Genomic DNA, 144,179 nt, shown 5'->3' with positions numbered 1-144,179 from the left:
AGAATCATAGAGTGGTTTGAGTTAGAAGGAACCTTTAAAGGTCATCTAGTCAATCCTGTTGCAATAAGTAGGCACATCTTCACTAAATCATCAGAGGGCTGGAGCCCCTCTTCTATGGACACAGACTGAGAGAGTTGGGGCTGTTCAGTCTGCAGGGGAGAAGGTTTTGAGGAGACCTTACTGTGGCCCTCCAGTATCTGAAGTGGGGTACAAAAAGCTGGTAAAGAACTTTTTAGGGTGTTGGGTAGTGATAGGACTGGAGAGAATCTACCTACTAGAAGAGGATAGATTCAGATTGGATGTTAGAAAGAAGTTCTTCCCCATAAAGGGTGGTGAGGCACTGGAACAGGTTGCTCAGGGAGGTTCTGGAAGCCTCATCCCTGGCAGTTTTTAAGGCCAGACTGGATGTGGCTCTGAGCAACCTGATGTAGAGTGAAGTGTCACTGGTAATGGCAGGGGTGTTGGAGCTAGATGATCCTTGAGGTGTCTTCCAGCCCTGACAATTCAATGATTCTAGATAGCAGAGATTTGAATACATTCTACAGAACTTTACTTTGAGACTGCTGAAGTACTCATAAAAGAGAGTTGCTGTGATTCCAAAATATCTCTAATAATTCAGATTTTCTTTAGAAACTGAATCAATCTACTAAATCAAAGAGCCATAGAAAACACAAACACAGGGAAGGGAAGGGAAGGGAAGGGAAGGGAAGGGAAGGGAAGGGAAGGGAAGGGAAGGGAAGGGAAGGGAAGGGAAGGGAAGGGAAGGGAAGGGAAGGGAAGGGAAGGGAAGGGAAGGGAAAAGAGAGGAGAAGAGAAGAGAAGAGAAGAGAAGAGAAGAGAAGAGAAGAGAAGAGAAGAGAAGAGAAGAGAAGAGAAGAGAAGAGAAGAGAAGAGAAGAGAAGAGAAGAGAAGAGAAGAGAAGAGAAGAGAAGAGAAGAGAAGAGAAGAGAGAAGAGAAGGGAAGAAGCCTTTGCAACTCATGTATGTAAAATGAAGAATTGGAGAATTCCATTACTGCATCAGCTGTCATGTTACTTTGGAATTTTAATGTTTGGAATTCATTCATTACTATCCATGAATGACTTATAAAAGCATCATTGAAATAGCTATGTTCTAAATTAATTTTGTTTACCCTTACATCACAGTACCACACATTAGTCTTTTCAATAGCCATATGTACTTCTGGCTGAATAGTGCAGAAATAGAAGAGAATTTTGTTTTCAAATGAAGGAAAAATTATAGGACAAGCAGATATTGATCTAACAAATGAAATAGTTGCTACACAAAGACAAAAGATTTTATAGACATCGAGATCAGCTGAGAGCATGATGAAAAATCAGCAGCAAGAATGCTACTTTAGAAATGTTAAATTAGAACTATTTCTACCCACTCAATGCTGTGCATGTATAAATCACATCTAGAAAAGGATACAGCAGTAACCTAGACATTCTTAACTACGTCAGAAAATCAAGAAGATCTAATTTTGTATCCATTACCTACAGCATAGCCAGATTCATTTAATTTCAAAGGTATTTTCTCACCTTGGGGTATTAAGTCAAGAAGACCAACAGCGTCCTGCCTTGTATCAGAAGCAGCAAGTCTAGGACTAGGATTCTACCTCTGTAGTCAACAATTGAATGCTGTGTTCAGTTTTAGGCCTCTCACTACAAGAAGGACATTGAGGTGCTGGAGCACATTCAAAGAAGGGTGAATTGGAAAGCTGAAATATCTTTAAAGAAAATAACAGTAATAAAATTAAATGTATACAAACCCAATGTTGAACCCAACACCAGTGATGTCATCACTGTCACCATTGATGCTGTGGTTGGAAGTTCCAGACTGGAATCAGCAGCAGATAGGAACTGAATTCAGGAGCTGGATTCTGGAATTACATTAAGGAGTTCATTAGCTGGGATCAAAGGCAGAATGAACAGAGTCCTTCTCACATGCTGAAGAAGAGGTTTCATTCTTGTGATCCCTCAGCTTTTCATTGACTATGACCTCTCTGAAAAGAAATACCTAGATGGTCAATTTAGAACTCACTTTTTCTGTCTAGTTCTCCGTGCAAGTGTGGCCTTTTGCATCCTGTAGTCCCCAGTGTGGTACACCAGACTGTGGTACACCAGACTTAACAGTGATCTTGGCGTGCATGACAATTCTTGTTACTGACTATAGTCATTGAGTGTTATCACTACTAGAAGAAGACACAGTGAAAACATGCTATTAATTTCAGAAAGTTCAGTTACTTAGAAGAAAGATTTCTCTTCTAGATCAAACCAGGATAAAGCTGGTTAAGTCTTATGAGGAGTGTCTGAGGGAACTGGGATGGTTCAGCATGGAGAAGAGGAGGCTCAGAGGAAACTTTAGCACTCTCTACAGCTGCCTGAAAGAAGGTCTTGTCTCCCAAGTAACAAACAATAGGATAAGAGGAAATGAGCTTGAGTTGCACCAGGGAACGTTCAGATTGGATGTCAGGAAACATTTCTTCATTGAAAGGGTTGTAAAGCATCAGAACAGGTTGGGCAGGGAAGTGGCTGAGTAAAAGACATATAGACATAGTGGCAAGGAGCATGGTTTAGTGGCAACTTGGAAGTGTTAGGTTAATGTCTGAATTTGATCTTAAAGGTTTCTTCCAACCAAAAATAATTCTATGAATCTAAACTTTGGGACAGATTTTTTTTCTCCCTTAAACTCAGAGCTCCAGTATGCTCCCACTACCTGTTCAGGTGCACTATCAAGTATCAGCAATAAAGTGATAGAATAGAAACCTGTTGTTTAATATTTAGGTGATACTGGTAGATTCAGCAGTGTTAGGTTAATAGCTAGGCTTGATCTGAAAGATTTTTTCCTGTTTAAATTATTCAATGATAAGTTTTATGCTGTTTGTGTCTTTGTGTCTGAAAATTCCGATACTAACTGAGTCCTTTCAGGACCCTATATTGCTCTTAGTAATCCCTTTTTTCTCCTTCACCACCAAAACACATAAAATTGAGTAGGCTGTTTTATCTCACCGCGTTCTGTTTCATTTTTCCCATGCTCAGTGTTTTCATTACCCATTCAAAAATTCCATCTGCTCTCCAAAATCCTCGGCACATCTCTGTTATGGCAAAACAATTCAAATTCTTCTACCCATCTGCTGTTTGTAGATCTTATAATTGCCACTTAGTCCTAAAGACCAAATACAGTCAATGTGCAATCTGATTTGAATTCACTGACTAAGAAAGTAACTCCACGTCACAGTAAGCTGCATTCTGGTAGGAAATGAGTGAGATATGTGACTTCTCTGCAAAGGAAAGTCAAAGCACTTCAAGGGCTTCAATGTTTTGCCATTATTGTTTCATGATGCATAAAATTCTCTGTAACTAAACTAATCTATCCACAGTGCTGTGGTTAGCAGGTCAAGAGAGGTGTGCTAGTTTGAAGCTAGCTAGAATGTTTTGGTGAGAAGAATTAGATTACAAGCTGTGAGAAGAAAACAATGGCGATGTCTGCTTCACTCATGGGCTTGATGAGATGTATAAGAACTGGAGTGTAAATATAGATAAGGAAGACACTCTCTGTCTGGACTTTGGGCTGCATCTCTCTCTAGCCTAGCCTGCCGTCTCTGTGATTAATCCGCCTGCTTCCTAACCCCCTGGCCAACCCTCCAGTCTTCCTTGGGCTTAAGGCAACATCTGGGGTAAGGTAGAGAGTGGTGGGAGAAGGTGGAAGGGCAGTTGAGAGCCCCTCCTGGGGACTCAGGTTTCTGAGAGGGGAGTTGTGTTTCTGTATTACCTTTTACCTTGTGTATTTCTGTCTATAGCTGTATATACTGTAAATATCTGCTTGTATATTGTGCTAGCTGTAAATATAAGCTTCATTCAATTTCCAGAGTCTAGTCTGGATAGTTTTTACAAAGTGTGTGGGGGTAGGTAACACCCAAACCATCACATCATTTATTTTGGCACTCCAACATAGGGCAAACTCCATTTGATTGATTGTTAATTAACTCTGGGAATCAGAATGAGGCTAATGAAGCTACTTTACTTAGTGGGGGCTGTTGTGTGGCCAGTTTTTTGCTTTTTCTTTTACCATTGGCTGACAGCCCAAAATGGTTACCTTTTGTTTAATTTAATTTGGAAAAAAATTAAATCAATGTTTTTTGATTTTGGGGGTTACATTCCTGGATATATCAGATTTAATTTAATTCACCACCACTCTCTGGAGGGCCGGACCCAGTGGTGGTGAATGGTGCCACATCCAGCTGGCGGCCAGTCACTAGTGGTGTCCCTCAGGGATCAGTGCTGGGCCCCATCCTCTTTAACATCTTCATAGATGATCTGGATGAGGGCATCGAGTCAGTCATCAGCAAGTTTGCAGATGACACTAAGCTGGGGGCAGATGTGACTGAGCTGGAGGGCAGAAGGGCTCTGCAGCGGGACCTTGACCGCCTGTACAGATGGGCAGAGGCCAATGGGATGGGGTTCAATAGCTCAAAGTGCAGGGTGCTGCACTTTGGCCACAACAACCCCATGCAGAGATACAGGCTGGGGTCGGAGTGGCTGGAGAGCAGCCAGACAGAGAGGGATCTGGGGGTACTGATTGATACCCGCCTGAACATGAGCCAGCAGTGTGCCCAGGTGGCCAAGAGAGCCAGTGGCATCCTGGCCTGCATCAGGAGTGGTGTGGTCAGCAGGAGCAGGGAGGTCATTCTGCCCCTGTACTCTGCACTGGTCAGACCACACCTCGAGTACTGCGTTCAGTTCTGGGCCCCCCAGTTTAGGAGGGACATTGAGATGCTTGAGCGTGTCCAGAGAAGGGCGACGAGGCTGGTGAGAGGCCTCGAGCACAAGCCCTACAAGGAGAGGCTTAGGGAGCTGGGGTTGTTTAGCCTGGAGAAGAGGAGGCTCAGGGGTGACCTTATTGCTGTCTACAACTACCTGAAGGGTGGTTGTGGCCAGGAGGAGGTTGCTCTCTTCTCTCAGGTGGCCAGCTCCAGAACAAGAGGATACAGCCTCAGGCTGCGCCAGGGGAAATTTCGGCTCGAGGTGAGGAGAAAGTTCTTCACTGAGAGAGTCATTGGGCACTGGAATGGGCTGCCTGGGGAGGTGGTGGAGTCGTCGTCCCTGGGGCAGTTCAAGGCAAGGTTGGATGTGGCACTTGGTGCCATGGTCTAGCCTTGGGCACTGTGGTAAAGGGTTGGACTTGATGATCTGTGAGGTCTCTTCCAACCTTGGTGATACTGTGATACTGTGATACTGTAATATTACATTTTTTTTACCAGCAATAATTCAGGAAAAAATACATCTACTGCTTTATCAATAGCTTTAATGAGAGCAATTTTGCCTAAGACCCAGTTACCTAACCCTTGTTCTGATTTTTATTCACGTGACACAGTGGCAATTTGTTGTGTGTAATATTAGGTCTTATAATTTTGATTTTCATATTAATTTTGTTTGCATTATGTATGAGAAATTTGGATGTAGTGCCTTTAAGAAGTCAAAAGAAGAGCCAAGTGTCCCAGATAAGAAGCTCAAACAATGTAAACAATTCTAACTCAGAGGGAGATCAAGGGGGGGCCACCACTGCACCTCCTCTCATAGATTCTGGGCATACTGCCAAAGTCTCAGTCACTGACAAAAACATCAATAACATGGCAGGCAGCCAAGGAACAGAGATAACTGTTCAGACCCAAGATGTTCCTTCAGCTAATTTGACTCCTCAGGCAGCAGAAACTCTTAACCCTAAGCCAGATTCAAACTCAGGCCTCAGGTCAGACCCCCAATGATACAGACCTGCTAGAGGAGTCATCAAAGTCCATTTCAGCTCAAATTATTCTGGCTCCAGGCAAAGCCTAGGATAAAACGAAACATTTGACAAAGAGTGATTCAAATGAGGACTTAGGGGAGGGGACCTCTGGTGCACAAGAGGAGGAAGAGGAGAAGTGTAGTCTTTGAGATTTGGCCAACATACTTAGATCTCAGTACTCTGACGAGAGGAGAATTGTGAGATTGGCTGCCAAGAAAGAGGATGATTCTGAGGAGTTTAAGAGTGCTCTTACAAAAGTTCTGTTTCTAGGCCATGAACAACCAGAACAAAAGGAAGAAGAGAAGGATGACATCCAGGATTCCAATGATCCCCTCAGAGAAGTCAGGGAAGTTAGAAAGGAATACTCAAGAGAATCAGGAGAGCAAATCCTAAGCTGGCTGGTGAGATGCCGTACTATTGGTGCAAATGCCTCGCAGGCGTTTGTGAGCTAGGGCTACTCACAAAGGAGAGTGGAATGGACAACTACCTAGCCAGTCTTCTTGGTAAGCTTAGCTTGTGGACACACCTCCTGTTGGCTGTGGCTATGAGATATCCTTCCCAGCCAAGAAGTAGAACAGAATTGAGCAGGGAATGAAGCTTCTGAAGGAGTTTGCTGTGGAGGAAGTGCTTCATGGAGATCATGGCACACATGAGCCTGATGACATTCCTCTTGGAACAGGTCTCATGAAGAAGCTTATTAAGCTTGCTCCTTCATCCTGTGCTAACATCTTGGCTAGCAGGTTTCTATCAAGGAGTGACAATGAAAGGTCTTTCACTGTTGGTGAATTCCCTGACTGGAGGTGTTCAAGAAAAGACTGGATGAGGCATTTAGTGCCATGGTCTAGTTGACTGGATAGGGCTGGGGGATAGGTTGGACTGGATGATGTTGTAGGTCTCTTCCAACATGGTTGATTCTATGATTCTATGACCTGCCAGAGAAATTCAGTTTCTGGGACTGCAGTGGCAGGATGGTCGCCGTCACATTCCACAGGATGTGATCAACAAAGTCTCCACCATGGCAGTTCCCACCAATAGGAAGGGCACTCTATCTTTCTTGGGTGCAGTGGGATTTTGGAGACTACACATTCCTGGATTCAGTCAAATTGTCAAACCTCTGCATGATGTGACTCGTAAGAGAAACAATTTTGAGTGGGGACCTGAACAGCAAGCAGCCGTTGATCAGGACAAGTGAGAAGTAGTCCATGCAGCGGGCTTGGGACCTGTGTGATCTGGTCTGGACACTAAGAACATTCTGTACACGTCTGCCAGTGACAATGGTCCAACTTGGAGCCTTTGGCAGAGAGCTCCAAATGAGACACGTTGTCATCCACTTGGTTTCTGGGGTCGTAGAGGTTCAGAGGCAAATTACACCCCAACAGAGAAAGAGATACTAACAGCCTATGAAGGAGTGAAAGCAGCTTCTGAAGTGATTGGAACTGAGTCACAATTGCTTCCTTCTATGTATTTTTAAAGGCTGCTGAAGGAGAGATCCAACCCTCCCCTTTTATTTTGGAGAACTGCTGTCAATGGGATTTTATGCCCTTCTATGATTCTAATTTAAACTGACAATGCCTTTGAAAACAACAACAAACTTATAGAGGAATTTTATTAAAAAGATACATACTAATTGCAGTTTGTCACAGGAGAGCTGCCTGCATCAATAAGAAGCCATACCCCCTCCCTAGCAATCACCATTTCACTATCAAAGCCTAACAATGCCTGCAAGATGCAAACAGAACATTCTTTCCATTTTTCAACTCTGTCACACCAGTTTATGCTTTGTTCACAATGGCAACTGCCTTGCTTGATGCATTGTGCTTATGTTCTCACCTGCTTGTTGTCATTCAGGTGCTAAATGAGGAGAATGAATATGTATAACTCTTTCAAAAGTGCATTATAATGACACAGTCTGGCATATTTTATGATCCATCCCAGCAGATCCTGATTATTTTGTGCAGTTTGGATGCAGGTTGCACCGCTTGGGTTTTGATGGCTCTTGCCAACTTCCTCAATGCAAATGATTAACAGCAATAGTAAAGGGGAAAACTTGCTAAGCAAAGACTTGTTAGAGGGGTAAGGAATGATAGCATTTCATTCCTCATGACTCATTAAGTCACAATATTAGTTTGCTTTACCATAAGAAGGGTTTTCTAAACTTTTTTGTTTCAGTGTCTGAGTACACAACAAATTACTCATATATGTGGGAAATCAAACATTTCAGCTTTTATTTCTTCACAGTGATTTCTTGTGTTTGTCAGTAATTAACAGTCTCCTTCAGCATCGAGATACATTATATTAGAAACTTGGTTTGTGTTGTTTATCTGTTTAATGGTCCCTGATGAAGCCATTATTTTTTTCATCCTTTTTTTTTTTTTTAACCTCAATTACAGTCATTAAAGCAGGAGTGGTGGAATACTTCCTGAGATGTTTAGAGCAGCAATTAAAAAACAGCCCTTGTGAAAAACAATCATTAGGATTCTCAGTATGTTGACACAGTGGTGTTTGGCTGGAATGCAATTGGTTTGCTTCGTAGTGGCTCATAAGATGCTGTGGGTTTAATTTCTGATTTTAAAATGGTGTTGATAATGCAGCAATGTTTTATCCATTGCCAAGCAGTACTTGCAGAATGTTGAGGTCTTTTCTGTTTCACATATCACCTCACCCGTGAGTGAGTTGAGGATGCAAAAAGAGTTGGGAGGGGACACAGTTGGGACAGATAACCCCAAGTGACCAAAGGGAAATACACAGAATCACAGAAACATTCTGGTTGGAAAAGACCCTCAGGTTCATCAAGTCCAACTGTTATCTCTACTCTACAAAGTTCACCCTTAAACCATATCCTCAAGCACCACATCCAAACAACTTTTAAACACATTTAGAACCGGGAACTCAACCACCTCCCTGGGCAGCCCACTCCAATGCCTGACCACTCTTGCTCAGTAAAAATGTTTTCCATCATTCAGCCTAAACCTACCCAGTGGCAGCTTGAGGCCATTCCCTCTTGGTTTATCACTATTTACCTGTGAAAAGAGACCAGCAGCAGCCTCTCCACAATGTCCTTTCAGGTCTTTCACACTTCATGAATTCATCCTTAACAATAAAACCCGCAGGGAAGCAGAAGGAAAAAAAGATGTGTTTGGAGTTATGGTATTTATCATCCCAAATAACCATTATGCACAATGGAGCCTGAAGTAGTGAATTAAGTCCTTGATTTGTTTTGCTTGCATTCATGGCCTTTGCTTTACCTACCCAACCCATGAATTCTCTCACATGAACCATTCTGTCTTCTCCATTCCTCTGTACCAGAGTGAGCAGGAGGCTGCATATTTTAGCTGCTGGCTGGATTCAAACAACACCACCAAAGCATCCATATAGCAAATACCATTCTCTCTGACAGATGCACTGATGCAGAATTTTGGCTCAAAACTTTATAATGAGGGTTTTCCTTAAATGCTGTCTAATCACTAAAAAAAGAGCTTAGTGGGCTAGACATCTAGGAGACTAGTTTGAAAAAAAAAAGAAGCATCTAACTTATAATGGTTTATTCTGATATACATAAAGGCATTGAGACAGGCTAATTGTGGGCAAAGGGAGTGGCACATTGTTTATATATTCAGCCTATGTTCTCTCTTATGTATTCTACTGCCTAAACAAATGCATTCAGGTCTCCAGAGTCTATGTTCTGTCTCTGTCAGTAACTGCTGTTTGGCTTCTGGTTAAAGACAGCAGGGGTTTTTTTTTTGCCTTGAGGACAGTCTAACACGTTTTCATCTCGGAGTTTTAATTTCCACACCGCATTACACCTTAAGAGAACAAAGCATGTTGAATGCCAGCTTTATAGCCACCTCCCAGTTCGTCTCATTCGGCAGGAAAAATGATATTCCACAAACAATGGGAGTAGTAAAATGATTTCTACAGTTTGAGGGAAAAAAGCAAATACAATAAAAGTTATTGCATAATAGTTAAAATATTACTTCTGTCAGAACTTGATCCTGGTATCAGGTGTCACTGAATGGTCTGCCCCGGGCAGTGGTGGAGTTGCCATCCCTGGAAGTGTTTAAACAGCCTGTGGACCTGACACCTGTGGACATGGTGAGGTGGAGGTGCTGGAGTGGGTCCAGAGGATGGCAATGAAGCTGGTGAAGGGCCTAGACAATAAATCTTATGAGGAGCAATGGAGGGAGCTGGGGATGGTTAGTTTGAGGAAGAGGAGGCTGAGATGAGACCTCATTTTTGTCTACAAGTACCTGAAGGGACATTGTAGAGAGGCTGGTGCTGGGCTCTTCTCACAGGAACTTGAAGACAGAACAAGGGGAAATGGCCTCAAGCTGAGACTGGATAGCTTTAGATTGGACATTAGGAAACAAGTTTTTCACAGAGAGAGTGGTCAGGGAGTGGAATGAGCTGCCCAGGCAGGTGGTTGAGTCACCAACTCTGGATGTGTTTAAGGGTCGTTTGGATGTGGTGCTTAGGGGTATGGTTTAAGGTGAATCTTGTAGAGTAAGGTTACAGGTTGGACTTGGTGATCCTGAGGGCCTTTTCCAGCCTGGATATTTCTGTGATTCTGTGATGGTTTAGTGTTGACCTTTCAGTGTTGGGTTGGAGGTTAGAGTGAATGATCTCTGAGGTCATTTCCAGCCAGATAAATTCTGTGATTCTGTGCGATCACATGAAAATTCCAGAGAAAATAGACATCTGAGACCCAAATGAGTGCATACATCTTTATTTAAGTATCTGGAAATCATTTCATTCACTTTATTATCTGAAACTGCAGATAACAATTTCACATAGTATCTCTTCTACTCAATTTCAAACGCTGAATGACTGCAAAGATATTTCCATGGAACCATTTTGATTGGTTGGTTTTCAGTTTATTTTTCTGCTTCTCCTTTCCAGGAGATGTATTAGTGTTGGGAGGCTACCTGCAAGCTCCAAAAGTCCACGAGGAAAAGAGGAAATGTCCACAGTTTTGGGATTAGCTCTTTATAGTTTAGTATTTTTTTCCATTAGTTTAAGAGTGAAAGAAGGACATACACATGCAATATTTCTTGTCAAAATAATGGTGTGCTTACTCCCCCCCAAATCCCTCCCTCCCACCTTTTACCAACTTCTCAGTAATTCTCAAGTCTTCAGGAATAAGTATTGGTGATAGAGTTCAGCAAATCCATCAACTAATAGGTATAATTCTCTGAAGCTTAATCTCATGTTTAAATAGAAACTGGAAAATGAATTAAACTCTGCTGGTTAAGAAAATATTGTAGGGGAAAAGAAAAAAAGCTTAAATTTTAAACCTAAGAGATCAGCCTTAGAGAAATTTAAATAGCATGCAATAAACCAAATTCAAGCAGGTCATTAATCTTCTGTAGAAAAATTTAAAATAAAATAAAAGCATATTAAAGCTTGAATATAAAATATGAATGTGCTTAACATACACAAAATTTAATTTCTGCCCTGGGGTGATATCACTCATTGTTAAGGGTGATAAAAACTTAATTTGTAAATGACTGAAAGGCTGAAAAAATTAATCTTTCCACTCAAAAGAAGCTCAAGTAAACCTATGCCATAGGTAGGTTGCTAAAATTCAGATTATAATGAGAATACAAGATACCTTTTTGTATTTATCAAGTATATATATGTGAAAAAAACCCTTGTTTCAGTTCATCCCCACTATTCTTTTAAACCTGGCTGACATAATCACCTACAAATGCAGGTGTAGCCACCCTTTTTCAGTGTGCTGAGAACACAGTACATTGTGCACTACCCTAAGTACCACAGGGGTGGGCAGACCTAGAATATTTTGCTCCTTTATTCCAAGGCAGATCTGTCACATCATATCACATTAGATCACATCACAGCCTATGTCATCCAAGAGAAGTGTGGCCAGCAGATCAAGGGAGGGGATTCTGCCCCTTTGCTCTCCTCAGAGCCCAGCTGGAGTACTGTGTGCAGTTCTGGAGCCCCCAGCACAAGAAGGACATTGAACTGTTGGAGAGAGTCCAGAGGAGGGTCACAAAGATGGTCAGAGGGCTGCAGCACCTTGGCTATGAGGACAGGCTATGAGAGTCAGGGCTCTTCAGCCTGGAGAAGAGAAGGCTTCAAAGAGGTCTTGCAGTGGTCTTCCAGCATCTGAAGGAGGCCTACAGGAAGGCTGGGGAGGGACTATTTACAAGGTCTTGTAATGACATGACAAAGAGTAATGGGTTTAAACTGGCAGAGGGGAGATATAGACTAGATGTTAGAAAGAAGTTATTTGCAGTGAGGATGGTGAGACACTGGCACAGGTTGCCCAGGGAGACTGTGGATGCTCTCTCCCTGGAGGTGTTCAAGGCCAGGTTGTATGAGGCTTTGAGCAACCTGTTCTAGTGGGATGTGTCTCTGCCTATGGTGGGGGATTTGAACTAGCTGATCCTTGAGATCCCTTTCAAACTAAACCATTCTATGATTCTATGACCCATTCTCTGACAAGAGTGCTACCCATTAGGTAGTCTACTGGTGATCAACAAATTAATATTTCAACTATTAAACATGAATGGAGCAATGCAGCAACTGTGTTTATCATTTACAACCTGATAGAAGTAACCATGTAACGGTGCCCAAAAAGGTCATAGAGTCCTCATCTCTGGATACATTGAAGGTTGGAGTGGGGCTTTGAGCAGCCTTATCTTGTTGAAGATGTCCCTGCTCACTGCAGGGGGTTGGACTAGATGACCATTAATGGTCACTGCCATCCTAAAGCATTCTATGCACTCTAGGCTCTGTCAAAGCAACTCTAATTATTTAAAAAGCTTTGAGATGCAACAGTCTGAACTTCCTAAATTCATATCATATGTTTTATGCAATTTCAGGAAAATGCTTTTGTTTTCCTTTATTGTCAGGGAATCAGATAGTTTCTGGTAAATTTAGGTTCAGACCATATCCTCACCTGAAATTTAACTGCTCTAAATGAGCCACAAAACCACATCTCTTCTAAGTGACATGATATTACACATGCCTCCTCTCAAAAAGATGTGGGTTGTTTTGAATAAGCAGGGAATTGTTCTAGTTTTGAAACAATACATTTATTTTCCAACCTCACGACTGTCTGCAAGGTTACAGTGACATAATCATTGTGCTGATATTTGGTGAATTCCATTTCCACCAGAAATCCCACCAACCAAGCAGAAAATCAGAGCAAATGTGCTAATCCTGTTGAGTTTTCCAGGGCTGACATGAATATTTCAGTTTCTTTCACACCCAGAAGAGGCCATTGGCTCATCACTAATTTAAATACCAATGCTTCTTGTCCATTTGCCAGTCTGCAGATGGAACAGAAGCTTAACCTATTTGCTGCTAATGCCAGTCTGTTGACAGCCATGTAAACCATGAAAGAACCTGGCCATGATTCACCACTGGAAAGAGTTTGAGCCTGATGATACTTTCTTATTCTGGAGTCAAAGCAGACTTTTAGTACGTTTAGCTTCAGGATAGAGAAGAAAAAACAAACGAAACCAAACACTAACAAGTGTTACTTGTTAGTAACTTGCTAGTAGCTAACACCAAAAAACCCCCACCCCAAACCAAACCATAAAAGCACCACAAAACAAAACAAGGAAACCAAAACCAAATCAAACCCAACCAGATATACACAAAACTACTCCAAAACCCAAAGTAAAATGAAACACGAGAAAAACAACAAGATAAACCAAACCAAACTCAAGAAAAACATACACCCCCAAATCCACCCCAAAACCCAAACAAAACAAAACAAAAAAAGAGAAAAAAATCCCTCCAAGCCCACAACAAAAAGTCCTCACGAAACAGAAACAATAACACAAAATGAATCCAACCCACAAAAGGGGAAATTTTCATCTCCCTGCTTGCTGTTACCAAAATGAAGTGCACATGTAATAAAAATTAAAATGTATTTGGTCCTCAGTGCACAGGATTCAGCACATTTCTCTTCCAGGTGCGTGTGGACCAAACCTCCTGAGACTCTGAGGTGCATATGTCCACTCTTTTCTCCCTCCAGGATCTATTATCACCCTTTAGAGGGACAATTTTCCACTCCTAATGATGCCAGACCATTATTATTTTCAAAAAAAAGCAAAACCACAGAATCACAGAACCTTAGAGGTTGGAAGGGACCTCCAGAGATCACCACGTCCAAGGCCCTGCGAAGGATCCCCTAGGGTAGTTCACACAGGAACACATCCAGGCAGGTTTTGAAAGTTACCGGAGGAGGACACTCCACAACATCTCTTGGCAGCCTGTTCCAGTGCTCTGGCACCTTCACTGTGAAGAAGTTTATCCTCATGCTGAGGTGCTCAAGCTTGTAGCCCTTGCTCCTTGTCTTATTGCTGCTGACCACCAAAAAGAGATTGGCCCCAGCCACTTGACACCCACCCCTCAGACATTTGCACACTTTGATCATATCTCCTCTCAGTCTTCTCTCCAGACTAAACAGCTCCAGGGCTCTCAGTCTCTCTTCATAGGGAAGATGTTCAAGTCCCCCAGTCATCCTCGTGGCTCTCCGCTGGACTCTTTCCAGCAGATTCCTGTCTCTCTTATGCAGTTGTTTTGACAGCTGACGATATGCAAATGTTTCCTATTCCTACTTCTAATTAAGCACTGTGTCTGAATGGAGCTTTTCAAGTGTTTGACAAAGACAGTGATACTGTCTTGTCATCTCTGTGATCCTGCTGTCAATATGTTACACACATTGTGCATACCCTGATGTTTTCTTTTATCTGTGCTTATGACCAGCCTGCTTAACTTTTTAAGCTGTAAAGAATTAGAGCTTTAAAGATTGTTTGCTCTCATTATCTGTTATGTATGTTTAAAAAAGCGGGGGGGGGGGGGGGGGGGGGAAAGGAGAGTAAAGACTTCAAGTCCAAGCGTGAGGATACTTGCAAGTGTTACACTGTGTGCAAACCCTTTTCCTTCAGGCTTCCTCTGTGCAGTTTTAGGCAAAGCAGCAGCTATGTTTGTGCTTCAGATCTCTCTGTGGCACTTCAGCTGAACTACACAATTTGGGGACTAGTCTCTGTGAAAAAAAAATAGCAGTTCACAAGCATAAATTATAAAAGCAAGGTCAAAATACATCTTTATCAAGGCTTTCCTTTCAGGTACAGGTAGGTTTTAATGCTGGTGAATGCCACTATGAAACTGGTCCATCCACAACTACATTGGAACAGAAAAGGAGTTTTCTTCCACTCACTGACCACTATTCCTTGATCTGTTTTGAAGATCACCTCTCCACAGTTCAAACTTTGCTTAATCACTCCTACCACAATACATTTTGTTTCAGTTAGGTCGTTAGATTTTGTGTGTTATGGCACTGTTGATTGCATTTGAAACTCCAGCATGGACAGCTCCCTAGATCCTGTAGTTCATCATGCTGATCAGATGTTGACTGAAACTACTCAGAGCAGACTGAATGAAGCACAGTGCCGAATGATAACGATAAAATTAAAAAATGTGAGTGAAGTTTAGTATAAAATTATTCTAAAATTGATGCTTTACCTGGTCTTGATGGCAAATAAACATTTACTTGGATACTCAGCACCTAAAAAGTGGCATTTTCCACACCACTTTAGTCACTGCCCTTTCTGAAAATAGATTAGTGGATGGAGTTGATTCTTGAGCATAAGCATCCTATTTACATAGGAATAGAGTGAGGTGCTTGGATAAAGACACAGTGAGAGAGGTGTGGGAATAGATAATACACATAGTTCAAGAATACACTTCAGAGATCAGTTCTGTCATTTTCACATATAGAATTCTCAGAGCTGGAAGAGACTTCAAGGATCATCTACCTTCAAAAGCCCTGCCATGGGCAGGGACACCTCACACTAGATGAGGTTTCTAAGAGCCACATGCAGCCTGGTCTTAACAACTTCCAGGGATGAGGCTTCCACCACCTCCCTGGGCAACCTGTCCCACTGTCTCAGTACGCTCATAGAGAAGAAATTATTTCTAATATCCAATCTGAATCTACCCACTTCTAGTTTTGTATATTGCATGTACTGCAAGTAAGGCAAAGTCCTTTCCAAGAAAAAGAGAGAGAGAAATAAAAACAAAAATATACTGCAGACTACCAGACAGTTAAACCAACACTTCTAACACACTCTGGAACATAAAGATGCCACATTTTGAATTATTATTCTACATCTTCCAATATCTGCTACAGCCAAATAGTCAACCTTTTCATAAAGCAGGGATTATTATCTTATATTTTCGTAGTTGTAAGCATATCACCATAGAATTTATAAATAATAAGCATTGTAAGCTATATTTTATATTGTTATTTTATTATTATTTTATCCAAATTCAAACCAGTCTTAACTTTGGCTGCATCAAGAGAAGCATGGCCAGCAGGGCAAGAGAGAGGATTCTGCCCCTTTACTCTGCTCTCGTCAGACCCCACCTGGAGTACTGTGTGCAGTTCTGGAGCCTCCAGCACAAGAAGGACATCAAGCTGTTAGAGCGAGCCCAGAGGAGGGCCATGAAGATGCTCAGAGGGCTGCAGCAGCTCTGCTATGATGACAGGCTAAAAGAGTCAGGGCTCTTCAGCCTGGAGAAGTGAAGGCTTCGAGGAGACCTTATAGTGGCCTTCCAGTATCTAAAAGGGGCCTCCAGGAAGGCTGGGGAGAGACTATTTATGTTTAAACTGGAAGAGGGGAGATTCAGACTAGATGTTAGGAAAGGATTCTTTACAGTGAGGGTGGTGAGACACTGAAACAGGTTGCCCAGGGAAGTTGTGGCTGCTCCCTCCCTGGAAGTGTTCAAGGCCAGGTTGGATGAGCCCTTGAGTGACCTATTCTTGTTGGAGGTGTCCCTGCCTATGGCAGGGGGTTGGAACTGGATAATGTTTGAGGTACTTTCCAATCTAAACCATTATGACCCTATGCATATTGGGAAATACTTTAAGAGGTGTAGTGGATTTAGATCTATGGTTTATCTGATTCTGAAACTTTTTTTTTCCTAAACAGATCAGCTTTCCTAGAAGCCCAACTCACTGTTTAAATGATTTACCCATTACTGAAAAAGTGACTAGAGAAAGCATTAAAAAATATGTTGCTTATCTCAAGTCAAAGCCACTTTGGGTAAGAAAAAGAAAGAAAAAAAAAGAAAGAATAAAGTCCATTCCTTTTAGCAAAGATAATAATTTCTTGTCTTTTAAATAGAAAACAAAATCATTTTAATTTACTGTCTATAAATATTATTCAATCTGGAATTAAACTTTCTGAGCTATGCCTGTACTGGCACAAACTACATTTTCAAGCAGACCTAGTCAAAATTTCTTTTCCAGGGAAGCAAATTAAACAGGTACAGCACACCAAATGAGCTGAACTTTGTCCTCAAAGAAAATTGGTTTTTCCTTTTCAATTTCATTTCAAAGAGACCTGACAACTGTCGCTTTGAACAAACTTTAACAGCACAATATCCTTTGTGCAAGTTTCCCCCTGTCAGCTTTTCCATTCCAGCAGGAACTTAGAACAAAGTGTGCGCTGCCCTTTGAGCTGAGAACTTCATCAGTTGAATGAACACTACCATGGTGCAGTGAAATTGAGGGCATACTCCCTCTGTTAATCCGAACAGTGCACTCTCTCAACAAATACAACTTCTCTATCTTTCACAAGGATAAACTAGCCAGCCAACCCTCCTCACATTTTACCTGTTCTCCTATGTTTACTGCAAACCAAAAACCATTTGAAAATCCACCTGTTCAAACATAAGCAGGTGGCAAACCCCCTTGGTAACAAACACATCTCTTCCTTTTTCAGTTTTCATATATAGAGAATGCAAGGGTTAAATCTGCATTTATCTGTTGTCAGCCTATCTGAAATCTGCAGCTCAGAAAGTTCTTTTGCTTTAAATTGGATCAGTTTGGTTTGGTTTGATTTCATTTGGTTGTGTTTGGCTTTGTTCTGTTTCATTTAATTTAGTTTTGTTTCAGTTGTGGGTTTGGGGTTTTTGTTTGTTTTTTTTTTTTAACAAAGACCTTAAGGTCATTAAAAAAAAAATAAAAGGGAGGGAGGAAAAAAGAAGAAAAAAAGTAATTGAAAATCTAGAAATCTCTTCAGAGTGCTTAAAAATAGTTCAAGAGATTAATCACATTCTGGTGGTGAAATTGTGTGATTTGTACCCAGCTAAGACCAACGTTCTTGCACATTCTTCCCAGAGAGAGTGATTTGCCATTGGAATGGGCTGCCCAGGGAGGTGGTGGAGTCACTGTCCCTGGAGGTGTTCAAGAAAAGACTGAATGAGGCACTTATTGCCATGGTCTAGATGACTGCCTAGGGCTGGGTGATAGGTTGGACTGGATGATGTTGTAGGTCTCTTCCAACTTGGTTGATTCTATGATTCTTGGGCAGCAGCACTCTTTCAGGAATGCTTATTTAAGAGCAGGCTCAAAAAGGTATTGTATGTCTTAGTATTCGTGCACGGCTGACACATGGTGGCCTCTTGAAGTGAAACATTAGAAGCAATTCTACATTCTATATTTTCTGGCTTTACTTGAAGCTGTTACAAGAAGACCCTGAGGAAGCTGGGGATCGTTAGCTTGGAGAAAAAGAGACTGAGGGGTGCCCACATTCATGTTTATAGATGTAAAAGGTGAGTGCCTGGAGGATGGAGCCAGGCTCTGCTGGGTAATGCCCAATAACAGGACAAGGGGCAACAGGTGGAAGTTAAGGCATAGGAAGTTCCGTGGAAACACGAGGAGGAGTTTTTACCTGTGAGAGTGCCAGAACACTGGAACAGGCTGCCATGGGGGGGTTGTGGATCTCCCTCTTTGGAGATATTAAAAATCTGCCTGGATGTGTTCCTGTGTGATCTGATATAGGTGATCCTGCTGTGGTAGGTGGGTTGGAATGGATGATCTTTTGAGGTCTCTTCCAGCCCCCAACAGTCTGTGAGTCTGTGATCCATCCCAAACTCTTGCTGGGAGGAAGCGAACAATGGTCTTTTTTTCTAAGGATCCCATTTCAGTTTCAATTTGCTCTCTAAAGGTTCAGTGACATTTAGCTTTGGAATTTTATGCTCTGGTTTACTTATTGTTAAACTACTATTCTGCATCATTTAGTTTGCATGAGGTGATACAGCTTTCCATTCCAGCAGAAATTTTGGTGGGAGATAAGAAGTATTTTGATTATGCAATAGTGTTAGTCTCAAGGATTCCAGCAATATAAATGAAACCTGTTGAATCCTAGCACTTGAAATAACCCACCATTCTATACACTCTTTCCAGATCCCCTATCACTACTTGCATTTAGAGAGACACACTTGAATATCTCAAACTGAATGCCAACACAGAGACAAGAGTATAAAGAAGAGGGGGAAAATGTAAATTTGCCTAAGTATTTCTTCTGCTGTGGAGACTCTCACAGCCTTGGTGGCATGTATAATTTATATTTTTTTATATCACATGTAGCAACTCCTGCATTATATTCACTTTTCAGTGGTCCTCCTTGTACGCTCAGTTCTAGCACCTCTTTCACGCTCTTTGTCTGAAGCTGTTAAAGTCTGTTCTGTTCTCCCTAATCTTATGAACATCCACCCTGCAGCTGTTCCTTCACTTCTTGAAGCCACCTCATTACTCCTTTGATTCTTTTCAATGGGGCCAGGAGTCCAATGCTCCACAGGAATGTAGAAATGATGGTGGTACGCACAGTTATTTAACCTGTGTTAAATAGAGCAACGTGAACGATTTGGTGTTTGGTTTTGGTGTTTTGGGCTTTTTTTAATCCTAAACTTCTTATATGCACACAGGTCTTTAAAAATATCCCAGTACATTCTAACCATGCAAACACAGATGTGTCTGTGCCCTGTAATCTTTGCTTTAAATTCCTAGCATTTAATGAGGAGTGCAGAACAACTACTGGAGATTTGATAAATTGCACTGGGAAAAGGTCACCAAAAAGACTAAAGAAGAGAGGAAAATAAGAGTGTGTTGCCATTTCAAGCTGGTATGAAAGGCTAAAGATTGTTTCTGCTTTTTGTGTGCTTTATTGGTAGATTTTATGGAGGAAGGAAAGTTGTATTGAGAGAGGAATATGGTGGGGATGGGGTTAGTTTCCTTCCTCTTTTTCACTCTGTGTTCTGGTTTTGTACTGCATTTATGCAGTGGTCATTTATCAGCATTTATACAGCTTGCTGTTTCAAGACATCTTGTGGTCAGTCACTGAATTTAACAAGAATGTTCATTCTGTGTTTTGAGTTCTTCTAATCAAAAACCTAGAGTTTTCTTTGAATGTGAAGCACAGTAAAAAATACAGCCTGAAATGCCATCTTAAATTGACAAAAGCATTTGCTTTATGTTTGTGATGTGTTTAAAGAGTGTATTAGATGACAGTAAGAAAAGAGAAACAGCTGAGACACTTCCCTGAAATTGTGCCACTCAGAAGATACTAAAAAAGTGATATGATTTTAAAATATTATAAAGCTAACCAGTGTATTTAAATTCATTCTGAGCTTCAATTTAATGGGTGATTTCTGGAAGAGACAGGCAATAACAAAGTTTTGGAATCATTTACTTGTTTTGACAACCAAAGTAAAAGACTTTATTCATCATAGAGACTACTCAGGAGCTGATTCTTGTGGAAAAGAAAACTCAGAATTAGGATGACCAGCTTCTTTATACCACAGACCTTCTAGATCTACGAGAGTGAACAACCTGGCACTTCCTTGTTGGATTATGCTATTGATGTTACTACAATTCCACTTCAATTTAGATTGTTTGTGTATCCTAGCAGTGTTTACACTCCCTCATAATTTAATCCCATGCAATAGTAATTGCATCGTGGTCAGTGGTGCTCTGTTTCTTGTCTATTGGACATTGTAACTTCCTCCATAGGTCTTGAAAAGAAGTGGTAACATCTTAAAGATGTTAAAGTGCTCTGGTGAGACCTCACCCAGAGTAATGTGTCCATATCTGGAGACCTCAATATAGGAAGGACATGGACCTGATGGAGCAGGCCCAGAGCAAGGCCATGAAAATGATCAGGGGGTTGGAGCACCTCTGCTATGAGGATAGGCTGGGGAAGCTGGGGATGTTCAGCTTGGAGAAGAGAAGGCTCTGGGAAGACCTAAGAGCAGCCATCCAGAATCTGAAAGGAGCTACAAAAAGATGGAGAAAGACTGTTTGCAAAGACCTGTGGAGATAGGACAAGGGACAATGGCATCCAACTAGAGAAGGGCACATTTAGATGGGATGTTAGGAGACGATTTTTTACTATGAGGGTTGTAGAATACTGGAACAAGCTTCCCAGGGAAGTGATTGAAGGCCCATCCCTGGAGATGTTCAAGGTGAGGCTCAACAGGGTTTTGGGCAATCTGATCTGGTTGAGGATGTCCCTGCTGACTGTAAGAGGAACTGAACTAGGTGACCTTCTAAAGTCCCTTCCAACCCAGTGTATGGTTCTATGAAAGTGATTTCTTTTCTAATTGTAATTGTTTATGTTCTATCAACATAGCAGAGCTCTCCTACAAAGGGAGAAAACAGTAGTCATTCCTGTCGTTGAACCACGTTCAAACATCATCATATTTTAAGGCAGCACACAAACGTGGGAGCAAGAAGCGCTAGTAAGCATGGATTTCCCAGTGGATTTTGCTATGTTGACAGCTTTAAACAAAATGTTTAGAAAGCTCCCAAAATGTGAAACTCTTGCTGAATTTCAAGACAAGATAGTTTTCAAATGCAGCAACTTAGATTCAAGCCATTGCATTCTCAGATGCAAAAGTAGAGAAGTTAAAACTAAGACTTACAATGTTGCAACATTTGCAAAAACCTAAACCACAAATCATGGACGTTTAGGGGCTGGAAGAGACCTCAAAGGATCATCCAGCCCAACACCCTACCACAGCAGGATCACCTACACCAGATCACACAGGAACACATCCAGGAAGGGCTTAAGCATCTCCATGTGGAGAAGAGTCCACAACGCCCCTGGGCAGCTTGTTCCAGCACTCAGCCTGTTCCAGTGTTCTGTCACCTTCACAGGGAAAAAAATCCCTCCTCATGTTTACATGAAACTCAACTTCCACCCATTGGCCCTTGTCCTGTCATTGGCATACCGGCCAGAGCCTGGCTCCATCCTCCTGGAACTCACCATTTGCATCTTCATAAACATGAATGAAGTCACCTCCCAGGTTCCTCTTCTCCTAGCTAAAGAGCCCCAGCTCCCTCAGGCTCTCCTTGTAAGAAGGATGTTCCAAAGCCAGAATGAACTGAAGGATAAAATTTGACACAAAGACAGTGGCTACTATATACACTAAAAGCATGAGCAGTTTATTCAAAACCAGAGCAGTGAATACTCCTTTAAGTATACATGTCCTGTATCCTATAGGATGCCTTCATGGTCTACTGAACTGCTGCATGTTTCAGCTACTAAAAACATGTTTTAAGTATTCATTTACTGAAGTAAAAACAGACACCAAGAAGGCATCTCAGGCTGCATTCACTCCTGTGCTATTTTACATGGCCTATTGTTTATCCAGCGGACTGGAATGGCTTTTGAGAAGCTGGTTTGGTTAATCAGGTCATTATGCATTAAAGACACACTCCTCCTCAATAAAACTGTGTTAAAAGTCTAAGTGAAATGTATTGCAGCTGCAGCTTCCTTTAAATTGCTTTTTATGCATAAATACTATACACAAATGCTGTATGCAGAAAATCTAATTATTGTTCTAGAGGCTCTGAGGTTTTTTTGACAAGTGAAGCCTTCAGAACAACAAATCACATGTTGTATATATCTTTAATGCTTTCATTTTGCCTAATGTAATCAAGAACTGTTCAGTCAGAGATAAGCATAATGCCTGTTGACAATGGATCTATTCCAGTTGCCCCTCGTCAGAGATGGTAGAACGATCACTACATGCAAGTGATTTTCCTAAGAGAAATGGTACAGAGCAGGGTGCTCGTCCCAGTCACACTGAAGTCTGTACATTTTAAGTAGCAGTGATATCATCTCTCATATGTACTGTTATTATCTACCAGGTATGACCAAGATCAAATCTGCAAAGGAGTAAAGCTTTAAATCCATTTCCCTGAATACCTGAGATCTATCAGGTTTCTGCATTTGTTGACTGTGTATTGCTAGTTCTGATTGTTGGGGATGAATTGTCTGGGGGTGTCCTCTAATCTTTAACTTTCTTTTTATTTTTTTAGGAAATAAATAGCAAAATAGAGCGTGTCTGGAAACCTCAATTCTCTTTTGCAGTGGAGACTTTCAAGACGTGTCTGGATTCATTCCTGTGTGACCTTCAGTAGATTATGGTCCTGCTCTGACAGGGGTGTTGGACTCACAGAATCAATCACAGAATCACAGAAACATTTCAATTGGAAAAGACCCCCTGGATCATCAAGTCCAACCCATATCCCTGCTCTGCAAAATTCATCCTTAAACCATATCCTCAAGTAGCACATCCAAAAGACTTTTAACACATCCAGGGTTGAGGGCTCAACCACCTCCCTGGGCAGCCCATACCAATGCCTGACCGCTCTTGCTGGGAAAGAGATCTCTGGAGGTCCCTTCCAACCCCTAATACCTTGTGATCCTGTAACAACGATGTAATATAGCCCAACATCATACTACAACATAAACCAGTCATGGGATGCCTTCTGTAGCTCCCAGTACATAATTTCTCTCAATTTTGTTCTCACTGAATGTTTTGCAACATAAACAAATCTGCTTCTACATTTGCATGAATACCCCTTTCAATTTGGTAGAATATAATCCTGCATCTGGCAAACCCTTCCAAAATATTTTGAAACAGCATTGCTCTTTGAAAGGGGTTTTTAAGGAGGACAAAGCAGAACTGGAAATAGTGACAGACTCTTAATGGCACACTCGTGGGTAGAGATACTCTGTAAGGCAAGACACAGTATGCCTTAATACCCTTTCATTTATAATGAAGTGTTCTTGCAAGGTGAGCAGAGTGATAATCTGAATAAATGTCACTGTCAGGCTTTTTTACCTTACTGAAGGGACTACACAACGAAAGGGTCTAGCTTTTGATTGTGTAAACATCCAAGGCAACAAAAAAACCCCAACAATCTACAAGATCAAAACAAAGGAGAAAAGATTTTTGTTAGGCTTTTTTTGCTTATTTACTTTTGAGGGAGGGTGGTGATGTCAGGGTAATTGTTTCATTTTCCACTGCCTACATTCTTCTTTTGTTCCAGACATTTCCAGATCCTACCCTGAGAGGGTGCACTTTTTTTTGTTCCTCATGTGCAAAACTAAAGCTTCGAGCACTCAGTTGCTATGGAAACAAAAAGGCCAGAAACAGTTTATGTATTTCAAAAGCTGTCAGCCTATATGCTGTGGATTTTGATAACTAAACTTAAACAGGACCTATCCTTTCTTAAAACCATTCTGACATTTATTACCGCGTACGACCGTTGCTAGGGAAAATCAGGCATCTACTTTATTTAACTTATTTCCTATCAGTTTTATGAATAGTTGGGATTTCAGGACTAATTTTTGTTCTTAATTAGTGTTTAGCAAACAAAGAATGGAAATAAACGTAGAGTGAGCTGGCAAACATTGCGGCTTTCTCCACGGTTAAAGTAACACAAATTGCAGCACAGCCATTCAAAGACAGGCAGGCTGGTGAAAGACATCTTTTATATACTGTACTTAATACCTACAGATATGTGCTCAGCCATCTGAGAAAATTATCTGAAGAATGGGAAAATACAGGCTTTTCTGCAAAATACAGGAGAAAAAAAAGTGCTAAGCCTTTAAAGGTGGAGTGACTGCTATGCAAGAGCTGGATATTTTCTGCACCAAAAGAGTAATCAATTTTACTAGACACCAACACTGTCCATTCTACTGTTGTTCCTCAGGCACTCTGACAGTTGCAGAATTAAGGTTCCCATTACAAAGTCTTTTTTATCGGAATTTAACGATCCAGTCAAATGAACTAAGAATGTTACACAGCACCAACTGCATGTCTTAGTAGTGCACAGTGACGAAGGACTGTACTCAGTACAAAACTCCTCTTTCCCGGAAGGTAGCACAAATAAGATCAATTTGGAAAACAATGAAAAAAATCTCATCACTCAAACAGGATTATTTTTGTGTGGAAGGAAGAGGACAATAAGATAATTTATAGTCTTTTTAAAGTGCTTCTGCATGCAAGCAGGGATAGGAAAGTGATTGTCCCCTTGCGCTCTGCTCTGGTGAGGCCACACCTCCAGTATTGTGCTCAGTTTTGGGCACCTCATTACAAGAAGAATGTGGAGGTGCCGGAGTCAGTGCAGAGGAAGGCAACAAAGCTGGGGAAGAGCCTGGAGAATAGGTCTTATGAGGAGTGACTGAGAGAGCTGGGGATGGTTAGTTTGAAAAAGAGGAGGCTGAGGGGAGACCTCATGGCTGTCTACAGCTACCTGAAAGGACATCGTAGAGAGGTTGGTGCTGGTCTCTTCTCACAGGTAAATAGTGACAGAACAAGAGGGAATGGCCTCAAAATGCCACTGGGTAGGTTTAGGCTGGACATTAGGAAACATTTTTTTTCCCAGCAAGAGTGGTCTGGCATTGGAATGGTCTGCCAAGGAACATGGTTGAGTTCCCAACCCTGGATGTATTTAAAAGTCATTTGGATGTGGTACTTGAGGATATAGTTTAAGGATAAACTTTATAGAACAGGGATATGGGTTGGACTTGGTGATCTTGAGGGGCTTTTCCATGCGGAATGTTTCTTTGTGATTCTGTGAAATATTTGCTTTCTCTATTCTACCCATGGTTTCTGATACCACAAACAAGCATGCAATATTAAAGATAATAACAGAAGTGAGTGATAGCTGTTCTTCAAAGTCAAATCTTCTAGATGCACTGCTGGGATGCTGCCTGGCATTGCACTGGAACTACATGAAAATGAATGCTTTGCAATACAAGAGACGACAGAATAACCTGTATTCCAACCTGATGTGCTTTGTCATTCAGAAGGAAAATGGAGCCGCAGAGACAATTAGAACAGAACCAATTTTACTTTTCAGTTTTCCGAGTGGTGAGATTTATATAATGCCTATTTGTACAACTAGGTAACTTAATTCTCAATTTTAATTCTGTTGGGGCCTGAAAACTTGTTCTGAACATAAAAACATTTAGCGTGAACTATGCAGCATTTTAATTTATGTGCTACTGTAATGCAAAAGGCAGTGCTCTGTGATCATTTGATACTCTAAACCATCTAGACCAAATAACTTTCAAAGACAATTCTTTCTCAGTTAAACAGGACAAGTTTCAGAGGAAACTCAGTGCTGGCAAAAACTTTACCCTGAATATCTTTTGCAAGAACATCAACACTGCAGTCTTGTTTATTATAAATGATCATCATGACACTTGTTGTATTTTTTTCCCAAACATTATCAGCACCCAGTTGCAAAAGAAACCTGACTGAGGGAACTTATTGGGCTACCTTCACGTACTGGTTCACCTGGTTGCTTTAATCCACAATACTGTCAGCCAGGAGACTCGGTTTTAGGTTTTGGTTGTATTACAGTAGATTAATTGAATTCTGATTGGCTTATATGAGACCAGAATTAGATCTACAAATTTAGTCATTGGCTATATCACTTAGGAAAAAAATCAGTACCTGAAGGGACTCTACAAGAGGGATGGAGAGGGACTGTTTACAAAGGCCTGCAGTGATAGAATGAGGGGGCAATGGTTTCAAAGTAGAGAAGAGCAGATTTAGATTGGATGTTAGGAACAAGTTCTTTACCACAAGGGTGCTGGAACACTGTAATGGGTTGCCCAGGGAGGTAGTTGAGGCCCCATGCCTGGAGAACTTCAAGGTCAGGCTCAACAAGGCTCTGAGTAACCTGATCTAGTGGAGGATGTCCCTGCTTACTGCAGAGGGGTTTGGACTAGATGACCTTTGGAGGTCCCTGCCAAACAAAATTGTTCTATGACTCTGTGATCTGTTAAAGAGGAAGAGTTGTTACTCTTCCCCACTTCCTCACACCTGTGGCATTTACAGATAGCAAAAAACAGAGGCTAGTAACCATCATGAGGAAGGTGGATGGTTTACACGCAGTGTATTCTTATTGAAAATATCACAGTATCACAGTATCACAGTATTATCAGGGTTGGAAGAGACCTCACAGATCATCAAGTCCAACCCTTTACCACAGAGCTCAAGGCTAGACCATGGCACCAAGTGCCACGTCCAATCTTGCCCTGAACAGCTCCAGGGACGGCGACTCCACCACCTCCCCGGGCAGCCCATTCCAGTGTCCAATGACTCTCTCAGTGAAGAACTTTCTCCTCACCTCAAGCCTAAGTCTCCCCTGGCGCAGCCTGAGGCTGTGTCCTATCGTTCTGGCGCTGGCCACCTGAGAGAAGAGAGCAACCTCCTCCTGGCCACAACCACCCTTCAGGTAGTTGTAGTTCTACAAACTTCAGTGAAAGTAGGAGACAGACTTCAGTATTCTTGCTTAGACCTTGAGTTCCAAACTAAAACGAAGCAAACTTTATCAGAATAGAGTCCATATTCAGACAGAGGAGAGTACACTAGGTGCACAGAAAGGGAAGCAAGATCTAATTATACATGTTAATTACTCCCTCAGTAATCCTGAGTTTGTCCCATGTATTTCAGACCTCAGAAAAGACAATGTTACAAACACCTATGAGAAATAGGTTATGCTAAAGAGAACAAGGAGTAAGGCAGCTGAGCTCTTAAATTCTTTTAAAGGAGTAATAGACGTAATAGCGAGATTAATTTAACAAAACCAAAGGAACAAAGAAACAGAAAGTGAGCTGTCTCTCAAAATCAGATTTATCAGCAAGAATATCCTTATCATTCTGTTCCAGTCCTACCAATAATTGGGAGGGAGTGAAAACAAAAACTAATCAAGGTACTGTGGTATGTTGCTCATAGGCTCATAACTGGCAGTAAAATTGAGAGGCTTGTGTCTGCTGTGGTGAATAATTTCTACACTGAGGCCCAGAACAGACAAGTCTCATCATTTGTAACATCTGTCTGAAAAATCCCGAGCCAAAATAAGCTAGCTCAAAAGTTCCATGCCTGCCCTTTTGTTCAAAAACACTCAGCTTAAAAAAAAAATGCTTACAGGGTATTGTACATTTTGAGACAAATTTCTAGAACATGAACTATATGAAGCAGGCCAGAAAAAGAATTTTGTTCTCGCATTCTTACTTTAGAACAAGGTCACCATGAGACAGGATAGAACGGCAGTACATGGGCATGCATACATATGGACATATACAGTTACTGGTGCTTGTTCCAAACTATGCCTTGGAAAAGAGGAGGCTCAGGGGAGACCTTATTGCTTTCTACAACTACTTGAAGGGAGGTTGCAGACAGGTAGCAGTTGGTCTTTTCTCCCAGGCAACCAGTGACAGAACAAGAGGACACAGTCTCAAGCTGCACCAGGGCAGGTTTAGGCTGGATGTCAGGAAGAAGTTCTTCACAGAGAGAGTGATTGGCATTGGAATGGGCTGCCCAGGGAGGTGGTGGAGAAACCTTCCCTGGAGGTGTTTAAAAGGAGACTGGATGAGGTGCTTAGTGACGTGGCTTAATTAATTAGAAGGTGTTAAGTGATATGTTGGACTCGATGAACTCAAAGGTCTTTCCCAACCTGGTTAATTCCCTGATTCTCTGATTTAATGTCTGATGATTACTTTTATTAAGCACTGTAGAAATCTTTAAAATTTTACAATTCAAACAGTAATTCCAGTGCAGCCTAATGGAAAAGACACAGGGAGGCTCAAAAATTGAATAAAATCATATAAAACATACAGCTAGAGCTCCTTCCTCACCTCCCAGATAATGATAATACTGGTTTCACAAAACTAACCAAAAATGTCTTTCATTTCTCCCTCCATCCCTCCCTCCTGCCTGTTGAGTATCTTGGACACATATGCTGCACTGTCAGACAGTTTTGCTGTCTCTTCAACCCTTTTCCACTAATGCAGGTGAGTTTATAAAAGGAAAATATGATGAGCCACTGCCTCTCTGTGCAGGCAGCGTTGTCCCAGTGAGCTCTGTTGTTTGATCCAAGGTGTAAGAAAAAGCCAAACCGCTAACTCGCCTTTAAGAAGGAAGCTGCTTTATGTAAGTGGCACCAATTATATGTTCATCAGCACTGGTTGCTGCAGCTTTTATGTCACCTAGTATATTTTGCTTGTCACACCATAAATTAGACTACATAAATTTGCTGCTGAGTCGGTCCTACTGTAGTTTGATATGTTCATCGTGTAACTAAAACTGACAGGTTGAAAACATGGATTTGATTTCCTGGTCCTAAAGAATTAGGCTTGAATTTAGTAAGATGTAATTTTTGTCCAACAGCTCTACATAGTCAAATACCTGCAAAGAATTTGAAAAAATACCAAAAAAAAAAAAACCCAGTTGTCTCTAAAATAGTAAAGACACAACTGGTCTGGGCTGCAAGGTGAAGTTATTCTATGAACCTTTCCTCTTATTCTGCATACTTACTAGGAAGCCTCGAGCATATCACTGACACTGGCACATAGGGCTGGTTACTTTACTGATAACTTTAATATTTCAGGGGTTTAAACCTTTTTTTTTCTTCTCTGAAATTTTCACAGATAGAATGGTAGGTTGCAAGGGAACCCAAGGATCAGTCAGGGTTGGAATGGACCACCAGAATCATCTAGTTCCAACCCCCCTGCCATGGGCAGGGACACCCTACCCTAGATCAGGATCATCTAGTCCAACCTTTTTAGGTGATAGTGTAGTTTAAATGTGATAGCCCAGGATCCTCTCGAGCTGAATCTTAAAACTGACCAGAGCAGGAGAATCCACTATGATTTTTCACCACTAAATTTTCAATACATAGGGAGAAATTATCTGGCTTGACTTCTACAGTAATATCTCAGGAACTCTTTAGAAGGTAGGAAAATTGCTGCTTAGTCCCCATTATGGTCACATTATGAGAACAATGAGAGGTAACTGTCAGAGACATGATACAGGAATGATGTCACCCTTGGTCTAAAACCATTTTGACCTCTCTTACATTTTATGTAGTGTAGTTCACCAAACTATTTAAATTCTAAGCAGAGCAATAAACAAACTCCTGCAGAGCTTCAACTCCAGGCTTTATCTACTGTGCTCACTAAAACTCACCCCCACCGCCTGCTGTTTTGTACTGCTGTGCCAAGCAGCAGCTGAACAGTCTTCTGCAGGTAAACGAGTGCCTGCACTGTGAAAGGCCAGCAAACCTAGCTGGCAAAATCATAGAATCATAGAATGGTTTAGGTTGGAAGGGACCTCAAAGATCATCCAGTTTCAAACCCCACACCATAGGCAAGGACACCTCCCACTGGAACAGGTTGCTCAAGGCATCACCAACCTGACCCTGACCACCTCCAAGGAAGGAGCTTACACAACCTCCCTGTGCAACCTATTCCAGTGTCTTGTCACCCTCACTGTAAAGAACCCTTTCCTAACATCTAGTTTGAATTTCCCCTCTTCCAGTTTAAATAAGATGTGAGTTGATGACCTGAGCTGTGTGAGGCATCGAATGATACAACAGGTGTTTTGCTCCAACTTAGAGGTTTTGATAATAGTGAGTGATATAAAATCTCTCATCAGCCCTCAACCTGATCTTGACTATTCAGCTCTTATCTGATAGAACAGTGTAGCCTTACATATTAAGAACTAAGTAGCAAATAATAATAATGTGAAGAAGCTTCCTGATGTCTGTATCACTTCTGAGGTTTCACTGTGGTGATAGCACTGTAGGATCAAGTAATATCTGATACTGAAGTGGTGAATAAGTGAGTAACTTAGATTTGTGTTTCTGAAGGAAGATTCATTGATTTGTTACTCTCTGATAGCAGTACATCAAGTATCTTCCTTGTAAAGGTAGTGCTTCTGCATCTTTCTCTAGAGATGGAAATGCTGCCATTCCTAGGCTCCTATCTACCAAAAGCAGCAACTCTTATAAGCACCAGGGAAGACTCAAAGGAGAGAGCACAGATGTGTATCTACAAGCTCTATACAAACTGAGCATAGGAAGACTTTAGTTTAGCTAACCAACAACCAGTAATGTAAAGGGGAAACGTGTGAAATCTGAAGGAATTAATGGGTTTAAATCCCACTCTGCAGGGAGCATAGGGCATCTAGTGCAAATGTAGAGCAACACAATCAATTTCTTTCTTTATATAGAATTTATATACATTTGGTTTTGTTTCCATTAATTTAAGCATTTCTTCTCCCTCCATGGAGATAACAAAACCAACACCTATATAAATATGGTCTTAACTCCTGTGGGGAAATGAAACCAAATTATTTCAGTCTCCTTCAGTATTAAATGGCTGTAAGATAATTGCCTTGATCATTCTACTGTCATTTATCCCAAAGTCCCTTCTTAAATGTGAGGATCCACGTTCCTACAGAACATTCCAGATGAGGTTTTACTACCTTATCTATCTTAATCACATTTCTGGAATGTTGTTAGCTAACAAATAACCTCCACATCATTCAGAAGTCCGCTTTTCCTGCATTCACAATAAATCCATTTGATTTCACCCTACTGCCTCAAGGTCATGATTTATTAATGCTCTCCAAACAGGTATTTTTAGAGACAAATAAATATACGTTCCTTTGGTGCAGATTTGGTTCAAGTTCATTAGTTTACAAGAATAAGCATAAATACTCCTACTAAATATTTTCTGAAATTTAACTTATTTGTCCCAAATATAGCCTTTTCTTGGATTAGTAACTTCCCTAGCACCTTAATAAATGTGAACAAATATTTTCCTTTTAATCATCTCATTGCATGAAGGAAAATGCAAATATTATGCACTGTTAAGTGTCTGGAAAAGTTATTGTTTTGTAAATGTGTAATGCTTTCAGGCTGCTGTTGCAAGTCAGTAAGTCCTAAGCTAGAGACAGAATCTTGTCAGGGTGATGATGTCAACCAAACTCAAGGATCCTGCACCAGAAGTCAGTCTTGTCAAATAAGTTCAAAGAGACTATTCAGTAAAAAGAAAAGACATTTTGCACTATTTTCTCCTTCAATTTGCCAGTTGCCTGCAGTATTTTAAATACAATCCTGGTTGGTTTGTTTGTTTGTTTTTAGTGTGCAGGCTGCATGACAATTAAAAACAGTCGCTGCAGCAGTAGCTTTGAGATGACTGCATGAAAACTTGAACAATCGTGTAGAGCAAATGACTTTATAAAAGTCCAATCATCAGCCCAAGCTGTAGTGCCTCCAGGTGTAATTCACAGCTTCCCAGCACACAGTGCAAGACGTTTGACAGAATCAGGCTTTTAAGAGTGTGTAATTGCATGAGGTATTATGTGCCAAAGCAAAGGGGAACTTGCCTGAACTCAACCTGCAGGCACATATGCCTGAAACTGTTGTCAAGAATAACTTTGTTTAGAATCTTTACTTCTGAGTAACAGTAAGAATTTCCTGTCTAACCTGGAAATTTTCTCCATCAACCTAAAATTATCCCAAGGTGAGCAGTGGTCCATTGACAGCTAGACTCAGAAAGGATAGTGCAGACTGCATGGAAGAGCATCCAACTATCAGCAGCATCAACTGCTTGAAAGTGAATGAAGTTTTGAACCTTCCAACTAGAAAACGAATTTAGAAAGTTGTAATCCAGTTAACTGGGTGTGCCAAAAACCTCTGTGCTGAACCCTTCAGCAAGTGTCTCATATCCAAATGAGTTTTATTAAACACTCTCTGGGAACCTGTTGCCCAGAGAAGAGATAGATGCCTCATCCCTGAAAGTTTTTAAGGCCAAACTGGGTGTGGATCTGAGCAATCTGATGTAGTGTGAGGTGTCCCTGTCCATGGCAGGGGGGTTGGAGCTAGGTGATCCTTGAGGTCCCTCCCAGCCCTAACAATTCTGTGATTTTATGAAACACAGTGTGCACAGATCCATTTATATGCCCAGCACAAGTGATGGTCTCAGATCATGGTCAGCACTGAGCTCAGGAACTACAAAATTTGTAAACATGTTCTTTCTATTGCGGTAACTTTGTACCTCAATTCCTTTAACAGATTTTTATGAGCTTCTGCTTATTCTCTTAGTCTTTCTGAGCCTTCTATATTGTTGTACTGAGGGTATTCATAGAGTGACAGAACCACAGAATTAACCAGGGTGGAAAAGACCTTCAAGATCATCAAGACCAACCTATTACCCAACACCTTCTAATTTACTAAACCATGGCACTAAGTGCCTCATCCAATCTCCTTTTAAACAGCTCTAGGGACTTCAGACTCCAGACTCCACCACCTCCCAGGGCAGCCCATTCCAATGCCAATCACTCTTTTTGTGCAGAACTTCTTCCTAACATCCAGCCTAATCCTGCTCTGGGACAGCTTGAGACTGTGTCCTCTTGTTTGGTCACTGGTTGCCTGGGAAAAGAGACCAGCCCTCACCTGGCTACAATCTCCTTTCAGCTAGTTGTAGAGAGCAATAAGGTCTGCCCTGAGCCTCCTCTTCTCCAGGCTGAACACCCTCGGCTCCTTCAGCTGCTCCTCACAGGGCTACGCTCCAGCTCCCTCACCAGCCTTGGTGACCTTCTCTGGACATGTTCAAGCACCTCAACATCTTTCTCAAATTGAAGGGCCCAGAATTGGACACAGTAGTCAAGGTTCACTTACACTGCAATATATTTACTGTAAGAACCACATGAACAGTTTCTATCACAGCTGTTAATTCTGCATATTACTGTAACATGGATAGAAGGCCAGTGCCTGGTATCAGGTTTGGATATAAGGTCTTGGGCAAAAGACTTATTTTTCACACTTTCAGCAATGCTCTTTTGCATTCTTCATGAAAATGCATTTTGCATTTCCAAAAACTACTGGAAAGCGACAGAAATGCTTTTAAACCGCTGAGATTTAATCTCATTAGCTCACCTCTGAAGCTGTATGGAATCTGTCTTTAACATGCCAGAATGTGATTTGACCACTATTTTTGCTGAAAATGCCTAAACAGCTGCAAACTTCTGTGCCTCTGTTGTAGTTAATAAGCTTCTAATGCAACTAAACAAGATTAGGGGAGAGTATTTGAGACATAGTCATATTTGGGTTTTTTTTCCCCTTGTTTTTAGTTTCAAGCAGAATGAGGATTGTGGATATCCACTAAATTAATTCTCTCTATATTAGAATTTAATTAATCCAGAATGACAGTTGTACCCTCTTTCCTAATGTTCCATCGTAAATCATCTGTGAAGCTTCAGTTAGCTTGAATTTAGACACATTTATGGACTGTGAAAAATGGAAACATTAATCCAGAATTATCACTATGGAGTCAATATAATTCTGTGACATTTCACGCCAAAAGTCTGCATGCTCCAGCCTGTGAAAATGGAAGGGAGATATTAAAATCAATCCTTCTAAGCATGAACTAATTCCATATTTTACCTTCATAGGGAGGAAAAATTGCTATAATTTATGTGTAGAATTTTAATAGTCATGAATATCTTCATTTCAGTTTACTTCTGATCTATGAAGAGTTCTATTAATCTTGTAGGCTCTGTCCACTTTTTACATGCTTAATTAGCTAAAAGGACAGTAATAATCACAGCCAGGGTTGTGTTTTTGGTCAGTCAGTCAGCAGCGACTGGTCCTGATTTGTATTTAATTGAAATTCAACCTCTGAATTATTGAGAAGGAAAGTTTGCTGAGTATGGATTACAGATCGCTCAGAATGTGTTAACCACTCTGTGTAGTCCACAAACTGAGTTATAGTGTACTGTTTGTATACCTTGAGCATATCAACCATTTCAGAGTGACAAAAAAAAAAGAGCGGTAAAAAGGGATGCAATTTATCAGGAAAGATTCAGGCAAACATTTATACTAATTTTTCTGAAGTTTGTGAAGTTCTGGCCCTCTGTCAAGGGTTGGGGCTAGGCTGGCCACCAGACAAATGGCAGATAATCTCTATTGACCCCTCTCCTTCTAAAAGGCAGTAAGAGAGAGAAAGTTATGGATTGGAATAGAAAACTAAACCAGATTTACTAAGAGTAACACTAAAATATATACAAATCCAGTATCAAACCAAATCCTCCTGATGGCAATTACTTTGCTGTCACCACTGATGCTGTGGGCAGTCCTAGAATGGACTGAGAAGTTGGTGGGAACTGGATTCTGGACCTGAATCTTGGAAATGTGTTCAGGAGTGCATGGATTGGGATCAAAGGCAAAACGGACAGAGCTCTCCTCAGGTGGTGGCCATTGAAGAAGAGGGCTCAACTCTTGTGATCCCTCAGCTTTACACTGAATGAGACTTATGCAGAGTGGGATGCCTTGTTGGTCACTTGTCCACTCCTTCCCACAGGTGCAATCTCTTGCTGTATGGCACCTCAATGTGCTACATTGGTTTCTATAGGAGCAAGTGTATGAAAAAGCCTTCCTGCATGCCAATCCTCAGTAGTAACTACAGCAGTAACTACAGACACTAAGCATTATAATCTCTAGAGGTAAAAACTCTCTGGAAAGAAAAAATAAAAAGATGCTGTTAACTGCAGAAAGAAGTTAGAAGAGACTAAGCTGCAAAGTAAAATCACTGAATAGAATTAGTTGTGTGATAGCTCAAACTAGCATATTCTCGGCGTCACTTCTCCATACCATCAGTGCTACTTCAAACAACAAATACTGTCAATAAAGTAAACATAATCAAATCAAATTCTCCTTCATTTAAAAATTACTTCTATCACATACTGAGTTTTACTGCCCAGTAACAAAGGCCTCACCTTTAAACAGACCTTTTAAACACTTCCTACCCACCTTGAGCTTTCCTGCTACTCTTTGTGTTTCAACAGGAGCTGCACTGTGCTTTTTCTTTTTGTAAATAATATTTATTTCCAGCACAATACCGGCAAAAGCATGATACTAGCTGCAGTTTTCACCTCTTTCATAGAAACATAGAATCAACCAGGTTGGAAAGACCTCCAAGAATCATCCAGTCCAACCTATCACCCAGCCCTATCCAGTCATCTAGACCATGGCACTAAGTGCCTCATCCAGGCTTTTCTCCTTAACAGCTGTGGCCAGCCTAAGTTCTAAATGGGATTTTGCCTCTCTAATTTTTTTCCTACAAGACCTAGCAACATCCTTGAACCACCTTTGCCAGAAACTCCTCTTCTAATATGTGGGTGATTACACTTTTCAAGGTCAGCTCCTTCCAGAACAATAGCAGCTCCTTCAACAATTATTATACACTAATTTTTATGCAATTGTTAAATGTCAATGGACAATATTTGGCAGAAAGTTCTCTAAAAGCTCCAGTTGATAAAGGCCTCTAGATAGTCTTTTTTTGGGGAACATGACAATAAGCAAATAAATATTTAGAAATAGATGTTAAGTGTGTCTTCCCCCACAAAAAAATTCAATAAGCAGCTGATTCCCAGTGAGAGGCATGAGGTGCTGATTTAGCAAATCAATGAGTGTTTTGTTTATGTAACAGTACCTGAAGACTCAATTAGACAAAACATTGAATTCAGGCCACCACTCCAGTTTTTGTGTGAAGACTTTGATTTAGAGAATCACAGATCATTAGAGGTTGGAAGGTACCTCCAGAGATCACCCCCTGCCAAAGCATGATCCCCTAGGGCAGTCTGCATAGGAATGCATCCAGGCAGGTTTTCTCTCTCTCCAGAGAAGGAGACTCCACAACCTCTATGGGCAGCCTGTTCTAGGGCTCTGTCACCTCCTCACATTGAGGATTTACTGAGGGAAATTAAATCCTTAGCTGTGAGAAGAAGGAAAAAAACCCAACATGTGCCCTATAACACCCATTCTTCTGCTGAGAAATGCAACTAGCCAAAATATAGACAAGACACGCTGCTCAGCTCTCACTTCTGGCTGTGCCTTCTTTATGGTGGCCTGGTCTCTGTGGCTGTCTGCCTTAACTCTGTAATCCACCTAACCCTTTTTCCTCTAACCTCCTTGTCACCTTTTCGACATCTCACCTAAGATCTCCAGATTTATCATGTGAGATATACATGGGTTGATCTGGTTATTTCTGAAGGGAGGGAAAGAGGGAGGGGGAAGGGGGATTGGGTCAGGAGGCCTCCTGGGGACTCTGATATTTTCTGGGAGGGGTACTGTGTTTCTGTATTACTTTTAACTTGTATATAGCTATATATATTGTAAATATCTGCTTGTAAATTGTGCTAAGATATAAATGTAAAGCTTCATTTCTTAATTTCCAGCCAGCTGAGTCTAGTCTGGGTGATTTCATAAGAGTGGGGAGGTGGGTAACACCCAAACCATCACAGGGTTATTAAATTTCAATTACAATATTCTACCTTGAAAACTTTATATCACTTAATCATGATTTAATTCTATTTATGTTCTTACAGCTGATGACACTTACATACATTCATAGATGAAAGCATTGTGACAAGCATTCCATAACAGCAATTTTAATTTACTCTTCCTAAACATTGTGCATTGATCTATTAATGTTTTACAGGTAAAACCTCAAAGCACACATCAAGCATCAGCTGATTAAAAAAAAAAAATCATTTAAATGGGAAATAATAATTGCTGCAATCTCTTCTGAACAGCTATATCAAAGTGGAGAGAGAATAGGTGTCTGGAACAGTGTTATGAAGCACTGGAAGTATGGACAGGGGAGAATGTAGGACAGAACTCTGACCACACGACTTTGTACCCTTCCACGGAGAATGTGTGCTGCACGAGTATCCTCTACAGCTTCCAGAGATGCTTAGCAGAATTGATTACAATGAAGAGATTTCCTTGTTATCATCCCTGTTTGCAATAGTTCCCTGAAACAGAATGCCACAGATCAAATATTTATCACAGATGTTTGAAGATAACACAGAAGTCCTGCTCTTCTTGACAGAGCCAATCAGATTCACTATGTGATCCCTTGACTCCAAAGATAAAAAGGATTTGGGAGGAAAAAGTGGATTTTCTGCAGAACCTTCTGAACATTTGAAATAATCAGCTCGCTTTGCCTTTCTTGACCCTGTATGAATGTGACAATTTGGAAGCGCTGATGTCCTCAGTGGCCACTGAGATTTAAGCTGCATGAATGTGTATTTGTGCATAAATGCCTATCTGTGGTGAAAAGATACCATTCTACTTGGCCTGGTTTCCAAACATCTCCCAGAAGCTTCAGCTTTCAGCTGTGTTTAGTAAAGGACATTATCACAGAGGCAAGTAGAAGATAATGTCAGAATGCAGTGCTCCAGGAGTCAAGCCTTATGCATTCTCCCTTGCTGCAGCTCACATGCACCATGGAATTAAAAATCCCTAGTCAATGTTCTCCTTGCATAGGCTGGAACTTGTCTTTTAGACTTTTTTTTTTTCAGCAGGAATATCTCAAAGCTGAATTAGTAGAGCTCCATCAATTTTAAAGATGGGGTTGTAGCTTTAGGATTGACAGCTGTTTGAAAATTCCTCTCTGAGAAGCCTGTCATCAGCAAACACCCTAAATGCGCACAGAGTACCAGCTTTTGGCTACTTATGCTTCTGTCCATCTGTTAAGTACACACTGTGCCAAGTCATAAGTGAAGATGTCTCCCTTGGGCATAGGAGTTAGGCTTTGATTGAGATAGGCAAGCAATAAACATAGCACTGAAAACAGCACCTCTTGTGAAAGATTTTCCTTGGAGCCAGGGTTTAGCAAACACACGTTTATTACATTAAGTGTATAATGATTGCACCATGCCTATTGTAAAATGGACAGGTACTTCTCCAGTGAAAATACGAGGCTTGTGTTACTAAGGGTCCAGCTGACTGTGAGGGTTGAAACAGCAGCTGGCTACTTGTGAAACTCTTTATGAATCCCAAGCAAAATCTTCTGCTCAGCCAGGCAGCACAGCTTCAAGGAGAGGTTGAAAAATTGCAAGATAGAGTTGAAAGACTTAGGAACATCAGGGAAGCCAAAAATGAGATCAGTTGGTGGAGCCAGGCTCTGTCTGCTCTGATGAAGCCAGGAGCACCCTTCTCTGAGGAAGAGCAAGCAAGTGTGGGTGGTACATGAAACAGGGAATTTCCTGCTCTCTTGTCACCTGGAAAAAGAAAGGGACAGAAGAGGTGGGGAGAAATGGCAGCAGGGCCCTCTCTGGCAAGGCAGGAGGGACCAGTGAATCCCTTCCCAATCCTCCCAGGTGCCCAGTGTGGCAGTTTGGTCCATGTTCCCTTAAGAAAGCCATAAAGTTCTCCAGGAGGACCAGAGAGGTGGGCTCTGGAAATGGTTAATCTGTTATTCAATCTCTAATCCTGCTATCACTTTATAAGCGGGCAGCAAAGCCAAATCTTTCTCTTTTTGTCTCCCTTTCTTCATGTCATGGTTTGAGGGGTTCCAGGTTATCCCAGATTTCCCCAAAAAACCCTACAGAGACAAAGATCCATTCCAGGGGATGAAGTAGTCACCCCTGGGTATTGTAATTATGTTATTCAATCCCATCCATCCTGCAAGCACTTTAAAAGCAAGCAGCAAGGTCAATTCACTCTCTTTTCTCCCTGCCCCTCAAACTCTCCAGAGGGACCTTACCCGGTAACTGGGTAGTTATGTAGCAGAACCCTGGGGTAGGCTACAGCCTTCGAGGCTGCTGGCTGCCAGCGTGAATCTGGCCTGTTTGGGGCCAATGGGAGAAAATGAGCCCTGGGGTTTGGGGGCATTTGGTTTGCCTGGGGGAAATTCTCATGCATCCTGTGCCTGGGGGATTCTCTTAAGAGTAAGGGGCAGGTAACACCCAAACCATCACACTTCCTCTAGCAGGTAACAAGTAAGCTTGTTACCTGTCTGGGAAAGAGAGTGGGTAACTTTGAGTTCCTTCTGGGCAGTTTTTTCATCCCAGAAGGAATTTGGATTCCTGCATTATTTCTGCTTTGTGTATAACTGTAAATATCTTGTGTACATACGCTTGTAAATTTAGCTTTGCTGTAAACACAGCTTCATCTTCCTTCCAACTCTTTTGAGCTGGGCTGATAAATTGCAACAGTGAGGGAGGAATTCCTCAACCCACTCCAGCCACTCTGGCATAAGAGAGTGCCAATGACATTGGAGGCTTATTCCATTTTCCTTGCTAGCAATTCGCAGACATTTCCTCCATAGTAATCCAGGGCTTCTCAAAACGGTTCTTCCTGGCATTTTTACAGTGTTACAAGTCAGCAGAAAGAAGCAGCCAAACAGAGGAGCTCAGCCAGCACCCATAGGTGACATTAGAGCAATTGATCATGAAACCTAGTCCTACGGAACCGGGGGGCCACCAGAGGCCCCCCGGCCTTTTTGTCCCACTCCCATACACCCAGTGCACACCCCTGTGGGGACTCACCAGAGTGATGAGAGAAGGATCCCTCTGCCCAATTGGGCAAGCTTGAGGCTTCTGCTTTCCCTGGAGTGACTTAAATAGGGGAGTAGGCAGGGAGGGTAAAGTGGTCACACCTGGGGTGGGAGGAGACTCCAACAGGACTCAGGTGCTCTGAGTTTGGGGGAAAAGGGATAAATGCTGTGTGGGGTGGGAGAGGGGGCAGGTATGGTGGAAAATGGGAGGTGCTGCTGAGAGGAAGGAGATTGAGAGGAAAATGGTGGAGGTATTGATGAAAGAGGAAGATAGGGGAAAGGAAGGTGATGGAGGGGAAGGAAGGAAAATGGGGGGAAACAGAAGATGGAGAGGAAAGCAGAGAGATGGGGGAGAAGGGAGATAAAAAGAGAACAATAGAAATTAAAATTGATCTGTAGTGTTTGCTTTGAAACTAGCCTTTGCATGACCAACACTTTGTCATCTCTGCTTGGAGTAGTAACAGGACCTCTTCAGTAGCTCACTACATTGGCTGAAGAAAAGGAAGGCACATCTATCTAAGAGGTAAAAATGAGGAAATAAAGAGGAAAAATATGAAATAAAAAAGAAAAATAATAATACAATTTATAAATATATCTATACAAAGTGTGAGGTCTTTCAGCAAGTTCTCCATGGGACAGAAATGTGCCCTTGTGGCCAAGAGGGTCAATGGCATCCTAGGGTGTTCTAGAAGGAATAGGATTAGCAGGTGGAGAGAGGGTCTCCTTCTCCTCTACTCTGCCCTGGTGAGGCTGCATCTGGAATATTGTGTCCAGTTATGGGCCCACCAGTTTAAGAAGGGCCTCAGAACACTGCTTGAGAGAACCTAGTGCAGAGCCATGAAAATAATTAAGGGAGTGGAACATCTCTCTTACAAAGAGAGGCTGAGGCAGCTGGGGCTCTTGAGCTTGGAGGATCCTGAGAGGTGACCTCATTCATGTTTAGAAATACGTGAGAGTAATGCCCAATGATAAGGGGCAATGGGTGCAAGCTGGAGCAGAGGAGTTTCCATGTGAAGATAAGTGATTTTTTCCTGTAAGGATGACAGAGCCCTGGAGCAGGCTGTCCAGAGAGGATGTGGAGTCTCCTTCCCTGGAAATATTCAAAACCTGCCTAGATGCATTCCTATGTGATCTTCTCTAGGTGGTCCTGCTGTGGCAGGTAGGTTGGACTGGATGGTATTTTGAGGTCTCTCCCAATCCTCAACATTGTGATTCTCTAATTCTGTATCATGAGTTTATAAAAGAACCTGTGAATAGTGCCAAAGGTTTTGACTGGCACATCATAACTGCTCATGAAAGTCTACTCAGTAACTATGTAATAAAGAAGCAAACAACTCCAAATAGCAAAGCTAGAGGATAATTTTGCAGGGAGGAAAAAAAAAGAATAAATAATAAAAACACTGTCCTTAAACAATGAGCTGAAATTCCTAAAGCTAAATTTAACTGAAATGTTACAGACAAATGACACAAAATAATCCTCCAATACGTTGGTGATAGCTTCTTGATGCGAATGGTGGAGGAGACAAGTAGGAGATGAGCACTGCTGGATCTTATCCTAACCAACAAGAAGGGTCTGGTTGAAGCAGTGAAGGTTGAGGGCAGCCTTGGCCTTAGTGATCATGAGATGGTGATGTTCAAGATGTTGTCTGGTAGGAACAGGTATCAACCAGAATTACAACCCTGGATTTCAGGAGGGCAAACTTTGGCCTTTTCAAACAGTTGTTGGGTGAAATCTCATGGGACAGCATACTAGAAGGCAGAGGGACCCATCATATTTGGTTAATATATAAGGACCTCTTTTTCCAAGCACAAGATCAGCTCATCCCAGCAAGTAGGAAATCAAGAAAGGGAGCCAGAATACCTGCATAGTTAATTAAGGAACTCCTAAACAAACATAAATGGAAGAAGACTACAGATCGTGGAAGGAGGGGGTGGCCATCTGGGATAACAGTGTAGGACTGTTATCAGAGGATATAGGGAGGTAACTAAGAAGGCTAAGGCCTTGTTGGAACTCAACCTTTCAAGGAAGGCCAAGGATAACAAAAAGGGCTTCTTTGAATACCTTGCAGGAGACGCTAATGTTAGAGGCAAAGTAGGCCCTCTGCTGAATGAGGTGGGTGCCTTGGTGACAAAGTCTGGCACATGATTAAGGAAATGGAACATCTTTATTGAGAGAAGAGTCTGAGGGAACTGAGGTTCTTTAGCTTGGAGAGGAGAAGCCTGAGGGGAGACCTCATGAATGTTCATAAAGATGTAAAGGGTGAGCATCAGGAGGATGAAGCCAGGGTCTTCCTGGTGATGCCCCATGACAAGACAAGGGGCAATGGGTAGAAGCTGAAGGATAGGAGATTTCACTTAAACATGAGGAGTAGTTTTCTTCACTGTGAGGATGACAGAACACTGAAACAGGCTGCCCAGTGGGATTGTGGAGTCTCCCTCTCTGAAGATATTCAAAACCCACCTGGATGTGTTCCTATGTGATCTGATATAGAAGGTCCTGCTCTGGCAGGGGAGTTGGACTAGATGACCTTTAGAGGACATTTTGTGATAATCATGGGTGACTTTCTCAAAACTGCTTTAGAATCACTATGTAGAGAATTTTAAGTGGTCATCATAAGACATGACCACAAGGAGGGTGCTTTGCTCATCACCATCCTGGTGCTACATAGTCTTGCAGTCCAACTAAATGATTGCAATTTCCTATTTTTCATCATATTTTAGTTTGGTGGCAATGTTTTTGTAGTGAGAAGTGAAGCATTTAGGACCAAATGTCTTGATCCATATTCCAAATCAAATTAAACACATGTTTTAATGGAGCCTCTTCTCCTCAGGAATTTTCCTTTTTCTGCCTGTTGGATGGCAGTAGCTCTCAGGAATAGCAAAATCAAGTGAGAACAAGAAGATATGCTTTTATAGCTCATGCCTGAAACAGTGAAGTTATACCAAAGCCATGTTTATCCCAGGGATAAAGAACCAACATTCTGGAGATGCTTTTAAAAGCAGTTATTATCTCATCATGTGTCAGACAGTGTTAAATTTAAAACAGGTCTATCAGTAATTCAGAAAAAAATCTTTAAAATACTTTTTCTTTCAGAAGCAAGCAACAGTTTTGGGTTTGCCTTTTTTTTTTCCTCTAGGACTTAAAGGGGGTTCTGCCAAACCACTTCAACAAAGAAAGTGAAGGAAAGATTGCTGGGGTAGGGCTGAACTTGAAAATAATTCTTTGTGCAAGGAAAAAGCAGACAAACAAAGTGTTTGTGATGCTCTACAATGGAAGCCCCTTTGTGCTTATTTCTGGTGGATCTGCCTCAAGATCCTTTTCAATCCCAAAACTAAAAACCAATTGACACAGTGTGTTAATGCCTCCAAAAATCTTCTGCAGGAGAATGGACTTCAACTAGCTTTAGCTAGCTAAAAAGTAGCTATGCCTTGAAACTTTGCACTCTTTTCAGCGGCTGCTAGAAATGGCAGTCTATACAGGGCAATTAATCCCAAGATAAAAGGAGTGGCTAAGCCTTTCTGCGGAATCTTCTGTTTCCATAGAGTTCATAGAATACCAGATTGGACAGGACCCCAAGGATCATCCAGGACAACCTTTCAAGGTAAGAGAATGATTTAAATGAGATGGTCTAGCACGCTGTCAAGCTGTCTAAGGTAGGGGAATCCACCACATCCCTTAGGAGTTGTAAACAATTAATCCTCCTAGGGGTGGTCTGAGCCTGACCCCAGGTGTAGTGATTAGCCCACTCCCACTTCCTGTCTAGCCCTCTATAAAAACACAGAAACATCTTGTTTCTTGCCTTTTCCTTGCCCTCCATGCCTGTATGATAGCACTACCCTTGTTCCTGCTGCTCCTGCTTTGCCATGTGGCCATCCTACCACATGGTGGACAACCATTTCCTGAGTCTACCCTCATCCATTGGCATCAATCTGGTTATATATATATTTGTGTCTTCTTTCCCTTCTTTATGCCTCTTTGTAACTTCCCTACCTTAAATACCTTTTATTTATTGTTAAAGGTTTTTTTTTAACTTCCAAATCAAAGGCAGGCTATTTATTCAGGTGATTTAATCCCTTTTCCTATCTACATCTAATTCTTTTCTTTCCAGAGAGGGGAAGGCATCCTATTATTGTATTATTCTGTTAGCTATTTTGAGTCTCTGGGAAGTTTGAATCAAACCAGTAGAGGAGTTTATTCCAGTATTTATTAGTTTGAATGGTGAAAAAAAAAAACATTTTCTGGGGGTATTTGTCTCATTTGACTGTGAAAGAGACCTAGAGGGCTTTTTTTACACTAGGAGCTCACATTTCAAGTGCATGAACTCAGGGAAATGAATTCTGTTGTTAGTATTTGAGTAGTTAACTTCCCTTGCAAGCCAGTGGAATACTAGTGCCTAAGTCACCTGGGCCTCTGAGAATTGTTCTTTTCACCGTTGAGTTCTGATTAAATGCTTTCTATGTCTGAAAACAGCCTTCTGCCTGACCAAGGTATTTCAAACTCTCACATTGCTATCTTCTTTTCTTCTTATAAAAGCTATGATGCTCTCTAGATGATATCTTTACCCTTTCCTTTGCTAATGATTCTGACACAGCCTGCTATTCAGACCTGTCTTACATAATGTTGATCAATACACATCACTTCTGAGGTTAAAAAAATAAATAAAATTACATTTATCTCCTCAATGCTAGTCCTTACATGAGGAGGCAGTTTTCTTTCTGCACTAATCAAATCAGTTCTTCTTGGGCACCTCATGGGCACATTTAGTTTACAATGTAGAAGGAAAATAAAGATTTAATGGGTCTTTTTGCTCAATTCTCAGTCCTGGTGAACTCTGACACCTTAAATTTGAGAAAAATGCTTTGTTTTATCAGGATAGCAGTTGCACTAGGAATTAAAGTGTATTTCTTGGTTGTGTTTGTTGTTATTGTCTTAATAACAGAAACTGATAGTATATTGATTACTATTTGTTTATAAAAGAAAGTCTGAGATGCCTCAGACTCTCCCTTTGCAATCTGTTGTTGCATTTGAGTGCTGCCATTCTAAAGAACTGACTTCTGCTTCATGTAAGCTTTCTGATGCAGAATGAGGTGAAAGCAAGGTCACCAGCCCTGACATAACAACATAAATGGACCTTCAACCTCTTACAACTGGTGTTGATTTGTTTTTATCATTTCTGAGAAGATCTGCAACTGAACCATGCTGGAAAGGAAAAAAAAAAAAGTCATTGACTGGTGAACTACAGTACCTTGTCACCAGACATTTTCTCTCCAGAATAATAGAATGATAGAATCAGGCAGGGTTGGGAGCACAAGGATCGTCTAGTTCCAACCCCCTGCCATGGGCAGGGACACCCTGAACATGAGCCAGCAGTGTGCCCAGGTGGCCAAGAGAGCCAGTGGCATCCTGGCCTGCATCAGGAATGGTGTGGTCAGCAGGAGCAGGGAGGTCATTCTGCCCCTGTACTCTGCACTGGTTAGACCACGCCTTGAGTGCTGTGTTCAGTTCTGGGCCCTTCAGTTTAGGAGGGACATTGAGATGCTTGAGCATGTCCAGAGAAGGGCGACGAGGCTGGGGAGAGGCCTTGAGCACAGCCCTATCAGGAGAGGCTGAGGGAGCTGGGATTGGTTAGCCTGGAGAAGAGGAGGCTCAGAGGTGACCTTATTGCTGTCTACAACTACCTGAGGGGTGGTTGTGGCCAGGAGGAGGTTGCTCTCTTCTCTCAGGTGGCCAGCGCCAGAACGAGAGGACACAGCCTCAGGCTGTGCCAGGGGAGATTTAGGCTGGAGGTGAGGAGAAAGTTCTTCACTGAGAGAGTCATTGGACACTGGAATGGGCTGCCTGGGGAGGTGGTGGAGTCGTCGTCCCTGGGGCTGTTCAAGGCAAGGTTGGACGTGGCACTTGGTGCCATGGTCTAGCCTTGAGCTGTGTGGTAAAGGGTTGGACTTGATGATCTGTGAGGTCTCTTCCAACCTTGGTGATACTGTGATACTGTGTGATACCCTACCCTAGATCAGGCTGGCCAGAGCCTCATCCAGCCTGGCCTTAATCACCTCTAGGGATGTGGCTTCAAATAAGAAAATGAAAATAAATCTAAACTCCACTTAATTCCAGCCCATGCCAGCTTCCTACAGCCTTGTTAAAAAGATCTCCCACTTCTGCTATCTGTCTGTTTGTGGGTTTTTTGAAATGTCTCTCAGTGTAGTAAAGCTTCAATCATTTCAGCAGTTTACTTTATTCCTTCCCTCCTAGCTACCTACCCTAGCCAATGATGGGGTGAAGAACAGGCAACAGGACAAGTAATTGATTCCATGCTTCAGTTTGATAGTAAATGAATTTAGAAGAAAGGAGCCAAATTGTCTGTTTTAAAATTCATTGCCAATAAGTATAATTATTGCTAAACATTAGAATATGTTTTTTAATCCCTTCATAAAATAAATAGAAAATAAAACCAAATAGTTGAATAAAATATTACAAAATAAATAAAAATAGTGAATTTAATAGAAAATTGATGAAATTGATGAACTTCAGAAACTGGAATTAGCAGTTCATGTATTCCCAGAGGAAAAAAAAAAAAGTATTTAACAGTTTTGCTTTTCTTCTTGTCATATTTCTTCTTTGTCATAATAAATAAGTATGGCAAGGTCAATGTGAATGAAAAAAACAAGATAGCTATTTGGGTGCCCACTCTAAACCCAGTGATATTAATTAGTACATTTCTCAAGAAGGAGATTAAAAGGCATTTCTTTTAATTTAAAATTAATATATTGGAGTAAGACACTATAAGCTCCTGATAAGTTAAGATGACTCTTTCTTGCACTTCTTTTTTAAATATTTTTTATAAAACAGAACATTAAATGTTTCTGTTGTTTGTTTTAGTGTTAATCTTGTCAGCTCCAGTGAAATGCCCCTGATAACAGCCTTCTTTGCATTCCAAATCCTGTGTGCTCGTTAAAGTGCATATCAAGGGTCCAATCAGAATATGATGGCAATCAAACCACAGTATTCAATGAAGAGATTTCCAGGCTGAATTCATTAGTAAACATCATGAATTTCAGGTTCATACCAGTCTGCTGTTTGTTTGTACCACTGTACAAAGCTCAGTTATGAAGCCTTCAGACAGTCTAAAAATAGCATAAGACTAATTAAAAGTTTCAATTAGATTTGCGTAAGCCTTTTATTTTTCCTTTAAACCTTGCTTGTCTGTCTAACTGTTACACAGTGTCACAGTATCATCAGGGTTGGAAGAGACCTCATAGATCATCAAGTCCAACCCTTTACCACAGAGCTCAAGGCTAGACCATGGCACCAAGTGCCACGTCCAACCTTGCCTTGAACAGCTCCAGGGACAGCGACTCCACCACCTCCCTGGGCAGCCCATTCCAGTGTCCAATGACTCTCTCAGTGAAGAACTTTCTCCTCACCTCGAGCCTAAATCTCCCCTGGTGCAGCCTGAGGCTGTGTCCTCTTGTTCTGGTGCTGGCCACCTGAGAGAAGAGAGCAACCTCCTCCTGGCCACAACCACCCCTCCGGTAGTTGTAGACAGCAATAAGGTCACCCCTGAGCCTCCTCTTCTCTGTCTTTGCTTATGAAGAAAACAAAAGTATTTATCTAATATAGAAAAGAAATATCCTTTTTTCTTTTCTCTAGGCAGATACAAAACTATATTAATCCTTCACTCTTTTATATACTTAGATGAAAAAAAATTATCCCTGAGATGTCATCATCAAAATTTCACAAAATTACACATGCAATCAGAGATTCAAAAAAAAAAAAAAAAAAAAGGAAGAAACATTAACAAATACTAAAAGAGAGAAATGCTACAGAATCATAGAATCAACCAGGTTGGAAGAGACCTCCAAGATCATCCAGGACAACCTGGCACCCAGCCCTATCCAGTCAACTAGACCATGGCACTAAGTGCCTCATCCAGGCTTCTCTTGAACACCTCCAGGGATGGTGACTCCACCACCTCCCTGGGCAGCCCACATGAATGTCTGCATTACCATTTCATGTAATATCACTTCCATGAAATCATCAACAATAGGTTTAGGAGAAGCTTCACAAATTTGTGTGCTGCTACTTCTCTCTTAAATCTGTATTTAATCCCTAAAAGTATCTGTCAAAACTTTTCTCAAAAGCATTCAGGCAGAACTCTCTTGAAAAGAGCCTTCAGGACCTCTTCACAAAATGTTTTCCAATGTTTGACTGTGGTTATTTGTTTCCTTAGTCTTTGCTGCTGCTACTAAGCAAAACTTTACAAGAGATGCAGGAGTTCTGCTGATGACAAAACCAGGTAACACTCTAGACCGTTATTGTCCTAGAGCTCTTTATTACCTGAGATACATCCTTTCTCAGCAAAGCTGATCTTCAAGCAGTCTCTGGATTCTCCCCACTAATCCTCAAAGATTCATGGTATTTCCTCATTACACAGGCTACCACAGAGACAGAAGCTTTTGGGGCTGAGAATCTTGATATGAAGTTAAGGGATAATGCCAAGAGTGCTTGGGCACTATTCAGTCTGGAGAAGAGAGGGTTCCAAGGAGACTTTATTGTGGCCTTCCAATATCTGAAGGGGGCTACAAAGAAGTTGGTGAGGGAGTTTTGGGGACGTTTTGTAATGATAGGGCTAGAGAGATTGGAGCAAAACTAGAAGTGGATAGATTCAGATTGGATGTTAGGAAGAAGTTCTTCACCATGAGGGTGGTGAGACACTGGAACAGCTTGCTCAGGGAGGTGGTGGAAGCCTCATCCATGGAGGTTTATAAGGCTAGGCTGGCCAGCAACTTGATCTACTGTGAGGTGTCCCTGCCCACGGCAGGCGAGTTGGAACTGGATGATCCCTGGGGTCCCTTCCAGCCCTGACAATTCTATGATTCTGTGATTCTGTGATCCTGAGCATTTCCCATGTCCTTTTAAGAACTTCAGCATTTATACCAACTTCAGTGGCTGTTATCTATAAATGTATAGTTTAGAGGCTTAATTGGCATGACAGAAACCATCTTCAGAATTAAGCACTGTAGGCATGTAGCTGTTGTCCAGCTCATGGGACTAGAAGGCACACAAACTTGTTAAAGCAGCTTTCTTGAGTTAACAAAACCCAAGGAACAACTCATTCCTTCCTTTACTTCTAGGAATTTCCAAAATCCCAATCCCAGAGTAACTTCTTACTCTAGTTTTCTCAGGCAGTATGGATGAATAAAAATTCTGCACACAGTATGTGTTTTAATGAAAATAAATAATGTAGCAGCTCATTAATCTTAGGTTTGAAAGATAAAAGCCATCATCAAAAACAATCTAAAACCACCTCTGTCAGGAAAACTAGAACAATTCTCCAGGGGTCTGCAACTCATAGGAGCCTGTCTTACTTGAGACTATAACTTACACATCTAGACAATTTTTACATTTTCCAGTATTTCACATTTTTATAAAAATAAAACTTGATTTTTTTTCCCCCACAATGTAGCATTACATTGTTTTATGGATCCTGTCTCACTATAGCTCTGTTTTCTCCCAGGTGAAGCAGGTAAGCAAAAATTTTCATAGGTGTTACCTGTGACAGAAACCAGCATGCTGCAAGGGGTATGGTGTCTGGAGAGAAATCAGATTTCAAAGTGACAGGAACTACCATGACTTTTATCTTTTGGCTGCAAAGGGAGTCTGGGATCTCCACCTTAGACCTAGCAAACGTGGAAGTGCACAGGTCTGTTCTGCTGTACACCATCTCTACTGTTTGTGACTTCATTCTTCAGTTTCATAGGAATGTAACAGTCCTTTGTTTGTTGCCATGTTAATTTAGTCATGTTTTCTAGCAGAAAAAACAATACACAGTTTTACCCTTTTGCAGTTGGAAAAGGACCTCTTGTGATGCAATTAGCCCAATGATACTGCACTGGAAAGCATCAGGCCTGAGAGAAATCTCTGTTTCAGCAGGTGGTCTGCTGCAGGAGTACAGGCAAGAATGACATAATGCAGGGATGACTGAAAAGGTGAGTCTGCAGAGTGTGCATGTCTGTCACCCTCACTTTCTCCTGGCAGATTAAACAGACATTGTGTAAATTAGACCAGCTTCTCTAAATTACAGTGTTCATGCCTATTAATTTAACATTATTCCATGCTGTCACTCTATCATTTCCAGATTAGGAACAGATTTCAACTTTATCTCTTTAGCAGATCTGTCTATGTCTCCTTCCAACAAAGTAATGTTGAATACTTTGTCCTTTTGTTGAGTTGTTCAGACACAACACAGACTGCTCTCAGAGTACACACTGTCCCTTCTAAAATGATTTGCATGTTAATATTTGATTAAAAGGAATAGAAAAATATTGTGGAAAGAGACTTTTTAACAAATGTAAAGGTTTTGGTTGGTTGGTTGGTTTTGGTTTGGCTTTTTTTCGTGGTTGTCTGCAATACTTATTTATGTTGAAGTGTGTATTGGGGAGCAAAATGTCAGAGGAATCCCACCTTGAGTTGGCATGGAATAAATAACTGGAGGGATGGCTGACATTCTGTCTGGCTGTGCAGCCATCCAACGTGATCTGTACAGGCTGGAGTGCTGGACAAAGGCTAACCACATGAAGTTCAATATAGACAAGTGCAGGGTCCTGCATCTGAGAAGGAATAACAACAGGCACCAGTACAGGTTGGAGGTTGCCTTGCTGGATAGACATTCTGTGGAGAAAGACCTTGGAGTGTTGGTGAGCAGCAAGTTCTGCTTGGGACAGCAATTTGTTCTTGTGGCCAAGAGAGCCAATGGCATTTCGGGGGACATCAGGAAAAATGTGTCCAGCAGGTCTAGGAAAGTTCTTCTCCCTCTCTACTCTGCCCTAGTGAGACTGCCTGGAAAACTGTGTCCAGTTTTGGGCTCAGCAGATTGAGAGAGAAACAGGGGCCTGATGCAGACAGTCCAATGCTGAGTCTGATGTGATGGTTTGGGTGTTCCCTGCCCCCCCACACTTTAGAAATCACCCTGACTAGACTCAGCCAGCTCTGGAAATATGAATGAAGCTTCTATTTACAGCTAGCACAATATGCAAGCAGATATTTACAGTACATACAGCTATAGACAGAAATATACGAGGTAAAAGGTAATACAGAAACACAACTCCCCTCCCAGAAACCTGAGTCCCCAGGAGGGGCTCTCAACCACCCCTGCACCTTCCCCCTGCTCCTCTCAACCTTACCAGTCCCAAGGAAGAATGGAGGTTCGGCCAGAGGGTTAGGAAACAAAGTGGATTAGTCCAAAATGAAGGGTGAGGTTAGAGAGTAAGATGCAGCTCAGCCAGCAGCCCCAGGGAGAGTGGTGCTGAGTGTGTTATCTATGTTTTGACTTATGTTTTGATACATCTCAGCAAGCCTATGAGGGAAGTAGACATCACCACTGTTTTCCTTCCACAGCCTCTAATCTAGTTCTTCTCACCAAAACATTCTAGCCTGCTTCAAACTAGCAGAGTCTCTCTGGAGACTTCCATAACCTGCCTGGATGTGTTCCTGAGCGAGCTATTCTGGGTGATACTGCCTTGGCAGGGGAGTTGGACTTGATGATGTCTGGAGGTCTCTTTCCACCTCTAACATTCTGTGTTTCTGCTATTCTATGATTGTGTAATATACTATGTATACAGAAGTACACATATACTATCTCTAATATGTGACCCCATTCACGGCAATAATACATTATTCATGAAGTGTCGAAAAGTGCACTCCAAGAAAAATGAATGCTGAATTCCCTTTCACTCTGATTTGTTTTAATTAAGCCTGTAATCTACATGTTTCCCAGTTTTAAGTAGTTACACTCTTTAATTTAAAAATTATTACAGCCAGACGCTAAATTTTAATCACATAAAGGCTTTCTTCCTAGGATTTAAAATACAATTCTTTGTCTTTTGAATCCTACATATTTTATGCAGCATGGGGATGCCTCTGTAATGAACTTATCAAAGTTGTCATTGTTCTTCATATTGAGATTTGGGTTTTGTTCTTCTGTTGCTCATCATTCATTAATGATACAAACAGGCTTGTCTTTTGACTGTAGAATTCCTTTTTTTGTATCTTATAATTTATGATGAACGCAGCCTTGTGTTTAAAACTCATCAAAGCCATCATTATTTGTTCGTTGAAATGTTTCATCTGTTAAAATGTTTAAACTCTTTTCCCATCAATCCAGTTTCATTAAACATCATCTCTTTTCTGGCAGATTTAATCCCTACTTTAGTCTTTTTGGAACCTACCAACAAGAATAAAAACCAGCTGTTCAAACACCCTCAGATGTTGTAAATCAAAAGGCATACTCTCAGTTCTCTCTTTCTGCAAGAAGGTATAAATGAATGTTGTTTAGCACATAATACATTCATGTTTAAACTCCATGCTCCTTCTACGTTACTAACCTATGCCAGCTGTCTTCCCACAACTGCTGATACTACCTCATCATGAAGAATGTTCTGTGTTCTTCCTTTCATTTCTGCATTCATCATCCACATTGCAGCGTTTTCAGAATCATAGAATCACAGAATGTCAGGGCTAGAAGAGACCTCAAAAGCTCATCCATTTCAACTCCCCTGCCAGAGCAGGATCACTTAGAGCAGGTCACACAAGAATGCATCCAGGCAGATTTTGAATATCTTCAGAGAAGGAGACTCCACAACACCCCTGGGCAGCCTGTTCCAGTACTCTGTCACCCTCACAGGGAAAAAAAATATCTTCTCATGTTTACATGAAACCTCCTATGCCTCAGCTTCCACCCATTGCCCTCTGTCTTGTCATTGGGTGTCACCCAGTAGAGCCTGGCTCCATCCTCTTGTGTGTTCCACACACTTACCTTCTTTGTTCTCTCTCTGATGTGTCAAAAGACAAACAATTATTATTTTTATAAAGGTACATTATCATTCATTTGCCTTGCTTGAACTCTCTTCCTCGTCTACTTAGGATGTAGGGATAAGAGCATATTCTGTCAGGGGCAAAAAAGGACCAGCCAATCTGAAAAACAGATATAAGCATCTCATTAGGCTCATGAAGGTGAAGATAAGTAATGTTTCTGTTTTATCCATATCAGTCTATGCAAGCAACTTTCCTGGAATCTCCTATACAGCTACCTCCTAGGCAGCTATCTCTGCTGATTAATTACTTCAAAAAACCCAGATCATTCTTTAGGTAACAAACTTGCCAAAACAACAGATTATTTCTGCCAGGGCTGCCAGTGAGAGAAAATTTTAACTTTCATTCAGCAATCAAATATCTATTAATTGGTGCTGAAAATGCTGACACCTTGAAGACTGCAGGCATCTTGCTGAACAGCACTGCAATTTTTGTCCAATGGAAAATTTCAGAAGACAGTTTTGACAAAGTTCTGTAGAGCAAGTTAATTATGAAACCTAAGGTCCAGAAACTCAGATTAGGTAAAAATTTGCCTGTGAAATTTAAATGCAGTATGAGAATTTGAAATGGGTGGAATCATAGTGAGTGTGAGTAGGAGACACAAAGCACGGTGATGATGACATATGCACTGAGTTTGGAAAGGTGGAATCATAGAAACATAGAATCATTTCAGTTGTAGAAGGCCTTCAAGATCAAATCCAACCATTAATCCTACTCTAGCAAGTCCACCACTACATCATATCCTCAAGCGCCACATCCAGATGGCTTTTAAATACACCCAGGGATGGCAATTCAGCCGGCTCCCTGGAACGCCAGTTCCAATGCCTGACAAGCCTTTCAGTGAGGTTTTTGTTTGCTTGTTTGTTTGTTTTTCCTATGTCCAGGAAAAGCTTTCATGTATATCACTACTGAAATGTTCAAACATCAGCAGGTGCTTCACTCCTTTGACTGTCCACTACTGAAGCCTTCCTAAATAGTAGGAAAATCTGTGATAGTATGAAAGACATTTTTTTAACCTGATATCAAATGGTATTTTGGTGGCATTTCCGACTGGAGTGGTTGTGTGTAAGCATACTTGAGGTTTTTCTAACTAATTTATGTCTTCCAGCATTATCAGTTCTATGCTCTGGCTGGAAGATGTGCACAGGTTTCCTGATTCCCCAGACTGTGCTTAAGTCTTCTGGCAGCTTAGTTCTGGCAGAGCTCTGAGTGAACCTTAAAACTGTTCATGAAACTCACACTATTATTTTTTTTTTTTAATTCAATTCAGTTTACATAGTTATGTGCTCAGGCAGCTTTGCCCTTTGATAAATGATGAGTCTGAAGTTTATCAGTAACAAATTCTTCCATGAAAGTTGAGAGGAGGAATTAAATTTTTCAGCTTGATTTAACTTATATTAGTTGTGTGAAAATTAACTATTATACTGGAGGGAACACTGCATTAGATATGAATGGCAAAGAATACAAAGAGTCAGAATGCATTATTAAATAACAACAACAAACAAAAAAGCTTTGGCTACCCTTACTGGCTAGTTTAGCCTGGAGAAGAGGAGGCTCAGGGGTGACCTCATTGCTGTCTACAACTACCTGAAAGGACATTGTAGCCAGGTGGGGGTTGGTCTCTTCTCCCAGACAACCAGCAACAGAACAAGAGGACACAGTCTTAAGTTGTGCCAGGGAGGTATAGGCTGGATGTTTGGAGGAAGTTCTTCCCAGAGAGAGTGATTGCCATTGGAATGGGCTGCCCAGGGAGGTGGTGGAGTCACCATCCCTGGAGGTGTTTAAGAAAAGACTGGCTGAGGCACTTAGTGCCATGGTCTAGTTGATTGGCTAGGGCTGGGTGCTAGGTTGGCCTGGATGATCTTGGAGGTCTCTTCCAACCTGGTTGATTCTATGAGTCTATGATTCTATAACTGGAGATTTGAAAATCAAGAAATTCACAGAATGAGGTATTTTATATATTTTTTTTTTTATTTCTGCACTTTAGAAAACCAAAAATCATTAGGGAAATACCACTTTAATATATTTTCAAAAGTGGGTTTAGTGAATATACTTTAAAAAGTGGGTTTAGTGATCGTTCAGTTATGTATAAGGGAGTAGACAGGGGAAACAGTTGAAAAAGCAAAACTCTTTTGAAATAAAGTGTTCAAATCTTTACCATATTTATAAGAGGAAAATTGGGTTCAATAAGTTCGCTACAGAGTCCTTTTGAAATAAAGTGTTCAAGTCTTTACCATATTTAGGAGAGGAAAATTAGGTCCAATAAATTTGCTACAGAGATATAAATGATAAGGGAATTGATTAAAATTTTAATCATACCACAAGAGTGATGAAAGTAGAATGCATGTTTAGTTGAACAAGCTAGTTAATATCTGTACATGTTATTTACTCTGCAGAAAGAAAATCAAAAGAAGACAATTAATTAAAGAGTATCAGTGCATTTGGGACCCAACTGCAAAATAAGTAGACATGAATATGAATACAAGCATATGACCATGCTAAAAGATAATTATCTTACCGATTCTAGTAGTTCTACATAACCTGATGCTAGAATACAACAGTTTCAGAGAAACACAGAATTGTAGAATTAACCAGGTTGGAAGAGATCTTTGAGTTCATTGAGTCCAACCTACCACCCTACATCTTCTCATTAACTAAACCATGGCATCGAGTGCCTCATTCAGTCTCCTTCTAAACATCTCCAGGGATGGTGACTCCACCACCTCCTTGGGCAGCCCATTCCAATGGCAATCACTCTTTCTGTGAAGAACTTTCTGTGAAGCCTAAACTTCCCCTGAGACTGTCCTCTTTTTTTGTCACTGGTTGCCTGGGAGAGGAGACCAACCCCCACCTGGCCACAACCTCCCTTCAGGTAGTTGTAGAGAGCAATGAGGTCTCCCCTGAACCTCCTCTTCTCTGGGATGAACAACCCCAGCTCCCTCATCCACAACTCGTAGGGCTGTGCTCCAGCCCTCTCACCAGCCTTGGTGCCCTTCTCTGGACGTGTTCAAGCACCTTAACATCTTTCTTAAATTCTGGGCTCTTTCTAGCAGATCCCTGTCTCTCAAACTGGGGAGCTCAAAATTGAACACAGTATTCTAGGTGTGGTCTCATCAGAGCAGAGGAGGGAGGGAGAAGAACCTCCCTGGACCTGCTGGACACACTTTTTCCTTATGCCCCCCAGGATGCCATTGGCTCTCTTGGACACACTGCTGTCCACCAGCGCTCCAAGGTCTTTTTCCATGGAGCTGCTTTCCAGCAGAGCAACCCCCAACCTGTCCTGGTGCCTAGTGCTATTCCTCCCCAGCTTGTTCTTGTTCCTTTTGGAGCACTCCAATGTCTTGAAATGCTTAAAAGCTGAGAGGAGAGAGATTTGACACAATATCAATATGAATGTTAATGTCTCTAAGTCAGCAGAGTTTTCTCTGCTGGGTCCTTTGATAGATCTAAGCATTCAGAATTTGAATAAGACAAAGAGATCAAAGTTTTTATCAGTTCTTGCAGAAAACCTGACAGGTGTGTTTTCTCTTCTGAAAAGAGAGAATTAATTTCAGATGAAACTTCATGGCCCTGAGAGGGCATTAGAAGTGAACTTTATGGGAGAAACAGGAAACATTGAATGATCTGAACTGTTATAGACTGGCAAGTTTGCAAGATACTAACGTATTTGAATATAAAAATAGTAAACCTAAGCCAAAACTTTGCTTCCCTTTGGTAATGATACCAAATTGCCCTGCAATTGCCTTATTGTTCACTTGCTGCCTCCACTTCTCATGAAATTCAACATATTCCTGTATGTTTAGAGCTTATTTTTATAATTACTCAAATGCTCCTAGACAAGTTTTATTGCAGTGAGATATTGCTACAAAGGTTCCTACTATTATTTTTGAAGAAATTGTTTCTTATTTCACCATGGCTTTTGTGTTTGAATTGGGTTTTTTGTACTTACATAAATATTTTGGTGTTTCACCTCCATATAGCAGAAAATATTTCTGAATGGTGACTATTCCCATGCCTTCACCAACGTTAATTGCAACAACCCTACTTAGAGATCATCTACTCCAATCTCCCCACCGTGGACAGGGATAGCTCTCAACCAGACTCAGCTGCTCAAGACCTCATTCAACTTGGCCTTGAACACCCCCAAAGAGGACTCATCCACAACCTCCCTGAGCAACGTATTCCAGAGTCTCACCCCTTATACTGAAGAACATCTTCCTAAGATCTGGTCTAATCCTGCTCTCCCTCAGCTTCAAACTATTCCCTGTTGTCCTATCTCTAGGCAGCCTTATAAAAAGTCTCTCTTGCCCTTTCCTGTACCTCTGCAATAGATACTCACATAGAAATGCTGTCTGCACAGAAACACTGCTTAATGTTCTAGTCTGAATTTGAGAGCTAAAATTTTAGAAGCTAAATTTCTAAGAGCAAACTGTCTCATGTGTGTATTTGCTCATAGTTTCCAAATATACTCTTATACATACTAATGATTTAGCAGTACACACACAACATAAATAAAAAAACTAATGAATCCAAGACCATTTTTTATATGCTCATTGACAAAGACTTTCACATTTAGGAAGTCCAAAATTGCTTAATCACCTTCACCAGGAAAAATGAAAAAAGATGTCCAGCAGCTTATTGAGGATATCAACATGTTTCAGACATTCATGTTTACAGATATGTAAAGGATGAGTGCCAGGAGGATGGAGCCAGGTTCTGCTGGGTAATGGCCAATGACAGGACAAGGGGCAGTGGGTGGAAGTTGAGGCATAGGAAGTTCCATGGAAACATGAGGAGGATTTTTTTCCCTGTGAGGGTGCCAGAACACATGAACAGGCTGGCCGGGGGGGTTGTGGAGTCTCCCTCTTTGAAGATATTCAAAACCCACTTGGATGTCTTCCTGTGCAATCTGGTATAGGTGACCCTGCTCTGGCAGAGGGGTTGGACTGGATGAGCTTTTGAGGTCCCTTTCAACCCCTGACATTCTGTGATTCTGTGATTACCATATTAAAAAAAATATGATAATTGCTGTAGAATTAATTTTGCTTAATAAAATCCACTCCTTTAGACATGTGAAAGTAACAATTTGAATGACTTAGATATCATAGCTGCAGTGCAATTTTGTCCAGTGAATTGACTTTCCAAGGATCAGGCTGGGATAAAAGCAGCAATACTTTTTTCTTTTTTTTTTCTCACATTATTTTTGTTTGCTAAAGTTAATTTTTTTTCTTCTTCAAAGTGGAAAATTATTTTCAACTAAAAAAAATAGATTTCCAAATATCTAAATTGAATGTTCCAAAAATCTCAAAGGTATAGCCAGCAAGATTTCAGCATTTGAAATAATTCCAAACTCCTGTTCCCAGTATTTCCTTTTCCTCTAATCAGGACCAGACAACAACCGAGAGAAACCCATAACTTGTTTTCTCCATGATTCCGTTGTAGCACATCCTTCCAAAAAGACACTGACCTGATTTCTGACTCAAGCTGGAGGCACTTCTGTAAGAAATACTGTTCAATCTCTGGTTTTATTTTTCACACAGAGTTCATTGCCCAGTGTCCTCTCCCTTTATGATAGAGAAGATTGATATAACAACCAAGAAAACCACTCTTTTGCAAAGGGATTAAGACTCTTGAATTGATGATAGCAGCAGAATTCAGATTAGGTATATGTTGCATACTGTTGTGATTTACATTTTAAAGCCAGAAGTCTATTAAAGACAGAATTCTACATTTTGTTAAGTTTATCACCCCAAATATTCTGTGCAAACCACTAGGGAAAACTATGGGACTTATACTAAGCATCATCTTTTCTGAGGAATAGTGATTTAGGCTTCCTCCTATTCCTTATTAAACTTCTAGGTCTTGAGATGCAAGTTTCTCTGCAGATTAAATCCTATTCAGTGTCAGATAGGCATCTCTACCTTTATTTGACATTTAGACACTGCAAGAAGACCCCAAGATGAGGAAGAGGTTTTTTTGAATATTAATTCAATTTTGATCCCTTCAAAATAACTTTAGTTATGAACTTAAAATACTTAAACGTAACTACTAAGCCTTTGCTTTCCACACTTCTTTCTCAAGATGCAAGCAAATCTGATGCAATCTTTTAATCTAACATAATGAGCAGTAAGGTCACTGATATTTAAGTGATGATTATAAACAAAACATTTATGAATCCTGAGGTTGGGATGTCCTATTACTTTTGTAGTGACAATAGAACTGGAATAACTGGAGACTATGTAAGAGAAGATTACAGCCAGGAACTCAAAGTTATGGAAAAGATAACAGCAAGAGTGACTTCAGTGTTAGCTCTCTGCTATTGATTATCATCCCCCAGTTTTGGGTTTTTTTAACATGTAGATGGATACATTTTAAAACTCCTGGGTTTTTGATTTTGAGTGGGTTCTTTTGTTTTAAATATGTATGATCTCTGCTCTTCTCTGCAATCTCTGAACACAGTAATAGCAATATGATTGAAGTTTTCTAGACTTTGCTGCAGTTTTATTCATTTGTTAATCATTATTTTGAGAGCAAATGTAATTTTCTAAACTCAAATCCTAGCAGGTAATATGCCTTTTAGTCTAAAGTGTCCTTTATTTATTTATTTATTTAAGGTTGGATTGAGTCCAAATGTAGGCCACTAAACTATACCCTGAAGTGCTACATCCACAGCTTCTGAACACCTCCAGGGTTCATGACTCCAGTAGCTCCCTAGGCAGCCTGTTCCAACCCCTCACCACCCTCTCAGGAAAGAAGCTTTTCCTAATGTCTAATCTAAACCTTCCCTGACACAATTTAAACCTATTCCTTCTCATCCTATCACTGGTTACCTTGGAGGAAGAGACCAACAACAACCTCACTCCAGCCTCCTTTCAGGTCGTTGTAGAGAGTAATAAGACCTCCTTCACCTTCTCTTCTCCAGACAAAAGAACCACAGCTTCTTCAGCTGATCCTTGTGTGACACCCTCCAAACCCCTTACCAGCCTCGTTGCTCTTCTCTGAACATGCTCCAGAATCCCAATGTCTCTCCTATACTGTGGAGCCCAATGTTGAATGCAGTACTCAAGCTGTGGACTCACCAAGGCACCGTCACTTCTCTGCTCCTTCTGGACACAGTGGTTTTGTTCTGGGTCAGGATGCTGTTGGCCTTCTTAGCCACCTGAACACACTGCTGGTTCATGTTCATAAGCTTTCCACCAGCACCCCCACATCCTATTCCACAAGGCAGCTTTCCAGCCACTCTTCCCTAAGCCTGTAGCTTTGTTTAGGTTTTTTGTGACCAAAGTGCAAGACCCAGCATGTTGAAATCTACTTTCATCTATTTGCATGTTTTTGTAAGATGGTTTTATAATCCTACCACCACCTGCAACGAAAACCTTGCCCAACATATTAGGCAGGGCAGATGGCTACTGAAATTGCATGCAGTTGGTATTACATTATCCTCATCTGTAAACAAACAAACAAACAAACAAAAAAAATACACAGGACACTAAAATCTGAAAGAGGAAAAAAAAGGAATCTGTTTAAAACAAAGCACAACACAATGCTTGTGCTTTCTGACTTATTACATTGTTTAAAGCCTTGTTCCTGATCTCTCACTCAGGGTATTTATCTGAAAATCTTGGATTCTAGTTTAATTTTGACTCTTTATTTGGTTGGTCAATGCCCTTTCTTGTGAGTTATGCAAATATCTAATACAGCACTTGATACCTCTGCTACTGCAAGCATTTGTGGTTTGGCCCCATTATATCAGTTCAAATGATCTAATTTCCTCCTTTTGCAATAATGCAGTGAGTTCCTTGATCTCAGCCATACATATTAATTTCATGGGTAAAGGGATATTGATGTATCTTTTTGTTTGTTTTTATTTGCTCTAAGAGGGTTTCATCCACTTGCTAAATATCTGGACTAAACGTCCAGCTTGAAATCCTAACATGATTCCTGATGAATGAGGAACTGTTCATACCCGAGTCCTGTTCTGGGAGGGCTCCCCAGAAATGTAAGTGGAACTAAACAGGGATTATAATAAATCAGAAGAAATAAATGGATCCATGAAGCACTTTGCAGAGTTAAAAGGATTGTATAGGTTGTAAATTAAATGTTTATTAGCACTGCTAGCTGCCAAGATTCTGTATAACTCTCTTACATACATGAATTGTAGTTGCATAAAACAGCTGCATTAACTCTCAAGGACTTTTGGAAAAATTCAAGGTTATATGAAGTAAGCTGCAGAAAAAGCTGCTAGTTTGAAGCAGGCTAGAATGTTATGGTGAGAAGAACTAGATTACAGGCTGTGAAAGGAAAACAGTGGTGATGTCACTTATAGGCTTACTGAGATGTATAAAAACATAAGTCAAAACATAGATAACACACTCGGCCTCACTCTCACTTGGGCTGCTGGCTGAGCTGCATCTTAGTCTCTAACCTTACCCTCCATTTTAGACTAATCCACTTTGCTTCCTAACCCCCTGGCCGAACCTCCATTCTTCCTTGGGACTGGGACAAGGTTGAGAGGGGTAGGGGGAAGGTGCAGGGGTGGTTGAGAGCCCCTCCTGGGGACTCAGGTTTCTGGAATTGTGTTTCTGTATCACCTTTTACCTTGTGTATTTCTGTCTATAGCTGTATATACTATAAATATCTGCTTGTATATTGTGCTAAGCTGAAAATAATAAGCTTTATTCACATTTCCAGAGCTGGTTTTGTCTAGTCTGGATGATGTGTAAAGTGTGGGGGGGGCAGGGAACACCCAAACCATCACATCAGACTTAGTAGCAAACACAAACCGAGAGAAATTGACAATCTGATTCAGAAGCAAATACAAGTCCATCTGGAATGCCTGGCTTCCATTTTTTTTGTCTGAGATGAGATAGCTGTCTCTAAAAAGCTTTGGTAGTGAACATCCTGTCAGTTTAAAAGGTCAGACATTGCAAGTTATCAGCAAAAATGATGTTAGATGGGCCACTGGAAGAAAGAATGTGTTTATTCTCTTGACCTGTCTGTTATATGTTTCTTCACTGTCCATCCTCGTCAATTAGGAAGCTTGTGGGAAGAAATAAAAGATGTGCTGAATGGGTGAACTGATTTCAATTGTAATTCACTGCATGAGAGGTAGAGAAGGACACTGTGAAAATCACAGGCAGAGTAGAGGGGAAGGAGAAGCTCTTTTGACCTACTAGCCGCAGCCCTTCCAAAACACATCCAACAGAACTTATCCTTGTAGCCTTCCACTACTAAAACCTTGATATTTACACCCAAGACAATATCATAGAATCATAGAATCAATCAGGTTGGAAGAGACCTCCAAGATCATCCAGTCCAACCTAGCACCCAGCCCTAGCCAGTCAACTAGACCATGGCACTAAGTGCCTTACCCACTCTTTTCTTGAACACCTCCAGGGACGGTGACTCCACCACCTCCCTGGGCAACCCATGATTTTTTCCATTCAGGCTGAAAGCACAGTCTCCCTCCATACACACTGATAATATATATATACAAACTCATGACCTGCATACCTGAACCCCAGTATTTTTTTAACTACATAAATGTTTATGTGACAATAAAGTATAAAGGACTTTTTCTATAGCACTAGGTTTTTGCTCCTTGAAGGGCAGTGAAAACTGAAGACTGGAACTTAGAGTGAAATCACTTCTGATTAAACGAGATTAAAAAACTCCACAGTATCAGCATGAATTGTCTAGTCAATGGCCAGAGAGCCATTATACTAGTTGTTATTAACTGGAATGTGAAGAATGTTTCTGCCACATGCTGCAAGGTTCAGCTCTCTTTGAACAACTGCTCTGTGTACTAGACTTCCACTATTAAAATGAGATGTTAATGCTTTCTTCCCTGACATCTGCATTGTGAAGATAAATATGTGCTCATGATTGAAGCCAGGTAGCCACTCAAAGAAGCAGTTGTAAGTGCTAGCTGGCTCAGCACTGAAGGTTTGAAATCAGTCTTTCAGCAAGAGCAAGGTTAGACAAATGTTCAAAATATGAATTTGACAAAATGAAACATTAAGATCACAAATTCTTTATTTTTTATATTTAACCACTGAAAGAATAACAAGTTTCCTGTAATGTTTTGAAGCACATAAGAAACAAAGAAATTCCCTTGTGCAAAAATAGAACCATTTATTAACTAAGATATTTTACTCACAATGTACAGAAAAGCTGTTAGGTTTAGAATATTTGCATGTTAGAAACAAGCTCTTTACCATGAGGGTAGTGGAATACTGGAACAGGTTGCCCAGGGAGGTGATTTGGGCACCATCCCTGGAGATATTCAAGGTGAAGCTCAACAAGGCTCTGGGCAACCTGATCTAGTGGAGGATGTCACTGCTGACTGCAGAGGGGGTTGGACTATATGGCCTTTGGAGGTCACTTCCAACATAAACTATTCTATGATTCTATGATTCGGTTTCAGAGGACATAATCATTGATCTGTAAAGTCATGAATATTGTCTACTTGGACTTCTGTAAAGACTTTGATGCTGTTTCTCAGGGAATTGTCATGAAAAAAATAGTCTGGTCATGGCTTGGATGAGCACACATTCTGCTGTATGAACCACTGGCTGGGCAGCTCGTCTCTTCTCACAGCTACTTAGCAATAGAACAAGAGGGAACAGCCTCAAGCTGCACCAGGGGAGGTTTAGAGTAGACATTAGGAAGAATTTTTTAACTGAGTGGTCAAGCATTGGAACAAGCTGCTCAGGGATGTGTTGAAGCCACCATCCCTGGATGTGTTGAAAGGTGGTTTAGTTGTAGTGCTTAGCCATATAGTTTAGTGATGAACTAGGTAGAGTAGGGTAAATGGTTGGACCTGATGATCTGCAGTCTCTTTTCCAGCCTGAATGATTCTATGATTCTATAAAAAATGGGGTTTGATATTTTTTACTCTATTGGCAGAAATATCACTGCCATTCAGACGATCAGAACGTCTTTGCTTGTGAAAAGTCAGCAATTCTGCTTTATGTTCTTAACCTCTTATAAAAAACATCCTCAGCTATAAAAAACCTCAGATAATCATGCAGTTACTTCATGTGTATGACAAATGTTGTCTCACACTTAGTAAGAACCAAGGAGTGTGTGTGGAGTCAATGACAGTGAAGAGATTTTTTAAACGATAGGACTTGAGGATTTAGAAACCATCCTTTCGTGGCTTTCTTTTTCTTTCATCTTTAGTGACTGATGAGAGGAATGGAAAGCTTATTGAGACAGCTAAAATTCTTGACACTCACAGGAGATATAACATAAAATACATGAAAAAAAAGAAAACCAAACAAAAACAACCAAGAATCTTCAAGTAGTCCTGTAATATTTATGAATCAGGGAAGCTTAGTAGGAAATATTCACATTTACATTGAATATTCATATTTACATTAATGCTAGCCATCAGGTCACTTGAAAATGTCAAGTGAGGTTGAGCTTTCACCTCAGAGACATACATTTAAGTATAAAAAGGGCATTTCTTCTTTTTAATTAACTATTCCTGAGCAGCACTTTTTTTTTTTGAGGGGGGGGGGGGAGACATGATTTTTCTGTCTTTAGAAGAAAGATATATTTAAGCTGCCCCTTTCCTACATTATCTTCCCATTTGTAATGCAGAATTTATAGCGGTCCTAAAGGTAGATGAAAATCTATCATCTCAATCAGAATAAAGCCACAGTAAAGTATATTTTGTCCTTTAGGAGATGAATACTGTGTGAGTTATAAAGAGATGGTATTAGAGAGGAGGTGATTATCGTTAGGTCTGATGTGATTGTTAGCAGAGAGTGATTTTATTAGATGTGAGTGTATCAAGCAGGTGTCTCTGTTATGCCTTTGAACTTTTGTTACTGGTGGCACTGGACTGAGCAAAGAAAGGCAGACATTTTATGTGCAGTCTATGTGCACGTACTGAGGGCACTTTATCTGCAACGTATTCATTGCACTGCCTGCCTCTTTCATGTTTCCTCACCAACCACTTCCATATTAAAGAAAATTATAATCATAGAATCAATCATAGAATCAACCAGGTTGGAAGAGACCTCCAAGATCATCCAGTCCCACCTAACACCCAGCCCTGTCCAATCAACTAGACCATGGCACCGAGTGCCTCATCCAGTCTTTTCTTGAAGACCTCAAGGGATGGTGCCTCCACCACCTCCCTAGGCAGCCCATTCCAATGGCAAATCACTCTCTCATATAAATTCCTAAGTCAGCAAAGAAACAAATGGTACCATGTCGGGGTTTGGGCAGCGCTGAGTGATCTGAAGCAAGAAAGCATGATTAGGACACAGAGAAGAATGTGAGATAAGGAGCACAGCATTGAGGAAAACAACCTTGAAGAAATTGGCAGAGGAGCTGCAAAGTTAGCAGCGTGAGAGGACTAAGGGGGTGGCCAGTTGAATTTGCTCCTAGGGCATGTGGGCAACCCATACTCTGTTATGCATCCTGTCAGAATTATACACGTTGTATTAGTGCTCTATGTAAGCATGATTCTTAGCTGCAATAAAGGTTCAACTTATGCACCATATTGGTGGCTCAGCATCGTTCCGATCCCTGCACAACCTAGGAAACCCCAGCAGTACCACAAAAGTTTTCAGGTTTTTGGGTGTTAAAGTGATGGGCACAATCTAAGAATTAAATAAACATTTGCATTAACCACATTTCATGTCAAATAATTTGTAAGCTGTCATTTCCTCTTAGATGAAATAAAATATTCCCACATATATGTAATTTCCCAGCATACTTGAAAGGGTAAATCTGACTTCTAGATATATACCTGGCATGTTTTCTGAGTTTGATTATTGCTCATTTTTATGCTTCAGAGAATATAAGCTGAGTTGCAATCCAGCATTCATCCCTACTACAGTGTTATGTCAAGTATGGCTCAATGTATAGGAGTAGCCTTGTCAATATTACTGTACTACTGAATAATCTTTGAGGTCTCTTCCAAATGGATGTTTTCTGTTATTCTGTAATTTAGCATTTTTTACATTCTCAGTGTATGTTCAGTTTCCCAATGTAGTGCAAAACTACAAGAATGTAAGAAACGGCAAAAGAATTCAAGAAAATTCTAGATTCCTTAGGTCCAGCTGCATTTTTATGTCTTTGCACATATGCTGATTCTACACAACAGGATGAAGCAAAGCCACTTAAGTCAGCTTCATGTTAGGCACAAATTACTTGACAAAGTGTGATGGTATCTTTGAAACTGGTGTCCTACAATATATTATGTTATTATTTATGCCTTTCTATATAGTATATGAATGGAGTTTTTTGCTGAAAATCACAAGATGATGTGCCAGGGGAAGTATAGACTGGATGTTAGGAGGAAGTTGTTGCCAGAGAGAGTGATTGGCATTGGAATGGGTTGCCCAGGGAGGTGGTGGAGTCACCATCCCTGGAGGGGTTCAAGAAAAGACTGGATGAGGCACTTAGTGCCATGGTCTAGTTGACTGGATAGGGCTGGGTGATAGGTTGGACTGGATGATCCTGGAGGTCTCTTCCAACCTGGTTGATTCTATGATTCTATGAGATACACAGTCACTTTGTATATTTTATCAGTTACAACATGTATTTGAAGAGAATACAATATCCAAAGAACATAAAGGTTGAGGCTTGGCCTTGGATAAAGCTAATTAAGTTGAGTGTAAAAAATCAGGTTAAATTTTATTTCCTGTTATGCTCGGTTTATGTTCCTGTTTCTTATGAAACAAAAACTTTAGTTTTAAGAAGAGGAACCACAGAAGGCAATTCTTTTTCAGCAGATGCTACTGCAAGATGTCAGGAAGAAAAATGAAAGCCCTTGAACACATAACTCTCCTCAACTGTGTTGTTAAGAATCACTGGAATGCTAACCTGCAGCTTCTTCAGCTGACTGATAGATTAGCAAAGATGTTTTTTGTCACTTGCAAACTGTAGCAGAATATTATAAGTCAGATAAGCTGCCACAGAAATTTGCATTATTTCAGAATAAATATTTTTCAGGGGAAATAAATGTGCAAACAAGCAAGAAGAAACTCTTAGAACAACCTTAGTGGAGGAAAGATGCTAAGCTTTATCATGCAAACTGTTTGATCAGTTTTAGTCAGCAAGCAGACTTCTGAGTGTTGTGCTTCGTGTGATTGCAATAGTTAATGCACTGTCTCAGTGCAAAGAGTCACCCTATCTGAATTATGAACAAAACAGCCTGCTTACATAATTTTGCTCCAGAATAAGCAATGCCAAAACCTTTCTACTGCTACAAAGTCAAAGACTATTTTGCTATGAGCTGGATCTTCTTCTGCTATTTATGAATGCGCGCAGACAATTTTCTTTGATTTTCCTTACTTAAACCTCTAATTTTGTGATCTTATCAATAGACTCTTATGTCAGTCTTCTGTCAGCTTTGAATTACATTGCAGCAACTGCTACTGAAAAAATAGTGAGTAAAAAAAATCTGCTACAAATCTAAGCCTTAATATTGTTCATTAACTTATTGGTCTGGGTATTTGACATGAGCATTTGGTGGTTCTGCTTTCTTCCAGAAAGTCTGCTATGCAATTTACATACACTTACACTAATTGTTCATTATCTCAGTGAACTCCTGTGATGACATTTTATTGATCTAGTTAATGCATGCAACTTACTTAATTGTAAGAAGTAGCTGGGAAACAATTACATAGATTTGTAACCCAAGTGAAAAATGCATGAAGAGAAAGCACCCAGTGAAAAATTGCAATTTGTTGCACTGTACAGGAGAGGTGTGAGTAACTTAGAGGATCTTAAGCAGCACAAAAGTTTCATAGTGATCAAATACAATACCCAAAGGCCTTTCTTCTAGACATTAAGTTCTTGATGCTCCAATGAAATTATATTAATTTATCTATTGTTGCCATTTATGTGGCCTATCCCTGGAATGTTCATCTCTCCCCTATGTCTGAGCTAGAGGATCAGCTCAAACGGCCACACTATGTGATGTAGAATCACAGAATCACAGAATGGCAGGAGCTGGAAGGCACCTCAAAAGATCATCCAGTCCAACCCCCTTGACAGAGTAGGATCTCCTATACCAGATCACACGGGAATGCGTCCAGGCACATTTTGAGTGAGGGGAAACTCCACAACCCCCGTGGGCAGCCTGTTCCAGTGTTCTATCACCCTCACAGGGAAAAAAAAATCCTCCTCATGTTTCCATGGAACTTCCTGTGCCTCAACTTCCACCCATTACCCCTTGTCCTGTCATTGGGCATCACCCAGCAGAGCCTGGCTCCATTCTCCTGGCACTTAACCTTTACATCTTTATAAACATTGATGCAGTCACCTCTCAGTCTCCTCCAAGCTCAAGAGCCCCAGCTCCCTCGGACTCTCCTCATAAGAGAGATGTTCCATTTCCTTAATCATCTTTGTGGCTCTGTGCTGGACTCTCTCAAGAGGTTCTATGTCCCTCTAAAACATCATACAGTTCACAAAAATGATAGACACTAAAAGCTAATAGCAACCCTAAATACCAGTAAAGGCCAATTTTAACTGAATTTTCAGATCATAGAAAATGTTATTACAATATATTTCCCTGATACTAATCGTACATGAGCCTGTTTTGTTGGGCCACTTACATGAATGTCAAGGTCTGTGAGATAAGCCTAAGCATGTATGTGTGAAAAAAAAATTAATACAAACTAAGATTCATTCTGTTGGTTTTCAGCCTTCATGCTTTAAAGAATTTTCAAGAAATCTTCTAGCCACTGTATTGAGGATAAGTAACTCCATTCAGCAATATTTCAGAGAAGAATATATTACTTGAGAGCTCTTCTTGTATCTCAGAAGGCTTCACAAAAAGACCCCTTTTGTCTTGAACAAAAGCCAGCTATGTTGATTAAGAAAATGCAAAAATAAAGCTACACTCTGATATGTGGTCAAGATTTCTCCAGCAAGTATTTCAGATACTTCATTCAGAACAACAGGATGAGATCTGTTCTTAAATTTGCAAGTTAGAACAAAAATTGCAGCTATGGTATTATTTGGGTACATTATGGCTAATGGTGAGTAGATGTCTTTGCATGGTAGAAAAAAGTCAGATTTCTAAAGGCACAGGTACAATTTAAGCAATAGGCACTGATGTTTCCAGTGTTTTTCAGAAGTTTAGTGCCTAAATATATTCCATGGAAGGAAGAACTGTCTATGGGTTTAGGTTTCTTTTGTTGTTGTTTTTGTTTGCTTTTTAATTATTTTTTTCTGGCCATAACATCTTGAAATGACTATGGAATTCAAACTGAGTCATCCTATAGAATCACAAAATCATAGAATGATTCAGGATAGAAGGCACCTTCACAGCTCATCTAGTCCAATCTCCATGCAGTAAACAGGGACACAGTATCACAGTATCACAGTATCACCGAGGTTGGAAGAGACCTCATAGATCATCAAGTCCAACCCTTTACCACAGTGCCCAAGGCTAGACCATGGCACCAAGTGCCACGTCCAATCCTGCTTTGAACAGCTCCAGGGACGGCGACTCCACCACCTCCCCGGGCAGCCCATTCCAGTGTCCAATGACTCTCTCAGTGAAGAACTTTCTCCTCACCTCGAGCCTAAATTTCCCCTGGCGCAGCTTGAGGCTGTGTCCTCTCATTCTGGTGCTGGCCATCTGAGAGAAGAAAGCAACCTCCTCCTGGCCACAACCACCCCTCAGGTAGTTGTAGACAGCAATAAGATCTCCCCTGAGCTTCCTCTTCTCCAGGCTAAACAATAGAACAGGCTGCTCAGAACCTTGTCAATTCTGACCTTAGAGAGCTCCAGGATGGGCCCTCAACTACCTCCCTGGGTAACCTGTGGCAATGTTCAAACACCTCATTGTGCAGAACTTGCTCCTAACATCCAATCTAAATCTGCTCTTCTCTCACTTCAGACTGCTGACCCTTGTCCTATCACTCCAAGCCTTTTGCAAACAATCCTTCTGCAGCCTTCTTGTACCCCTCCCTTCAGGTACTGGCAGGTTGCTATTAGGTCTCCCTGGAGCCCACTCCTCTGCAGGCTGAACAATCCCAGCTCCCTCAGCCTCTCCTAGCAGCAGAGGTGTTCCAGACTCCTGATCATTTTTTGTGGCCCTCCTTTGGACCCACTCCATCAGGTCCATGTCCTTCCTGTGTTGAGAACTCCAAGTGAGGTCTCACCAGAGAAGAACAAAGTGTGAGAATGCCTGCTCTCAATCTTTCAGCCACAGTTCTTCTGATGCAGGCCAGGATGCCATCAGCCTGCAAGCCATGCCACTGGCCTGCAAGCAGACATTGTCAGCTTATATACAGGTTAACTGATCTGTCTAACTATATCACAGAGTTCAAGACCAACATGCTTTCATCAAGGACAAGTCCTGCCTTGCCAACCCAGCAGCCTTCTATGATGAAACAGCTACATAATCTCAAATTACCTCCCTGTCTTTCAAGGCCATAGATTAAGCACCTATTGCACGATCTTCCCAGGCACAGAGGTGAGGCTGACAGGTCAGCAGTTCCTGAGGTCCTCTTTTCTACCCTTTTTAAAAATGAGTGCAATGTTTGCCTTCTTCCAGGCATTGGGGACTTCACCTGTCTGACATGGCTTTTCAAATGCCATTGAGCATGGCTTGGCAATGGCATCGCCAATTGCCTCAGCACTCTGGGATGTATCTTATCAGGCCTCATAGAGTCATCTAATAAATGAATCATAGAATCAACCAGGTTGGAAGAGACCTCCAAGATCATCCAGTCCAATCTATCACCCAGCCCTATCCGGTTAACTAAACCAAGGCTCATCCAGTCTTTTCTTGAACACCTCCAGGGACAGTGACTCCACCACTTCCCTGGGCAGCCCATTCCAATGCCAATCACTCTCTCTGTGAAGAACTTCCTCCTAACATCCAGCCTATACTTTCCCTGGAGTTGAGTTTTAATAGAGAAAATATGATCTGAAGCACCTCCCTTTTGATGATGTCTATTTTCTTGTCTTCTTTGGGCTTTTCAAATCTGTAAGGTGTTAAGAAATAGTTACTGCTCTAGGTAATATGCTGAAGTGCTTACAAACCTTTCTTCCAAGCCAATTTCCTTGGACATACATTAGGCTGGATAAAGCCTACCAGTTCAATAGCCTCTAGGAGTTACTTGGCACAGTTGTTCCTATGTGCATTCACTCAAGAAGATGTATATCATGAAGATGATTAATACATCATTTATAGTACCAGTGAAAGGTCAGTCATAGATCACAGCAAATCCCTGTGCCAGCAGGAAAATGAATAACATTTACATTTTAAAAAGAAAATATTTTATGTACATGTAGAAGTGGTAGATTGGTAGCAGCACTCTGTTTTATAATTATTCTTCAAGGAGGTTAATGGATAGTCCAGCACAGATTATGGGAGGTACAACAAACTTTCAACATATTTGAAGGACTTTTCAGCCATCTCTCCTTATAATTTAAGTACCTTTATAAGAGCAAAGGTGTTTTAACAGAGAATGTAATCACCAAAGTCAGCAGCAGCTAGTTTTACACCAGGGTTGGTTTGTTTTTTTGCAGTTTAATTAAAGTTTGGTAATCCCCTAGCTATTCCATAAATATCGCAGTCAGATCTCTCGTGTGAGGAATCATCTCCTTCATAATGATATATATGGAGTAAGCATTGTGTCTTTATTAACTTATGTCTATAGAGAAATACTAAGATATGTTCCTTGCTATCTTTTTTTCCCCTCAATTATGAAAAAAACCCCAACCACCCAGATTTAGAAATCATGTGAAATAAAAAGGAACAAATGAGCTTTTGTCTGCCTTGTTATACAAGGGTGTTTGCTGCCAGCCTCACGATGGATTCTCAATGTTCCATGAAAGAACAGAACAAAGTGCTACCCATATTTCTCTTCATTTGCCTGCTACTGAAGACCTGAGTGCAGCCTCAGCAAGCCTGCTGATGACACCACACTGTGTGATGCAGCAGACACACTGGAGGGAAGGGATGCCATCCAGAGAGACCTGGACAGGCTGGAGAAGTGGGCACAAGCCAACCTCATGAGGTTCAACAAGACCAAGTTCAAAGTCCTGCATCTGGGTTGAGGAAACCCAAGCACAAATACAGGCTGGGCAGTGACTGGCTGGAGAGCAGCCCTGAGGAGAGGTACTTGGGGGGTGCTGGTGGACAAGAAGCTCAACATGAGCCAGCAATGTGCACTTGCAGCCTGGAGGTCCAACCAGATCCTGGGCTGCATCAGGAGAAATGTGGCCAGCAGGTTGAGGGAGGTGATTCTCCCCCTCTACTCCGCTCTGCTGAGACCCCACCTGGAGTACTGCATCCAGTCCTGGAGCCCTCATTACAACAAGGATGTGGACATGCTGGAGTGTGTCCAGAGAAGGGCCACTAGGATGGTCAGAGGGCTGCAGCAGCTCTGCTGTGAGGACAGACTGAAAGAGTTGGGGCTGTTCAGTCTGCAGAAGAGGAGGCTTTGAGGTGACCTTATTGTGGCCTTTCAATATCTGAAGAGGGCCTACAAAAAAGCTGGGGAGGGACTTTTCAGGCTATCAGGGAGTGACAGGACTAGGGGCGATGGAGCAAAGCTGGAGATGAGTAGGTTCAGCCTGGATGTGAGGAGGAAGTTGTTGAGCATGAGAGTGGTGAGAGGTAGGAATGGGTTGCCCAGGCAGGTGGTTGAGGCCCCATGGCTGGAGGTGTTTAAGGCCAGGCTGGATGGGGCTCTGGCCAGCCTGATCTAGAGTAGGGTGTCCCTGTCCATGGCAGTGGGGTTGGAACTAGAGGATCCTTGTGGTCCCTTCCAACCCTGACTGATTCTATGGTTCTAAGAAGACATGAGAATTATTTGTATGTATTAATTATATATTCTATACATTCTATTAATTCTAGACATTAATTATATTTATAAACTCATCCAGAAAAACAAATTGTAAACTAAGCCAAAACAAAACTAATCTCTTTTTGGCATTTTCCTTAGTGTAGGAAATTTTCCTGTATTAAGAAAAAAGATAGGAAATGTATGCAAAATTCTGTTCATTCATTACTTCATCACACTGGAATTAATCTTTCAAGACATCCCTATGGTGTGAAATATTGGACCTTAGGTCCTCTGTTGGTCAAAACCCTATTTCCCAAAGCATTGACAGTGAATTGTACATCAACAGTTTTTTCAGTGCCTCATATGCACAATTACAGAGGCTCTTCATACCTTTCACACCAGTCCACCTTCCCCTGTTGTCCAAATCAGAGGATTTATCAGACTTCTCAATGGCTCTTCAGCCAAAGCACTTTGAATTCCCTCACACTGAAATCAGGCTTCATACACAGTGAGAAATCTTTTCTTATAACTTACAGTCTTCAAATAAAACTCAAATGTCAATACATGATGCATCTGAAGAAGCAAATACAAAGCTGATTAAAACATATAGGTCTACTGTTTAGAGAATTTATAACCTTCTATCAAAGTCCCTTGTTATCTGTCAGCTGAATGCAGTATTGGAGCAAAATCATCAAACTTCTGTTGTTCTGGAGTACCACTGTATAATTGGAGGCAACTAGAGCAGAATTTGCAAAGTGTGGTTATTAAATGAAAGAATTACAACCTCAGAACGTCAAAGAGAGACAAGGAAAGCCTCAGAGATGCTAACTGAGAACATCAGCTCTATACTCTGTTCAGGTAAGAACTGAAAACTTCCCAATATATCAGGATATTCCTATTAATAGAATCACAGAACCTTAGAGGTTGGAAGGGACTTCCAGAGAGCAACATGTCCAGCCCCTCTGCCAAAACCAGGATCACCTAGGGGTAGTCCACACAGGAATGCATCCAGGCAGGTTTTGAAAGTCTCCAAAGAAGGAGGCTCCACAACCTCTCTGGACAGCCTGTTCCAGTGCTCTGTCACCCTCACTTTAAAGTTTCTCCTCATGTTGAGGTGAAACCTTCTATATTCCAGTTTGTATCCATTGTTCCTTGTCTTATCACTGTTCACCACCAAAAAGAGATTGGCCCCAGCCACTTGACACCAACCACTCATTTAAGGGAGAAATTATGGTTTTGCTTACATGCATGAATCTTTATATTTGCATTTCCAATGAATGCATTTAGGTTAAATCCTCCTTTTTGGGAGGACGCATCAAAAGGGAAGGTCAAACTCCAGTATTCTCTTCATAGAACACTCACAGACAGACCAGATCAAATGAAGATTCAATCTGCATCATTTTTCCCTTTCCCCTGCATCCAGTTACTTGTCAGTACAGGCTCAGTCGATTATGTACACTAATAAATATTCAAATTCTGCACACAGAGAACAAACTATAATATCACACAAGGGAAAACCAGCAAGTATTAAATGTGTCTTCCAGTATGTAACAGATCCTTCAGTTGACTAACAACCCAAATAATCTCCCATTGTTAGAGATACAAGACCTGAGTAGTGTGAAATCTCCTTCTTCTGTATACAGCTACATATTCCACAGAGGAGTGGGGTCATTTGCTATGCAGATCAGGATTTGCTTGAGAATGCATTCCACAATGAAGGGCGATTCAGAAAGGAGGAGCAGTGCTAAGAGTAGCTTTTAAAAATATAGAATAAGTTGCACCTTCTGAAGCAATTCTCTTAGCTCCAACAGATTTAACATATGCTCAAATAAATATAAACTACCTGTGTCAGCAGTGCTATGCTGCTTCCACCTCAGCATTTTTCCACCTGTAGCTGAATTAGAAGTGTGAGCTATCCAGTCATGAAACATAAAAGCTTTCTCTATATAGACTTGGTATTGAATCATAGAATCACAGAATATACTTGGTTGCAAGAGACCTCAGAGATCATCCAGTCCAACCCTCAACCTGGCACTGAAGGGTCAACACTAAACCATGTTTGTAAGCACCAGGTCTATAAGCCACCTGAACATTCCCAGGAATGGTGGCTTCACCACTGCCCTGGGCAGGGCACTCCAGGGTTTGAGAACACATTCAGTGAAGAAATATTTCCTAATGCCCAGCTCAAACTTCCCCTGGTGTGGCTTGTATTCATTTCTTCTAGTCCTGTCTCTGTTGTGGTAGGCCTAAAGAGGCCGAAATAGGATAATGCATGTCCAGGCTTGCCCAGACATGTTCTTCTGCTCTCCCTCCTTCTGTTTTGGGGATAACCAACTTCGGGAAAGAGGACAAAGAACCTGGAGCCACTGAGTCTAAGCACCCTGGCTTGCCCAGACTTGTTCTGCTCCTATTTACATCCTGTGGTAAACAAGGTACACACACTTGGCTTGTGCCTGCCTCGTGCAAGGCCTATGTTTTTCCCAAATTTGGGTACAACAAGCCTATGGCTTCATCTAGTATGGTCAACCATAGCTAACTGCCATTCTGGTTGGCTATTGTGTGTCCAAAAGTCCACTGTCTCAGGCTGTATTGATAAAAAGAGATGAGCAGGTAACACAATATGCTCTGTCGTTGTGTTCGTGCTTGCCTGCTGTTGCCTGCCACCATTGCTCTCTGCTTCTGGCGGTGTTCTGCCTCACCGCCTTATTGTGTCCTGAACTGCCTGGAAACTGCCTGCCTCAAGTTTACCAGGAACAGGATCTAAATGCCTCCATGCGATTAGCCTGCATAGCCAGCATGACGTTGTGCTGAGACTGCACATTGCAAGACATCCTGCCTAGACTACACCTGAAAGTCTCCTACCAAGACAGGAAGTTCTGGAGGTACACAGATCATCCAGAGAAATCAGGATAAGGACAGAGATCATCTGCCTCCTTTCCCCAGCATCCTGTGAAGCCTGGGAAGAGTCAGAAGCCTCTGACAAAATTCCCTGAAAGGGTTTGAGTACTGTTTGAAGATGTAGCTATCCACATGAACACCAGCTTTGCAGAAAGGGCAGCACACACCTGCGGGTCTTCTTCAGCTCTGGAGGCTCCGGGGCAGCCAATATCGCTTCATCAAATACATTCTTTAGGCCTTTCTGCATGAGCGCAGAGCATTCCACGTGTTTGACAGCCTTCAGGTCCTGGGCCAGTTTCTCAGCCGTCTCTGGAGTTATGGGCTTCTGCTTGTTCTTGGCAAGTTTCTCAATTGTTGAGGGATCATCTCTTAGACCAATTTGGGTCCCAACAAGAAGGAAAGGAGTCTTTGGACAGTGGTGAGTAATTTCGGGTACCCACTTTTCTTTCACATTTTCAAATGAAGAAGGAGATACCACTGAAAAACAGACCAGAAATACATCTGTCTGTGGATAGCTGAGGGGTCATAATCTATCATAGTCTTCCTGACCTGCTGTATCAAAGAGGCCTAGGGCGTAAGGCTCTCCTCCAATCACCACTGTTACCGCATAGTTATCAAAAACCGTTGGTACGTACTCCGAGGGGAACTTGTTCGCTGTGTAGGAGATGAGTAGGCAGGTTTTTCCCACAGCACCATCACCCACCACCACGCACTTGATCGTCTGCATAGCTGGAGCCTACCAGCAAGTTTGCAGACGACACCAAGCTGGGGGCAGATGTGACTGGATTGGAGGGCAGAAGGGCTCTGCAGCGGGACCTTGACCGCCTGGACAGATGGGCAGAGTCCAAGAGGATGGGGTTCAATAGCTCCAAGTGCAGGGTGCTGCACTTTGGCCACAACAACCCCATGCAGAGATACAAGTGGTGAAAATAAAAATCAATTAATCTGTCTTCAAACCACAATAAATAACGCTTGAGGGTACCCCAGCACAGCAGACGAAGCACACCTGAACACCTCAGCAAAACACTGGTTCAGGTGGTTTTCAGTTTTCAGAGATGGTTTTCAGCCCTTCAGAGAAGAGAGCAACCATAATAAGACAATGAGATCAACAGATGCATCCAAGACAGGTATTATTTAAATTCTACATATATCTACTGAAGGCAGCTACCACTATATCTCTTTGGGGAATGAGGCTGGTGCAGCTGAGAAAAGAAATGGTAAAGCAAAAGAATCAAGGAGAAAATTACAAAACAAACGACAACAATTCTTGTGTTTACTTAGCATGTACAAGGAGTTAATCGAAACTGTGGCAACAGCCAACCTTGTATCAAAAGACACAAAGGGAGGATACCAGAGTAGAAATAATATTTACATTGATCAAAACAGTAATCAGATGCTTCTGACTATTGTTTGCAGATTTGGAGTGATCTAAAAGAAGTTCCACAAATATTTGTACTCTCAAATGTCATGAACTTGGCTGATGAAACAAGGAACTTGAATTTACAGTATAGGATGTGAAGCTGAGTACTCTGAAGTGGCAATGTGAAAATTAGAGGGACTGGGAGATGCAAATAATTCATACCAGTTTAAAACACACAATGCTGGGGGCAGGGAGAAAAAGGGTACAGCAGAACTATATTCTCTTACCTATACATTAAACTATGGGAAAATAGAGATAACATAACTAGAATACCTGCTTGATTAGAAATCTCTTTGAGAAGAGATAATACTACCATATTGAAATAACATCCTGTGAAAATAAAAACAAGTTACATGGAAAACTTCATCTAACTGAACAAGAAACAATGTCAAAAGGATGCTAGGAAAAATCCAGACATTGAAAGGGTGGAAAGGGTCAATTACAACCACAAAATTAAATAAAGGACACTGCATAGCAAAGCCCTAAAATACACAAAGCCTAAAATATAACTCAGACCTGTCATGCCATGACATTGATTAAAACATGCTATTTTCTAAATAGAATCTGCCCAAAAGACACAGTTAAGAAAAATAGCCACCTACCTCTAAGACAACTGAAAACCCAAGGATTTCTTTTGGCTTAACACTACAGATCACAAATGAAATAAAATTGTGGCATGGAATAGCCTAACAAGCTAAGAATGAGTTTGGATCAGATCATCACGTGGATTTAGTTTCTTTTTTATTGCTTAACTGTGAAAACACAGAATTGTATGAAAGCAGGTGAAAAGACAATTAAAATTGTATTTCAGTGTCCTCAAGGATGGTTAGTCACACAAGAATGCAGACTGCATAAGCACCGACCCTGAAATATTGCTTGTACTTAGACAACAAGTCAAAGATGATGATAATTGAGGGCTAGCAGTTCAGAAGATTGCTCCTGACCATTCTGTGCACAAAGATAAAGCCAAAGTACTGATTAGGCTTCATGAAAGACTGTCACCCTTCTTGAACATTTTAACATAATTGTGCTCCTTTAGCTACTCTTTCCCTGTGTTCAGCCTGGACAGAGCCAATTTAAATGCGTTTCCCACAAATGAGCAATTTTCATAGGTATTGGATGTTGTCTTGGACATTTCAAGTTCAACATCTTTGTGATGAGACATTTTGCATGGGTTTACAATTCTGTGCTTCTTGGGGAGCTTTGCTGAATATTTCTGAATCCAGGCTCTTATTCTCTGTAACTGTTCCTTAGCATATAGGCAGAGAGAGAAAAACGAAGCTAACATACAAGTCACATATCTCTTAACACAGTTCTTATTTTCTTTGTTGTTGTTTTTTGTTTATTTGATTGATTTGTTGTTGTTTTGTGGTCTGGTGGTCTTGTTTGTGGTTTGGGGTTTGTTGTTGTCATTGGGGTTTTTTTTTCCCTAGGATCTTTCTTTTCATTCTTTGTATTTTCTTCATTTTCCTGGTCAGTACAGAAAGAAATATGCTTTTTTATTGGTGTGTGTACATGTGTAAAAATACACCTTCAGACGTTTCAGGTTGTTATTAAAATGAAACAACTCACAGCATTTTCAGTAGCAGAAGCACAGAGCAATTATTTATAACTTTAAACTGCTGAAAGCAACAATATACGTGGCAAATACTCGAGAGCAGCAGTACATATCACTGATTTTTGCACACTACCCACAGTTACCTTTCTCTTGGGACAAGAATATGAAACAAAACAGGCCAAGGCTTCTGCTGAAGTTCATTCTTTCTATATTTGTGATCTAATAAGTGCTGTTTCTTATCACTGAAGAAATAGCTGATCAGGCATAGAAAAGATTTTGGTCTGTCTTCATCAGAGTAATCACAGCCAATGCTTTGTGAAATGAATTTTCAAACAAAAGGCCTGATTCTCGAAAGTCCTGGGCTCTTTGCATGAATAAGAGAAGAGATGTGATTGAGGAATATCAGTATCAGTTCCCAAACTAAATACCTATGTGTATGAGTATCCCAAAACAAGTGTAAAAAGCAAAAAAGTGTAACAATGTTCCATCTTTGTTCATATCATACAGCTAATAATATTGGCTGAACTGCTATCTTCAGCTTTCACAGAGCTGGTATCATAAACCTTTTATGTTACATACATATATAGGTGTGTATGTATAACACACAGTATTATAGCAAATTAAAGATACAAAAGTGTGCTACTTTAGAAACCTAAAAAGGCATGTGAGGGTTATTAGTAAGTTCTCCAGTACATGGGTGGTAAGACTCTAGAATAGGTTGCCCAGGAAGGTTGTGGGTGCCGCCTCCCTGGGGATGTTCAAGGTAAGGTTGCAGCCAGGTCTAGTTGAGAGGTGTCCTTGGCAGGGACATTGGAGGAGATCATCTCTAAAGTCCCTTCCAACCTAATCCATTCTGTGATTCCATGAATCTATAAGGATGGGCAGTACTCATGATGAGCAGACATATTTATTTGGACAACATCTAATACCTATGTATTTTTGTTTATTACTTTTGAAGTCTTTCTTTTTTTCTGGTCTTTATATAACCTACTGATTAACCTTCTGAGCCAGCCAAAGCTTTGGTATATTTCACATCCAGGTAGTCTTCCTATCTCCATTCTGTTCAAACAATGAGCTGGTAAAACACAATACTGTCCTTACAGAATTGCAGTGCTTTATATTCCAAACTTAATAGTCCTTCATGCTTCTTCATTCATCTTTTTTCCTTGAAAATCCAATCACACAAAAATCACTACATTGGATCAGATTTGTAGAGTAATTCAGCTCAGGATCCCAGCTCCCAGCAACGAAAACTACCAGGTACAATAGTTGGAGAAAAGCTTACAGATGAGAGAAATCAGACTTGCAGAAAATTGTTACATAGACCTTTAATGTATTTAGAGTCTTAAGCCATTAATCATAAACTTTTTATCCTTTTAAATAGAAATTATAACAAGGTTTAGCTCTGGTAAATATGTAATCCATCTGTTAATCTTTCCATATTGAAGGACAACCTTAGACAATGACTACTGCAGGTTAATTTTATACTGAATGGAAATATAAACTTGCAATCATTTTCATTTGAGTATTTTACAGTTTCACTTAAATTCACCTCTAGTACAGAGAAAAGAAAAATCTCTGATCTTTCTTTCCTGTGTGCAATCATAGAACCACTACAACTGGAAAAGACCTTTAAGATCATCAAGACCAACCATAACCCAACTACCATGACCACTAAATGATATCCTAAATAACACTAAAGATCACTAAATGATACACCACATCTACACACTTCTTGAAAGCCTCCATGGATGGTGACAGCAACACCTCCCTGGGCAGCCTGTTCCAATGCCTCACCACTCTCTCAGTAAAGTTTTTTCCTAACGTCCAATCCAAACCTCCCCTGGCAAAATTTGAACTCATTTCCTCTCATCCTATTGCTGGTTACTTGTATGAAAAGACCAACACCAGACTTGTTGCAACCTCCTTTCAGGTCACTGTAGGGAGCAGAAGACAGACATCAACTCTGTTCTTAATCACAGATTTGTTAGGGTTGGAAGAGACCTCAAGGATCCTGTAGTTCCAACCCTCCTGCCATGCACAGGTACACCATCCACTAGATCAAGTTGCCCACATCACTCTTTCTTTACAAATCATATTTCAGGTCTTTTAGGAAGTGAACCTTCATACAATAGTGTACTGTGAAATTCGCCTCAGAATATGAACGTGTTCAACAGTGTTACATTGAGTTCTATCTGTCTATCTTGCTTTTTGCAGTAAAATTTAACCCTGGCTGATAGCTATCCTTAACTGTCTTAATTATTTAAAACATAATATATAATAATGCCTAACTTTAACAGTGTGAAAGCTCCAATTCTGTTTCTTTAAAACAGGTAGCAGCCACACACAGATCTGACTAATTTCCACTGATGTATGTGCAAACCTGGTCAGGACTAAAACAAGCATAGCTTAGATCGCCTCCTGAGAAACTGAACCGAAAGTGCTTTAAAGAAACATTTGAAAACTGATCATAATTATGAGCCTCCTCTTCAAAAGATCACAATTCATCAACAAGGATTGAAAGTGAAGCTTATTTATTGAGAAACTGAGACTTACTGAATGTTGTAGGTATTCAGTTACAGATGTTTATTTTTGTCAGAGTAGAAGTTCAGAAAGCACATGAATAACAACAAAAAATATTCCACTATTCCATGTGCTCTTCTCAGATTGTGCCCAGTATAGCCTATTTGAAAAGATGATTAAAAGCAATGAGCTGCAAGATAAAGGCAATAATAATGGAATAATATATTACAGGTCTGATTGACTTGAGATTTTGTTCTATGAGAGCTTCCTGCCTTTGAAGTAAAAGATTAAGAGCTCTGCAGAAAAGAACAGCTTTTGGTTTGTTATGGTTAGGGTGCTTTTTTCCCCTGTTATTTCTACACAATAAAGCTAATGAATGATTTTGACTAATAGACAGTGCCAGGAAATTCAACAGTAAAGCTGAAAATGGAAAGGGAAATAACTTTTCATGTTCAAATAAATGCCAATAATTTGAAAAATTAAAGGCAAAACCAAGTTGTTGAGTATAAAATAAACATTTAATCCTTAGAGTTGTTTATCTAAGTGAAGTAATATCTTGCACATTAACAATGTTAAAGCACTTTGATGAAGGACTGATTTTGGGTTTTCCAGCTGAACTGTACTCTACAGTATTTAATGTCATTCATCAGGTTCTTTTCTTGATAGAACTGAACAGAACACATGAATCCAGTTCTGGTATGCTTGACACTCACTGCCTCAAGATCGAAGAATCTCACAGAATTTCAGAATCACAGAATGTCAGGGGCTGGAAGGGACCTTGAAAGCTCATCCAGTCCAACCCCCCTGCCAGAGCAGGATCACCTAGACTAGATCACACAGGAACACATCCAGGCAGGTTTTGAATATCTCTAGAGAGGGATATTCCACAACCCCCCTGGGCAGCCTGTTCCAGTGTTATGGCAACCTCATAAGAAAAAAATTCCTCCTCATGTTTCCATGGAATTTCCTATGCCTCATTCCACACATTGCCCCTTGTCCTGTCATCAGGCATCACTCAGCAGAGCCTGGCTCCATCCTCCTGGCACTCATCCTTTGCATATTTATAAACATTGATGAGGTCACCTTTCAGTCTGCTCTTCTCAAAGCTCAAAAGCCCCAGCTCCCTCAGTCTCTCCTTATAAGAGAGTTGTTACATTCCTTTCATCATCTTTGTGGTTATGTGATGGACTCTCAAGCAGTTCTATGTCCCTCTTGAAATGGGAGGCCCAGAATTGGGCACACTACTCCAGATGCAGCTTCACCAGGGCAAAGTAGAGAGGCAGGAGAACTTCTCTTGATGTACTAGCCACACCCTTTTAATAGACCCCAGAATGGCATTCTCCCTGCTGGCCACAAGAGCACATTGCTGGATGTTTGCATTCCCTCTCAAATATATTTTCAAAGCCAAATTTGACCCCATCTGTCTCATCATCTGATAGTGTAATTTGACATCATGGGAGTGCTCACCTGGAGAGATTGCCACGTCCAGCCAGCATCCTCCATTGTATTTTTAGGTAGCCTAAACCTACATCTACCGACCTGAAGACACATCTCCAAGAATGCACATCACTATGTCCTCAAGCTGGGCTGCAGAGTCAGCATACCTGTGGTTCTTGATAAATTTGCACATGGCTGCTGCCTACATCTTGTTTCACCACTACAGTGGCAAAGTTGAGAACTAGTCACAAGGACCACAGTAGCTAGTCTGACTTTTCACAAGATCCTCTGCTCTTAAAGTTTCTGCTCTGTCTCTTGACTGCTGGTCAAGAGACAAGACAATGGCTGCAATCTCTTTAAAGCACAAGAGTTAAAGCTTGCAGTGAACCTGAAAATCATGACATGCCAGCATAAAAATCTAGCAAAAGTGCACATTCCTACTTCCCCTTGACAGCTGCTGAACTGAGTTTGATGGTTTCTTGCTTTGTTCTTTCCTTCTTTGTTTTCCTTTCCATCACTGTTTCCAGAAAAAGCAATGGTGATTCTCATAGCCAATAGAAATGATAGTACTAGCTCACAAATTAAAGCATTTAGAAAGGAGATTACATCTTTAAGCATCACCTGTACACGAAATATAGCCTATTACACACACATCCCACATTTCTACGTTACTAACTGTCGAGGATACAGGTGGGATACTGTTTCATGTAACTCACACAATGGTGCTTCCCTTCTGATCAGGTTCTGGTGAACTTGCTCTGTGATCACAGAATTGTAGAATCACAGTGTGGTATGGGTTGGAAGGGACTTCTGGAGATTATCTAGTGCAGTGCCTGTGATGAAGCTTTTAGGTCTGCCCAAAGCAGGTTGCACAATATCATTTTCAGGTGGATGTTTAGTATCTACAGATAAGGAGACCAGAACCACTCCAGGCAGCCTGATCCTACATTCTGCCATCCTCAGAGTAATTTTTTTTTTCCTTATATGTTCCAGTTCTCATCATTTTCCCTTTATCCTGTCTCTGGGCATCACTGAAAAAAGTCTGGCTCCATCCTCTTGACACTTGCTTTTTGATATTTAAAAGCACTGATAAGATCCCCTCTTAGTCTCCTCTGCAGGCTACACAGCCTCAGGTCTCACAGCCTCTGCTTGTGAGATGCTCCTGTCCCCTTATCAACTTTGTAGCCCCCAGCTGGACCCTTCAGTGTTTCCTTCTCTGCCTTGAAATGGGGAGGCCAAAAGTGGTCAAAATACTCTCAGTACACAGTACACACTACACTCAGTACACAGAAACACTCTGTACACTAGTTCTGTAGTGATGAGAGTGGGTTAGGGAAACTCATCAAGCTCTGAACACTTCCAGAAAGGTTCTAGAGAAGCATTTTAGCATATAGATTTGAGATAAACACAGAACTAAAGTGTTGCTTCCCATTGCATCATTACTAGCAAAACAGAATCTGGTCAGTTCTGTTTGGTCAAAACCAAGATATCTACAAATACTATATTTAAAATAAAGATGTGAATACGTTTTCTTAGTTTATTAAATGTGTACTAGTGAGTAGCAGCTTGAGCAACCTCACACCTGAAAAAATATTTTAGCTTAAGTCAGAGGATTTAAGCTTACTAAAATGCATAGATCATGCTCCCTGACATCTAGAGCTTGCTCCAAATGGCCTTGATTTCTCACTTTTAATTCATATTGAAAACAACTTTCATGTGTTCAAATCAAGAAGTCAATACAGTTTTATTTTGCAACTGAAAATTCTGGGTTTAGATGGAGGTGTCAATCAGCCAGAGAGAAAGAAATTATTTAAAGCAGAAAAAGCAGAAAATAATGCTTACCACAGGCTTTGTTTCTTATTCTTGTGCTGCTTTTATCCCAGAAGCCAGTTATTATCTAATAGGGAACATGAAAGGATACCAGAGAGGAGTAGTTAGCAATTTAATAGCTGGAGAATTCCATAAACATTCAAGTTCATAATTCTATGTTTGGGCATACTGAACTCAGATCTGTTGCTTAAGGTTTTTTCCTCTCCATTCCACTATGAAATTAACTGAAGTGAGCCTTTAAGCAGAAACCGAAAACAGTAGAAATCTGTTTCCTAAGCAAAGGAACAAATTCACCCTCAGTTGAAACCAAACTATTGCAAAACCACAAAGCGTAGAGTGCAAAGAACCAGAAAAGATTACTGTGACCTTCTGTGAGGCAGGACAGAGCAATCTTTCCTGGGCTAGCTTGCAGTCACTGGCTGCTGTATTTATGCAGCGGCTGTAGGACATACGAAGGTAGTAGAGATTTGAAGTTGGGTTTTTTTTTGGTCTAGTGGTGTCAGCTTGGATTTTTTTACAGCTTTATCTTTTTATCTGCCCTAATTGAAGCCTGCTCTTACACTAGAGAATAAATATATACAAAAAGTCCCTTAAGAGAAGCAGAATGGCAAGGGACTAATCAATCCATTGGTAACATAACAAAAGCTACTCTGACTGAAATTCTCTGTTGACACCAATGATGAAATACCCTTCTTTTCAGTGTAGCCAGAAAACACAACAGGTGAGAATTACTTTATCACTTACAAACATCAAATTGTTTTTCATTTGCTTCCTTTTTCATACAAATACATAGTGCTGGTTATAGCCAAAGACTGTAGAAGCACTGAAGCAGAATATTAAAGAAATAAAACTAGTTCAGTCTTTAGGGGAGATGCTGTAGACTTCACAGTTTCATATCCTTGGGCTGCAGAATACATAAGAACTAAGCTCATTCTCTGTATAGGTACAAAGCATTTGAAGAAAGACAACCATCAGGTTGTCAGCCTCAATCTTACAGCACTAAAGAAAAACACAGTCCTGTCCTTGGATTTATTTAACATATTTTTGTAGCATTTAATAGGAAAAAAAGAATTCACAAAACCTCTGATACCCTCAGAGACTTTCTGCGTTTTAAATGAGTTGGTTCATATCATGGAAACAGTACAGATGGATTAGCAATGTCCTAGTTTTATCTAGGTCTCCTCTTAAGGAAGCAGTTCCATGACTGAAGTCCTCTGCATTTTGCTGAACTTGAAAAGGGAATTCTCTGTGCTCCTAAAAGCAAATGGCAAGGGAATTGAAAGCCTTTTGCTTGATATATAAACACTCCATGAGGAAAAAAAAATAAATCTATATTCACAGAGGAACACTGAGAATAGATTTGTGATTAGTCACATCATTACTCAGTTATACATCTAAGCAGAACATTCAGACAGAATGAGGAAGAGACATTGCAAAGAAGAAAAGGGATGAAAAGTGCTCACCTCAAGCACATGCACAGAAATAAGGACATGTCTACTGGACAACATTATGGGGAAGCACAAGTGAGTACCTTTCTGAAGTGCATGCCACACAAGGAAGAAATGGGAGGAATTAAAGGTGTGCATACAGTGCAGAGTTGGAAGCTTATTGTGATCACAGACTGGAGTGTTGCAGAGAATTATAGGCTCTTTAGGAAGGAAAGGCTGGGGTGGAGAAGAAGGAGAATTGCATTTTATGTGAGAGCATGGACAAAATAAATGGTGACTTGGTTTGGGATGGATGCCAAACCACCCGAGAGTTTACACATTAGGATTAGAGGGAAGCTCAGTAAGGGTACACTGTTGTGGATGTCTGCAACAGACAAAGTAGTAGATAAAGCCTTCTTTGGACAGCTAGAAAAAGCCTCACACAGGCTCTGGTTCTCATGAGGATCTTCAATCATTTTGATATGCTGAAGAGGCAATGCAGGAGAACACTGTAGTGTTTCCCAAACCATAAATATCATGTTTAGTATAAAAGGGAAATTTTGCTGAGGATGAAGGATTTCCCATTTAAGCTTCTGCTCTTGCTTTGGCTCCTCCTGACTCTGCTTCTCTCTCTTCTACAGCTCTTGAAGACTACCTTCACATTAATTGTGATCACCATAACTTTATTGGGCTGGATGTAGCTTTGTATATTTTCCACTGGTATTAATTTGGCTGTTTAATTAAATCCATCTTCATTTCAGCCCATGGGTCTTCTCATCTTTTAGCAATTCCCCTTCTCTGCTGGAGGTGAATCATCAGGTAATAGAGCAACTGCTCCACTTTAGCCCTGGGTATAAGCTAAAAGTAGACAGCGTGTCAGAAAGTAAGCATAGAAATGGTGTAGACACAAGTTCTGCCAGTAAGCAGTGAACACACAAAATAAAAACTAGAGAATCTCAAATATGATGAGTAATGAGTTGGAAATTACTCTGTTAAATAAAGATGAACAAGAGTAGGCATGTAAACAAAATCTGACTTTGTGGGCAATGTACACTCTTCCTAAGGTGTATAGACCTCCCAGGTCCTGGAAAAGCAAAGTGCATGACTTCAATTTTGATGCGCTGGTGCAGCAAATTAAAAAAGTTTAAGATGTCTGGAACAAATATGTAATCCTATAGGCAGAGAAAATGACTCCTATTAAAAGGAATGTTCTGCCTAGATTGCCATTATTACTGTTTCAATCTCTCCCAGTAGTACTCTTTGGCATAAGTGCCATGGAGAAAAAGCATGATTTTCAATTTTATAAGAAAGAAATAAAAAGAGTGGATCATTCAGCTGCAGAGGCCAGCTTCATAAAGTGAGTCCAGCAGTGCCAGGTATGGATTCTGGCTCCTAATGCAAAATTGCAGAGATCTGAATCAAATCAAGACTGACTTTACAAAGATAAGAGTGTGACCCAGAATATCCTTGCCAATACATCAAGTTAGCTCATCCTTCCTGTGCAGTCCAGAGAATGACTAAATGCTGCATTGCCCAATTCTGTTGTTTTATGTTCTAGGATCTATGTATTCATTTCTAGATGTAATATTTCTGTTTTGATGCAGAAATCAGAAGATTGCACTGGTTGAAACACAAGAACACATGAAAAGAGTCAGCAAGTTGCACAAATGCTGGGAATATTCTCTGGCAATATTAGTCAGACAATAAGAGCAGGACAAGTGACAGTGCTATCACACACACAGCGGATTGGTGAAGGAACATCAGCAGAAAGAAAATGGATGATGGTAATACACTAAAGAAGGAGGGGGAAAGTATGATAGGAGGATATTGCGTCTAGTTCTGGGCTCCTCAGTTCAAGAGGGACAGGGATCTACCAGAGAAAGTCCAAGGGAGGGCTACAAGGATGCTGAAGGGAATGGAGCACTGCCTGATGAGGAAAGGCTAAGAGATCTGGGGCTGTTTAATCTGGAAAGAAGAAGACTAAGAAAGGATCTAATAAATGTATGTAAATATCTGAGGGCTGGGGATCAAGAAGGAAGGGAGAGGGACAGCCTCTGCTCACTTGTGCCCTGGGACAGGACAAGGTGCAATGGATGGAAACTACAGCACAGGAAGTTCCACCTCAACATGAGGAAGAAGTTTACTGTAAGGGTCACAGAACACTGGAACAGGCTGCCCAGAGAGGCTGTGAAGTCTTCTTTTCTGGAAACTTTTAAGCCCTGTCTGGATGCATTCTTGTGTGATCAATGCTAGATTCTATGGTGCTACTCTGGCAGGGGGGTTGGACTCAAAGATCTCCAGAGGTCCTTTCCAAACCCTAACATCCTGTCAACCTGTGATATGTCTCTTGAGTACATATATGTAGGAAAGACTATTTGCACATAACATGCAAAGTTCCATTATCCATGCACAGGAGGTAAGATTTACAAAGAGCTTTGACAGAAACACAGGTAGTTATATTAATGTTAATACATGAGATGGTTCTACCCTTTTTCATGGATTTGTTTAGTTTAAATTACACAAAATAAACCACTTGTTATTACTAACTTCTGTTTCATTTATCTCAGCAATGGCATTCTCTCAGCTATGGTAACAATGTTTATGGCACGGTGGCTACAATAATTACTCTGAATCTAGACACTGCCCCAAATTATCAGTAATTCATCAAATATAGTATTGGTTTTTTTTTCTCCTGCATTTATTTGGTGAAACATTCTTCACTCCATGCAAACATTCATTCCCACACAGATTACACATAAAGACTTAATTGCAGTTTAACAAAGCAGATTATAGTTAGATAATAAAAGTGGTTCTCTCTAGGTCTTAAGTATAAAAAAAAATCATAACTCTGGTACTGATTTTATTCTTACAAATGACTGAATAAATTCTCACTCTAAAAGCTTAACTTCTTGGGTTTTGTTGGGTTTCATTACTCATAAAGGTATAAAAAAAAAGACCCCAACAAAACATGATTGTAACAGGGAGAATGTCCTTGTTCCATGATAGGCACCTCTAAGAGTTTGTAGTGAAAAAATGAATGGCAGCATCCTGGCCTGTACCAGAAACAGTGTGGCCAGCAGGACAAGGGAAGTTGTTCTTCCCCTGTACTCCACACTGGCCAGGCTGCACCTTGACTTCTGTGTCCAGTTCTGGGCTCCTCAACTCAAGAGAGATGTTGAGGTGCTGGAATGTGTCCAGAGAAGGGCAACAAAATGGTGAGGGGCCTGGAACACAAACCCTATAAGGAGAGGCTCAGGAGCGACCTCATTGCTGTCTACAACTACCTGAAGAGAGGTTGTAGGCAGGTGGGGGTTGTTCTCTTCTCCCAGGCAACCAGCAACAGAACAAGGGGACACAGTCTCAAGTTGTGCCAGGGAAGCTATAGGCTGGATGTTAGGAGGAAGTTCTTGCCAGACAGAGTGATTGGCATTGGAATGGGCTGCCCAGGGAAGTGGTGGAGTTGCTGTCCCTAGAGGTGTTCAAGAAAAGCCTGGATGAGGCACTTAGTGCCATGCTCTAGTTGATTGGACAGGGCTGGGTGCTAGGTTGGCCTGGATAACCTTGGAGATCTCTTCCAACCTGGTGGATTCTATGATTCTATCCACAGATGTGACAGTGCACACATCCTATCCTTCCTTCTTTTCCATGCAAACAATCATTCAGGAACAGCCTTGGTAGTTGGATGTTCTGTATTCTAAGTCTAAAATATTAAATAAGATATAATTTCTGCATCCTGCATTGCTATTTGTTCTGAAATAGGTTTTGGACATTTGTAATTAACATGGGAAATAAGTTAGCAGAGCAGCAGAAATATGAAAGTGCCAGGTGGCTGATTTGTTAGAAACTCATGAGCAGTTTCATTAGTTCAGATCAAAATTCAAAGAGAGTCTTGATTAATTTCTTTTTAAAGCCATGTAGTGAATCTTACATAAGTATGGTAAATTGCCTTAGAAAGCATTTCTATTTCCGTGCATAATTAAATCAATACTCGTGTCAAAACACATCCAAACATAATTTCTGATATACACAATTAGCAATGAAGTGATTCATATAGACTAAAGGACAACTGTTAAGGATTAACTTTAGAAGTCTTTCTTCCAATTCCCAATAACAATAACGAGTGTAAAAACAAAAACAAAGTAAATTGATATGGTTTTCTTTATGAGAGCTTTAGAAGTTCAATAAGAATTAAATAAGAACAAGTTCTTTACCAGGAGGATGGTGGAGCACTGGAACAGGTTGTTCAGGGAGGTGGTTGGGGTCCCATCCCTGGAGGTACTCAAGGTGAGGTTCCATGAGGCTCTGGACAACCTCATCTAGTCAAGGATGTCTCCGCTTACTGCAGAAGGGCTTGGACTAAATGATCTTTAGAGGTCCCTTCCAACCCAAAATACTCTCAGATTCTCTGAAATACTTGAGTCTTACTAATGCTCCATTGTCTATATCTTGCCATGCTGTTTTTCCATCAGATGTCAGAGTAGCTGAAGTCCCCCAGCAGAGCCTGTGAGTGGGAAGCCTCCTGTAGCTTGATTAGGAAGGGTTCATCAGTGGCTCCCTTTTATCAGGTGGACTGTAGTAGACATCAAAATACATACAAAATGCTTTAACAGACCTTCTCCTCTCTGGAGAGGCTGTGGGGTGACCTTATTGTGGCCTCTCAGTATCTGAAAGGGGCCTACAAGAAAGCTGGGGAGAGACTTTTTAGGATGTCAGGTAGTGATAGGAGTTGGGGGAATGGAACAAAGCTAGAAATGGGTAGATTCAGACTGGATGTTAGGATGTTCTTCACCATGAGAGTGGCGAGACTCTGGAACAGGTTCCCCAGGAGAGGTGGTTGAAGCCCATCCCTGGAGGTGTTTAAGGCCAGACTGGATGAAGCTGTAGACAGCCTGATCTAGTGTGAGGTGTAGCTTCCCATAGCAAGGGGGTTGGAACTAGATGATCCTTGTGGTCCTTTCCAACCTTGACTGATTCTGTGATTCTATGATTCTATACAAAATGCTTTAACAACTTAATGGGTTCTGAATTCTCAGTGGACTTGCCTGCAAAGAAAACAACTATGCCAAAATGTGTCTGCCATATATTTCAGTGGAAATTATGGCCTGCAGTCTCTTGCTTTCTCTCACACAGTTCTCTTTCAGGGCTAATTTCTACATGAAACACAGCAGATTCTTTTTTCTGTTGCCATAACAACAGGCAGAAACCTCACCATGTTGGTCAAAAGTCCCTGGCATTCATGTTAAGAAGACCTCTGAGCAAGCAAACACTTGATTTCATGAGTGCAATTCCTGACTATTTCATCTGTACCAGTGGTAAATCTGTAAGGAATGACTGGTGTGCTCCTCTTGGACAGCATCCCCACCTCAGGAACTGTGAAGAAGCCTTTTGCATTCTAGAAGGGGCCAGAATTTGTGTGTGGCAGTCATATACACCTACAACTCTGAAAAGATAACCAATGTGGACTTAATTGCAGGTGTTCCAGCAGCTTGTTAATTATTCCAAAATGCAGTTTGCTCAGATTTTAGATAAGTAATTTTTTTTCTGATTCATTCACATGAGTGGTCATTTCTCTCTTCCTGACCATATACCACTGCATCCTCCACTTTGTATCAAGTGCCTACCTGGAATACATTGAATATTGACTGTGAGAAGCTACATGCACTGAAACCAAGTGCAGACATCAACAGGTGGAATTTCCTATTCAGGACTCATGTAGGTCATATATAGAAAAGAGAAAGGAGGCATGAGGGCAAACATTGAGAGTTTTGCTATAAGTTCAGCAAGGGTTTTTGATCAAATTTGTCCACTATAGTGTGCATGTGGATATTTCATGCTAGAATAACTATGTTTACAGACATTCAAGATCCAGTAAGGCAAGACAAACATAGCCATAGCTGAACATGGATTTTTTTTTTTTTATCATTGACTGGAATATAAGTAGCAAGTTGAAGTCTAATCCATAACTTATGTGTCAGTCATTGGCTCTGTCACTAATTGTTTTTAATACAATTTAGATAGCTCTGATCTGAGTATTTCAAGGAACATTACAGTATGTGCCAGCTGTGAGATCTGAGAGATCTCCAGCCTCTGGAAATGTATTCAAGAACACATCTGAGATTCCAGGTGTGCAAGGAATGTGACTTATTCCTTTTAGTCCAGTCTTGCTGCCTTGCATTGCTCCTCACCTCACATAACAATACTTGATCCTGCACTAAGAAAGAGGAGGCTGTTAAAACAATCTTTAGAGAAAGGAGTAATATATCACAGAATCACAGAATGTTAGAGGTTGGAAGGGACCTCCAGAGATCCTCAAGTCCTGAGTGAACTACCCTAGGTGATCCTTCCTTGGCAGGGAGATTGGGCTCAATGGTCTCTGGAGGTCCCTTCCAACCTCTAAAAAGTTCTGTGGTTCTGTGATTCTGAAGTCCAACCTTCCTGCCAAGGCAGGATCACTTAGGTCAGTCCACACAGAAATATATCCAGGCAGGTTTTGAAAGTCTCCAGAGAAGGAGACTCCACAGCCTCTCTGGGCAGCCTGTTGCAGGGCTCTGTCACCCTCACTGTAAAGAAGTTTTTCCTCATGTTGAGGTGAATCCTTCTATGTTCAAGTTTGTATCCATTGCTTCTTGTCTTATTGTGCACCAGTGAAAAGAGTTTGGTCTCCTCCATTTGACATCAACTTGTTTGAAGGTTAAGTGTATGAACACCTATTTGAGTGTGTTTGTGCACAAACATTAGAATCATAGTGAATATAATTATCAATGTATATATTTGAGCAGCACAAATTACTTTTCCACTCCCTCTGCACTGACCAAGATTTGGGTTTTTTTCATTTCTATTAGCTGAGGAGTTCAAAGTGTTCTTCCTGTCTCATTCAGCTATTAAATATAATGAATATTAAGACAGGAATTTATTTGAAGTGATGTGAAATAACCTGGACACTTAAATGCACCTAAAAATCACCTAAAATCTCCTCAGTTTCTCTCTTAAATATACCAGGCTCTTTAAAAAAATATAATCTAACAATTATTTCTTAAACAATTATTTATTTTCCTAGTTTGTTTTTCCTTTTAGCTCATTTAGAAAGGATCTTCCCTCAAGGAAGGAGGACAACAGAATAAACAATATGAAAGCCCTTCTACTACCAACATCAGAGAAATCTAACCTACCTGTCACTTGAGGATTTGGGGTTCTATGTCTCTTAATCTAATGTGAAAGGTGTGGAAATTTTCTATGCTCTCCTTAAGCTTTCCTCCTACAGTTTCATAGAGACATAAAGAAGAGAGGTCGGATAAAATGAAAAGAAAGAAGCAATCAAAACCAAAACCACAACGAAGCAAAAACTAAGCACAAAAATTTAATTCAGTTCCAAAAGAGAAGCAAGAAGCATAATTATTCTTTTTATAATAAAAATTCTGTTTGAAACAGAAGAAGGTGGTCATTAAAAGCATCAGTACTACTCTTACAATTACTTTGGGTTCCTTGCTATTAAGAACAATATTCTCCAACTAAAGAACTATTTTTCTACTAAACAAGGTTCTCTTGAGCTTTCTGAATTGTGTCTATTCTCCACCTCTAAAGTGCCTGGATTAATTAGAGCATGACCTGCACAATAAGTAAGAGACAAAATGTTACCAATAAATGATGACACTTCAAAGACACAAAGGAGGTTACTTGATATAGAATTCTGTGAGCTTCTCCATTCAGAGGAAGGCCCCAAGGCATTTGAATTTAGTTCAAGCTATTGTAGGTAGGTAGAATACTCAAATGTGTCTTAGTTTTTTGTGAATACTTTCAAATACAATTAGCTGAAACCGAAGTGCTAACCACCCACAATAGAACCACATCTGCATTACTGATGGCAGAACTTCAAAAGGCTCAGAGTTCAGATTCATTTCAGTTCTTCAGTAAGAAATAAGCATGCAGGTGGCATTGCAACCTTTTGAACTTGCAGCCTAATTTTCCTTTGGTTCCAGTTTTGATCTCCCAGAAATTCTTTATAAAGCCTTTCCAATACCTCTCTCTTTTTTCTTTTTGCTCACATAGCAGTGTGGAAAACTACTTCCCTTGATTATTATTTTATATCTACTGCATCTCTTTTGTTCTTCACCATTTCCAGGATGATGTGCTGAAATGACAGCTTTCTTCTGGAGTCCAGAGCGTTTGGAAATCAAACTACAAGGAAAATTCTCATGAGCTGAGCCACAACTTAATCCCTCCCTAGATTGAGCAGTGCTTTCAAAATGATAGCATGTCATTTCAAGTTATAGCATGCACTGAAACCTATGCCCTGAAATGCAATATTCAGAGACTTGTTTCTTTCAAAAGCCAATAGCTGCACCCCCACTCCCCCAGCAAGGGAATACTAATTGGGATTTTACCTATCTTGGTAAGGAGGTAAGGAGGACTGATAACAGGATTCCTATGGCAGTGAATAGATGCCCAAATTGATGATCTCTAGAAATAAACACTACCTAGAAGAAGCACATCAGTTCTTCAGGTTTGCTTCTGGAATTTCCTACAATTTTTTTTTTTTTTTTAATGATAAATAAGTAGCCTGGGGTTTTATGCTGGAGAAATTAGGACTGAAGATGTGTACATATAATTTTGATCCATACAGATAGATTTTTCCAGACCATGAGAACAAATTAACAGAAATCAGAAAAGAAATTTCAAATACTTTCCATGCTACCTCATCAATGACACAGTCATGTTACTGCTGGTCTGACAGTTTTTTTATTAGAATGGCTTTCCTGCACATTTCTGCCACAAAATCCCTAAAATGTGCATTATACAACTTGTTTGCAGCCTGAATATCCCCTTTTAACACGTGTGCTTCTGGTGCCATCCACAGGAGTTCAATAAATCTGTTCTAGCCATTCACACACATTGAAGATCTCATTGTTGTATGATTTTTTGTTTGTTTCCCTAGTAGCAAAACAATGAAGATTATTTGTGTGGGACCTCTCTGTGAGTGAGATGGGGAAGGTATTCTTGACAATTAATTGCACTGAGATGAAAGGGGAGAAAATGGACCAAACTCATAGGAAGAAATGTGTTGGACCAAAGAGAGATGAAGTTTTAATTCAGATTAGGAAATTTCCAGTAAAATCAGTAAACATCCTTTCAGTAATCTGAGGGCATGGGTATGCCACAGTCTTTGTTCTCAGCAGCAATGGCTCAACCTGTAATTATCAGAATGGATGTGGATCTGGAAGTGTTCAATTTCTGGGATTATATAAAAGTTGATATGAACAGTGATTTTTCAGACATGAACAACAGGAAATATCAATCTGATAAGCCACTACATTCTGCAAAGACAATCTTTATTTTGTATACCCTGTTTTAGTCCAAATAACTTACTGGACAAAACTCTGGCAAGCATTTTTTGTTCAAATTTCTTCCCATGTGTGGAATCCTGACAAGTTAAATCATCTGTGAAGCACTAACCATCACCAAGAAAACAATTTCCACTGCTGCAGAATGTTAGATATTGAAAATTAAAGGAGGTTAAATGTTAAAACAGAAGCAAAAGCTGTGGTGACTGATACAGCAATCAGTGCAAGGAAGATTACATTTTGTGGGGGAAGCAAACTGCTACAGATTCAGTATGGACTATTGCACAAAATAAGCCAAAATAATTGGCATTTTCCATTGTTTCTTTCAGTAACATGTGCAATAGAAGGATCTCTCTGGTGAGACCACACCTGAAGGAATGCGCCCAGTTTTGGGCTCCCCAGTTCAAGAGAGACAAGTTGGAACATAGAAGGTTTCACCTCAACATGAGGAGAAACTTCTTTACAGTGAGAGTGGCGGGGTCCTGGAACTGGCTTCCTAGGGATGTCGTGGAGAATCCTTCTCTGGAGACTTTCAAAACCCACCTGGAATCATCCCTGTGCAAACTACCCTAGGAGATCCTGCCTTGGCAGGGGGGTTTGACTCGATGATCTCTGGGAGTCCCTTTCAACCCCTAACATTTTGTGATTCAGTGATTCTGTGATGTTTGTAGAATGCACACACATGCACACACGTGATCCTCTACAAGTTCTCCCCATTTCAGCACTTGCCAGGGCATAACATATTTTCTCTTATGCTGATGATAAAATGAACAAAAAAACCCCAACAATCTATCACAGCCTCATAGGGACTGCCACAAATTAGATACAATAAAAATGAGATTAAATCCAGTCATTTTACTTTAGCAGGGTCGATTCTGGGCAGTCCTGTACTAGTTATAGAAAATAAACATTTCCTTTAACAGAAATCAAGAGGGACTGAAAACACTGGTACTAGATCAAAAAACATCCCAAATCTTGGTAAGTACTCCTTAGCGTAAGCATGCTTACAATTTTCTCGGCTTAGAAAAAAAATTATCTGTAACAGATATGAAAGATATTGTCTTTAGGTCAAAGATTTTTATCTCAAACCACATCTTTTGGATATGTAATTATATCCTGTAATACTTTGGGGGGCTACTTTGTCCATGGATCAAACTGTACCTACAGCATCTGTGTTTCTTTATCACAAGGGCCCCGAATATCTAACAATCCAAATTCCTCAGTGCCAAATCGTCCACTGTCTCAGATGTTTTATCAAAACATGCTTGTTGTACAGCACATTTGGATGCTATAAATTAGCAGGTCCTAGAGTTTAATTGCCCTACCCAGAGAGGTGGTGGAGTCACTATCCCTGGAGGTGTTGAAGAAGCTGTAGATGTGGTGCTTCAGGATATGGTTTAGTAGTCATGGTAGTTAGGTTATGGTTGAACTTAATGATCTTAAAGTTCTTTGCCAATCTTAATGATGGTGTGACTCTAGGTATAATCAACAAATTATTCCTCAGTTCTAGTTTTGTCTACCAGCAAGGCCTCTCAGGACCCCAATGACTTTTGACTACAGCAAAAATTCAGCACAAGTGGACATTTGAAAAGTGGGATTTAACCTTATGTAATTATAGAAATTACCATAGATACCCCCTTGGAATCACTGATATAAAATCACTATAAACACAATAAAAGAATTCATACAGAGTAAGAATGTCCCTCAGTTTTGATAACTCCTGTTTTTCACACTGAAGTGTGAAAAAACTTCTACCAAACTAAGCAGGATGGGTCTTCAAGATAAGATGGGCAGCATCCACTACATGTCAAAGTACCAGTTTTCTTTGAAGTAGGGAAAGCTTACAATAAAAAAAATCATGTTATGTAACCATTCTTACTCTAGTTTTAAACTGACATTCATTTCAGTTTGATGATTCCTTTCTTAATTTTAACATTATAGAAGTATTACTTCAGGAAAATGTAAGTTTTGGATAGAAGACCATTCTCTGTGACTGAATGCTAAGGATGAATTGTTTATGTCTGGTTTGGTGCTGTCACTGCATTATTCACAGCTATGAATCAGCAAATCTGAGAGGAATATCTCTTTATTTCATTTCCCTTCGTTGCTCTTTCCTTGCTGCCCTGTATAGCCTCTTCACAAATCAGACAGTTTGCAAAAGCCTTCTGCAAACAGACAACCAATCTCACTCATGTTCATACTGTGAGAGGTATCAGAGAAAGATGATAAGATACCCATCCCACACTCTGTTTTCTCTTCAGATACTAATATCCCAGGTCCTGAAATGATGAATCTACCTTTTACAGGCTGGCATTTTGTACCGAGTGCTGAGAATTTATCTGCAAGCCCTAACATGAAAGACACTGTGAATCATTGGACACTTCATCATGTACAGATTGGAAGTACCAGCTCCTTGACTTGGGGAGGCTCAATAAAATCTGTAGGAAATTATTAATAAAAGTAAAAATTACCATATTGACAGTAACAGAAAAAAATATAAGTTTGCCTAAAAATACATAATGAGGAGCCAAGAATGGTGAACAACCCACTTAGTGAATAAATATACACATTCCTAGTATAAACTGTGCATGTCTGAGCTTTTGTCTATGTCATGTACACAAACCTGTGTGACAGAGAAGTAATCAGATTTACTGCTGGGAGTGTGAGTGTATATGGGTGTTTCCATATCAGGTTTGCAAGGTCAGGGAGAAGAATTATTGTCCCTTACAGGTAGAAACATAGAAACAACAACAAATTAATCTGAAAATCACACAGATGTTGAAAACCCTGTTTGAGACAGTGCGAATGCTAAGCATTGCTTCAAATCGGGCTGCACATTCTCAAACCAGGTGCTGAAAAAAGAACAACCTGTCAGGTATACAATAAAACCTTATGATTTATGTGATCTGAGAATATCAAACAGGAAAGCATTGGCAACAGCAAGTAATAATTCTGGTTTGCATGAGAAGAAAACTGCAATCTTAACAAATCAACTCCTCATTGCTAAGTTCACGACTTAGGGAAAAAAACCCTAAAACTTTAATGTATCTACAAGTGAGGATGGAATCTTGCAGCCAAGATTCACCTTCAGAAGGAGGCTCCTGTGCTGGGTGGATTTGCTGATACAGCTATACAGGTTAGTGTTTTCTAATCTAGACAAAGCATTCAGCTTCAGTGTGCTCTGCCTGTTGATGCACTGCGTCTGGGAGAGCAGAGCGAGAGTACTTAGTTTCTCTGACCTAATATAGGAAGCAACAACTAAACACACAAATATACAGAGAAAATTTCAGTTGGAATGTTTTCATGTTTACAAGATGATACTGAATGTTTTCACGGCTACAGGTATTAACAAAGCATCTTAATCTTGTTACTTTGCAGGTATTTTTATGTCTTACAGATACAGAAAGGCATGGGGGGAGGAGGGGGATGGAAGGAAAGGAAAAAAAAAGAGAAAGAAAAACCCATCGAAGGGATTCTCCGCAATGCAGTTTTACATAAGGGCCTGTAGGAGCAGGCAGAATGTTATTAGACCATAAAAGCACATCAAGCTGATTTATGGTTTCTGATCAAGGTTTCTGTGAAAATTACTCTGCATCACCAGCTCAAGGTGACTGCTACCATTAATGTGTGGAAAATAAATGAGATGGGGAGCCTGATATCAGAGGAAGTAAAAGGAGGCGCTGAGCCAGTTTATATAGCACAGGCTTCCCATTTTGTTTTACAGTGCATAGAAGGCTGTCATCAAAATGATTGCTTTGGGGCAGAAAAGGCAATTCTTGATAATTAGATCTTATGGCAGGCTTTCTTATATCCGGTATATAAGAACCATCAGGTATAATACCTCCCCACTATACGTCATCTTCTCCTCTGTCCTGTAAACATTCTCAGAACGTAGGAAATTAATAGCATGTATCTTTTCCCTCTGAAGTTATTTTCCAGAAGAGATAAAATCCCAAACGTGGTTTCAGAGGAGTTTTAGTGACTATTTTACATACAATCTGCTAGCAATTTGCATGTTGACCAGGATTATAGTGAAAACCTCGACATCTTTTCCACTGCTCAGCGTTCTTGTGCCGCGCATTGTTTAATTTATTAGTGCTGGGCTTTCTTTTTTTTATTATTCCATTTTAACTTTCTGTTTAAAGTAGCCATACAGCTTATTAGAAATGCAAAATGCATAATGCATTTAAAAAGAAAAGAGCTTCAGGGTTTCAGTTCGGATTTTTATTAATGCCACACTCATCTGTATGATGCTACTTTAAATTATCTTCATTTCTTCTTTGTTGTTTTAAATTTTCTGCACTTTTCCACACAACGTTTCAAGATATGTAAGGGAAATAGTGATGGAATGAAATTCATCCACGGTACAGAATTTAGTGAGAGCACTAAACTGTGAGCCACAGAAAACAATCCAGTGAATCTTTTGCTTCTACGTGATTTTTAAAAGCATTCTGTAATATTTTGTTTCTAGGTTCTGAAATGCATTGTGCAGATGTGCATCATCATTTTGCACATCTGGAGAATATTAGGGCTTCTCATCCAGTTGATCTCATGGTCACTGCATGTTTTCAAAGCAGTGCATAGAACAAAGGCATCCTTATCTTAGGGAAGGGCAGGGTCAGGATTCTGATTTTAAAGCTATGACACCATATTGTTTTCAGAATGAATTCAGATGTGATTCTTTACTCAGTTTCTTTTAATGTATCCTCACCATAAGTGACACTTTTGGTAATGCATAACTACATTGCATACATTATTGCATTAGGCTGGACATAGGAAATACTTTTTTTTTCCCAGCAAGAGTGGTCAGGCATTGGAAGGGGCTGCCCAGGGAAGTGGTTGAGTCACCAACCCTGGATGTGTTTAAAAGTCATTTGGATGTAATGCTTGGGCATATGGTTTACTGTGAACCTTGTAGGGTAGGGATATCACTTGGACTTGGTGATCCAGAGGGTTTTTCCAACCAGAATGTTTCTGTGATTATGTGATTCTTTGATAATACTGGTTTATGTATAGGTTTTAAAACAGGTGTTCTGTTACCACTGGTGGCAAGAAGGCTGTAAGCTTAAAAAAAGAATGAAAAAAATAAAACATGGTTAAACTATTTTTATCCTTCAGATGCACCCTGAGGAAAAAAAAAAAGGACTTCTGTTTATGTGCAAGGGTGATTAGCTTGTACTGTTAATAGGATGGATTTCCTGGTACTTAATTGAAAGCAGGTGGATAATTAAAACCAATGTGTAGCTAATCAAGAGCCAGATATCAGGTGATCATGAGGCCATGCCTGATTCTGTTCAGGATAAAACCCTAACTTTCAAGGCTGTTTGCTTTAGAGGCTAATGTGGAAAAAAAAATAATAATAAAAGGCTGAGAAGTGCTGATTCCTGGGGAGAACATAATTAAAGTATCATTTCACAGGCACTAAAAATGGCTGAGTACAAGTTTACAGTACTGGAGCTTTCTTTGCTTGCAGTGTCTTGTGATTTTGTTTTGTGGGCTTTGCTTGCTGATGTTGAGGCTTTTTTTCTTAAAACAAGCAGTAAGAGAATTTTGAACCTGTCTTTTGCCTGTCCTTCTAGTTCTGCAATGTCCTTTGTTAACATTCCCATATTAAATGATATTTGTATAAGTCTCTGGAAATGCAATAGGGTAAGAAAATGTGATGGTGATCTTAAAACAGCTTTCCACAGCATCTATACCAAGTCCTTGGTAACCACTTAAACCCACTTGGGGAAGCATGATAAGGCAGAGAGGAGAAAGGATGGCTGTTTACATTAAGTGTTTAAATCACACCCCACCCCCACCCCATGCTGCAATTTAAGTGGCATTTTTACCCTAGACAGAGTCATCGTGCACAGCAGCATGGTACCTAGATCTGGATGGTGAGCAGGAGCTGCTGAATGCCAGTTATTTTCCTTTTCCAAACCCTCACGCTAGGAAGAGGTTACACAGTTTTGTCTGTTACAAAATGCCAGAAATACACAACGGGAATCATGCTTCTGTGTCACCACTTCTTGTTTCTCTGACCTGCTTCTCTGCTGTTTCTAGGGTACTCTTGTCCTTTAAATTGTATCTACTGTTGCTGACAAAGTCGCACTATACTTACTGATGCTATACATTGCAAGTTTCTACTACTGAAGCACTAAAATGTCAGCTAACTAATTCCCTTTTCCCCTTATCTTCCAGAGTATAATCTTTATAAGCAGGTATGTATTTGCATGCAAGGAAAACACACAGGTTCTGTGAAAGGCTACTATCTCTATCTGCTCTTTGTTTTAATGATGTTTCAACTCTTTTACTGAAAAAAAAAAAATCCAGCACGATAAGATTTTGTTGTTGTTCTCTTTCAAGTTCAGCAAAAGTTGGCTGTGATAGCAAAATAATTTAAGAGTCCTGCTTATCAAACAATTAGTTTGTATCTGTACTGAAATTGATAAGCTGGCATTAAACACATAAGGTAAGACATGAGATATTTGTTCATTTCCTTTCTAAGGTTAAATGGGGAATTATTATTTTTTATTAGATATTATCTTTGTTTTCCTTCTAGAGTTCATTTGTTTGATTGTTTTAGGTATGGTTGTACAAAATTCTATTAAATATTTCTCATTACTTCTAATATCAATTCTCTTCCCTTTACAGCACTTGGAGAAAAACTTTAATTTGGGAAGTTAGGAGGGAGATGGAAAAATACATATATGAAGTGAGGAAGAAGTTTAGGACAATAATGGAACCTAAACCTGTACTTGCTTGTCACAGGATCACAGAAACACTCTACTCTAAAAGATTCACCTTAAACCATATCCCCAAGCACAACATCTAAACGACCCTTAAACACATCCAGAGTTGGTGACTCAATCACCTCCCTAGGCAGCTCATTCCAGTGCCTGACCACTTTCTCCATGAAAACCCTTTTTCCTAATGTCCAATCTAAACCTACCCAGTCTCAGCCTGAGGCCATTCCTTCTTGTTCAGTATCCAATTACCTGTGTGAAGAGCTCAGCAGAAGCTTCTCCACAACGTTCCTTCAGGTAGTTGTAGACAGCAGTGGGATCTCTCCTCAGCCTCCTCCTCCTCAAACTAACCATACCCAGCTCCTTCAGTTGCTCCTCATAAGTTTTACTCTCCAGATTCTTCCTCAGCTTCATTGCCCTCCTTTGGACCTGCTCCAGAACCTTCACATCCCTCTTGTATTGAGGTGCCCAACACTGAACACAGCACTTGAGGTATGACCTCACCAAAGCCACGTACAAGGGGACAATCACCTTCCAAATCTTGCTGGCCACAGCATTTTTAATATAAGCCAGGATGCCATTGGCCTTCTTGGCCACCTGGGCACACTGCTGGCTTATATTTACCTGTCTGTCTATTAGAACCCCCGGATCCCTTTCTGCCAGGCAGCTCTCCAGCCACACTTCCCCAAGCTTCTAACATTGCATGGGGTTGTTGTGACCCAAGTGCAACTGTCTTATAAGGGTGTAAGAAAAGCTACCAAATTTAAAAGCCATTCATTGCTAGTGACAATATTAAGCAGATTGTATCACTAGTAAGAGAACTTATTTATTTCAGGCTTAAACAGTTCTAGAGTCAATGTCTTCAAACTGTCACAAACTATCAAGGATGGTGGTAGAAATTGTGATGCAAAGGCAGAAGTTTTAAAGTAGTTTATCTTATTTTAAACCAGTAAGGAAGGTTTGGTTTCTCAACAGCTTTGAATCTCAATGTCAGAAAATATGAAAACTCACATCTCTCTTTTTTATTATTATTGCACCAGGGTCACAAGTTTTAAAAGCCTGTGAGGTTTATCTGTCTCTCAGTAAAGAGAGGACATTGAAATGTCAGAGCAAGTCCAGAGGAGAGCCACGAAGATGGTCAGAGGACTGGAGCACCTGTGAGGACAGGCTATGAGAGTTGGGGCTCTGCAGGCTAGAGAAGAGAAGGCTTCGTGGAGACCTTATAGTGGACTTCCAGTATCTGAAGGGGGCCTACAAGAAGGCTGGGGAGGGACTATTTACAAGGTTTTTTAATGACAAGATGAGGAGTAATGGGTTTAAACTGGAAGAGGGGAGACTCAAACTAGTTGTTAGAAAGATGTTCTTTACAGTGAGGGTGGTGAGACACTGGAACAGGTTGCCCAGGGAGGCTGTGGATACTCCCTCCCTGGAGGTGTTCAAGGCTAGCTTGGATGAGGCCTTGAGTGACCTGTTCTAGTGGGAGGTGTCTTTGCCTGTGTTGGGGGATTGGAACTAGATGACCTTTGAGATCCCTTCCAACCTAAACCTTTCTATGATTCAGTAATATTTCCTGGGATACATATATGTAACATAAGCATAAATGAGCATACAACTCTGTTACATTGACTAAATCCCCAGGGAACTCTTTAAACATTGATGGTTTCTGTCTTTCAATATGAAACGCATGCACGACAGAGCTAAGCAAGGACTTAGCGGGTTGTCTAAGCAATAGTCACACTCTGTGAGCCTTTCCTACAAGAGAAGAAAATTGGCTGCAAACGCTTGATCAGTGACTTTTCACTGTATGGTGTTGAAAGGGTAGCTTCTGCTATATCTCATTTGTATTAATTAATCCTGACTACATTCTCAGCAGTTTTCTTCTTATAAAGGTTTAATTGAACTTGGCACACTTCTCCTGTGGAGAATGTTGAGAGCAAAAAAAAATAATGATAAGAAACATTCTGAGGTCCAGTTCTACATCTAACATAACCAGATGCTGTATTTCTCAATACTGAGTTAAAGATTTAGATGAGTTTCAAAGGAAGGGTAGAGCAAAAGTCAAATGAAATAAAAATAATATAACATCTTGTTTAAGGGAGAGTGACCTTTTACAAGATATCTTAATTCCAACAGATGAGGCAGGCTTTGGCACTCTCTAGTGAGGAAGATATCAACTGCACTATAGAACCATTGTATAAAAGCAGAGCTGAATGTACTGATTTTGCTGAGGTGTCTTCTCAGCCTGGGATGTTATGTTCTGGAAGTACACATGGGTCCTAGTAGGACTAAGGGGATGTGGGAAATAGTGGTTTCAGATGTGACTGATCTCCAGGTAAGTCTGTCTGTGAAAGTCTAGTTAAGGTTCCTCAAATATATTCAGCCCATTTCAGTGCTTGTCAGCACAGTAAAGGAGACTGGGTGTTTAATATGCTACACACAAAAAAAACCCCCACAAACACTAACTTTAAATTATAGTATTTGTCAATAAAATTAAATAGGCTGATGACAATCCTGAGCTAAGTGAAACTTCCCAGAAGGCAGCCTGGTGAAGGGATCCTATTGTTTAAACTCATAGTTCTGGTACCAGCCATCAGAGGATAAAATGCTTCAGCCAAGTCTTCATGTGCAGTTTGCGGTTTGCAGGCTTCTATAGCATAAGAAGCAATTCTGAACTGGGCCAAAGAAACTATTTTAGTTTATTCTACATGTTAAAATTTAAATATAGCCAGGGAAAGAGGTGATACTGACGGATTAGAAACAAAATGAGCCTTTCAGTATCCACTTGTATTGCTTGCTACTGCCCCCAGCCCTTCTTTCCCCAAACACATCACGTTTCCAGGAGAGGACAGTAGTGAAACATCAGGACCTTGACCAAGCTACAGATATATTACAATGAAAAAAAGAACAAAATATGTGATACACTGGATTGAAATTAGTATTTGAATTACCTTGATGTTCATTCTCAACCAAAGACATGAACCTAAGATATATAAAACAAAGAAAATAATATTGATAATAGTACATTGGTCTGGCATGGTAAGAAGAAAAGAAAATAAAAGAACAAGTTCTAAGATGGATCAAAAAATTTGTTTTTCTGCAGCAAAAAGAAGAAAATAAGAGAGACTACAATAATACTGTAGAAATCATAATAGGAAAGATAATACCCCCTCTGGGTTATTTTCTCAGCTATAGCACAAAAGATCAGAGGAGGCATGAATGGATGTTAAAGAAAAATGGATTTGGAAGAGACATACAAGGGCCTTTTTTGCACTCAGTGTAATCACTGGTACTAATGGCCTTCCTGGAAGGTTGTTTTGAAGCAGTATTAGTCAAGAAGGTGATCCTGTCCTACCTGTCAGAAGTGTATTAACAAGGATCAGGTATATTTTCTCATTTTCTGATATTATGTGATGCAATTGAATGCAAGAAATATTCTGGAGGCTGGATTCTTGGCTGCATTTTCTCTGTATTTACTCTAATTTTGCACTACCAGAAATCAGTATTGCTTAGAACTTCCTGTCTGCCAAAAGGCATGCAACTTTCATCTAAACTAGCTCAAGGGATAAATTACTCTTCAGTATTTATGAAAATGACAGGATATAGAGTACATTTTTCATCTATTTTATTCTAAGTTGGTGTGTGCATGTATGATGCTCTGATTAAGATTTTTGTATCAAAATAAAGGAAATTGAATATATATATGTGTCTGAAATATTTTAATATATGCTAAGCAATAATGCAGCAAAATCTGTTGACCATGTAAATATGGTGGGGACTTGCTTCTTGTTTGTTTGTGGGGTATTGAGGTTTTTTTACTATTCACATCATCTCCTGCAGTCATTTGATATCAACAGCTACAAAATCTGTGGTCTTCATTTGCAGAGGCTTCAATATTTCCTCTGACCTCCAAGATCATCCAGTCCAACCTAGCACCCAGCCCTATCCAGTCAACCAGACCATGGCAACAAGTGCCTCATCCAGTCTTCTTGAACACCCCCAGGGATGGATCAAGTCAGTCATCAGCAAGTTTGCAGATGACACTAAGCTGGGGGCAGATGTGACTGAGCTGGAGGGCAGAAGGGCTCTGCAGCGGGACCTTGACCGCCTGGACAGATGGGCAGAGGCCAATGGGATGGGGTTCAATAGCTCAAAGTGCAGGGTGCTGCACTTTGGCCACAACAACCCCATGCAGAGATACAGGCTGGGGTCAGAGTGGCTGGAGAGCAGCCAGACAGAGAGGGATCTGGGGGTACTGATTGATACCCGCCTGAACATGAGCCAGCAGTGTGCCCAGGTGGCCAAGAGAGCCAGTGGCATCCTGGCCTGCATCAGGAATGGTGTGGTCAGCAGGAGCAGGGAGGTCATTCTGCCCCTGTACTCTGCACTGGTCAGACCACACCTCGAGTACTGCGTTCAGTTCTGGGCCCCCCAGTTTAGGAAGGACACTGAGATGCTTGAGCGTGTCCAGAGAAGGGCGACGAGGCTGGTGAGAGGCCTCGAGCACAAGCCCTACGAGGAGAGGCTTAGGGAGCTGGGGTTGTTTAGCCTGGAGAAGAGGAGGCTCAGGGGTGACCTTATTGCTGTCTACAACTACCTGAAGGGTGGTTGTGGCCAGGAGGAGGTTGCTCTCTTCTCTCAGGTGGCCAGCTCCAGAACAAGAGGACACAGCCTCAGGCTGTGCCAGGGGAAATTTAGGCTTGAGGTGAGGAGAAAGTTCTTCCCTGAGAGAGTCATTGGACACTGGAATGGGCTGCCTGGGGAGGTGGTGGAGTCGTCGTCCCTGGGGCAGTTCAAGGCAGGGTTGGATGTGGCACTTGGTGCCATGGTCTAGCCTTGGGCACTGTGGTAAAGTGTTGGACTTGATGATCTGTGAGGTCTCTTCCAACCTTGGTGATACTGTGATACTGTGATACTGTGAGTTATTTCCTTTCTAACTGGGACAGTAAACAACATACAGAATTTTCCATGAATTTCAGGAATGTCATTGCATTGAAGGTGTATTTAAAATATGGCTCCTTTGCAACTATAGCTTCTAATTTCTAACTAACTTATAACTGTTCTGCCAGATACTATTCTGTCCACTACTAATCCTGGAATATTGCACCCAGTTCTGGACAAGAATTTACTTGAGAGAGCCCAATAAAGGGCTACAAGGGTACTTAATGGACTGGAGCACTGCCTGATGAGGAAAGACTGAGTGACCTGGAGCTGTTTAGTCTGAGGAGAAGACTGAGAGGGGATCTAATCAATATCTGTAAATATCTGAGGGGTGGGTGTCAAAAAGGGACAGCCTCTGCTCACTTGTGCCCTGGGATGGAAACTACAGCACAGGGAATTCCACCTCACCATGAGGAAGAACTTTTTTACTGTAAGGGTGACAGAACACCGGAACAGGCTGCCCAGAGAGGTTGTGGAATGTCCTCTGGAGACTTTCAATCCCTGTCTGGATGCATTCCTGTATGACCTGAGTTCCGTGGTCCTGCTCTGGCAGAGGGATTGGACTCGAAAGTTTCCAGAGGTCCCTTCCAACCCATAATATCCTGTGATCCTGTAATCTACTATTTTTCTCCCTGCTTAGGAGAATGCATCAGTAATTTGTAGGCAGCATCTATGTTACCTTGCTGTTGTTGGCTAAGCAAAGGATACCTTTTTCTTTTGTGTGTGTGTCAAATTAATTTGGCATATGAGCAAATAACAGTTGTGTTTATAGTGAAATCCATCCAAAACCAACTCAAAGATCAAGATTATTACCCTTCTCCCAGGCCAATATTCATGCCACTATTTACCACTACAGAACACAGCAGAGTTTTGTTTTTTGCCAACATACTTCTTATTTTGATTCTTCATTAAATATCCATGGAGGCATTATTGAATTCCACAAAGGGGCTGGATCATGTCTCATTTGCTTAGAAAATCACTGTGTACAATAAATATCAAGCTGAGATCATATTATTGGTAAATTCATGCTGTTTTCTACATTCTTCTAACCTTGTGAGCTCCTAGTTATTACCTCTTAAAATATACTCTAAATTTTGCATGTTAATGAGGTAATTGGTCTATAGTCACTTGATTTATTTTCCCTTCTGCCCTCTGATATTACTGTCCAGACACAGAGTACCCTTCCTACTTGAAGATATATTTAACGTATTGTAAGTATATGTTTTGAGTCTTCTAAATCTACTTTCCAATTCTCTTAATACTTTTAAGCTATTCAAATCTTGGAGCTTTCCTTCTAAACCATATGTGATCACTATTTCTAGCTGCCTGCCTTTCCATCATACCTCATGTAATTGTCCTCACTTGGGAACAGAGATTTGTGAGATCTCAGGACATTTGGTTACGACTTTAGCTCTTGTTTGATCAACTTTTTTTTTTTCTTTAATTCCTTTTAGAGCTTCAACTCTTTGCTAGAATAGTGCTTGATGGGGTTATGCATACAATGCTCATTTTATTAACCACTGCACTTTCAATGTAAGAAAACCTTGCTTACTGTATTAAAACTTTTAGGAATGCATGGACTTAGCTAGAATCATAGAATCAACCAGGTTGGAAGAGACCTCCAAGATCAGCCAGTCCAACCTAGCACCCAGCCCTAGCCAGTCAACTCGACCATGTCTAGCATGTCTAGACCGTGTCATAGCATAAGTGAGCATAGCTACTTGATGTTTTAAATAAACAGCTCAGAAAGAATAAAATAGTAGCCTGCTTATTGAAGCATCTTCTCACAGAAAATAATATTCCACTTGTGCTTATTTGCCACACAGGTGTTCAGATCATAGAATCATAGAGAATGATACTAACAGCTTGTGAATGTTATAGTGATCTAAGAAGCATAGATTAAATTCATGATCTGAAAGCAAAAATGTTACTATAAGAACATATATTTGAGCTGATGAAGATTGTCATTCAAATGTAGTCCCTACAGAGCTAAGTTTTAGTTATAACAACAAAACTATAAAACTTTAGGTCAACTTTTTCTACAGATTGTCAACCCTTTTTCTTCTTTTTCTTACAACTGTTCTGTGAAAATCATTGGGGAGTTCTGAGAACACAGAATTATAGAATCAGAGAAACAAGCAGGTTGGAAGAAACCTCCAAGATCATTCAGTCCAACCTAGCACCCAGCCCTATCCAGTCAACTAGAGCATGGCACTAAGTGCCTCATCCACTCTTTTCTTGAACACCTCTAGGGACAGCAACTCCACCACCTCCCTGGGCAGCCCATTCCAATGGCAAAGCACTCTCCCTGGCAAGAACTTCCTCCTAACATCCAGCCTATAACTCCCCTGGCACAACTCAAAACTGTGTCCTCTTGTTGTGTTGCTGGTGGCCTGGGAGAAGAGACCAACCCCCACCTGGCTACAACCTCCCTCCAGGTAGTTGTAGACAGCAATGAGGTCACTCCTGAGCCTCCTCTTCTCTAGGCTGCACACCCCCAGCTCCCTCAGCCTCTCCTCATAGGATTTGTGTTCCAGGCCCCTCACCAGCTTTGTTGCCCTTCTCTGGACACATTCCAGCACCTCAACATCTCTCCTGAATTGAGGGGCCCAGAACTGGACACAGTATTCAAGGTGTGGCCTGACCAGTGCTGAGTACAGGGAAAGAATAACCTCCCTTGTCCTACTGGCCACACTGTTCCTGATGCAGGCCAGGATGCCATTGGCTCTCTTGGCCACCTGGGCACACTGCTGGCTCATCTGCAGCCCACTATCTACCAGTACCCCCAGGTCCCTTTCCTCCTGGCTGCTCTCCAGCCACTCAGTCCCCAGCCTGTAGCACTGCCTGGGGTTGTTGTGGCCAAAGTGTAGACCCCTGCAATTAGCCGTGTTAAATCTCATCCCATTGGCTTCTGCCCACCCACCCAGCCTGGCAAGGTCCCTCTGCAGTGCTCCCCTACCCTCCAACAGATCCACACCTGCTCCTAGCTTGGTGTCATCTGCAAACTTACTGATGATGGACTCAATTCCCTGGTCCAGGTCATCAATAAAGATGTTGAACAGGACTGGGCCCAGCACTGATCCTTGGGGAACACCACTAGTGACTGGATGCCAACTGGATGTGGCACCATTCACCACCACTCTCTGGGCCTGACCCTCCAGCCAGATCCTGACCCATATCAGAGAGAATTTGTCCAAGCCATGAGCTGCCAGCTTTACCAGGAGCTTGTGACAGACAGAGTCAAAAGCTCTGCTGAAGTCCAGGTAAACTACATCCACAGCCTTCCCCACATTCACCAGGAGGGTAACCTGATCATAAAAGGAGATCAGGTTGGTCAGGCAGGACCTGCTCTTTCTAAACCCATGCTGGCTAGGCCTGATCCCTTGGCCATCCTGTAGGTGCTTTGTGATGGCACTCAAGATGACCCAGCCCAATGCAATCTGTGAAATTCCAAGATCATTTATTCTTTATGTAGGTTGCAGAAGTGATGTTCAAAAGTTGAAATTAAGTTACTTTGTTCAGACATTCTGGAGGATGGAAGATGATATATGTGTAAAATAAGCACTTATATCAGATTAGTTTAAGAGGTATTACATTTTATGGGTATTTATTGCTTATTTCATGAGAGGTGGAAACAGTTTTGACCTTTCATTATCATTCCTGAGATGATGGAAAGGAGAATATATGTAGCATAGCTAAGAATATATGCACCACACCTTAGACTGTCAGTAAGGTAATAATGAACTCAGAAGCATCTGTAAAGCTATTTAACAAAGACTGGGGTGGGCAGGATCATTCCTTTCAGTGTTCAGGGTTTCTTAACCTATTCGTTGCCAGAGTTTACATATTTCACTATTGCAAGTATCTTCAGTTGAGGGATCTTTCTTCCTCACTTGGAATCACAGTATTTTGAACAGTATCTTCAGAATAGAGGTATTGAATGAGATTCTGTCTGCTTCACAGGCAAGCAAACTGAGTCTGGTTTATTCTTTATTTCTGTTTTTCTTTTTTTTCTCCACCACCTCACCTTTTTCTAAGGCCACAGGCACCAGCTAAAAATGCTTAGATCAAATGAACTCAAGCGCCTTTTGACCACCAACTTCCATATGATGACTAAAGGTTAAATTCAAAGAATAAAAGATTGACTGAGGTGAAAAATGCTACTCTGTCAGTAATTGTCATCGCTGAATCCGAAAGGAAAACATGAGACCATTTTCTCAAGCACAATCAGTACAGAACTTTGTGTGCATCCTTTAATGTTCCATCATACACAGGAACATGCAGGATGCTCCTGGCATATCCTGCCTTCTTGGGTTTATTTCCTTTAAACAGTTTTTAGAAGTCCATAATACACAGATTTGAGTCTCTTTAATATTAGAAGTGTATGTGTAGATGGCAGTTGTGATTAGTTTATGATGCTCCTGGGCAGCTGAGAGCTGTGCTCTGTGGCGCACATGGCATGCCCAGCTGCATATGGAATTAAGAGGTATGTGAGTGGGTTGGCTGGTGATAAATTGTTTAAGCTTGTCCAAAGGGAAATGTTTTAATGAAGTTAGCTTCCATGAAAAGTGTATAAAGTTGAAAACAACCAAGAAATTTTGTCAGACTAATTTAAAACCACAGTAAACCTGTACCTCCAAAATGGACAATGAGTTATTTATTTAGAACACAAACTTGAAGAAACTCAGCTCAGCATCAAACCTCCAGATCCTTGCAGATGCTTTTAAAAAATGTAAATCATACCAAAGATAAATTATCAAAGAGACCAGCAGCATTCTCTGTAACTGCCTAACCATATATCATTTCTTATTCATATGGTGACATCTTCACTCCCTGCATCTTCTATCAAATAAAAATCCTACTTTTACTCAGTGTTTCCTCAGTGTTCTGCAGCTAGATAGCCAGTTTTAATCCTCAGCCACACAATAGGCAATTCTTTCATTCTACTGTGCTTTAGCTAGCTTTGCACAACTGTAGAAGGAAGCCTTAAAAAGAAAAGAAGCATCTCAAAGAAATGTAAAATGTGTGTGGTGTTCTAGTCAATTTTAATCACTTAAATAGCAACATTAGAAGCTAAAAATACATTCATAAACTTATTCTCACTTAAAACCACTGAAAGCTATTGCTCTATCTGAGGATGATCAATATAATTTGTCTTTGATATGTTTATCTACATAAACAGTGGTTCTATGAATCCAGAGTTGCTACAAATGGTCTCACCAAAAAAAGGGCATTTTAGCTCCCTTTCACCACTGGCAAAAATATACTTTACTGTTACAATAGGCAGCTCAGATTGAGAATTTAATAGCCAAGGACTGAAGTGCTTTCAAAATGCATTAGAAGTGCTTTTAAAATGCATCAGACAATCCTAAAGAAAGTTGGGTTGGAAGGAACTTTTGTCAGTCTTTTTATCTAATCTTATCCTCAAGGATCTTAAAGTTTTGGTCAGGTTGCTCAAGGCTTTCTTCAATAGAGTTTTGAAAAGCTTTGAACAAGGAAATAAATTGGCATCTCTTGGTAACATGCACCACTCTAAATACACTCTTTTAATAGCTAATTTTATGTAGGTCCAATCAGAATTATAGGTCAGGTTTGAAAGGGCTGGAACATCTCTGCTATGAGGATAGACCGAGGGAGCCAGGGGTGTTCAGCCTGCAGAAGAGAAGGCTATAGGGCAATCATAGAGCTACCTTCCAACATCTGTAGGGATCCTACAGGAAGGCTTCAGAGGGACTTTTTGTAAGGGTGTCTAGAAATAGGACCAGAAGGAATAATTTGAAGCTAAGGGAGAATAGGTTTAGACTGGATCTTAGGAAGACGTTCTTCAGTACGAGGGTGGTGAGACTCTGGAATACACTGCCCAGAGAGATTGTGAATGCCTCCTCTGTGGAGATGTTTAAGGCCAGATTGGATGAGACCTTGAGCAGCAGAACCAAGTTGAGAGGTTTCCCAGCCCATGATGAGGAGGGAGATTGAAGTAGCTGACATCTAAGGTCCCTCCCAACCTAAGCCATTCTGTGATTCTGTGAAACCAGTCAGTTTCTAAGACAGGGAATACTTGAAATTAATCAAAATACTGTTTTTCCTATGTTGTTTCTATGAGAATTTTTTTTTCATTAATATTTGGCTAATGATTAAAAATTTGTCCCTATTAAACTCTCTTATAACTTGCTGAAATCCAGAGGGATTAACAAGAACATTTAAGCATACTCATGTGTGCATCACAGTTTTGCCATCTTGCCAGCTGAAACAGTCAAACATCCAAAGAATCAAAAAGTAGTTTTGGAAAGTATTTTTATAAACCTAGATATTTCTTGGACTCTCTGACCTTTTAAGGTGCATACAATGCCACATTTTCTTACTTTTTAAGTAAAAAAGCTATGTAAAAATATTTTTGTTTATTTCATTTAAGACAAAAAGAAATGCACATATTAGAAGCTGAAGACTTCAATTCGAACACTTTTGACCTAGAAAGCTACCTATTAAACCTGAGCAAAAGAAACTATGGTATCAGCTCCCCAAATTATGATCTCAAGATATGAAAGCGAAGAGGAGAGTGGTGAATTGTTTTAGTAAGAACATAATGGTACCAGTGAGTAATCACTATCAATTTCAAAATACAGATTTCTTTTTTATATATTCTGAAATATTTAACATATATTTTTAAAGGAAAACATTGATATCCTGTGGCTTTTCTCCTCCAGCTTCTCCACAATTCCACATTTCTTGACAGTAACCAAAGTAAAAGCTTCTTCTTCATATGGTTTTATTAGCATCTGAAAATCAGTAGTGTAGTTCATTTTTTACATTGCATGCAGATGTATGCAATTCAAGAATGGGATGCAAACCCCACCTTTTTCCTCTACCTTTTCACAGAATCACATAACGTCAGAGGTTGGAAGGGACCTCCAGAGATCATTAGGTCCAACCCCCCCTGCCATAAGCAGAGTCTCCAGTGTAGTTCACAAAGGAACACACCAAGACAGGTTTTGAAAGTCTCCAGAGAAGGAGACTCCACAACCTCTCAGAGTAGGCTGTTCCAGTGTTCTGTCACCCTCACCATAAAGAAGTTTCTCCTCATGTTGAGGCAAAACTTTCCATGTTCCACTTTGTGGCCCTTGCTCCTTGCTTTATTGCTGCACACCATCAAAAAGAGATTAGCTTCAGCCACTTGACGCTCACCCCTCAGATACCTGTACACATTGATCAGATCTCCTCTTCAGTCTTCTCTTCTCCAGACCAAACATCCCCAGGGCTCTCAGTCTCTCTCCGTAGAGGAGATGCTCAAGTCCCTCAGTCAGCTTTGTGACTCTCCACTGGACTCTCTCCAGCAGGTCACTGTCTCTTTTGAATCTGGGAGCCCAAAATTGGACATGGCATTCCAGGTGTGGTCTCACTAGGGCAGAGAAGAGGGGGAGAAGAACCTCCCTGGACACACTCTTCCTGATGCACCCCAATATGCCATGGGCTCTTTTGGCTACAAGGGCACCTTGGTGTCCCATGCAGAACTTGTTGTCCACTAGGACTCCAAGATCTTTCTCTGCAGAGCTGCTCTCCAGCAGAGTAATTCATATTTTTTAAACTATTTGACTTGAATATTCACCTATATGACTATAAAAATGTAATAGATTTTGATGCAAATTCTATCTACTTTAATTTTAATATTTGGGCATTTAAAGTTATAAAAGACCTAAACAACAGAAAAAAAAAATTAAAAACTAATTTACCAATAGTGAGAAATATTCTCTATACAAGAAAAGAATGTGTGGGGGAAGTTGTTAGATAGTAATTATAAGGATTTTATTGCCATGATTATTCTGCAACCTTTGAAATGCCCTTCTAGGTCAAAGGGGCAGCTACTGTTACAAGCAGACCAGAATTTAATAAGAAGGGCACAGAAGGTATCTCAAATACACTGAAAACAAAAGAACAAACAAACAAAAAAAGACATAAACCCCCCTCAAATACCAAATTATGCATTCCTACAATATAAGAATCAACTATGTCATCATCTTCTGCATTCTCCTGTTTTAAAGTTCACTAACTTTTGTACAGCTCTTTCACTTGCTTTTCACTGTTGGATAAACCTCTCTGGTCTGTCTGTCCTAGCTAAACCATGCTCATCTATATCTTTATATCAGAAATAGCACAACATTTTAACAACAGTTTTGTGACCATGCTCAGTGGATTCAGGGTGAAAACTCGATGCTAGGAGGTATGGCCATCACTATAGCTAGGTATGAGTATTCCATCTGTAGTGATATTCTGCAACTGCCCAAGTGTTATTGGATCAGGTTTTTAATGATCTTCTCATTGCAGGTTTTTAACCTGAGGATGACCTCAAGCTAAAATAGAATTGGCAAGACTGGTTTGAATGCATAGGAAGAATTCAGGCATTGTTTAGACCTTTGATTCATCCTACAAACATCACCCAACTTGAGATACTACCTTGCACTGAATTCAACAGCCATACAAATTTTTGCATGTGCAGGATTTCATTATGCCAGCTTATTCCGTATACATGCACCATTCCAGTTTACTTCAGTGTGCCAGGATATGAATCCAGCTTTCTGGAAAACCCATAATTACAGTCAAGGCTGGCAGCTACCATTCTTAGAGCAGGCAGTTTATAGAATTTTTCTTGGCACTAAAAATCATAAACAGATGACAAAAGCAATTTCCTGGCACTAGAACAAAGTACTTTGCTGTGGGTTGGCTGGCAGAACATGTTTTGTTGTACGTTATTGATTTCATAGGAACCTTCAACAGTGGCTAACGCAGATGAAGAAAGCCTGTACAACCTTCTCTTCCCTGAAGTCAATGCTCTGTTGTGTCAAAGCCTGTTTTATTTACAGAGCCATGTCTAGTGATGATAACTGTGCATAAGTTTTGGGGAAGGAGGTCTACAATTAAACTTCTTTAGTGGACCTGTACATGAGGAGACTCTCCTAGGACTTTTGAGAAGAGCTTTCACAAAGAAGTCTTTTCAAGATGACACATCTGCTCTAAGTTGTCTCTAAGTCCAGGCTGTTAGATTCCCAGCACACTTGGGCTCCAATAACTTTCTTCTGACAGACTGAGAGAGTTGAGTTATTCAGTCTGGGGAGGATAAGGCTCCAAGGAGACCTTATGGAAGCCTTCCAGTCTCTGAAGTGGCCTACAAGAAAGCTGGTGAGAGACTTTTTAGGATGTCAGGCAGTGATAGGGCCTGGGGGAATGGAGCAAAACCAGAAATTAGTAGATTCAGATTGGATGTTAGAAGTTCTTCACCACAAAGGTGGTGAGACACTGGAACAGGTTGCCCAGGGAGGTGGTGGAAGCCTCATCCCAGGAATTTTTTAGGGCCAGGCTGGATGTGGCTCTGAGCAACCTGATCTGCTGTGAGGTTTCCCTGCCCATGGCAAGGGTGTTGGAGCTAGATGATCCTTGAGGTCCCTTGCAGCCTTGACAACTCTATGATTGTATAAGGTGAGTTCATGCCCACTAGGAATATATTTTATTTAAGGTGTAAGATAGGAAGGTGACAGGGTATCCTGTCTTCCTACTCCCTACCCTGAGCTGGAGAAGCCTGCCTCTGCCATCAACTGATGCTGTTCATAGGAACACACCGAGCAGTTCAGCTTTTCCCTACTCTGCTAAGGCAGCACCTCTCCACGATCTTTGCCGTGTGGAAGCTGTGTCTATAGACACTTTGGACGGCTTATTCTCATTGAACTTAACCCCATGTGGATCCATGACTGCATTATAGCTTGCAGTTCCAGAGACTGCCACAAAGGAGCTAGGGACTACCTCTAAATTCCTACTCCACCTCTGAGTAAATCAGACTTTCCTTAGGGCTCTGGCCAGCCTCTTCCTTATAAGTGGGGAAAAGCTATTTTGTGGCTTAGCCATTTTCTGACTTTCCTAAATTACTAAAACTGCCTGTAAGCATCCTTGTGAAGATTCCCAACCAAATTAGAACCTATAAATAAACTTTAACTAGCTTTGTATAAAGTTTGGAGGTGCAGCTTTTCAGGAAAATAATATATTTATAATTCCTATCTTGTTAATTGCCCCACCTAAATCATTGACCTAAGCTGCCACTCTTCCTTTTTTGGTTTGATTTGGTTTTTTATCATGTTGCTATTTCTTGGTATGATTTTGCCACAAAAGAAATGCTGAACTGCATTCTTTTGAGTTGCTTATCAAAAACCTTCTAAGGAGGTCTAGAAACGCAGATACATTTTCTGTGTTACATTACAGCTGTGAGAGGTTTTTGCTTGGGTTTGTATCTGCACAACCTGTTTGCATTGCAGCAGAAGGCATTTATGGTGTTGTACTCTAGACAGCACCCATACCAAAAAAATCCTAGATCTCTACCCCTTCTCATTTCAATGCTGTTAACAACAACCTGCCTTTGAAAAGCTGTCACAAATACAACTCCTCTCAAATTCCGTGATTCTGTGATTTGTAAATCATACAAAGGCAAAGGGTTTTTGCAGATATGTAAGTGAAAAACAAAACAAAACCAAAACCAACCACCACCAAAAAAAAAAAACAAATCCAAACCACCAAAAAAAAACCCAAAAAACCACCAAATAAATATGTTTTCCTTCTAGTCTACTACCTACTAGAATTCATTATAGGAAGGCGTTTTCCTCTAAAAAAAACATAATTTGCTTAGCAGTTCTAGTGTGACCCAAATAACCCCATTCATTTCAGAGAAAGAGTTTTAGAGGCTATGTTGCATTATTCATTAATGTTGTGGATAACAACTTCAACCACAAGACTGTTGAGCCAGCACTTTCATAAGCAGTAAATTTCCTGAGGGAGGGAATGAGAAAAATCATTCACACCCTGAGGCTTGAAAAATAGTCATCACTACAGGAAGTTTGCTAAGGGCTTGTGTCTAAGAAGAGGAAAATCTGAGACTATAATCATCTCCTGAACCACTTTGAGAAACCTGAGGCTCTCTAGAACGTTGTTACAAAGAATTATTTATATTTTGTTTTAATCCTCCCATCCTATAACATGCATATGCTCTGTCCTGAACAGCTCTTGAAAAGGGGAATTCATGCTGTGGAGGTGGTATTTATTTGTTTTACATCTTCTATCTGATATGTCAAAGAGAGGGCAAGAAATGGTGTCCTCCCTATGGAGGATATTGCACATGTGAACCAAAATGTGAAATGAATATTTTGAGAGAGGCAGCAAGGAGTCTATTTCTCATTCCCACACCAAGACAATGGATGGAAACTACAGCACAGCAAGTTCCACCTCACCATGAGGAAGAGCTTCTTTACCACAAGGCTCACAGAGCACTGGAACAGACTGCCCAGAGTGTGGTTGTGGAGTGTCCTTCTCTGGAGACTTTTAGGCCTTGTCTGGATGCATTCCTGCGTGACCTGGATCCCGTAGTCTTACTCTGTCAGGGGGTTGTACTAGAAGATCTCCAGAGGTCCCTTCCAACCCTTAGCATGCTGTGATCATATAAAATCCTCCCTTAAGTTGACATCTTTACTTCGTACCAAGTCCAGGTTTGTTTTATTTTTTTAGGGGTTTTTGTTGTTATTGTTGAGGTTGGTTGTTTTGGATTTGATGGGTTTTGGGAATTTCTTTGTGAAGGGAGCAGGAGGATTTAAGTTAACATTGACCTGGACTAGTTATTAGTCCTTAATATATATTATGTTCCATCCTCCTAGTCTTGCACAAAGTGGGCATTTGAAAGGCAGTCATGATACTTTTTTTTCCCCCAATGTCAATAACACTTTTTTACTGCACATTGGCAATTTGACCATAATATCTTCAAGAAGTCACCTGCATTGATAGTCTTGTTAAAAATTCATAGCTATTTTGTTGCAATCATAAGGAATCACCCAATGGCTCCTGTGAAGTTTTCACTTAATTAGAAAAAGAAAATGTAAAAAGCTATTTCAGACACTTGCAGGCTAGAGAATCATATTTCTCTTCTCATGTGTCAGTATGGTCTGTGAACAATAATCAGAGTTTGATTCTGATGTCTTGTTCAGCAACATAACTGAAAACTTTTCCCTGGTAATCAAAGGAAAAACCAGGATAGGAAATAGAATTGGGAATTGCATGTTTGATTTTTGAATAGTAGTGAAATAGACAGACATTAATGTGTGCCTGCCTTTATTTTTCAGCAAGCATGAATTATTCAAGGAGTTTCACAGCATGTATCAGTTAGAAATAATTAAAATGTAAGCAATCGTGGAAGCCAGCTTTATAGCTTTGTTGAAGCTATGCACACTTCAATAGTTCTAAATATTTACAAATAGAAAATGTTAGACCTGAAAATTATCTCAATTTCACAGTTATTCTTCATCATTTCTCAACCATACTGATGGATCTCAAGATATCATTTGGTTTAGCAGTCCACTCAAAGCAGGATCGTTTAAACACTTCCACGGATGATGATTCAACCACCTATTGTAGTGTTTGCTGACCCTTTCAATGTGGAAGTTTCTTCTAATAGCCAATCTAAATCTTCCCTCATGCAACTTGAGTCCATTTCCTCTTCTACCCTTTGTAAATAGGAAGGGACCAACACCACCTCACTACAACCTCTTTAAGTCAGTTGCAGAGTATGAAAAGATTTCCCTTCAGCCTCCTTTTCTCCTGACTGTTTTCTATGACTTAAGATGTATTAAATCTGTTCCTTCAGTTATATTTGTACCCATTGGTTTGGACTAAGCCTGCCTATTTACCTATAAGTGTTTGTTTCTTCGTTCTTATTGAGAGGAATCTCAAATACATGAAAGAGATATGAAAAAAATTAAAATACAGCAGCACAAAAAATTGAATATGTTTTCTAGTTCATATCACAATTTCTATTTCAGACCTCTCATTGTAATTATTATAATCATTATTAGTCACCAACTTCCAGATCAGATTGAAACACAGAACAATGAAAAGGTCAAAGCAATGGAGAACATGATGATCTTTAAGAGACAATATATGTTGTTAATATTCTACTGCTATATTTATGTGACAAAAGTAAAAAATGGTAAAAGATTAATCTGCTCCTGGAATGAAGATCGTTATGGGAAATATATCAGTCAAATTAACCCATTCTTCTTGTGGTTCTAACAGTTGCAGAACCTCAGCTTTACTCATACAGTATAATAGGAAATAGAAGTGTAGAACCATAGTATTGTCAGGGTTGGAAGTGACCTCAAGGATCATCTAACTCCAACTCCCCTGCCACTATGAGTACTAGATCAGGTTGCCCAGAGCCACATCCAGCCTGGCCTTAAAAGCCTCCAAGGATGAGGCTTCCACCACCTACCAGAGCAACTTGTTCCAGTGTCTCACCACCCTCGTGGTGAAGAACTTTATCCTAATACCCAATCTGAATCTACCCACTTCTAGTTTTGCTCTATGCCCCCCTAGTTTTATCACTACCTGACATCCAAAAAAGTCCCTCACTGGCCTTCTTGTAGCCCACTTCAGCGACTGGAAGGCCACAATAAGTTCTCCTCTGAGCCTTCTTCTCTCCAGATTGAACAGCCCCAATTGTCTCAGTCTGTCTCCATAGCACAGGTGCTCCAGCCCTCTGATCATCCTTGTGGCCCTTCTCTGGACACAGTCCAGCATGTCCACGTGTTTTGTGTAATAGGGCTCCAGAACTTGATGCAGTACTCCAGGTGAACTACCTGAAGGGAGGTTGTAGCCAGGTGGGGTTAAGGTCTGCTCCCAGACATCCAGCAACAGAAGAAGAGGACACAGCCTCAAGACGTGCCAGGGGAGGTTCAGGCTGGATATTAGGAGCAAGTTCTTGCCAGAGAGAGTAATTGGCATAGGCTGCCCAGGGAGGTGGAGTAGCCATCCCTGGAGGTATTCAAGAAAAGACTGGATGAGGCACTTCGTGCCATGGTCTAGTTAACTGGATAGGGCTGGGTGATAGGTTGAACTGGATGATCTTGGAGGTCTCTTCTAACTTTGTTGATTCTATGATCCCCTTCAGGTACTGGAATGCTGCTACTGGATCTGTCCAGAGCCTTCTCCAGGCTGAACAATCAGAGTTCCCTCAGTCTGTCCTTGTAGCAGAGGTGTTCTAGCCCCCTGATCAATCTTGGTGGTCCTCTTCTGAACTCACTCCATCGGGTCCGTGCCCTTCTTGTGTTGAGGTACAAACCACAGCACTTGCAAGACATGCTGCACTTGTAACACACAGGTAGTGTCTGTTTTCACAGATGATCAATGGCCTGTGGAAGTATTTTTCCATTCTTCCTCAATCTATGTGGAATTAATTCTTTGCTTTGGCTACAAAACAGATAAAAGATTTGCCCCTCCAAGCACAAGTAACTTCAGTTCTCATGTCAGAACTAATTTTCACGCAGATGAAAAAAAAAAGGCAATAATTACACTGTTCTTCCCAGTTAAACTAATCTGCTTTAATGTGCAAGTCCAAACACAAGAAAAAGACCTCATCACTTCTCACACCTAAACTGAAGTCCAACAGCTTAAGTCGCAGTAAGAAGTGATCAGCACATTGTTTGAGGCAGTCATCTGCTTAAGTTTGTTTTCTGTTCTCTTCCATTGATCATACTTCCAGATCACTTTGACTGGAGAGTTTTAATTGGGGTTCCTGAAGCCCTTTTTAACAGGATCTGATTTTTCAAATATGGAAAAGCTGTCTTCATGTTATCAGGTGGGATGAAAGCATTGCTCTTAACCTTGCAGTTTGCTAAGCAATGGAATGGCAGATAAATAAAATGGAACTTGAACCAGATTACTCCTGCTCTTAATACCAAGAGACAATTAGCTCTATCGTCTACCTGCAGACAGTTCTGTTCTTTATACAATCAATTAGTGACTTGTTCCAGGACATTGTGTCAACTCTTAGGAATAGCCACCTTCGATTTTAGTCTAAGAACTTTTGCAGGCATTGTAAAGGATTGATTTGACTCATCTCTGACAGTTTTAACAGAAAGAAAGGATTTTTGCACCAAATTCTGTGGAGGTTTCCTGCATTTCATGTCCCAACCGTCTTTATTTTCTGTCTTCCTGGTAATAAAAACCACTGTGCCATTTTTTTCTTCTTTGTAAAACTTGAATACCAAATGCATTCATTTGCATGAGGCGAACTGTTTCAGCAGCAATAAGTCTTAGTGTCCTTGGAGAGAAGGGTCTTATTCAGCATTCAGAAGAGAAACTTGAACTGCCTGAATTTGCCTCATTATTTAGCCCATATGCAGTAAGCCACGGTGCCTAACAGCTGCTGGTGTTAGGATTAAGGGGAAAACATTTAATGTGATGCACAAGCACGTGTGCCATGATTTCTGTGGTAGTTTCTACCTGCTCCCTAGGGTGCATGCTAGATAGATGGCATAGCACTGAAATAATTTCATTGTGTCAACAAGATATGGTGATATTTGTTTAAAATAAAAATTAAGTTTTGCAATAAAATTGATTTGTTGATGGTTAATTCACTGTTGCTGTGCGTGGTAGATACAAATACAAAGTGATTGTGTTTAATCTTGGGGGAAGCTGGAGACTTCTGGAGAGACCAGAGCAAATATGTGGAACATAAACATGAATTAGCCTTTTGGTTTAGTAAATCAATAAAACAACAGGGGAGTGTGAAGAATAACCTGGGTCATCTATCAAAATGGGATTGTGTTCTTATTCTCACTGCCTCATAAACAAGTGCCTTTCACATTCTAGCATCAAGAAATATCCAAGACAAAAGGACAGAAAGAGTTTTCAGTTTAAAGATGTACTGCCCACAGAAAAAAAAAGGCAAGAAAAGGTAAGAACTGAGCAGGGTACTTCCTAGAATCTTCAAGCTAGAAGATTCTAAAATTGCCATGAGACAGCTCATGTATGTTACTGCAGATACCAAAGATGTATTTTCACAGAGTGCATTTTTAAGCAGAATGTTAATAAAATGACATAAGAAATAAAGTATGTCTTAGATTCAGAAAAGGTGGCAAATAAAGACTGGTAAGAAAACATAATTATGTCAATAATGGAAGGCATCCAGGAAGCTTACTTCTATCTATCAGAAATCAGATAAGGAATCACAGCAGTATGAGAAAATCTGGATCTGGTCATAATACTGCATGAGTGGATAATATTTTAAAGCCCAAAATAATGAGTTGCAATTAACTAGATAAAGTGGATTCTGAAAAAGTAATTAATCTGCTGAAACAACACAAATTACTATTGCGGTTTACCTCCTTTGGGTGTAAATTGTGCACTAGTTCCCTTTCAAGCAACACAATAGCAGAAAAATAAACTGTAATAAGGGTGGAAAAAATTCTTAAAAGAGCAAAGGGAACAGCAAGTGCTATGCTGATAAGAAAGAAAATGCTGCTCAGGAGCATAAATTGCTTCTATTGCTGCCTTCAAGAGGCAAGCGTCTACATGACCCTCAATTCCTCCTTGCTACAGATTAGGTAATGTACTCTTTACACACAATCACTTCTTTGGTCTCAAGGATGTACAGTATTCTTCATGACAATGCCCTGATAAAAAGTCATAGATTATGATATTGCTCATGACAATGAAGAGTGAGCATGTGTGACAATGCAGCTATTAAGGAGTAAAGGTAGACTCAAGCATTAAATGGCACATTGGCTCTGTGCAAGGCATTCAGCTGCTCCATTCTCACTTTTAATTCAGCAAGGCTGACAAGGACCAAAAAAAAATTGCCAAATTAAGGTGTTCAGTAGTCTTCATGTGCTGAATTACTGGTTTAATTCCAATTCCTCGTGGAGAGATTACCTATATCATCTTTTACCCCTTGATAGTGCATTACCACTGTTTTGCCAGGCTGCTGGATATTCTCTCCAAGCTGTAAAGTACATAACTGGTGCACTTTAAGGAAGATTGCAAAGATACTTTGGTCCATATCATGTGAAGACATCAGAGAAGAAACTTGTCTCCTTTTTCTTCATTTTTTTTTAACTTATGATCAAGAATAATAAAATCATAGGATGATTTATGTTGGAAGGGACCTTAAAATTCATCTAGTTCCAACACTCCTGTCATGGGCAGGGACACCTCCTATTAAACCATGCTGCACAAGACCCCATCAAATTGGATTTGAACACTTCCAGAACTGGAGCCTCCACAGCTACTCTGGGCAGCCTATTTTAGTGCCTCACCATTCTCATGGTGGCATAGAACTTCTTAACCCCAGATCTAAATCTAGCTTCTTCCAGTTTGAAGCCATTATTCCTTGTCCTATCACTACATGCCTTTGTAAAAAAATGTCCCCCTTCACCTATCCTGTTGGCTCCCTGGAGCCATCACTTTCTCAAGCTGAACACCAAATTTCTCAGCCTGTATTGGATGCGACCTTTTTCCAGTTCTACTTCCCTTCTTCCCACCCATCTATGAAATCAAATTAGTAATTCTCTTTTCTGTTCAATCTGCTAAGAGATCTCCAAGTAGAAAGTACAGTACATGAGCTCAGCACACATGTCATTAGCAGACAGAAACACTTTCCTTTTCCAGTGTTTTGTTTAAGCTCCAATTTTGCATAAAGTTTGTTTGGGTTTTTTAGTTTGTTGTTTATGTGGTTGCTACAGTAACTAAAATAAAAGAGAGGAAATAAAGTACATATAAATGTTAAATGAGAGCATGAAAGACAGAAAGCCTCTTGCTACTGAAGCACAGATTATAAATTAGTGCTGCTACATTGCAGAACAGAACAATTTTGTAGATCATTTTTGCCAGACATAAGAGCCTAGCCAAGGAATATTCTGAAACCTGCCATTACCCTCAGAATAGATTCTGGCAAAAGAGTCAAATTGGTTTGCAGGTTCTCTTTGAAACAGTGTGGTTTAAAAATCTCAGCTCACGCTTTGCTGAGATACAATTCAAAGCAGGCATAAAGGCACACTTAAAACAGCCATAAATGCTTATTTTATTTACTGTTTGATCACCTTCCTGTAACCGCTGATTTCTTTCTAACTATTATAACTGTAGTTCCTTGCATTCAAAGTGTTCCCCAGGGACAGCAAAGAAAGCCAATAAATTCAAAGGCAATAGTGTGAAATGAAATATAAGGTTGGCTTTTTTCATATGTAGCGGCCAGCTATAGAAAATTTATGCTTTAAGCAGTCAATTATATAAGCAGCAAGAACTTTTTCCTAGTGACTAAATGACATCCTAATACTACCCAGTGCTTGATAACACAGCTGTAATAAGACACAGTGGTACAACAAGGATGACTAACTTGTGGGTTATTTGATTACCACATAAGCAGTGTAGGCTAAATCTCACATGGGAATGAAACAATCACAATGGCAATTTCTGCAACTCAGACAAGGAATGAATTTTAGCATCATTTATTAACACTTCAGAAGAGAAACTTGGATTAGAATCACAGAATATTAAGGGTTGGAAGGAACCTCAAGAGGTCATCTAGTCCAACTCCCCCAGCCAGAACAGTATTACCTAGAGTAGGTCACACAGGAATGCATCCAGGCAGGTTTGAACATCTCCAGAAAAGGAGACTTCTCATGTTACTGTTTTCTTGGGCTTCCCTCTGCCCTTCTCCATTTCCTTTGATCTTACCATGCACTATTTTTTTCCCTGAAGGTTAGTACACCATTAAGTGACTGTAGATTCTTTTTGAATACATTTTACCTCTGTGTTCCTGTACTCATTCATGTAGTCTCATGATGGCTAACATGGACCAACTAATGGCTCCTCCCCAAAAGAGATTCATCCTGACAATATGAGGATTTCAGAAAAAGATCTCATTTTTGATTGTAAATAAATGACTTGTTATGCAGTCATTGGGCATTTCACCAAGATTGTCTTCGGTGATCTGAAAGATATGAGTGTTTTCACAAAGCATTTGTTGTTTTGAATTCCTTAATGATAAAACTAAAATGAAAGCACAGAATTTCTAAAGTGTTCCTTCCCCTTTCCTTTCCCCCTCCTCCAAAACACTCCAAAATGACTTCTCATAGAATCACAGAATGGTTTAGGTTGGAAGGGATCTTGGAGATCATCCAGTTTCAGCCTCCCCACCTCTCAACTAGACTTGGTTACTCAAGGCCTCATCCAGTTTGGGCCTGAACACCCACAGGGAGGCAGCAAGCTGATGAAGCACTTCAACACAGACCCTGCCCCTACTTCAGAATAAGCCACAGAGTTACTCTCAGAAATTCACAGATTTGTTCTATCATCTTTTGACTAAAATATACTATTCCACCCTACTGTGTTGTACTCATTATCTGGGTTTTTCACCTACTCTCCAGGCTGAAAGCAACACTAGATGTTGTTAAAAACAAATAGCTCTAAAGCCTGGAGGGAAGAGAACAGGACAGGGCTAAGGTGGCTCCCTAGCAACTTTTCTTTACATCAGTGATTATAATAAAGTTTCCCATTTTATTTTCTAGCTGCAAAAGTTACATATCACTGGCTGATTCAGATGCTCAGTTAATGTTTAAAAAGAAGAGGCTGCTGAGTAATTTATAATAACAAAAATATATTCCTAATGAACCTTGAAATGAGCCTTCTTACTGAAGCTGTTCCTATACCTGAAGAGAAACTCTGATAGTTCACACATCACTGCCTATTGTATATGGAATATAAAACAATATAATCCCCCACTAATATATCCTGGAAGAAGCCTAGAGCAAATGAATTTCCAAAATGAGATTGTAAAGTTGATCTTAATTATAATATTTCAATGAAGTTATTATTGCATTGTGGGCTTTTATTATACCATACTCTCTACTGTGTGTGTGTCATACTTTACTAGGGGGAAAGCCATAAAGGCTTTTTGATTTAGCTCAGTTGACTAACTTTATCCTCCTTCAATAATGAATTTATTATTCCTAATAGTATATACCACTTCAAATAATCATTTTAAGCCTAGAAGCCAGATTCTGGAACACCTTTCTAGTAGAATAAATGGGGCAAGGAATTAGCTAAGGGGAAACTAGATAAGTTAAAGAAAGGGATTTGATGATATGGCTGCCTATAATTGCAGAGGCACAGGCTTGATAACCCAAGAGATTTGTTTTAGTCCTGTGTGCTCCAGAAAAATAAAGATACAGATCAATTGGATTGGTGAAGCAATTTTATCTAAGCAAAAGGCTAAGAGCTAGATTCTATCTCAATGTCATAGGAGTTATGGTGCAGGACAGTTGACAGAAAAGAGGAACCTAAGCTTTAGCATGGATAAAGCTCCCTCATCTTTAAACAGAGCAGTATTCTCCATGGGTCTGAAAGTTCCCCTTTCTACCTAATACAAAGGAAGGAAGGAAGAGCTGCCCAAGACAAACTGATATTTCCTTAATAAAAATCTTAATTTCGATCTGAACCCTAACCCAAATATTCATTAAGAACCACCAAGTAATAGATTGATCTAAGACTCAGGTCTTCTTTCATGTTTCTTTCCCATTGAGCCAATTAAATTGCTCAAGGACAAAACATCTGTTAGCAGAGCAAGATAGGACAGGGGAGCCACAGGGCACAGTGGCTGAATTCTGGTTCCTGGTGAATCTTTGGTGACTGGATTTGCCACATTCACCATGACAAAGACTAGACAACGACAACAACTGTGCTTTGATGTAGGTGGAATATTAGCTGCTTTAACAAAAGCACCAGCTGCCTTTGTGTCCAACCTCTGGAGAAAAGTGTTAGACTTTCTTCAGAAAATCATTATTATATCGAATTTTTATAGGCCATTAGAATCTCTGCAGCTTTTCTAGCTAAAAAAATAAAATATCAAAGATCAAATTAAAAAATCTCATGTTTCAAAGGCTTTTTGTACGATTTGAGGAAAGCTCTTTGCATGCTTACCCATGCTTTGTCTTAGGACTCTTTCTGTTGAGTTGGCTTCAAGCAGGCTTCCTAGAGTTCATTTACAGGATAACATGTTTTAAAAGCCCTACTTCACAGAATCACTAGAGTTCATTTACAGGATAACATGTTTTAAAAGCCCTACTTCACAGAATCACAGAATGTTAGGGTTTGGAAGGGACCTCAAAAGATCATCCAGTGGGAACCCCCTTCCAGAGCAGAATCATCTATACTAGATCACACAGGATGTCATCCAAGTAGGTTTTGAATATCACCAGACAGGGAAACTCCACAACCTCTCTGGGCAGCCTGTTCCAGTGTTCGACCACCCTCACAGTGAAAAGATTTTACTCAGACTTGCTCAGACCAATGTTCTGTTCTGACTTCTCCATGACCAAAACATGAGCTCTACCACTTTCTGTTAGCCTTTGCTATTCCAAAATGCTTGCAGCCAGGTTGCTGTGTAAAGCAGCAGAGCATACAGCTCCATCTGGAACTGCAGCCTGCATTTTTAATCTGAATGTGCCTCATCTCCTTTTGAACCTGCAGATGCTATCTGTTTCCACATCCTCCTATGGTATGAGCTTCAGAAGCTCACTTGTAGTTGCTTGGTTTCCAAAGATGCACTTCCCTCTATCTCTTTCATTTCCTTGTTTTAGATGATCTGAGGAACATCATCTTCATGCATTTCTTGAACCTCAGTAATATCCTACCTCAACCTTCTCCTCACTATACTGAAGATTTCCAGCCTTTCAGCAAAATGCATACAACCCCTATTGATTTATTGACAAGGCTTTCAGCAAATGTCATCTACTTCTGGTGACTTATTGACAGCTAACTTAGTTGTTTATTCTTAAACTTGCTATATACTTGCATCACATTTTTCTAGTCCATCTGACTTACCTGACACAAATGACACTAGCACTTTCCCAAGGATCTTCAGTAGTAGAAAGCAGTAAAAAACAGGTAATTTTGTTTCTGTTTTATTATCCTCAAGTGCCCCTTTCACACTGTTGTCATTAAATAGTCCCACCAATTCCCCAGCTGACATACTCCTTTTGATAAGAATGGTTTCTAAGATCAGCATGACCATTATTTCACACTTTTTATTTTTCAGTTTTTCTAATTTCCTTTTCTGTTTTCATTCAGCAAACCTCTCTTTTTTTTTTCAAAAGTCTATTTATTTTCCTGTGGCAGTTTCCTTTATCAATGTGCTGTGGCGGTTAGTGGTAGGATTTTAATCATTTTATTTTCTCCTTGAATTTTAACATAAATATATAAACAAATAAATCAAATTCAGAGCCTTAAATCCTTTTTTAAATTTTGCACTGCTTTGACTAATCACATGCTAAATTTACTTGTCCAATTCCTGCAGTAGCACTTACTGTGTCATTCCTATTCTTGTTTCTGTCCATAAAGACAGGACACAAGCCACCTCCAATCTGCAGTTGCATCTCTCTAAGGCAGATGCCCTTTCACATCTCTTTTTCTCCCAGATTCTTCCTTCTCATTGTTCAAAATGTTAATCTGCAATGCTTCATTTTCATTACCCAGCTCCATTATGGTTAAGTTTCAGGCAATGCTGCCTGTGCAATTCCCTTCCTTCAGGGAAATCCCCCAGTCCCCAACATACTTATATCCCTTCTATCTGCACCAGTATTTCATTTACAAATTCAGGCTTCAGATGTCTATCTACTCCTCAGGTCTCTCCTGCCCAGCAAGAATTTATCTTCCAAAAGCTAAAGTTGAATAAAGCACTTCATTTTAGCATCTCCATTCCTTGATCTATCAGCTGAATCTATCAGTAAAGACATCCATTGTTTGCATCACCAATACACAGATCAGAGCAGTCAGTTCTGTGATATTGAACACTCCATGAATCAAGAAAAATGCCTAATAAACCAGTGGATTCCAGCTAACTCAGATCTTCAGTTCATGTTAACACAGACCATTAGCTGTTATTTTTGTTGGAGTACAAGACATGAAGACAGACACCTTGCCCTTTGGCTTTATGTGGTCCTTATTACACAGAATATTAGACCAACTGTTCATAAAGGTCACTTCTGACTTCAAGAGCTACAGTTCAAGGAATTACTGTAGCTGGTAATGACATACTGCAATTACTGTTCTAGATCACACAGAACCAATAAATCTGAAGTTGAGAGGCCTGGTGTGGCATTACAACTATGAGTAATTCAGCACAGCATAAAATCTGTATTTAAATGAGTGACAATTAACTCAAAGCTACAATAAATCTGCCAGCTTTTGTAAAGATGATACAACTTTAAGACTTTTTTTGCCTCAGTCTTCTCCCACTCTTATCAGTTTCACACAATGCATTATGCATCTGAAACTGAAAGCAGATACTATGTAAAGAGGCTAACACTGGTTTGGAGGAAAGTAACTTCTTAGGAAAGGCTTAAACTTCATAGGTACTTGGGAAAAAAATATTAACTGACAAAACCAGGGAAACAAGGCCATAGAAACAAGTAAAGGCAAGTGGGATCAGAGGTGTCAATATACTCAACAGAAATCAGGTCAGTTGTGTATACTCACAAAAAAAGAAGCAAGAAAATCAAATGAAATTGTGCAGATGTAGATCTCAGAAGAGCCAATATATTCTAAACTGTGTAATCAGCGTTGACAACTTTGACATTTACAAGCTGATTGTGGTCAATAGTCTTCAAACTCCTGGAAGGAGTAGGAAAGCAAATTTTATATAACCTGAGCAGTTTTAGAACATAAATTATATTAGAGGGGCCATTGGAGAAATGGGTGAATGATGTTATTTCTAGTTCACTCATTGTACACTACTATTCTTCTCTGCTAGATTTGAAAATAAGGCAATGCAAAAAAAAATCCTAGCATGTCTTTCTAATTAAATAAAAATCAATGCATGCAAAAAACCCCAAAAAGGACATCCTTCCCTAGTTAAATAAAATCAAAGCACAGTGCAAAACCACCAAAGCAGTCAGTATCATGGAGGCCCATGTCCACACATACAGCAGTAACTAGTCAATCGTTCTCACTTCTTTGCATGTAACAGGTGCAATTTTGTACTCAGTACATAGCAATAGAGATGCCTTCAGAAGCCAAGTTCAGGATTTTAAATGGCTTATGTGATCAGAAGCTATAAAGAAAAGAAAACACTTTCAAAGAGACATTGGCTTGCCTTTTTTTGTTGCCTTTCTCCATAGATCAAGATTCCCTAGTGGCTTCTTAATGCACTCGTGGTCTTTCTTATGCATTAGCAGAATAGTTTGTTTTCCATAAAGCTCCAGGCCACAATGAGTTCCTTCAGCTATTATTTAAAGACAGTGGAATGGATCCAGACATAATCACATCTGACATCAACCACATTGATGTTTAGTTGTGTGACTGTGTGCTGTAGCTTCAGAGGTTAATTTATGTCATAAGGGATAGAATATCTCACTTTATACAAGTCCTCATGAGCACAAAGTAAGAAGCAGCTCAATATAGTTGGTAGGCTGGGGCTTCCCAAGACAAATTTGTTCCATTTTTTGATATGTATGACAATTCTGTTTTAATTTACCAAATTTTATGATTAGGAAAGCTTTGGCTTGAATTAGAGATGCTATGTATTCCCTTTGCTCTCACTACTCTCAATCCTTACCTTTTGCCTCTGTTTTTGTAATAAGTCAGTAATTACTTAGGCTTATTCCTAAATGTTGGTGGTTGCACTTGGCTAGCAGAAAAATTCCCACCCATCTGTTTGCTCTCTTACTTCTCCCATATGAAGTCTGCTTTGAGCAGCACAAGGTAGCCCCTAACATTCTCACACCCCCTTATGAAATCAACCAGACTAGGCTCAGCTGTCTGGAATTTAAGAAATGAAGCTTAACATTTACAGCTCAGCACAATATACAAGCAGATACTTATAATATATACAGTTATATACACAAATATACAAGTTAAAGGTAATACAGACACACAGCACCCCTTCCAGAAACCAGAGTCCCCAGAGAGGGGCTCTCAACCACCCTTCCACCTTCTTTACCCCCCTCTACTTTATCCCAGAGTTTGTCTTACGTAAAAGGTGAGTTTGGAGAATCAGAAGGATTAGTTATACAGAAAGCAGGCTAGGGAGAAAAGTACAGGCACAGAGACCCACACCAGTGACTGACTTATCTGCGTTTATGTTTTGGTACATCTCAGCAAGCCTATGAGTGAAGTAGACATCACCATTGTTTGCTTTTCACAGCCTATAAACTAATTTCTCTTACTAAAATATTCAAGCTAGCCTCCAACTAGCACAATAAACTGCTGAGTCTTATGAGGTGATGAAAGACAAACACAAAGACTCTGGAGTATGTGCAGTAGCTTTATACCTTGATCCACCCAGAAACAAATCAATGTATTTCCCAACCAACCCACAGAGCACCTGAAGAATTGCAGCTTGCAGTCACAGTTGTGTGAAATGAGATTAATGAGATGGCCTAGACCATGTGAAAATTAGTACAGTTTGGAGCAGAATGGTTTGAGATAACAGTTTATAAAAAAACTCTGACTGTCAAGCAGCTTAATAAAGTAAAATCATGAGCTGCAGCACAGTCATCTGGTGCCCTGACCTGGCTTAACACAGTCAGGATTTCACCTCGTACTGAATAAAGCAAGTTTTAACTTACTTACAAAACAAGACAGAGCCTTAGCCACTCTGACATAAAAGAGTGTCAAGGAGATTTGAGTTTTATTCCATTTTCCTTATTAGGGAGTCTCAGATGTTTCCTTCATGCTAATTCAGGGCTCCTCAAAACAGTTCACAGATTCACTCCTGGCATTTTCTACGTTTATACAAGTCAGCAGAAAGAAGCAGTTAAACAGAGAGGAGCTCAGCCTAAGTAAGGAGGCCCAGCCCGCACCCATAGGTGACATTAGAGTGATCACCAAGCCTACTCCTGCCTAAGCGGGAGGCCACCAGGTACCCTGGCCCTCTGTCCCACTCCCATACCCCCAGCGCACACCATGGGGACTCACCAGAGTGACAGAGAGCAGGGGGGAAATCCTTCTGCCCAGACGGGCAAGCTTGAGGCTTCAGCCTTTCCTGGAGTGGCTTAATAGGAGAGTGGGCAGGGAGGGCAAAGTAGTCACACCTGGGGTGGGAGGAGACTCCAATAGAACTCAGGTGCTCTGGGTTTGGGGGAAAAGGGATAAATGCTGTGTGGGGTGGGAAAAGGACAGATTATAGTACAGAGGAGATGTTGTTGTTGGGAAGGTGGAGAGGAAAGAAATTGAGGTGAAGGGAGGAAGATGGGAGAAAAGAGGAAGAGAGCTTTAAGTGGCCATTTGTTGTTCTAGTAGGACATGATCACAAGAGGTTACTTTGCTCATCACCATTCTGGTGCTATGTAGTCTTACAGCCCAATTAGATGATTTCAACTTCTTATTTTTCATGATATTTTAGTTCGGTGGCAATGTTTTTGTACTGAAAAGGGAAGCATTTAGGACTAAATGCCTTCATCCGTATTCCAAATCAAACTAAACACATGTTTTAACGGAGCCTCTTCTCATGAAATGTCCTCTTCTGCCTGTTGGATTGCAGTAGCTCTCAGGAATATCTAAATAAAGTGAGAACAGCAAGATAGGCTTTTATAGCTCATGCCTGAAATAGTGAAGATACACCAAAGCTGTGTTTATCCTAGGCATAAAGAACCAACATTCTGGAGATGCTTTTAAAAACATTCATTGTCTCATCACGTGTCAGACAGTGTTAAATTTGAAACAGATCTATCTGTAATTTAGAAGAAATCTTTAAAATATTTTCCTTTCAGAAGTAAGTGACAGGGTTTTTTTTTTCTTCCTGGAACCTAAAGGGGATTCTGCCAAACCATTTCAACAAAGAAAGTGAAGGAAAGATTGCTGGAGTAGGGCTGAACTTGAAAATAGTTCTTGGTGCAAGGAAAAAGCAGACAAAGAAAGTGTGATTCTCTACATAGGAAACCTGTACATGTTTATAGTTGCTGGTGGATCTACCTCCAGACTGCTGATCCTTCTCAATCCTAAATCTTTTGCAGGAGGATGGGCTTCAGCTAGCCCAGACCATTCTATGAGTCTATGAAAATAAGTCTCTGGGGACAGAGGACTTATGTTCAGATAATCAAATTTATTCTTCCTTCCTTGTTAAGCTGTCCTGGGTGATGATATGGTTTTACTCCTCTATTGTTCTCAAATGTTTCTACCGCTGATGTGTAAATGTGTTTTTTGCAACAGCACTACAATAACCCTGGCTCCCCCCCCCCTTGTAAAAGCTTCTCACTATTGACAGGTTCACTCAACCCTGTGACATTTAGAGAAATCATTAATGTTGCCTGACACATACCAGCAGAGTTTGCCACCTTTTCTTTTGTTTTCAGGATATAATTCCACACCTGTCAGCATAAATGTTAACATTTTTTTATTAGCTGTGAACAACTCTGCATGACATAGCAAAAATATTGATTAAAATGACCTTTATGTCTTTGTGGTAATGCCCAGATTATTTTGATATTTCCTAAAATAGTTGTGAAACTTCTTTGTTTCTTATGTCTTCTTATTTTTTCCTCACTGTAGACCCAAAGTGTTTTCATGATCTTTAATGCTTTTATTATTTGAAGCCTGTATTTGTCCCTGTCTCGCCTAATTTATCTTAATCCTTTCAATAAATCTTTCTCTCTTGCTTGGACACTGAACCCCATTTGGGGGCTCTCAGCTGAAGACTTCAGTGATTTGTTGGTGCTAAACCTTCTTCATCAGAGACAGACAACTGAAAAGGCTGTTCAGACTTATACATAATTTGTCAGTGTCAGACAGATTTTTTTTCTCTTGTAATTTTGATATTAATCTTAGATCTTAGATAATTCCTAGAACTTTCTGTCCTTTTCAAGCATTTTCCCCATCTTTTCCAAACCCTAAATTTGTGTTGGGATATCAAATTTTGATGACAAGAAATAGTGTATGCTCCATAGAAACTGCAGAAACACTTTCAAAGTAAAAAGTGATGAATAAACTCCTGAACTATATGCTCTCATATTTCACAAGCGGGCAGATATGACTGTGGCTTTTGCCAAAAGAAGTCTATATAATTGTTCTCTTTCAACTTATTTAAGAAGTTATTAGCAGACACTCCACACAGCTGAATCAATTTCCAGCATGGGTCTCAATTTACCTAATTTTCTCTTTCTGAGATGTGACCATTCTATTTAATCTATCCATTGAGGCTTTCCTGTAGTAAATGGAGTCCAGTACCTTCAGGGAACAATTCATCTCAATAAATGTAAGTGTCTAGAGCAGATGGAACAACTCCTTCACTGGTGGTACTTCCTTTGTGCTTGAATCACTAACATAATCAGCTCAATTTTTTTCCTAATTGAGACACTTTGATGTGAAAGAGTAATGTCCAAATAGTGTGGGCTGATGCCATGATGGCACTTTCTTATTTGCTTTAATTTGGGTGCTGGCTCTACAATTTGGAATTAAAAAAACACCAAACTTTTTCTAAGGGCATGTTCTAAATCATACTTCAGAGAGTTTCAGGTTTGCAATTTAAAAAAGCCAGTCTACAATTCATAATGTATGAGTTTCTTGAGCTTCAGCAAAAGTATTTTTTGACAGACCACTCTTGATGAAATGTTGCTTTCAGTGTTACACCACCAAGCTGAAGTCCACAGGTGACCTGAATTTGCTAACACTGAAGAAAGAACAGCTCCATAAAAAGTACTTAACTTCACATAAAACTTTTCTGTTCAAGTTCCATCCTAAGGATATCACTAAAAAGAAAATGAATGTGAAAAAGGGAATCATAGAATCATAAAATCACAGAATGGTTTAAGTTGAAAAGGATCTCAGTGATCATCTACTCCAACCTCTCTGCCATGGGCAGGGATTCCTCTCAACTAAGTTGCCCAAGACTTCGTCCAGCCTAGTATTGAATACCTCAAGGGAGGGAGAATCCACAACTTCCCTGGGCAAACTACTCCAGAGACTCATCACTACCATTGAAAAACTTCTTCCTAATATCTGAACCTACTCTACCTCAGCCTAAAATCATTACCCCTAGCCCTGTAACTAGACACTCTTGTGAAAAGTCCCTTTCTGGCTTCAATATAGGCTCCTTTCAGATATTGGAAGGCAGCTCTGAGGTCCCCTGAATGTTTTATGCACTAAAAAGTTAAAGCCTTTTTTAACATCAGTCTCGTTAAGTTCTCATTATTTACAGATGAAGCTGTTTGAATTATCCTTGTAATTTTTTTCTGCTTTTCTGTTCCTTCTATTATTCTTACCAGCAACATTTTTGTAATTTTCAGTGCCCAAATTTATATCAAGTATTATCTTGCCAGCTGATAACAAAACATGTTAAAGAAGAAGTAAGTTGAACTATATGAATCAATTTATGAATTGCAGCAGGAAAAGCATTAAACCAACCCTTCTAAGTGAAACTAGGGATGCAGGATTCCAAAGATATGTTGTTTTTCAAACTAGTCACAGCAGAATTAAAGTCTGATCCAAAGCCACTAATATCAACAGAAGCATTTTCACTGAACTGGCCTGGGATTAAACTTCTGATGCAGAAGGGAAGAAACGGAAGCTCCTTTATCTTTACTCATGGAACAAGCAGAAAATAAGAAAGCACCATCCTATGCTTGAGAAGAAAGAATCTTGATCTTGAATAAGCTGTTTGAATGTCTGTTCACAATGAATCTCACTAAATCTGATTAAAATCCCTTTATTGTTAAACTTGTTACTCCTAACAGTTCAGAAAGCAATAGTTTTGGCATAATTTTAATCCACTGTCCACCAAAACCAGCACCACCACCCACTCTCTTCAGACTCTCCTTTAAGTATTTTCTAATGTATACAAAAATTTCTAATGTGTATAATTTGCATAATAATGTCTAATTTCTAATGTATATAAAAATGAAGAAAACAAAGTTATCACTCTTAAGGTTATACTCCATATACGGCGAATAAAATGCATCTGAAATATTACTAAATAAAAATAATTCAAAAATTAAATTTAGTGAATAATTAATGTCATCAATGATCGCATTCTCTTCAGTGACATCCAGGTTTGTAACAGCTTTCAAGTACTTATAACATTTAAGTAAAATGTTTTCCTTATGACTTATACTAAGCACTAGGAATGATTTTTTAACACTACATTTCAAAGAATCACAGAATAATCTGGATTGGAAGACACCTGAGAAGGTCATCTAATCCAAATCCCACTGCAGTCAGCAGGGACATCCCCAACTAGATCAGTTTACTCAGAGCCCTGTTGAGCCTGACCTTGAATGAGGGATGAGGTCTCAACTACCTCCCTGGACAACCTGCCCACCCTCATGATGCAGAAATTTGTTTGTAACATCCAATCTAAATCTTCTCTTCACAGAATCACAGTATTAACCAGGTTGGAAAAGACCTTAGAAATCATTGAGTCTGACCTACCGCCTACCACCATCTATTCAACTACACGATGGCAGTAAGTGCCTTATCCGGCCTCCTTTTGGACACCTTCAGGGTTGGTGACTCCACCACCTCCCTGGGCAGTCCATTCCAATGCCAATCACTCTTTCCTTGAAGAACTTCTTTCTAACATCCAGCCTAAACCTGCCCTGGCACAGCTTGAGATTGTGTCCACTTGTTCTGTCCCTGGTTGCCTGGGAGAAGAGACAAACCCCCACCTGGCTTCCCTTCAAGTATTTCTCTCATTTCAAACCACTGTCCCTCATCCTATCACTACAGTCCCTCTGCAGCTGCCTTGTAGCTCCCTCCAGGTACTGGCAGGCTGCTATTAGGTCTCGTGCAGCCTTCTTTTCTCCAGGCTGAACAACCGCAGCTCCCTCTGTCTGTCTTCATAGCAGAGGTGTTCCTGTCTCCCAATCGTTTTCATGGCTCACCTCTGGACCCACTCTATCAGGTCCATATCTTTCCTGTGTTGAGGGCTCCAGGTGAGGTCTCACCAGAGCAGAGCAAAGTGGCAGAATCCCCTCTTTTCATCTGCTGGCCACACTGCTTTTGATGCAGTCCAGGATGCTGCTGGCCTTCTGAGCTGCAAGCGCACACTCACTGTCCATGCCCATTGTAATGTTAAATATCAGACTGCCTCTATTCTGTACTTCATATACGGTATATATTTGTCTATGATACTTTCAATGAAAAGTACTTTAATTAGAGATTTCTATCTGTAAATAAAGAGCATAACTATCATAAGTGTGTAATTGCATATTTCCCTGGAGCAGTGACACGTTTAGTGGACGGAATTAGAACACTGCTAATTCTGCAAGCATAATAGAGTTCAAATTCAGAGTTGCTCTGTCTGGACATGATTAAACATAGAATGTTTAGTTATTTTGTTTACCTTTTTACACTGAACTTCAAGCCTGATTCTAAATGAATGCTTTTTAATGTCAATTTCTCTACCATTCTGTGATTCTGTAATTCAACTGGGAATGTTGAGAGAAGTCTAAAATTACTCACCAGAAAAATGCTTACATAGGGTTTCATCAGTCTATTGAAAGAATGCCTATATAACAGATCTCATGGAGTAGTAATCACTCATTGTCTCTTTGCCTTGCTTTGTTTTTTGTTTGGTTTTGGCTTTGGGTGTTTGCAGGATTTGTTTGGATTTGGGCTTTTGTTGTTTGGTTGGATGGTTGGTTTGGGGTTTAACTGCTATTACCTCATTATATGCTTGAAATATGAGCTCATCTTGTTGAAGGTTTCTTCCCGAACTTGAATTAGGTTTTGAAACAACTCAAAGGTAGCCTTTAGTATCTGAATCACACCAACCTGTAGTCCTAACTATGTTTTACTTTGGTCTCATTTTAACTCTAAAATGGATTAGGAATTTTCTTATTAAACAAGAGAAATCAGAGAACTCCAGCAGCTGTAGCTCTGATGTCAGATTCTTATAACATCAAAGCTGAGTACAGTGCAAATATGCAAAGTATTTATGTATGCAGCATTCAGACAAAATTTCTTTAGACAGCATCAGGAATGCAAGCTTTTAAATCAGTATGGTCCAGCTGCAGGGACAGAGAGCACTTCCTGGTTTGTCCTGTGATTCTTGTGATCTGCAGTAAACAGTTTGACCTTCTACTGCTGTGCTCTAACTTAATCCATGCTGGAACATCCCTTGTTGCAGGCATACTTCACTTTAGTGACTTTCTGTGTCCAGGGTTGAGACTATAGGGTTAAAAAATCTTCTGGGGACTAGAAGATTGTTATTCAACCCCATAATTCTTCTGTCTCTTTATAAACTCACAAGAATCATAGAATCATAGAATCAACCAGGTTGGAAGAGACCTCCAAGATCATCCAGTCCAGCCTAGCACCCAGCCCTATCCAATCAACTAGACCATGGCACTAAGTGCCTCATCCAGTCTTTTCTTCAAGACCCCCAGGGACAGTGCCTCCACCACCCCCCTGGGCAGCCCATTCCAATGCCAATCACTCTCTCTCTATGAAGAACTTCCTCCTAACATCCAGCCTATACCTCCCCTGGCACAACTTGAGACTGTGTCCCCTTGTTCTGTTGCTGGTTACCTGGGAGAAGAGGCCACCCCCCACCTGGCTACAACCTCCCTTCAGGTAGTTGTAGACAGTAATAAGATCACCCCTGAGCCTCCTCTTCTCCAGGCTAAAGCCTCCTCTTCTCCAGGCTAGATCAGCTCGTTCTCCTTTCCTCCTCCTCCTGGCCTGTGTCTGGCGGGAGTCACTTTGTCGGGAAGAACAGGTAAGCAGCAGGCCTGTTTTGAGGCCTCCAGGGGCTTCTTTGGGCCTCTTGGATGGCGGAGGCACTGGAGGGGGTGGGAGGGAGGATTGGAGCACTGGGGAATGTAGATCTAGTTTTTTGGGGTTGGGGGAAAATTAAAGGAGGTTTGCCAGGGATGTGGTAATTGCTTTAATAATGTCTTTCTCTGTATCTCTCTCCAAATATAAGTCTCTATTTTTTTTCTCCAATGTCTTTTGAGAGTTTAATTTCTGTCATCTATCTCTAAAAACCACAAGAATTTCCCCCAAAGACTTGGAAGTCAAATCAAAAAGTCCAATTTACCTTTTCAAGCCTCAACTTGTCCACGTGCAACGAAGAAACTTTGGGCTTCTTGCGTGCATTTTCTCTGTCACTTTTTACATGCCTACTCTGAGAATTCTACAGTCCCTTTTGGGTACCACTTTAAGCAATCCTGTTGTAGTGCAAGGTTCGGGACCTAACATTTTCCTTAGCTAGATAATTTATTTGCTGCCCTCCAGTTTTTCTGTATAGGCTATAGTGCTACACCATTTCACAACCCGATAATCAGGGGTTTGTTTCATTTATTTAGAAGGTTTTGTGGCACGCTGCTGAGTCCCTGTCGTGGAGGGCCCATAGGGCCAAAGTAGGCTTATACATACCTTGCCTGGACATGTTTTTCTGCCCACTCCAGAGGTAAACACACAAATGGACAAAAGGGGCACAACAGACCTGACGCCATGGAGTCTGGCCTGCCCAGGGCCCAGGTTGTGTAACACGGTTGTATAAGCCCACATGCATAGCTTATGGCCCACCGGGTGCAAGGCCTGTGCTCTTCTCATATTTGGGGGAGCCAGGCCTGTGGACCCTTCCTAATTTGGTGTGTTTTGGCTGACTGCCAAAAGCCAGTTGGATGATATCGCGGCCAAAGGACCACTAATCTCAGCCCACATCTGATAAATAGGACAATCCAGATAAACAAGATGCTCACCGTTCACTGCTCACTTCTCCTTGCCTGCCCGCTGCCTGCTGCTACTACCTTTGTTTGCTTTACATGCTGCTTTGTTCTGTGACACTTTGCATTGTGATCGGGCCTGAATACAGGCAACAATCCAGCAGACGACCGAACCCCACGTTCCTGGCCGGCCCGCCGTTTCTGCCATGCCATGCCATGCCAACCCGGAAGCTGCCAAACTCCTGCTACACAGCACCCCATCAGACTGTTTCTGGCCAAAAGCCTGGCCCCTGCTTTTGCCCAGGTGGCTTACGGGCCGATGTCCTCCTGAGAGCCACGGCAGACCTCTCTTGTGCCCATGAAACCTTCTCAGGTGGCATGCCCCACTTTGAACCGGACTAGCAGCTCCACGTGAAATCAACCCTGTGCCTTTCACTATATGTATTTTGGGAATGCAGAGATTAAGACTTCAACTAGTGAGTATTTGAACTCCCTTTATTCGAGTTGCTAAAAGAATGTCAGTAACTTTACCAGTGGCAGTTTACACTGCAAGACTCTCTAATTAGAAACATTTCTAAAACCTTTACCAAGTTGCTCAATTTGGCTGTATATAGGCATTCTGCAAAATAGTTTTACCAACCACATCATAGAATTTGTGTGGGTTAGTTGTACATAAGTCTGGGGGAAAGTTCTCTTTGTATATATTAATAAATTATTCAATAACCTTTACATCGGCCTCACTACTTTTCACCCCAAACCCAGATTCAGATCTAATCCCCCTTTAACAGTCCTGATGCTATCTCACTCTGTCCCACTGACATCTCTTAACACCTTCCCTTGGAATAAAGAGGCATTCCTTGAGCATCTCTGGAATCACCATTGGTTCTGTTTTACTCACTGGTAAATCAGCAGGTAGTGGAATATATGAACAGTCTTACTGTTAATCATCAAAATAGTTATCATTCATCTAGAGTAAATGTTTATTTTAAAGTCAGATGACAACTTTGTACATTGTGTTTGAGAAAAATCACAGCTGGTGACTTCACAAGTGTAATGGTTTGGGTGTTCCCTGTCCCCCCACACTTTAGAAATCACACAGACTAGACTCAGCTGGCTCTGGAAATATGAATGAAGCTTTTATTTACAGCTAGCACAATATACAAGCAGATATTTACAGTATATACAGTTATATACAGAAATAGACAAGGTAAAAAGGTAATACAGAAACACAACTCCCCTTCCAGGAACCTGAGTCCCCAGGAGGGGCTCTCAACCACCCCTGCACCTTCCCCCTGCTGCTCTCAACCTTACCCCAGTCCCAAGCAAGAATAGAGGCTTGGCCAGGGGGTTAGGAAGCAAAGTGGATTAGTCCAATATGGAGGGTGAGGCTAGAGAGATACAGCTCAGCCAGCAGCCCCAGTGAGAGTGGTTATCTAATGTTTTTATTTCTTGTTCCTATACATCTCAGCAAGCCTGTGAGAGAAGTAGACATCACCATTGTTTTCTTCCCACAGCCTGTAATCTAGTGCTTCTCACCAAAACATTCTAGCTAGCTTCAAACTAGCACAAGGGTAGCCACTATCACAAACAACAAAATGCTAGCAGGTAATAAACCAGATTTTTTGAAAAGAAACTCATTCTGAATGATTCATATCCTTTTTTTTATAACAAGCAACAAATAAGTGGAAGCTGGTATAATATGATAACAAACTATAAAAACCTTGATAAATACTCCTGCTTTATTTTCCTTCACCCTAAGTTTCTGATGACTGAGTACTTGTGGGGTTTTTTTTTCCACTTCTCCATAAACTTGCTGTAATGTAAAATGCAGTTTCCATAACCCTGAACATACACCTTCAAAATGTTATGCCTCCAAAAATCATCAGTATGAGTAAGGTCTTCTGAGACTCCACATCTAGCACTGGATCCAGTTCTGGGGTCCCCATCAGAAGCACACAGACCTGTTGGATTAAGTCCATAGGAGGGCCACAAAGATGATCCAAGGGCTGGAACATCTCTGCTGTGAGGATAGGCTGAGGGAGCTAGGGGTGTTCAGCCTAGAGCAGAGAAGGCTCTAGTGGGACCTTAGAGCTGCCTTCCAGTGCTTGAAGGGATCCTATAGGAAGGCTGGAGAGGGATTTTTCCTAAAGGCATTTAGCAATAGGATAAGGGGAAACAGTTTGAAGCTGTGAGAGAGCAGGGTTAGACTGGATCTTAGAAAGAAGTTCTTCAGTATGAGGGTGGTGAGACTCTGGAATAGGTTGTGGATATCTCCTCCCTGGGGGTATTCAAGGCCAGATTGAATGAGGTCTTGAGTAGCCAGTTATAGTTGAGAGGAGTCCCTGTCTATGGTTGGAAGATTGGAGTCGATGATTTCCGAGATTCCTTCCAACCCAAGCCATTCTCTGATTCTCTGATTTACATAGCTGTATCAGATAATGGAGGCACAAATGTGTATTTTTTAATTTACTTTTTAATTTATTGTTTTCCTAGCAAGCCCAAGGCTTTGATATTTAGTCCAGGAGGCACAATGGTCCTCACAGACAACACAAAGCCCTTCCTTAATTTGATATGTTGTCTGTCCACTTGCGTTTACAATTACTGCTTGTGGGTTTAGTGCACATTTGTTTCAGTGGTTGCCTATTATCATATAAAGCACACAATTAAGTATCTTTATGGACTCTGATGTCTCCAATAAAAATGTAGATGTAGAGTCCCACGCACACCAAAAAGCAGTAAAGTGTTTTTGAAATCTAAAATCTCAAATTGCATCCATGGCTTGTAGGGAATACTTTAAATATGCACCACTTATCATGTATCTATATGACATTTTCTATTAGAGATGCCACTTCCATTATTTTTTATTTTAACCGAGTGGTGATCTTCAGTTCAAGTACTCTGTCTCTGATTATAATAGATGGCCTTACTTTAAATGAAAATTTGCTCCTGTCATACAGAAATCTACTATTAATACATTCCATTGAAATAATTTATTAACATCAGAATATTAGGTGAAGACACAGTGGGCAGAGGAAACCTCTTTCATTCCTTTTTTTTCCTTATTCTAGGTTAATATCTTTTTTCAGTTATTCAGAAGTGTCACTAGCTAAGCTGCAAAATAGTTTGCTGCTCAAAGCTGCTCAAGAAAAGAGATAAGAAGCTATTTTGTGTGTCTCTGGAAATGTTTCACTAAGGCTTCGTTCAAACTTATTTCATTTGGGATTGATATTAACATCCTATAAATGAAAATTAGGTGTTACAAGTTATCATCAAACTAAGCACTCCCCAGATACTAAAACTATCTTAAAGTCAGAAAATATATACAGTAAAATAACTTTGGAAACAACTCTCTATGCATTACATTAGAAAATGATACTGTATAAGTTTATTGTTTTCATATTACACTTCTCCTGGAAGTAAATTCTGTGTAAGTCAAGCCTCCTGCTCATTCTCCTCGTTAGATGTAGAGTCAGGCTGCTATTAGGTCATTCCAAACCATTTATTTTCCAGCTAAGCAAGCCCAATTCCCTCATCCTCTCCTCACAGAGGAGATTCAGACTCTCACAGTACAGTCCCTAATCGCCATGGTGGTCCTCTGGAGTTTACCATTGGTAATCCACCCCCAAGTTTTCATAGTAACTAAGATTCAGACTGCACACACAGTACCTAGCTGTGTGCTAAGGAGTGTCACGTACAGAGGGACAAATTTTTACCAACCTACTGGCTCTGCTCCAATGAAATCAGCTTCATACAGCATGGCTGACCCTGCTGCCAGGAAACACTGTAAGCTTATCTTCAGGTCACCGCCCTCCTGAAGGCTCCAGGGTCTTTGCTAGCTGCATGTCAGTGCTCTGTCTCCGTTGTTTCAAAGGAATCTTCCTTCTCAGGCACAGGACTCTGCCTTTACCCTTGTTAAATTTTATGTC

The 144,179-nt window shown here is 40.5% G+C and overlaps 1 protein-coding gene and 3 long non-coding RNA genes across 5 annotated transcripts; 2 read left to right on the top strand and 2 right to left on the bottom strand.

The window, feature by feature from the left end:
* Window positions 1–37,050: 37,050 nt before the first annotated feature.
* LOC135177744 (cell division control protein 42 homolog) lies at window positions 37,051–76,324 on the bottom strand. The gene is given in 4 exon segments (XM_064148171.1): window positions 37,051–38,775; window positions 40,045–40,568; window positions 52,865–53,022; window positions 75,761–76,324. Coding segments are annotated over 2 exon segments (615 nt in total). The 5' UTR covers window positions 76,321–76,324; the 3' UTR covers window positions 37,051–38,775; window positions 40,045–40,568; window positions 52,865–52,967.
* Window positions 40,251–43,657, top strand: LOC135177748 (uncharacterized). Of its 2 annotated transcripts, none has more exons than XR_010303144.1 (4): window positions 40,251–40,303; window positions 40,511–40,575; window positions 41,091–41,211; window positions 43,596–43,657. It is a non-coding gene; the product is annotated as an uncharacterized LOC135177748 (long non-coding RNA). The 2 variants fall into 2 exon arrangements; XR_010303146.1 differs by having other exon boundaries at window positions 40,254–40,303; window positions 40,470–40,575.
* Window positions 46,311–47,263, top strand: LOC135180792 (uncharacterized). The gene is made up of 2 exons (XR_010304561.1): window positions 46,311–46,349; window positions 46,930–47,263. It is a non-coding gene; the product is annotated as an uncharacterized LOC135180792 (long non-coding RNA).
* A 4,764-nt stretch (window positions 76,325–81,088) lies between the features above and the next one.
* On the bottom strand, window positions 81,089–132,644 carry LOC135177754 (uncharacterized). Its single transcript, XR_010303148.1, has 3 exons — window positions 132,566–132,644; window positions 84,374–84,428; window positions 81,089–81,254 (listed from the first exon to the last, which is right to left on the bottom strand). It is a non-coding gene; the product is annotated as an uncharacterized LOC135177754 (long non-coding RNA).
* Between the last annotated feature and the right edge of the window lie 11,535 nt (window positions 132,645–144,179).

The sequence above is a fragment of the Pogoniulus pusillus genome, chromosome 1, assembly GCF_015220805.1.
Source record: "Pogoniulus pusillus isolate bPogPus1 chromosome 1, bPogPus1.pri, whole genome shotgun sequence".
Taxonomy (NCBI): Eukaryota; Metazoa; Chordata; class Aves; order Piciformes; family Lybiidae; genus Pogoniulus; species Pogoniulus pusillus.
The sequence above is the reverse complement of the archived record's forward strand: the minus strand, read 5'-3'. Positions and strand labels throughout refer to the sequence as shown.